The sequence below is a fragment of the Tachypleus tridentatus genome, chromosome 6 (genome assembly GCF_004210375.1).
Source record: "Tachypleus tridentatus isolate NWPU-2018 chromosome 6, ASM421037v1, whole genome shotgun sequence".
NCBI classification, from domain to species: Eukaryota; Metazoa; Arthropoda; class Merostomata; order Xiphosura; family Limulidae; genus Tachypleus; species Tachypleus tridentatus.
Window position 1 is genome coordinate 98428134 of NC_134830.1, and position 120036 is coordinate 98548169.

The following is a 120036-nucleotide window of genomic DNA, read 5'->3' on the forward strand; positions in this document are numbered from 1 at the left end:
AACAAAACAATAGATTCGATAATGTAACTTTATATGAAATTTCGCCACTTATAATTTTCAACTCTCCCCAAATTCTATACATAGATGATCATTGCAAGTCCGTTTTAAACAACAATTAAAACAAAACTAAAAAGAATAATTGTTTTTATACTGAAACAAAAAGTTTTACATTTTGATTGGATGTATCTAAGGGTAACAGTGGTATTTTGTTCATTTTTTTTTCAGAAATAATTTACAATACAACAAATTGGGATTAGATATCCGTGGTGGCCACAAAACAAACAGCTCAAAGTGTAGTTTTCATGAAAATTAAAATAAGATGCTAATACTGTCTATCTATGTATATGAAAATATAACATCTTATTTTAGTCTTCATAAGGGACATGTAACAATTATCAATGCCAATACAGTTTTAATAATGATTTATTAAATGTATGAGCTTATGATATCTTTTACGATATTGACCAATAAAATGGTAGTCGTAGAACGTTAATGAGTAATTTTGACAGTGATATTATTTCCCTTTCTCCAAACCAAGAAGATAGCTCCTAGACCATTAAATCTGATGGCATAGGAACAAATATATTGCTCATTTTTCATCTGACAGCCAGCTTTTATTTTAGCAAAGAAGCTACATTCGCGAAACTGTTATTGAATATTCATAAAACTCTTTTAAGTGACACAACTCGTAATTTACTCCCAAAATTGGTACTCCCCAACCAGCTGGCCTATCAGTTACAAAACAATGGAGGGTATTAATCGAATTTCGTATTTGGTTAAAGCAGGTTGAAATATCAACAGAATATAAGACAAGTTTATTTGGTTGTTGTTGTTGTTTTTATTTTATACAAAGCTACACGAGGGCTATCTACGCTAGCCATCCCTAATTCTATAGTATAAGACTAGAGAGAAAGCAGCTAATCATCATGACCCAACGCCAACTCTTGGGCTATTCTTTTAACGACGAATAGTGGAATTGATCGTCACATTATAAGGCCCCCACAGCTGAAAGAGCGACCATGTTTAGTCTGACTGTGATTCGAACTTGCGACCCTCAGATTACGAGTCAAGTACTCTAATCACCCAGCACGTAAGATAAGGTAAGAAGAACTGTTTATTTTGTTTGCATTGCGCAGTGAAAAATGTTTCTAAACTATCACTCTCCTTCATGATTAAGAAAACTCCTCCATCTTTCATTTATGTACGTCTTTCCACTTTCACATTTCTAAAACCTATCCTCATTTTCTTTTTTCCAAAGAACCGCCTTAAACATCATCTTTCTTAGAGAATTATCCAATGGTTCAGAGGTAAATCTGATGGATTATAATACTATAAGTTGGGTTTCGATACCTGCAGTATGCAGAGCACAAAAAGCTCATTGTGTGACTTTTTTTTCTTGGCAACAAATAAACTAAATCAAAGCCCCCTCTCTCACTGTCTATTCAAAGAACAGCCTTCATTTTTTGTTTGAATAATTACCTTTCCTTTTTAACACCTAAAGGTAAAAGAGACTGACACATACAGTCTTTGAAAATTAGTAAAATATATATATCAGAATACATAAAATTACAGGTAAATAAAGAAGTTTAATTTTTGTATGTATATCTTGTTTTTAGCTGCATAATAAAATTTGTTAACTAAATAAAATTATTTTACTCTTTTTGAAGATTTCCATCTAAAAAGTTATTTGACATTTTTCTTAATGTAATTAGCTTTCAACTTTTTCTAATCTAAGTTATTTCCTACCTTTTAATTAAACAGTTGTTTTACTTCTTTTTAACTGAATTTAGTTTGTTTTTGAATTTTCGTTCAAACTAAAACAAAGGGCTATGAGTTTTGAAATTATAGTATAATAGGGAGTAGTCAGTCAGCATATCCCAACGCCAAATGTTTGGTTGGTCGTATCTGACCGAATAGTGGGATTCAACCATAACAATTCTAATGCACCTATAATTCCATAGTGCAGTGCTCGATTGTGCACTAATAACTAAACCATGCCACAAAAAGTCCAATATGATGTTCATGTTTTTTTTGTCTAAAGAAAGAAATTCACAGAGAGCTTTTAAGTAATTTTACACAGATATTCAAAAACAATGTATTTTGTTGAAACTTTGTAGAATGTACGACAACTGCCTGTTGTCGAGACACAAGTCTATAGGACGACGTTTCGAAAGTGGTCAGTGAACTGAAGACGAAAGGCAGAAGACTTTCGAAACGTCGTTCTCTACACTTTTGTCTCCACAACAGGGAATTGCCGTACATTCTACAAAGTTTCATCATGAATACTCTGCCTAAACAATCTATCAAAGAATTTATTTTGTTGTTTGAACGTGAAACTACATAACGGGCTATCCAAGAACAATATATGTATGTTGTTGTTTTAACGTAAAGCGGCATAAAACAAAACTGTCTAAACAAAATATAGTACATGTCCGATTGTTAACTTTAAAAATCACCTTGATCATTTTTTTTTTAATTTCATTACCGACAACTTTCATCTTAAGAATCATTTTTTGTGCATTTCAACCTATTTAATAAAACCAATTACTCATTTTTTTTTATAACTCTGTTAATACCAAAACTACGGTAATCTTTTATTGCAATATCTTTTACTTTTTGAAATTAAGGATGTAAACCAATAAAATAAATATTAAATGTCTTTTACAGAATTAATGTGAATTTTATAAAATAGAATAATTATAAATATTTGACATATTACAGGGATACAGTACCACTTAATATCAATTTGATAGTTTTCCACATTTTTGCCTACTATTGACATTTCTTTACATTAAAGCAATTTGTACGCTAAGCATTGTTATGGATGTTTTAACTTTTAGTACCAAATAACTATGTTAGATCATTCATTTTACGTGCCATTTTCTGTGTCCACATTTACCATATGACGTTGGTGGCGCTTTGCCACATCTTATTTGACGTCATTTTACATCAAAACCTCTGTTTCTCCCTCCCGCCACAAAAGAGAAGCTAGCCAAAGAATGGCAAAAATTCGTGACTTTACACTACATGCTATTTATAAGGACTGTAGGCAGATGTTACAATTTTGGTACACTTTAGTAAAAAATGTTAAAAGAAGTAAATAAAAATAGAATTAGAACAAATAATGTGACAGGTTAACTTGTATTGTTAATTTTACAATATATTCAAATGAAGTTGACTATGTTTATTGTATTTGTATATTCGTTACAAAACAGAGAGAAGCATGACTATTTTGTCAACACTGTTAATTTAGTCGGTAGCAGAAGACCGATTTGAAGTAGAAAGTAACCTGGTGGCGAGAAACGACACAATAATCTAACGGTTATAATATACAGTAAGAGATATAAATACATATAGTCTTAAAACTGGTAGAAATTTACGAAAAATACATATATTGAAGACAAGTGAAGAGGTTTAATATTTGTTCATTAATATATATATATATATCATATAAAAAAATACCTGAAACAAAATACAAACGAGTTCAAAAAAGGGCAAAAATTCGTATTGAGCAATTATTTTTTAATTTATATATTTTAATATCTAACTGATATAATTTCTCTCACTTTGGAACGGTCCTTTTTCTTAACTATATCTAAAGTGTTTGCTCCCCCAGTGGCACAGCGGTATATGTGGGGATTCACACCGCTAACAACCGGGTTTTGATACCCGTTGTGAGCAGAGCACAGATAGCCCAATGTCGCGCAAAGCTACTCGAGGGTTATCTGCACTAGCCGTCCCTAATTTAGCACTGTAAGACTAGAGGGAAGACAGCTAGTCATCATTGTCCACCGCCAACTCTTGGGCTACTCTTTAACCAACGAATAATGGGATTGACCGTAACATTATAACGCCCCCACGGCTGGTAGGGCGAGCATGTTTGGCGCGACGGGGATTCGAACCCGCGAACCTTGGATTACGAGTCGATTGCCTTAACCACCTTGCCATGCCGGGCCGATTAAAACGGACCAATGAGATACGATAGATAGATAAAGTTTGTTTTTTGTTTGTTTTTTTAATTGCGCGCAAAGATACACGAGGATTATCTACGCTAACCGTTCCAAATTTAGCAGTGTAAGACTAGAGGAAAGACAGTTAGTCATCACCACCCGCTGCTAACCCTTGTGCTACTCTTTTATCAACGAATAGTGGGATTGACGCTCACCGAAAAGGCGAGCATGTTTGGTGCGACGAGGAATCGATCTTCTTTGTTTGTTTGTTTGTTTTTTGAATTTCGCACAAAGCTACTCGAGGGCTATCTGTGCTAGCCGTCCCTAGTTTAGCAGTGTAAGACTAGAGGGAAGGCAGCTAGTCATCACCACTCACCGCCAACTCTTGGGCTACTTCTTTACCAACGAATAGTGGGATTGACCGTCACATTATAACGCCCCCACGGTTGAAAGAGCGAGCATGTTTGGCGCGACGGGGATGCGAACCCCGGACCCTCAGATTACGAGTCGCACGCCTTAACACGCTTGGCCATGCCGGGCCCAGGAATCGAATCTACGGAATGCGAGTCGAGTGCCCTAACCATCTGATCATGCCGGGCATATACGGGTAAAAAGTTTAATGTTTCAGTACACTAACTTTTCTACCTATTTATTAATTAGTGAAAATTGAAGTTTCCGTAATTTTCTTTTTTTTAGCTTATTTACAACATCTCATTTTAATCTTTCAACTTTATTTTTCAGTGTGATAAAAATGCATTCTTTTAGAATTACGTTACTCAACTAAGTATTAATAAAACATAATGCTGCTTTGTAAATAAAAAAAACTTTTTGTTTTAAGTAAAGTATAAACCTACAAAATGTGTTTGCTGTGTTCTGATCACCATGGGTCTCAAGACCTCGTCTTTAATGTAAGTCTGCAGACTGTGCCACTGGGAGGTAAAGTAAAAGCATATTAAACAAGCATACCTTAACCTTTATATTACACCCTTATTATTACTCTCTTTTTTTTTTAGTTGTTTCTTACTGGTAAGATCCACATATTGTGTAATTATATGTTTTCGTCTTTTTCAACAACTGATGAAAGAAACTGACAAAAAATTATGTGAAATAACCTATTTTCTATGCAAAGTATATAGGGAAGCCCAGAAGTAATTAACTTTAATATTTACGGTATTTAAAATTGTATATGCAACTCAAGTGTAACCAATAAAATCACGAATCCACAAACAACATGATACAAACTTCGTTTAGAAAGACGTTTTACAAAGCCGACAAAGTCCATAAACTTTTTGGTAATTCAAGGTTTAAAATCAAAATTGTTTTCTTGAAAGCGTTTAAAAATAAAACATAAAGCTAATGTATAACCTTCATATTATGTATATGATAATTTAAATCACTTACTGATTTTAAGTTATCTTTGAAGATAGGTAATTATAAGTAATTTTAAATATACTTATGTGTATTATACACGGCTTAGGCATATTCACATTATTCAACAAAATTATCTAAATTAAAAAGTGCTAAAATAAAATTTTATTCATTTAAAATTTAGAATATTGGTCTAATGTTTTTATTTCAAATTGATAGAGAAATAAAGTTTTTTTTTGTCTTTCGTAATTTCTGGGGCATACTCTTTGATAAAAGAGTTAAGGACAACTATCTTTATAATCTAGACGGTTATTAAAGGTGAATGTTACAGAGAAAAGAAAACTTTGCAGTCAAAAGAACAACTCATACTGATTAATTTTGCAGGCTCACATTTTTTATAAAAAAATATGTGCTAATAAATGAAACATAGAACTTGATGCAGAAAGAGCCTTTTCCGAGCGACAATCCGAACGTTTTAGTTTTTACTTTTTCCGCCAGGAAAAGTACTGTGGCGTAATAGTTGCCAAACAAACCGCCAACGCCAGCGCGTTGAATGTAATTAAACATGGCCAGTGCATACGGAGAAACAGAGGCGGAGTCAGTTTTGACTTTGTGTTCTGAACAATGTCGAGTAGCGCCATATCAATTCAAACCTACTCTGAACGAACCTAGAACAATTACTTTTGACACAGATCTGACAAATTCTAGTGATAAGGACAGTTCCACGAGCGAGAGTAGCGAAACTGTGAGTGATACTGATAGCGCCCAAGCCGGTTGCGAGTCGGTCATACCTCCAATGGAAGAATGGTAAGCCTAGGTCATGACAACAAATATAGTCTGTATTATTTCACGTGCAATTTTAAGCATCTCGAAACCTGTCTGGTGTTTATAAATTATTGGTATCACAGACTAGGTTTTATTTGTTTATACTTTGCCGACTATGGTAACTTCCACAATCATTGTACCGGGTATTTATGACTTGTAACAAAATGAATTTCAATTATACGTCATAATTTTGTCTATAAAATCAAACCAGATGTAGCAGTCTGAATAGTTAATTTATCTTGAAATGTTTAATTTGAAAAATGGAATTCTTCAAACTTTTCCATATTTAAAAATGATACAAAAACATCTAGAGAATGATATACCAGCTTTTAAACTTGGAATATACTCTATTCGGGATAGATTTGTCCACTGTCTAGACTAGAAAATCAAGGTTTCACTGATTTTCAGGTGCCACAAATGCAAAATACGCTTATGAATGTGAAATGTGTATGTCTAGTTACATTCTTCAAAAACTTGTACTTTTTAAATTATTATATTATACTAGTTATTGTTTATCGCTTTATACTGCACACATACCTTTAAGTTTGTTCTTTTCGTGATGGCAAGGGATGGCTTCAGAGGGGTGGAACCTGTACGCTGCAGGCTAAGATCAGTCCTCAGCTCTACATGAGGAAAGATGGTGGGGACGATCCTGTCTACCGCCAATGGTTTTTTTCAGTCTCAACCTGCCTGGGATCCGACACAAAACATGAGCATTCAAAGTGATCTTGACAAAGCTTTGCATGGTGTAAAGGAGTCCGGTTTTTCCTATTGACCATCCGCACCCAATGTCGCCACCTTGCCGGTTCCTTCTCCTTCTACGGAAACGAAAAGAAGCTTTTGCCCGATGCCGAACCGTTTTTACAACCATAAGCAACGCAGTAAACCATGTTCTCATAAAACAAACATAAAGTAGCAATATTAAGACAAAAAATAGTCTCACAAAGTATGTAATCCGAAATAAAGCACCAATAGATTTACATAAAACACCAGCACTGAAAGGAACACAATGGTCGGCGCGCAACGAAGCGCGTTTGGCAACTGTTACGTCATAGTTGTAGAACGTTACGGAAACAGCCGAACGACGGAGAGGAACTTGAGTTCGAGGACCCGCATATTTTGTTTCATTTTTTACTCAATACCTAAAGTGTTTAAAAATATGGCAACCACACAGAATTATATCAAACCAAAGTACAGTTTCTTAGGCAATTATTAAATTTGTTGAAAATTCACCTTTAAGAACGTTTTACTTTAACCAACTTTTCACTTTTGCAGCTGCATCAGGGCTAGTAAATACAATTGTTTGACATTACAGTATTCGTTACATTATAAAACCGCTTGTAATGTTCTATTTCTGGAGTTTGCCGTAACGTTTTTTAATTACAATAATAATATGTACATTGATAGAGACACGTAACGTATTATAATTGTAACTAGCTGGAGTACCCGTCCCTTGAACGGAAGTTATGTAAATTTATGATTGATGAAAGGTAATCTTACGACATGAAAAAAATGCTTCGTTATATGTAATTGAAGAAATCTTCCATATAACAAACAAAAACAACCAACAAAATACAAAATGTGATATCGCAAGTTTGCGTGTATCTTGCATGGACTCAACAAACATTCATGCCATACTTGGTGAAGATTTATCAACAGGAGACGAAGTGATGATAAAAAAAAGTCCATAGCAATCGAGAAACGTGAAATGCATAACTAAAAATTCACGTGTTTTTCTCCATGAACCTTATGAATTTCCACGCCAAATGTGGTAAAGATACATCTATATCCTGTGAAAGTTACATGTACATACAATAGAAAACAGACAGTACTATTATATTTATACGATTCATACAATGTTAATGACACGATACCGCAGACTCGAGAAGCAGTTTTATAACTCACGAATATTATAATATTAAAAGTTATATGTGCTGCAAAGGCGAAACGTTGTTTAAAATAAAATGTTCTTTATAATATTTTGAATATAAAGGTCTTTTTTTCCCTAACCTTTTTATCAGAAAGAAAAAGTGTTTTCGTCAACAGGTTGTCAATTTCAACAGATCTTTGAGAAAAAGTACGCCTGCTGAGTTAAAGCACATGTCTTATTTTATACTGCAGTCTCTTTTCAGCAACTTACAATAGCTAACGACGACAATTTCAAAATTCTCTCTCATAAAAATAATTATATATACATAAACACTTACATGCTCACGCTGGAAGAACTGCTAATTCTAAGCCCATACACTTCATGATGTTGGAAATGTTCTTGTGTTACATATTATAATTTATCACGAACGATCATGCAGTTTATTACTTAACATATTAAAAGTTCTAATGATCTAAGTCTGAGTTAAGTGATAATCAAGATTTAAAAGTTAAATTAATGTCGATATGTTTCCAGTTTTTGGTATTTGCAACAAGAGTAATATACACAAATTTCTTTTTTTAATACAAATAAAGTTTAATATATAAACAATAACACAATTTCCAGTAACGGTATTGCAAATATTGATCTATGTACAAAAGTTTTACAAAGTTACAAATAATATTGATACTTCTATCTGGTCTGGAACTTCCTTGATATCTTATCGATGACTTATGATGAGCGAATTAATTCAGAGGTGATATAAATATAATTCCCATAACATAGATCCAGCTGGCACCGCATTCTTTTTTCGCTGGCCACACGCCAAGTATTCCATAACTAAAGTTTTAAAAGGTTTTCTTAAAAATACTGATGATCGACGTGAATCCGTTGAACTTAAATGATTTGTAATGTTCGAAATCTGTTTGTTTGTTTGTTTTTGAATTTCGCACAAAGCTACTCCAGGGTTATCTGTGCTAGCCGTCCCTAATTTAGCAGTGTAAGACTAGAGGGAAGGCAGCTAGTCATCACCACCCACTGCCAACTCTTGGGCTACTCTTTTACCAACGAATAGTGGGATTGACCGTCACATTATAACGCCCCCACGGCTGAAAGGGCGAGCATGTTTGGCGCGACGGGGATGCGAACCCGCGACCCTCAGATGTTAGTTAGATAGTCGCACGCCTTAACACGCTTGGCCATGCCGGGCACATCGGGCTATCTGCTGAGCCCACCGAGGGGAATCGAACCCCTGATTTTAGCGTTGTAAATCCGTAGACATACCGCTGTACTAGCGGCGGGCGTTCGAAATCTACAGACGTTCGTGATCAAATATCTGAAGTTCCTTGTAAATAACAGTTGAATAATTCAAAGTTACAGCTTCTGTGGTTTATAGTACCCAAATTATAGCAAACCAGTAATATATACTGCCACTTGGCGAGCCACGTTGGTTATATATGTAAGTGTGAGTAGAGATTCTAGAAATTTCAGGTTACACAACAATACAGACAATACACCTTTGTTTATGTATACACATATATTATTGATTTGTAACTCGAGAATCTTTTACAATTTTAGTTGATAGGCGAGAATTTCGCAATACATATTTAACAGTATTAGTCACATACATTTCTAAATATATATTTAACTTTAATAAACATCTCTATTACAACATATGTATGATACTAAGTCCGTCACAGTAATCTCTTTAAGGAAATTAGAAAATCTTTAGACCTCAAATAATAAGTATTTTAAATAATAGATAGTATTTCTATAAGCAGAGTTTCTTACATACAACGGTTTTGAAATATACTCATCATCCCTTCGACAAACACACACATAAATTATATATATTTTTATTATATACTAGCAGCGTTATATGGGTTTTTGAAAGGAAAGAAACCTATTCTCAGCGTTTCCCTATTCCATATTTCGATAGTAAAAAACAATATTTTGTGAATTTATGAAAAAAAGCAACCTTAGGTTTGATTTTTGAAAATAAACTGTAAACCTCTCTAAAATTAAGGCTACCTTAAGAACAAGGCCTTTAAAGAGAATATTTAGATTATCTTATACACCTATGAGTACCCGTTGAGAAGAGTGTATGTGTTTTCTTATAACATCGGACTATCTGCTGTGTCCACTGAGGGATAACAAAGCCACATCGGACTATCTGCTGTGTCCACTGAGGGATAACAAAGCCACATCGGACTATCTGCTGTGTCCACTGAGGGATAACAAAGCCACATCGGACTATCTGCTGTGTCCACTAAGGAATAACAAAGCCACATCGGACTATCTGCTGTGTCCACTGAGGAATAACAAAGCCACATCGGACTATCTGCTGTGTCCACTGAGGGATAACAAAGCCACATCGGACTATCTGCTGTGTCCACTGAGGGATAACAAAGCCACATTGGACTATCTGCTGTGTCCACTGAGGGATAACAAAGCCACATCGGACTATCTGCTGTGTCCACTGAGGAATAACAAAGCCACATCGGACCATCTGCTGTGTCCACTGAGGGAAATCGAACTCCTGATTTTAGCGTTGCAACTCCATCGACTTACCGCTGTACTAGCAGGGAACTCTTGTGGCTAATAGGATAAGTCATTCTTACTCAAATATTAAATTTCAAATACAAATATGTATGTAATATTATGTTCAGTTTGCTTTAATATAAATTTAATATATTTATATGAAAGTGATACCGTATTCACATTACGACATTAATTTATGAAGCATACTACAAACAAATGCAATAATGCATTTATAACGTATCTAAAGAAAAATTCCACTTAGAGGTACTGAATCACCTGGAGAAAAGAAAAGTAGAATACATTTGCTGACGAATTTAATCTCATTTGATACATTAAGTATTATAAGGTAAGTTTTATTCTTTTTATCTATTTTTTTTTATGGCAGACAGCATAATTTTATTTAGATAGCTAGGCCTAGTGTTTATTTTTTCACACAATTTACTTTTGCATACATTTCTTTTGTGTATGAAGTTATATATATGATTAACTGGTCTATGTATATTGAATGATCTATAATTATACAAACCTATAATGCTATATATCAATTAAATGTTAATTCAAACTTATCAAAAAATGTCAAGTTTGGGTAGAATTTATTCGTGTAACGTATATGTTAACGATAAGATTACCGATTCGGCTAGTAGACGATAGATGAGCATGTTAAAGATATATTTTTGTTTCGCGCACCATCACGTGAGGAAGCTGTGACCTGCGCAGTGAACACGGTGGAAAAACGAGTATGCAAACATGGAAATTTTGAGTATTGTATACGGATGATTGTTGGTTTAGAGTTATTTTTCTATTTTGCAGTTAATGAACTGATAACTAATTTATAAACCACTATGCAATTACTACTTTATCTTCTTTTTCTGCTGTCAGAAGTTGTATGGTTATGTAAAGGAAAAAATGATTTTATTTTGAAAGATAATACAACTGGGAGTGATTCAATGTCATTCTTTAATATGTAATGCAATTCTTTTTATTGAAATTGCAACATGATTGAATGAAATTATTGTATGTATATATATATATATATTTAATTACTAAAAACAGGTCCAATTTACTTTTGTTTACAAGATCAGGTATTTGAGCTACTACAATGATCTTGTTGAGTTAGGCGTAGATAGCCAGCCTAGTTGCTCTGCGCCATAAAACTCCAAACCAACTGTTGAGTTACTTAGTTTATATATTTTGACCATCTACTTGATATCGAAACTTTTAGTGATAAATAAAAATACTCATTTTTACTCTGATATAAAGTTTTGATTGTTTTGTAGATGTCTCATATAAGAAATACCTGTAATATGATCAGATTTTGGAAGCACCAGCCTTGTGAGCATGGGCATTGTTATGGTGTAACATCTCTGGAATAAACAAACAAGCAACTACCCCGGTTTGTTTGTTTTTTACTTGTTAACCGCAATCTCATGACCTTATTTGATTGCAACGGCTGATATGTCTGACAGTTTAATTGTTGTTGCATTCGTGTTTTAAAACACTTAAATATATGTTAAAACATATTTGTGTGTTACAACTTCACACAAACATGCGTAATTTCACTAAGTTTTGTATCTCTTAACAATTGTATCCGTTCAAGTTTAACTTCTAAAAAGTAGATATTAAGATACAAAATGCCCGTCTGTTCGAGCTTAAACCAGTGTTTTTCATGAAATACATCTGCCCTTTTAACTTTGACTCTACAAGGTAGAGATAAATATGAAGTATGTCTGTTTGTTCAAGCTTTACTTCTAAAAGTAGAAATAAACACGAAATATATGTCTGTACGTTCAAGTTTAGGTCCCCAAGCTAGACCTAAGTAAAAAATATTTCTGTCTGTTCAAGCTTAATTCCCTAAGGTAGAGATAGATATAATGTTTTTCATGAAATATGTGTGCACCCAGAAATACACCTTTATAACGACATTTTAACAATCACTAATTAATTCAAATAAAATAAGTCTTCATTATTACAATAGATTGTTGGTGACTTGAAAATTATGAGAATGTAAACTAAAATTAAGTTCCCTAGTAATATTTGACTTTTGTTTTTCTACAGCCAGCGACAACTGCTATTGATTTCACTTAGTATTATTTGCTACAATACGAAGTTGTTGTTTTTTTCCTAATTAATACAAAGTAGGTTCATATTCAGCAAAAGAAAAGTTATGGAAAATGTGATAAGCTTTAGAGATAAAAGTTTGCATTTAAAGAACTCACGAACAACTGAATGGTTAGGCATTATCTTTGAACCAAACATATATAGTGTAATGTTATGGCTCTCATCTCCATCAAAGTATCACTTAATTAGCACATGCAAGAATATGGCATTAACTTTCTGTGTTGTTGAATTAACGGGTAAACTAGTCTGTTCCCTACTGTTTAGAAACGTGTTTCGGTCTAAAATATTAAACTTACGTTTATAAATATTGTAACGGATTTCATATTATATGTTTATTTTAATATCAATGTTTGTTTCAGTTTGATATACATCTAGAAATGCATGTAGCTTATAATTTTAAATGTATATTGCGAAATTCCTGCCTACTCCTCATATTTGTAGAAAATTCTCGAGTATAAGAATTAACAATGTGTATCAACAAAGTTTGTGTGTATGTAATGCTAGTGATTGCCGGCATTGCTGCCAACTGAAATTTCTAGAAATTTTCCTCTGAAGTATATTAATGGTAATCAACGCAACGTTGGTTTGCTACAGTTGGTATATTATAAAGTTCGGAAGTTATAATTGTGATAAACACTTATTAATCGTAAAACTACAGATATTTGACCAGGAATATTTATAGATTCCAAAAATTAAAAACCGTTGAACTTCTGTAAATTAACTCCAGACGTTAATATTTCTACGAAGACGTTAGATATTGTTGTCGATGGAAAACTTATAGTGAAGCAGCTAGCTAGCTAGCTCTCAAGAGAATGTACATGCGTCTCAAAATAGAATTAATTCGATCTTCGTGAACCGTCCATAAAAGATTCAGTTCCAGATAAGGTTGAAGTGTGTGTATTTTCTTGTAGCAAAGCCACAGTAGGCTCTCTGATGAATTCACCGAGGGAAATCGAATCCCTAATTTTAACGTTGTAAATCAAAAGACTTACTGCTGTACCAGCAGAGGGACTCAGATAGAGGAAGACTCAGTATTTTTGTAAGTTTGTAAAACTATTCTATATAAATCATTATTTGTAATAACTGTTATTATAAATTGTATTGTTGTTTATATATTAAAATATACTTGTGTTAAGACAGAAAATTGTTTGTATAAATCGTTGGGAGATACAATAAATTTAATACATATCGACATTTGATTAACTTCTTAAAGTTGAACTTTTAGGCTATTTTAAATCGTAATACATAACTTAATAAATCGGAGACTAGTCCAGGATAAATTATAATATGTAACAATATAAATACATGAAGTCAAAATTATCTATATGCTAGACGCAATAGTCGCAGTTTTATGGCAGTAAACATTAAGTATTTTTGAGCTGCTTAACTACATTCCCCTGATATCAGAACTGAATTATTCTAAGTTAATTATGTGGCATGTTGTGTGAGATGATTACTAACTGTTATAGATGCTAGAAGCGTATCCTGAATTGAATAACAGCAGTTCTGTAGAACAAGAACTGGAACACTTGGTGTATGTAGTGCTATTTTATGATACTAGAATTAAAATTACTCCGTTAAGTTTTTGGAGGTTTATTTGTTTGTTTATTTTCAAATTTTGCGCAAAGCTACACGAGGGCCAGTCTTAAGACTAAAGGGGAAGCAGCTAGTCATTACTACCCATCGCCAACGTTTGGACTACCCTCTCACCAATAAATAGTAGGATTGATCGATACATTATAAAGCACAAAGATTGAAGGGGCGGGCATGTTTGGTGTGACAGAAATTCAAACCCGCAATCCTGAAATCATGAGTCGAACACCTTAGCCACCTGGTCATGCTAGACCAATGTTTTGTAGAAATTTATATTACTCTAAGTTTAAGTATTTAGTTCTTATTTTATGGCTAGTATTGAAAATAAAACAAATTTATATGTTAATAATACATGTACATTTGGTAAATATTTCTATAAAGGACAGTAGAATAGAGATAAATAATTTATTTGTTTGTCCTTAGATATCGATTTGTACAGAAACTGCATATTATTTTATATAATTATTGACAGCTTTTTAGCTATCGGCACTGCTGATTTTAGGATGTTTATAATATAATTTGCTTAAATTTAAAAAAAAATGTTTCAAATGGTACACTCAAACTGTAAGAGATTTATTTTCAAACCCGATAAATGAGTTTATTTGTTGTTAAGTGCAAGATACACAACGAATTACCTGTGCTCTGTCTACCACGAAACCCCATTTTTAGTATTATAAATCTGCAGACTAAGCTACAAATGATTTCAAGTTCCTAAAATTATAAACGAAGTTATTTTTTTTCGGTTCTACCTTTCATATAACTCTTGTAGATTAAGTGTATGATTTAACCACTTAATCCATTGCTATTATAAAGTGATATCTTAAAGATTTTCTCCGTTCCTGTTCTAAATAGTTTTGTGTGTGTGTTATACTTCATCAAGTCCTAGAAATGAAGCATAATCCAGTGTATGTAGATTTCACAGCCTGGAAAATATTAGATTTTGTTTGTTGTTAATTACAAAACTACAAAATGGAATATCTGTGCCGTAGGCACTACGAATATCAACATAACATTTTAACGTTACAAGCCATCAGACTTTTTACTGAATTATTTGGGAGCATAAAAATATTTAATTAGCATTTCAAAATAAACTTTATCACTCGTTCTCATAAGATTTTTTAATTTAATAATTTTTAACATTTAATTAGCAGTCAGAGCTTAACACATATTATTATCGTTGTAGCAACTGTGCTTCTTTTATTCCGAATATTGAAATACCACAACGTAATTTAATCGTTGAGTTCTATTACATAAATATTTCTAAAAACATTAATCTAAAGAGTAATTAATTATATTAATTACTTAACACAGAAAATATGAAGAAAATTGTTCTAATATTATTAAACGCAGTTTTTCTTTTTCCAAATATTAAATAAGGATATGGTATAAAATCAATCGAATATTATTTAGATAATTATCCAGATTCATTACACCTAAAGTTTGATAAGCAAGTGATAATTGAAGGCTTAAACCTCGCTTTAGGTAGTTAATATTTGTTTATAAAAAGTATATACATATCAGCAAATCTATGAAACACAAATGGTAACAAGAATGGCTACAACTTATTCCACTTTAGTGATGAGTTATTTTGAAACGAAATGTTTAATAGTGTGTTAAACTATTTAGAATGTAATTTTATTAATTACTTAAAGAAAAGTGGAAACATTTATATCAGCATTTAGAATTTTATAGTAATCACCGTGTATAAAGTGGGGCCCGGCATGGTCAAGCGTGTTAAGGCGTGCGACTCGTAATCTGAGGGTCGTGGGTTCGCATCCCCGTCGCACCAAACATGCTCGCCCTTTCAGCCGTGGGGGCGTTATAATGTGACGGTCAATCCCACTATTCGTTGGTAAAAGAGTAGCCCAAGAGTTAGCGGTGGGTGGTGATGACTAACTGCCTTCCCTCTAGTCTTACATTGCTAAATTAGGGACGGCTAGCACAGATAGTCCTCGAATAGCTTTGTGCGAAATTCAAAAAACAAGCAAAACAAACTGTATAAAGTGAAGTAAAGTGTTACTTTAGGAAGTGTTATTACCCAAAATATATAATAGATTTTATCTCAGCTAAGCTTAGAAGGAAAATTAACAATAGCCATAAAGATAGTAACAGATAAGATCAACAAATAATTTCTTCCTTAATTCTTTGAGTTAAAGTACATTTTAATGATATGCAAAAAAACGAACTATAAAGGATTTTGTATACAGTGTTAAAAGCTGAATTTAAAAAATAAATACGTAATGCTATCAGTAAAACAAATTCAAATTTTATATATTGTTTTAAGTCAAAATATTAAAGTAAACTATAAAAACCTGCTGGTGGTAGCTTTCTTTATAACAAGTGGGCAAAATTATATTTCATACACTCAGTAACCATAATACAGACTGCACTATAGTGATTTTTTTTTAAATTCTAGATTTAGTTGTAATTCGTTTAACACTATTTATGTATTATATCTCCAGTACAGTGATACGTCTGCGGACTTCTACTGCTATAAAGCAGTGTTCGATTCTCGTGGCGGACAGAGCAAAGAGAGCCCATTGTGTAGCTTTGTGCTTAATAACAAACAAATATTTTAACAACAAATTTACATAAATCTCATGACCAGAATGAAATTAGATATTAAATTACCTGTTTATAAACACATTAATAAGTATATCATAGAAAAAGTTCTATAATTTACAAAAACTTTCTTTTTTTTCTTACATTTTGGTGTTTTCGTGTGAATAAAAAGTGTTTATAAAAATTTACTTTATTAATACATTTAAAGCACATTGAACGTTGTATAATTTAATACATAGAGGGAATTACAGATACATAAATAAAACTTTAAGGTAAAAACATCGAAATTTTGTAATCCTTACGTAGGTTTTAAAAATGTTTTACTTTGGAAACTGAAGGGTACCACTGAAAGTACGAAACCAGTATAAATACTTTTACGTGTGTATTTTATTATTTATTCATTTGAAATTAATAATAACAAGATTTAAATAATAAAATTTAAACATATCGTTTCGTTATATACATATATACACTAAAAACAAGATGAATTTTAAGAGATTGTATTAGGTTGTCCAGAAATAAATGTCGTTTTTGAACTGCGAAGTTTGGAAAAGTATAAACCAGTCTTACAAAACATGCTTTAATCAAAGTAAGCATCATTTCCTTCAACGCATTTTTGTCAACGTGTAACGATGTGTTTTCATCTAAGAATAGCTTCCTTTCACGGCCTTCGTGGTCTTTAAGACTTTCATCTCCATGTCGAAACCTTTGCAACCATCGCTGAACTGTACGTTCAGCGACAGATCCGTGGTCGAATGCCTGGTTGATGTTCCGTGTGGTTTCGATAGTTTTTCGTCCAAATTTGAAGTCAAAGAGGAAAATAAGACGAAAGTCCTTCTTATTCATGTTGCCTTAAGATTGGCAAACTCAATCTTGGTAGAGTTGAAACAGCAGACAATTAAGACACCTTGTAAACGACAAACGTTGGATTATACAATCAACCAACTATAACTTACTCAATATTCAGCTTTTAAATGTCATCGTGAGAATTCCTACATTTATTTCTAGACAGTCTAATAATTCACAATGAGGAAAGAAAACTTTCCATTGTCAGTCCTTATCATTATGCATTAATTCCTATTGCAAAATGTTTATGATCACAGCATACAAAGGCTTTGAGGATGTTCCCTCTATCAGACGGGATCCAAACACAAATGTCAAATTACGTAGCCCTTACGGAAAACCAAACTGGGGGTTATGAACAGAGTGTTTTGACTCAAAACGTTTTACTAACAGTGTAAGTTATTTAGATTTAGATATTATTATCCACAACGGTTATAATCTTGCACATTAGTTAGATTTAGATATTATTTTCGTGGAAATTGAAGAGCAGTTAACCATTTTTAATAAAGGAAGATATTTTAGTTTTTCCAGTATTTGGTCCGGAATAGAAAAATGATTTCAAATTTAGAAAGATATATAAATATTTTTAACACAGTAGCTCCTTTACAGATAATGTTTAATAACTGGCAAATAAAATAAATATTAATGAATATAAAGACTGAAAACCAAAAGAAAAATTTATACTTCTTTAAATATTAAAACATATTAAAAATAAAGCTTTTATAAAGGTAAGCGATTATACTTTTGAGATTATAGAAATACGCTGGTTATTCGAGTAAATCTAAAGTTTTTAACTAACTAGCCTTAATATATTATTTAGTGACATCTTTAGAATACCGGGCAGAAAAATACGTTGAGGTAGCTATACTGACTCCAGCCTATCCGAAGAATGATTGAATAAGTTTTTTGAAGAGAGGAGAATGGGTATCTAACTAATTATTAAAGAAGTATCCAGGTAATGGTTTATAGCTTAATTACCAGTGTTTTGTAATAATTATTTAAAGAGTGGAGGTCATGAGTCATACAAATGTAGAAATATAGGGTAGTTTATTTCTTCTCTAAGATCAATTTAAGAACTGCATTTTGTGTCAAAAGATTAGGGGTGCCTGCTTTCCTACAGATAACTGCAAACAGAGAAGTCCAGTAGGAGTTGAAACTGTAATAACTGGAACGCTGTTTTTAATAATCCAAAAATAATTATTCTGGTTACTTGGAGACTGTATTCTTATTTTTTTGAACAAGATATCTAGAATATTGTTCGGTGTTATGAAGACAGATCTGTTTGTGTGTTTTTTTTGTAATTTCGCGCAAAGCTACACGAGGACTATCTGCATTAGCCGTCTCTAATTTAGCAGTGTAAGACTAGAGGAAAGGCAGCTAGTTATTACCACCCACCGCCAACTCTTGAGCTACTCTTTTACCAACGAATAGTGGTATTGACCGTGACATTATAACGACCTCACGGCTGAAAGGGCGAGCATGTTTGGTGTGATGGAGATTTGAACCCGCGACCCTCAGATTACGAGTCGAGTGCCTTATCCACCTGGCCTTGCCGCGCCTAGGAGACAGATCTAACAACTGTATTTGGAGAATTAGTAATAAATCTAAACTTCAAGGGATTTTAAGGCAATTTTGGAATTGCATATAAAAATGGTAAATTCGTACAAAAATAATTTGTATGAATATTCCATGTTTTAATGGCCTTCTTTAAATTAGTAACAACATTATTTTTCTTAAAAGTGCTTGTAAATAAAGTAATTGTGGTGTTAATTTCTTTACGTAAAATTGATGCATATAATTTGTTACACACAAAACCAAAAATACAACCAGCTTTATTAAACAGGGTAATAATACATTGTTTTTTGTATTTATTTTACTTTGAAATACACTGAAAGAAATATCTAATTTATATCGAGATAAGTTTAGGGTTCTTGATAGATTCTTTATGGAAATAATAAAATATAATTTCCATTCAAAAAAGATAGATGGCAGATAATAATATTGTTTACTTACTTTAAGTGGGATTTGACTGTCACTTTTGTGGCGCATGTCTATTCCGAAAGTTTTCAGCTTCTTTATGCGATAACAGCACTCCAGATTCGCAGTATGCGCATGGTGGATACAAATCCTCATTAAGTACGAATATACATATAAAAATTTATTATACCGAAGATCATTAATGAAAATATATTTTGGTTAGATACTATGATGAAATATTGAAATTATAATAAGGCAAAACCAATTGTATTCTGATACTTTATTTCGTTTGTTTTTCTCTAGGCTCGGTATGGCCAAGCGTGTTAAGGCGTGCGACTCGTAATGTGAGGGACGCGGGTTCGCATCCCGGTCGCGCCAAACATGCTCGCCCTTTTAGCCGTGGGGGCGTTATAATGTGACGGTCAATCCCACTGGTCGTTGGTAAAAGAGTAGCCCAAGAGTTGACGGTGGGTGGTGATGACTATCTGCCTTCCCTCTAGTCTTACACTGCTAAATTAGGGACGGCTAGCACAGATAGCCCTCGAGTAGCTTTATGCGAAATTCCAAAACAAACAAACAAAGTTTTTCTCTATACCAATTATTTGCGGACAACAGTTTGGAATAATAATAAAAAGTCAACATAAAATCTAAAATAATTTATAAAACACGGAATATCGAACCCAGGATTTTAGCGTTGTAAATCTATAAGCCCACTGTTATCCCCTCAGGGAACTGTTAATAGTAATACCGAATTTATAAAGAATTAACCTAGGCTAGTCGTTTAACCATATAGAAACAATGTGTAATATTTGATACGTAACTGAATAGGTCACATCGGAACAGTTAACAATGTATTTTTTCTCGGTGTAGCAACATATAACATGTGAAACATAAAGCTATCAAGGTTATCATGTTTCCTGTGGTCCCTTCCTACTATTGACTTTATTTCATTGCCTTTAATTATCACCTTATATGTTCCTTTAAATTGTATACCAGCAAACAAGCACTTGAATCAACAGTTTTTCTAAAAAAAACCTGGTTAACTTCTTCAGTCGTACTAGATCTCATTTCTTAATCGAGAATAAGACTTATTCGTGATAAATATTCTGTTATTTAAAATATTTATTTTATGAAGACGAGAATAGTTATCAGTCAATACAAATAAACATCCTCATATCTTACGAAACATTTTATTACGCACGAGCGTCTGACGATTACGTTATCGCTCAGTGATATAAAACACATTCCTGTAAGTGTTCTAAACTTCAAGGTCTTGTAATCAGTCAAGTGGTGCTTGTACATATTGATCATAACACGTCATTTTAACTCTAAGAAGAATGAAATCGTTTTGAACACAAAGCTGGATCAACCAGAGAAGACACTTACCTATCAGTCCATGGTGGAAAGACATCCACAGTGCTTATTTTTATCATAGCTTTTCTCGGGTGGTTTTCTTTTATTATAAAGTATTATTTTGATAACATTAAACCTGGCGTTGATTGGGTAAAACTTCATAATACAAATTAGGAGTTCCAGAAAAAACCGAGCTCACTAAAAGGGAGTAAGTTATGATTGGCAAACTGTTATTTCTACTGACAATCAGATAAATGCAACCTTTCTTTATTTACATTTTATTTTTTACTGAAATCATTAAATTTCTTTCCTGTTTATGGGTTTAAAGATAATATTGAAATGTGAGTTTTTGTTGCTGAGAGTTGGCAACTCTGCATTAGCCCCATGAAGTCTTAATTTGTTCCTGTTTACTCTCACATTATAACTAGCTATCATTATGGCTCCAACACAAGTCTCGATTAGCGAGCTCGAGTACCTTAAGAAATGTAGTTTTAATTCTTTGATAATGCCGCTCTTAGATAGTGAGCGTAAATTCGTCTTACTTAGTTAAATCTTTTGTAAGTTCAATCATTCATGAACTAAACAAACAGGATGAGTATGAGGGTAGAAAATGGGACAGCAGAGACATCGGGGCGAGGAGGGAAACACTATCATTTATGATATAATGTTTAAACAACGAAATTTTAAATAACATTTGTCTGCGTCAGACATCCTGCATTTGGAACTGAGTGATTAGATTGAAATCAACTACTCAACAGCACCCAAAACCAACTGTATGGTTACTTTAGCGTGATAGTGGGACTTGACTGTCACTCTTATAGTGCGCCCACCATTACAGATTGCAGAGCTTGTTCTTTTATGCGATGTGACGCGAACAATGGAACCGAGGAACTACAGTCCCCATGGTAACGACAAGGAAAAGGAACTAAATTATGCTATTTGAAAATTATGTTAACACTCAGAATCACATATGTAGTAATAAATTTCGTCTCAAAGGAAAACTAGTATTTGTATTAGCCCGTCATGGCCGAGTGGTTATGGTGCTCGACTCGTAATCTGAGGGTCACGGATTCGAATCTTCGTCACACCAAACATGCTCGCTCTTTCAGCCGTAATGGCGTTATAATGTGACGATCAATCTCACCATTCGTTAATAAAAGAGTATCCCAAAAGTTAGCAGTGGGTGGTGATCACTAGATACCTTCTTTCCTGTCTTACACTGCTAAATTAGGGACGAATAGCGCTGACAACCCTCGTGTAGCTTTGCGAAAAATTCAAAACAGTTTGATTCAAGGGATAGTTAGTGTTTATATTAGGGTGTTTCAAGGACTAGCTAGTTTTTGTATTAGTTTGATCCGAGGGCTAGTTAATGTTTACATTAGTTTGATACAAGGGCTAGTTTCTGTTTAGTATTAGCTTAATTTGAGGACTAGCGAGGGCTTTTATTAGTTTCACACAAGAGACTGCTAAAGTATGTATTAGTTTGATCCGCTGTTAATACAGTTTTCTATAATACTGTTAAAAGTTTGCTTTTTGAAGGTTCTAAAACATGAAACATTTTTGATCAAGCAAAACAGATGAAGAATGAAACATATACAGTCTTGGCCCAAAGGTCTATATAATTTGTAGCAAATAAGACCATTGTAATTAAGATGTAATGTAAATACACTTAGCGCTGCAAAACTGAAGAATTAATGTTATTCTAAACATCCAAATATGTATAATAAGACAGGTTATATGGACATCATCAACTATTTATTGGAACAGCAAACAATATCACCACACACCTGCAGAAAAATGTGTAATTCATCACTTTTCCTATTAAAAAACTTAGCAAAGCACATGTAATGATAAAATATAGCATCAAATTATTGTAAATAGCGTCTATAACTTATATCAGTTCATATTAAACATTTAGTGCTTGGTTGGTCCTCGTAGTACATTAATAACGCTTACAAGTTGACGTGACATGTTGCTGTTGAGATTATTGATGTACTCCACCATGATTTTATCCAAACTATTCACTAGAAGGCGCTGAAATTCAGCTACAGTAGCAAGTTTAGTGTCGTAGCTCAGTTTTGCCTATCCTATCTCAACGGGATTACAGTCTGGAGACCTAGCTGGATATGAAAATCTTGTAATGTCGTCTTGGTCGAGACAATCCTATAACATACGTGCACTGTGAGCAGCAGCATTGCCATTCTGAAGCGTAAAGTTATTGCCCGATCTTGCACTAGCATATAGTAGAAATATGGTGTCCATGTGGTGCCTGTAGGAGGCGCCATTGACGTTTCCCTAAGGAATATGAAAATCAGTTTTCATTATGATGAATCGCTACCCAAACATGTATTGAACCGCCTCTCGTGTGTTTCTTGTCAAAGAAAAAGCCTTCCCTCCTCTATTCTCCAGACAGATGACGAACAAACCGTATCATCAGCTTTAAAAAGGTTCGAAACAAGACTCATCTGAAAAGATGGCATGTCGCTAGTGTTCTCACTCTAAGTTGGCACACTGTCTTGCCCATATAACATGGTAACGGCGGTAAATTCTGATAAATATTGTTTTTCGGATAGTCTTCTTACAAAATAACCTTATTTTGTCAGTCTGTTATTATCTCTTTCTCTGGATACCCTGGAATGAACCTGTTCATGCCATTCCTGTCGTAAGGTATTGGAAGGTTTCTTAAGATCTTGACGTGTTAGCCGGATCAACAAATGGTTATCTTGGGCAGTAGTTTTTCGGCGTTTACCAGTAGACTTTCCTGGAACAATGTTTTCTGTACTCTGATGACGTTGCAGAATCACACTCTTTTTATACAAAACAGGTGTACATATGTGTATTCTAAAGAAAAAAATTATCAGAAAAACATATACAGACCAAAATAACAACTCCCGTCATACACTACCTTTTGTGTTACTGCTCGGGCACGTGCTCAATAGCTACTCAATGCATGTATACAATAACATCAATATAGAACAGTGTGTAAACATTTTGGCTGAGATTATACAGGCTTTAATATTTACAACGTAAAAAAAATAATATCTAAAAATGTTAATCATTTTATAACGAATGGATGACGTGGTAATTTGATTCTCCTCGGTGGACTCAGCAGATAGCCCGATGTGGCTTTACTATTTGAAAACAAACACATACACACACATGACGTGGTAAATATAGTATAAAAACGACCATTGGATTAGAAATAATAATAATTTATGTAAATCCAAGAACTGTAACAAATACCCCGCCAACAAAAATGTAATTTCTGTTTCATCATAATTTTCTAATGAGCATAATGGACACTTTGGGGCAAAGCCACATGGGGCTATCTGCCGAGGAGAATTGAACCCCTAATATTAGTGTTGTAAGTCCATAGACTTACCACTGTACTAGCAAGGGGCTTATGGTAGTTTCCTTAGAGTTTAGAAATTTTCTTGCAATAGTATTGACTAAAAACGCATTCAAGCTGAATTAATCTTAGATGTAAAACCTTTTTTCACTTGTGTTTGTAACTTATGCATTTCTGTTTCATCATGATTTTCTAATGAGCATAATGGACACTTTCTTTTCATTATATACGAACTTTTTCAAAGTGAAATTGTATTAATGGCGTACACTGTTAATTAAATCCCAGTTCCGATTAGTTCTGGTACCCAGTTTTCCTTCTTCTGCCACCTCTCGTCCAGTGAAGACGAATTCCTACCCCAAAACAGTGCATATCTTAAAATAAACAATCTACTTGACTTTTTATACGAGGGAGAATTTTCTAAAACATTAATCCGTTATCTGCAGCACTCTTCCTTTGGTGAATCAACAAAGCTTTACTGGGCACTAGCTGGCAATTATTAGATGCCAGCTAGTCAAAGTGTTTTTTGGGATGTTTCCCATTTCTTCCCATACCCAATTCTAGATATTAGATCTATAGAACCCTCACCACCTTGAAAGACCATGATTGATATATCAGCGATTGGTTCTGTTCTAACCGCTCTTGCTTTTTCTCCCCACTTTTTTTCTTGTAGCCAGAACATCCCTTTACTGTTCAAAATTACCACTGAACAAGCCTACTATTCAACATTTAATGGTGTAACTAAATATGATCTGGCGAATTTTCTAAAGCATTTCAAGTAGGTTAATGCTTGGAATATGTGGACTCAGGATCAAGCACTACTTTGCGTGATTGTGGGTTTGGTTGGTAACACCCTCGATTATACTGTGCACTTGAGAGAAGAGCAACACTGAGACACCATTGTAACTCAGTTCACCAATATTTTGAGCCACTGTTTATGTGTATCACTTGCGCTGTTTACGTGGAAACGCATAACATTCAATGGTTTTGACAAGTTGTGAGGATATCCTCGTAGACAAGTTCGTCGAAGGACTACCTAGAGAAGTAATGAAATATCACATAGGGGCAAACGATTTTCTTACCCTGTTTCAGACAGTTTCTGTGGCAATGAGGTTTAAAGTAATAGCTTCAATTAAGTTGCAGGAGAGGAAGCAGCATACAATGGCAATTACAGTAGCTGTATCTCAGATAGACTGCCTTTCTGAAGTGAATACTTCAAGGTGACCTCAAGATTCACTGAAAGCAAATCAAAAGTCAATGCTTCCTGAAGCTGTGACACAACCCCACTGGCTACACTTTAATGGACAGAGCTTCCACTGTCTTTTCAGTATTTCTGCCTTGATGTTACCCCGGAATGGAGGACCAATATCTGCTTTGACTGTGAACAAATAATTTATCTTGAAGTATACAGCCTGTAACTTACCATACAGCAAGATAAATGAGACTAAGTTTCACTTAACAGCATAAAAGGTGCGGGAGAGCCAACAGCCAGCTGTAGCTGCTGTTATATTGGTTCAGGTAAAGTTACGTAACCCATTTTAGTTCTGGTAATTGATTTACGGGTGTGTAACACACAGCTTGTTATAAAACATTTGGTGTTCAACTCAGCTCTCTCATGTGTCAAAAAAAAGATACATAGGAAAAATAGAATTCCTACATAATAATTGGTGCCATAATATTTGTTGAGCTTGCTTTATAATATTTGGTTTTAATGGAGACACCGTCTTCGCCAGTTAACACTGGCTTCGTTCTGGCAAATGGTGATAAGCTACATGAGATTGGAGAAGCACACCCCCAACTATGTTTGAATGATGTCAACCACAAAATTAGGTTTTGTGATTTTAGCGTTATAAATCCTTAGACTTAGCGATGTACTAGCGAGTCATACCCAGTACTACACCTAAACTCCCAGTTGAAAGGTAAAACACCATTCACAACAACCGCTGTGAATGTGGAGAGCAATACTTTGTAGAAATAAGTATATCAACTAAATCTAAAATTAAAGAGCATAATACACACAAGGCTTGATAATAATAGCACATCATGCTAGAGAGAAAGATTATACAATAAATTTTAATAGGGCTAAAATAATAGAATTTGTATCCTAATTAATAAAAATAAAAGAAACATCGAACATTCTCATAACTAATACCCACTAACAAAACCTGGTTATCTATCTTGTATATAAAGCATCAAACTAACACAAACCTAATCCCAGCTTCTACCGACGCACAAAATAGTCTTTCTCGTGTCTTCCCTAAAGTCGACAGCAGATAAGCAGACAAATCGCTAATTAAGGCGTGTCGTTTACAATATAATCATCGCAGCAAAATACGAAATGAAGAAGCAAAATAAATACTGTGAAAGTTTCATGTTGATTCCTAATATTTTAACTCATAAATGCTTAAAATTATAAAATTACAAAAACGACCAAGTTCTTCGCGAGACTTATATTTGTTTGCTTATTCATGTATTTTTATTTGTATATGTTGCGCAAGTAATTCTATTATATTGACAAATTTTATGAAAGACTCCTGCTTTGAATGATCTTTACAAAGGATGACGTTTGTCTTTAAAAAGGTTTGATTTGTTTTGAATTTCGCGCAAAGCTACCCGAGGGCTAACTACACTAGCCGTCCCTAATTTAGCAGTGTAAGACTAGAGGGAAGGCAGTTAGTCATCACCACCCACCGCCAACTCGTTGACTACTCTTTTACCAACGGATAGTAAGATTGGCAATCATATTATAACGCCACCACGGCTGAAAAGGCGAGCATGTTTGGTGTGACGGGGATTACGAGTCTAGTGCCTTAACCACCTGGCCGTGCCGGGCCTGTTTAGAAAGGATTCACTATAGAACTTCACTCGGTGTATACTACAGTAACTACGTAGTTAGAACAAGTTGTAAGATCTTCTAAGATTAAACGTTTTTTTTAATACTCACCAACTAATTTTTTTATCTAGACAGACACTGTGCCTCCGTTTCTTTATGTAAGCTATCCACGAATCGTCCCCGAAATATAAATTGAGAACCATTGCTCTAGCACAAAGACGTTTAAAATTCCAATACATCAAGTTGTTATATTTTATTATGTCGTTAGCTTCGTACTTATTAAAGGAAAAAGATGAAATGGTTATCGTTTACTGTTTCCATATTGTTATTCCACTGCAGAGACACAGTGCGCGTATACGAAGCCACAGCAGGATGTAAAGGCGTCTTAAAAATAATGACAAGAACAAATCACTCCTAGTGAATGAACTTCGCTTCGGTTGGTCCGTGAAAACGACAGTAGTGAGTGCGTAACATCCGAAATAGATAGCGAAGAAGTCACGACTAACTTGCACACTCTCGCTCAGTGTTGCTTCGATTACGTACTACCTATTAGCCATAACAGTCAGAGAAGTTACAAAACATTAATCCGTCCTATCACTCTTCGTATTCGTGTAAACAAGAAGGTTGTGTGAACTGAACACCAAACCTGTTTCCCTTCTTATTTGCGATGAGCAGATCTACTTCATTCTGGAAGAATTTGAAAACTGCGTTTGGTCGACCAAGAGACAAAACAGTCAAAGAAAACGGGGAAAATGGTCACGTCATTGCTCTTGATACTACAGATAGTAAGATGAAGACAGATGCAGACAACTGCGAAAAGAATACTATAGAAGCAGCAACAGGAGACCTACCAGAGCGAGGGACCTGGAGTACAGGAAAACTTGGTTTCATATTCGGCTGTCTCAACTATGCTGTCGGATTAGGCAACGTGTGGCGATTTCCATATTTATGTTATGAAAACGGAGGAGGTAAGGTTTTATTAACTTTGTTTAGATTACTTCAGTAGTTTAAGACTAAAATTATATTAAAAGTTCGAAGATCGTAAGTAACATAAACTATAACTACACGTGTATTCATGGGTATTCTTGAAAAAGTTAAAGTACTTTGAGAGAGTCGAATAATTGAAGAGAACTGTTTGTGTCTATACAGTAAGTTGGACTCGACTCGCATTTTGTGGGTCTTGGGTTCAAATTCCCATCACATCGAATGTGCAAGCCCCTTTTAGCGTTGGGAGGCGTTATAACGTTACAATCACTCCCACTATTTTTTTTATAAAAGAGTAGCTCAACAGTTGGCGGTGTCGATTAGCTGCTTTTCCTCTAATATATCGCTGTTAATTAAGGACAGTTGACGCAAATAGCCCTCCTATAGCTGTGCGCGAAATTTAAAACAAACCTAATAATTTTGGAAGGAACAATGGATTGTTTTCAAGCATTGTATACATAAAATCACGAAGACTTATGCCTTAGATGTTCCACGTAATAAACTTTCTTTCATTTTCACGATATCTGCAAAAGCTGAAATTAATATGATTTGTTTTAGACAGGTTTTGTAATTAACCATTAGTTAGTTATCACCATTAGATTCCATCAAGGAACATAGGGCCGCAATCGCTTGCGGATTCTTCAACAAGTATTTTAAGTGAGTAGGTTGTTAGCCCGTTGCACCGAGCCGTCCCTAATTTAGTAGTGTAAGACAAGAGGGAAGGCAGCTAGTCATCACCACCCACTGCCAACTCTTGGGCTACTCTTGTACCAACGAATAGTGGGATTGACCGTCACATTATAATGACTCCACGACTGAAAGGGCGATCATGTTTGGTGGAACACGGATTCAAACCCGAGACCTTCTTATTGCTAGTTGAGTACCCTAACCATCTGGCCATGCTTCTCGTTAAATATAATAAATAAATACAAACCAATTACGATCTGAAACTTGATTTTTTCTTTCAAGCTAATCCAATGTAAGCGTAATCCAATATATAGTTGCAACTATCTATAGCAGATCAAGTTTTCATATTCTAACAAAAGCTTGACAGAATTTATTGATCAAGAATACGTCTTTAGCTACAGGCTACTATAATAATTCAAAATAGAAGCAAAAAACAGTAAGTAATGTTTACTTTTAATTTTATTCCTAAAATTGTGTTTCGAAGCGTACTGGATGTAGTTGGACTTGAAAGAAACACAGGTCAAAACGGTAACATTTAACCTTCATGCCTCATATTATTTATTTTGTTAAAAGAGGAACGCATGTAGGTTAAATGTTACCGTTTTGACCTGTGTTTCTTTTAAGTCCAACTACATCCAGTACGCTTCGAAACACAATTTTAGGAATAAAATCGTCAAACTTCGTAGATTTTTGTAATAAATACATCTTGATGAATTACAACCTATCTATGATTAGGAAACAGATACGAGTTTTTGCATTTATATGACTACACGTCTAATACGTGAAGTTGACAATGGAATGTGAACTTATGTGCCTACGTGCCTGACCTCGCTTTGGAAATAATCCAAAATGAAGTTTTTGAGTCCATTTGTGGTGTCTTGGTTTCAAATATCATTTTTCGCTTTGCGGGAACATTTTAAGCTCAAATGGATCTGAGTTTCACAGCAAGACTGAACTTTGTGATGTATTAATGCTGATGACTTAAGAAACTCGCTTGTGTGAAAACTGTGAACAGAAACGAAGAAATCGGTTTTCAGAGGTTCCTTCATTTTAAATTAGCTTGATGAAAAACGTAAAGAATAATTCCTTCACACCTGGGTGACAATCTTGTTATATTAATTAAAAACTTCTTATGTGCGTCACAGTCAGAAATATCCTCGAACAATGAATTTAAATATTTGATACTCATCCAAGTCGTCTGTTACCTTGAATATGAATAAGCCACTCTTTAATTTCCTAAATATATATAAATTTGGCAAAGATTTGTATACTTTCTCTTCATTCGTAAACGCATCTTCAAAGACTTTCATTTGTCACTTTCTTAATTCGTACCGTATTAACTAGTGCCACTATTATAAGCAAAACATGCATTTTACTTCAGCTTAAATCTTTTATCATTTTGATGTATTTCTTTTTTATTATTTGATGTGCGTCTTCAATCGTCTTATTTTGGTTTGTTCAACTGAAGTTTAGTGAAAAAATCTTCATCTAATAAAATGTGTCAACAACGTGACCACAATTACAAATTTCGTCAAGAAAACCATAAGATGTTCCGTGATGAGAGAGGAAAATAGTTCAAAATTTTAGGACAAAGATATTTTAATAATATAAATAAAAAATACATTAAACGGAAAATAAAATTTTATGTGTGTTCTAGCGGAGTGGAAATCGTTATATTTTACCCTTTCTCCACAGCTTACAGCTGTATTATTCTGTTCAAAGTTACGTTAAGGAAAATGTGTTTAATCTTGAAAGAAAATTTAAGAAAAGTTGTCTTTGGAAAAGTCGAAACGATATGTTACCATTTTTCTGATAGATACAGGTAATAAACGTAGTTTTATGTTACAATATATCATATATTTTCCATGAAGAATCTGAGAAGCCAAGTATCAGCTGGACAACGTTTAGAAGTTATTTCAGTGTTTGACCTCTAGGTGGACTAGATATCTGACATATACACGAAATTTCGGGCATGTTTCTATAAATGAGGGCTGTGTCAACGATTAAACAAATGCTGTGTTGAAAACCATTATATATATATTATATATATAGTCTTTACTTAAGTCTGAGCAGTTTAATTCCTTCGTCAGTAACATAGTAACACCATGAAGTACCCCAATTTTGGATGCATTTGGCTATATGTGTACTATACATTACATTTATTGTAGAATGTTTTCTTTAGTACGAGCTTACCATAAATCTTCATAAATTCGTTTATTATTGTCATGATTCAAATTAAATTTTTTACATGAATTAGTCCAATGTAGATTAGCGATAAGTCTGAGGTATTATGACCCAAAAAGTCATGTTTCGATACCATTAGTGGGCAAAGCACAGATAGCCTATTATGTAACCTTGTATTTAATAACAAGCAAACAGTCGTCAGCTTTAATGAAAATGAGTTGAACTCTTTACAAGCGAAAGTGTGGTTTGTTTGACGTACCTAATAGGCAGAAATCGAATCCGAACTTTTTTTAGTGTAATAAACCTTCAACTTGCCACTTAGCTACTAGAACAGTGATTTCCTTTTATTTTTCACAAACGGCATTTTAATCCACTTATTGTGATTTGCTCGACACCCCTGCTGCCAAATTAATTTTTGTAGAGTTTTTTTATATTATTAATTATTCTTGGTTTGATAAAACTTCAGCGATACCCTTGATAACTTGCTGGAGCGCACTAGTGTATCGCGACTCACCTTTTTGGAAACCAGTGCACTAGTGGCACGAAAGTATTTTAATTTGACACTAAATGAACAGAGATGTGTGACACAGAAGATAAAACATGATATTAACGGTAATTTTCTGTTATTATCACCCAGTTGTTGGAAGTATGTTATAGACACTTTACCCAGTTGTTGGAAGTATGTTAGTGACACTTTACCCAGTTGTTGGAAGTATGTTAGTGACACTTTACCCAGTTGTTGGAAGTATGTTATAGACACTTTACCCAGTTGTTGGAAGCATGTTAGTGGCATTTTACCCAGTTGTTGGAAGTATGTTAGTGACACTTTACCCAGTTGTTGGAAGTATGTTAGGGACACTTTACTCAGTTGTTGAAAGTATGTTGCAGATACTTAAAATGTTGAACTATCTTACTTAGGTAAAAAGAAAGTTATATTTTGTTTTTTACCAGATCCTCAGGAATTGGTGGTTAGGTTATAATGCAGTAGCTTGCTTCGAAATAGTCCCTGACTTTATCAAACACTAAATATCTTTCATTCATAAAACATAGTGACTTACAGATGTGTTACAACACATTCAACACTTAAATGTAATTGAGAATAATTTTAATATAAGATGGAAATAATTAATAAATTAATTCAAAATGTGAAGTTTCACTCATATCAGACAGATCAAAAAAAAGTTTAGTTTAATCAAAACATAAAATCGAATAACTTGACCATTTTCTTAATAAATATTAAATGTTTATATATACCTATATACACTGCTGGCCAAAATCTTAAGGCCAATGAACATAAGGAAAAAATATGCATTTTGCGTTGTTAGACTCAACCACTTATTTGAGTAGAGCTTCGAAAGTTAAAAATAAGAAAAGGGAAAATAAAAATAAAAAACGTTTTTAGCATTTAATAGGGAAAATGTGAACACTATGAAATTAGTCTAAATACTAGCTGGTCAAAAGTTTAAGACTATACCGTAAAGAAGTCATAAACAGGGTAGGAAATGCCCAACAAAAGGTCTCAGTAGTGAGTTGCACGGCCAACATTGCGAATAACTCCAAACATTCGCTTTGGCATGGTCGTTATAAGCGTTTGCAAAAGGCTGGCTGAAATGTTATTCCAAGAGGTGAAGATGGCTTCACAAAGATCATGCATTGTTTGGAATTGACGTCCATTTCTATTGCCATTCACCCCCAAAACATTTTCAATGGGTTCAGTTTGGGCGAACACGCTGGATGGTCCAAAAGAATCACGTTATTCGCATTAAAAAGTTCTTTGTCCTGCGGGCATTGTGGATTGCAGCGTTGTCATTTCCACAAAAGCGAGGGCCTTCAGTTAATAAGGATGCTCTTTCCAACATGCCAATGTAGCCAGCTGCTGTTTGGCGCCCTTGTATAACCTGAAGCTCCATTGTTCCATGGAAGGAGAAAGCACCCCAGATCATGATGGAACCTCCTCCACTGTGTCGTGTAGAAAATGTCTCCGGTGGGATATCCTTATCATGCCAGTAACGTTAGAAGCCACCTGGACCATCCTGGTTAAATTTTTTCTCATCAGAGAACAAAACATTCGTCCACTTTTCTACGTTCCATGTTTGGTGCTTCTCAACAAAGTTTAACCTAGCTGTTTCTTGGTGTGGAAGGAGGCGTGGCCTTTGAAAACGTTTACGGTTTTTAAAGCCTTTCTCTCGTAGATGCCGTCTTATTGTTTTTGAGCTGCATTTTGCGTCCGTAAAGGCCTTAATCTGGTTCGACGATCGACTGGTGTCTTGCTGAACAACCCATCGAATCCTCCTGCTCAACGCGGGCGAAATTCTCTTGGGCCGACCACTTGAAATTCTCGTTCCGTATCCCTCAAGGTCTCTTAAGAAATTTGCAACAGCAGTTTTATTACGCCCAGTCTCACCAGCGATGGCACGTTGAGAGAGACCTTGCTTTGGCAAATCGACAATGCTGCTACGTTCAAACTCTGTCAACTTTTTAGCCTTTGCCATGTTTTTATCCAATGTAGCACAAGAAATGTCAGTGGGAGATGTTTACAACGCTAATGCTTGAACCCAAATGACTAAATTTTGTTACGTGTTTACCGATTAACGCTTCGTTTCAGTATGGTCTTAAACTTTTGACCAGCTAGTACTAGGCTAATTTCATAGTGTCCACATTTTCCCTATTAAATGCTAAAAAAGTTTTTTATTTTTATTTTCCCTTTCCTTATTTTCATCTTTCGAAGCTCTATTCAAATAAGTGGTTGAGTCTAACAACGCAAAATGCATATTTTTTCTTTATGTTCATTGGCCTTAATATTTTGGCCAGCAGTGTATAAAAAGACATTTTGACACCGTTAGGTTAAATTTGTTTTAATTACAGATCATGAGTGAATGTACATTTATGATTTCTTATTTTGATGAAGACAAACTTCATATTCAACAACCAAAACTATATACAAACAAATGGCCTAAGCATGGGCAACCCAGTATCACCATTTCTAGCTAATATTTTTATGACACAAGTTAAAACACAAGCAATTAACACAGCATTACATCCACCACTATACTGGTACAGATATGTAGATGACGCGATTGCGGGATTCAAATCTACAGAACACATACTTAATTTTTTCAATCACATTAACGCTATACATCTCAACATCAACGTCACATGTGAACAAGAAGAAAGCAATCAAATATCATTTCTTAACCTCAAAATTACAAGAACCGATACGTAATTTAAAACAGAAATCCACCAAAAAATCATCCATACTGGACTATACATTACTTGGGTCTCAACACATGAAACAAAACAAAAACTCAACATGCTAAGGAGCCAAATAAACACAGCCATAAAACTATGCTCACCAGATAACATTAACGATGAATTACACAAAATAAAACAATACTTCATCAACATTAATAAGTTTCCTCCGCAAACCGTAGAAAACATTATACGCACACACCTAGACAAAAAGCAAAATCAACTAACAAAAGTAAATATATCCCACGATTTAAAAAATATCACGAAACCATATACTACTGCATACCATATATTCTCGTCATCAGCAGAAAAATGACCAACATCTGGCAGAAACTAGTAACAAAATATGACATTCCAGTTAATACCAAATTTATTCAAAAACCAGGCACAAAACTGAGGTCTATACTATGTAAAAACTACACTGACAAACACCACACCAACATTATTCATAAAATACAATGTGATAACTGCCACGACTTCTATATTGGAGAAACAAGTAGAAAAATGGAAACCAGATTCAAAGAACATAGAAAGTCACCTTCACACGTTTTCGAACACTGCAAGTCAAATAAACACAACAAAAACATAGAAAACATTCAAATCCTAAATAAAGAAACAAACATAAACAAACGCAAATTTAAAGAAGCCTTACTTATACACCAACTCAAACCCAAAATAAATCAATACAAAGAAACACCTTTATACCTGTATTTAAAATAATATAATAAATAAGAATAATAAAATAAATAATATAAAATTATATATTCAAACATCTAAGCACGCTCTCTACATTCCGACACTCAGTTACACAACCCCTTTTAAACATGTGGTCAGCTTCCAGTTACCTTTTTCTTTCTTTGTGGTCTCCGGATTTACAACGCTAAAATCAGGTGTTTGATTCCCCTCGGTGGGCTGAGCAGATAGCCCTTTGTGGCTTTGCTATAAGAAAAACACACACACCTTCTTTGTGAACCTGATGATGACCGAAGAAGGTCGAAATGTTGTTCGCTCCTTTACGTAAAATATTTTCTCATTCTAAACGAGCCGTTTTTACATATATATTTTTCTCTATAAGTGAGTTTTCTCGACATCATTGGGTTTATGAATGTATTCTTTACCAGGACTAACTGAGATGTAGTTTATACTTGTCAGAAAAATGATGATAATGAGAGATAAAGCATCGGAAATTAAATAATTTTTATCTTTGAAGTAAACGAAAATTTAATCAGGACCATAAATAAAATACTACCAGAAACGAGAGTGATGCCCTGGTTTACTTTTGTATCGAATTCAAATACAAAATTGAGTAATTTTTCTATTTCATATATTTTTGTTTTTCTTATGTCTATTAAAAATATATCAGGGCTGAGCACTTCAAATGGGTCAGATGAATACAAAGTTTGGTCTTTTGACATAAACTGCTGTCATGGGCACATTTAATACAATAATGTATTAGGTTACTTAGCAGTTTCTGATTGACAGAATGAGAGTTTAGTTACAAGCTATTCGTTAGCAATTATGCAATATAAGATTTTAAAGAAAAGTAAAAATAAGAGTAACAAAAGTACCTTCCTAAATGTGAATGAAATGAAGGTGACAATATGATATGAAAGAATCTATTTAATGACTCTTTCATTGTCGTTCTCTGCTGCTTAATCAAACATGCTTCTTGTTCAATGGAGGTGACTAACCTTTATCAAGTAAGATTTTGATCCCTGTCTGGTTTCCTCCATTAAAAGAAACTTAAAACAATAGAGTATCATGCGAAAACTTTTGTATATACATTTTAATTGCACTCAGTATGTTGAATGAATTCTTTTACGAAACTATTATTAGAAATGAAAATGTGCAATATATCCCATTTTAGCGTACATGCTAAGACATTACTGTGGATGTGTAGTCTAACAGCAAACTAAAATTTTGTTAATAATGGCTCCAGTGATTTAAGACTGTTCAATGAAATAAAAAATATTTTGATTGTATACATCTTATAGGGTATTTTTGTTCCCTAAAGTAAAATGTTGAGAACATGTAAGGCTCCGTGAATAATTTTATATTATTGGCATTGTAGTTGCCATATTTCTTCATTAAACCACAGAGAGTGGTTTATACGTTTTAAAGTATTTTCGTATTATTCAGAGCATATTATATGTGTGTAATAAGTACTTTCGTGTTATTTAGAGAGTGATTTATGTGTGATGTATGTTATTCAGAGTATTTTACAGGTGTGTTATGTTATTCAGCAAGTTTTTGTATGCATGTAACAAGCACGTTTTTGTTATTCGTAACCATTTCTTCGAATTAACTTGTGATAACGACAAACCATAGAAAAATTTTTTTCATACAATATGCAGTTTTCGTAAAAGTAAATTTTGCAACGAAAGGGAGATTTTTAAATCACAAGATAAACCTTGTTTGAAGGGGTATTTTTATGACATTTTTCATATTAATTATTTTAAATGCGTAAAATATTTAATACAAACTTTTGAATCAAATTATTATGGTTTTAATGACGTCTACTTTTACTTATCGGTGTTTATTGTACCTTGAAGAAAATTCGTGAAGAATTTAGAAAGCAATATCTAAAGGATAAAAAACTACACAGACGAAGCTTGCCATTAAAATATTGAAAATGGAATAAAGGGTGCGGTATTCAGTACAACTTCAAATATAATAACAATACGTATTTTAATTCATATGGCCAGGTGGTTAAGGTACTCGACTCGAAATCCGAGGGTCGCGGGTTCGAATTCCTGTCATAACAAACATGCTCGCCCTTTCAGTCGTGGGGGTGTTATAATGTGACAGTCAATCCCATTATTCGTTGGTAAAAGAGTTGTTTTTTTTTTCAAATTTTGCGCAAAGCTACTCAAGGGCTATCTGCGCTAGCCGTCCCTAATTTAGCAGTGCAAGTCTAGAGAGAAGGTAACTAGTCATCACCACCCACAGCCAATTCTTGGGTTACTCTTTTACTAACGAATAGTGGGATTGACCGTCACATTATGACGCCCACACGGCTGAAAGGGGCGAGCATATTTGGTGCGATGGGGATTCGAACCCGCAACCCTCAAATTACGAGTCGAACCCACCTGGCCATGCCGGGTCTTGGTATAAGAGTAGCCAAAGAGTTGGCGGTGGACGATGATGACTAGTTGCTTTCCCTCTAGCTTTATACTGCTAAATTATGGACGGTTAGTGCAGATAGCCCTCGTGTAGTTTTGCGCAAAATTCAAAACAAACAAACTGTAAAGGAAAAAATAATAATTAATGATACAGTGATATAATATCACATAATTTACTTTCCTTCTATTCCACTCTTAACATTATTCCTTTGATTCTTTATACATCACTGTAAATTTGTATGTTTTCTATCTTTTATATGAATATTCTAGAGTAATAAAATTCGTGAAAACTTTCCAGGAGGCCACTAGAAAGGATTATAAACATAATCATTTAGTTTATGCGTATAAATAAAGAAGTAAAATATCGCGGAAAAGAAATAAAACAATTTTAAAGACTGTTTAATTAAAGTAACTCTTCTCGTACGTCTTAAGTTTGAGCTCTGTGTAGTTCTTCGGTGTAAAATGTACACATATATTATTAAATATTTTCATAGCAAAAATTTATCATACATTTTATAAGTTGTTCATTTGGAAGTATGTTTTTGAAAGACCTAAGTGAGTATATATATATATATAAAACAACGTGTTAAAAATAATCTATATTCTATGTTTTGTTCTCCGCAGGAGCTTTTTTGTTGCCTTATTTTCTGAGTATCATTTTATGTGGAATACCACTATTTTTAATGGAAGTATCTATAGGCCAATATATGAGCACAGGCGGAATAGCTGTGTGGAACTTGGTACCTGTTCTAAAAGGTAAGGCAAATCGAAAGCTGATTTATTAAGTATCCATTATGAAAGGTGGGCTAAAAAAAAGAAGTGGTTTTGAAATCTTAGAGAAAAAAGACGTCAGCCAATTACCTATTGTATATGGTAAATCGGTAAGATTTAGTGCATATTGTGAAAGAAATAGAAGTGTAACTTGATACTTACTTTACAAGTGTTGTACATATTATAAAAGTTAAGACACTGAGATTATTCAAATCAGTAATTTTAAGAAAAAATGTAAAGGAAGTAGCTTCATGCCTGTTGTACAACGTAAAACAAGAGGAAAGTATATTAATACATATTGTACAACAGAGTGGACAACATTTTTATACTTACTGCACAACTTAAAGCAGAAGGGAAAACAACTTACTACCTATTGTACAACGAAAGATATAAGGGCTTCTATCGTGTAATGTGAGGTTATAAAAGAAATTGCTGAATACTTACTATATAATGTAAAGCGCAAATATAAACAGCTTGTTTCCTATTATGTAATATTAGTCAGTTGAGATGAAACTTTGGTATCCGATACACAAGACAAGTAGTGTCGAAAGACAGATTCGTTTTAGTTACGAAAGAAAATTCAGAAGAGTGAGCCGAATTTGTATTTATTATACTGATTATAGCAGGCGTACACTCGAGCTTTACTCATCATAATATACTAAAGAATTTACTTTTATTGTCACTGCATGTGTTATAATGATTTTATATTTAGTTTGTTTAATGAGAAATATGATGAACCTAAATATAACTAAATATAATATTATGCTTATAGATAACATTAAAATGAATCTATTCGTTTTTCAAAATTAATTTTATTTCTGAAGAACGTCATAAGTTGAATTCCAAGGAAATGAGAACACTTTTTTAAATTTCATTTGAATTACCAGCGTCTAAAGTGCATTGCATCCCTGTGACAATGGACACCACAGCAACAACATGCATTTCCTCTATTATGCTATCCACTTATTAACCAATTCCATCATTGAAGTTTAGATTTGTAAAACTCTTCCCACGACACACGCGTGACTGCGGGCGCCCTCACAAACAGATACGAGCAAGGAAAGTAACATGAAGTGATTTTGTTGTGTAAGAATGGTTAAACCTAGCTACTGATATGAAAACTGTAGTAGCTATCACATTCCGTTGCTTCAACGTGGAAATTACATATATTTTTAAGATCACTACTCTGCTGGTTTATGGTCCAGAAGTTAATGATTTACTAAAACCACACTACCATATTGACATCATAGTGATGTGTAGGAAATATTACATGTGAATTAGTTTCTCTCCAGATAATGCAGTTACAGGTGTTAACATCCAGTTTGTCTCTAAAACCCTCTAGTTACAGTGTGAAGTGTGGTTCATGATTCCATAAGTCTTGCAGTCTTTGTCAAGAAATCCAAAATCAATACAGTGAATTAAATCAGTCTTCTTCAGTACTAACATGGTGCAACTTGTATGCAAAACGATTTATCTAAGCGACACAGACGAACTAAGCGTAACCAAAAGAGAACTGGCTTCTGTATATATATTTGATTAAATGTCATCTATTTATTCCAAACATCTATTGTTTGTTTGGAATAGACAGCTTTCACTAGCTTAAGCTTTTCTCTAAAACACGAAAGCACAAGTTATTTGTAGTTCTTCGGAAACATAGGGTAAAAAACTAATTTTCTCACTGTCCAGAAATTAAGATTCAAGAAAAAGATTTTCTATTATCAATATGATTGAAAGACACAATACAAAATGCTAAAAATGCAATGAATGAAACACCTTTGGTTAAAACATCAACTTTCAATTTGTTATACGTCTTACATTATAATCAGCTTTCTCTGTATTGTAATTTTACAAGTAAAGCGTTCTCTATTTGATGATTAAATCTTAAGAACGAGTAATACTTGACTGTAGACTTTTCAATCTCGTAAGCAACTGCTAATTCCACTAAATAGCTAATCTGACCATATGATGTATTAACAAACTGACATATTATAAATGTATTGAGTGAAACACTATGGATAACTAATGTGGATATTAATAAACAAAGCATTGAAGCACTTAAATGGGAACTTAACTGAAAAGATAAGATATGGATCCAACTTTGTACGTACAGTAATAGGTAAGGTATTAAAAACATCATGAATCTTTATATTCTTATGAATCATGGTTTATCCTGGACGAGTTTTCGATTTGTTACATTATGTATTACGATTTAAAATAGCCTGAAATTTTAATTTTAATTTAGAAGTTAATTGAATGTCGATATGTGTCCAATTTCTGATATTTTCCAATAGGATTGATACAAAAATTTTCTTTCTTAACACAAATATATTTTAATATACAAACAATAATACAATTTATAATAAAGGTTATTACAAATAGTTATTACGAATAATGATTTATTTACAAACTTACAAACAATACTAAGTTTTTTATCTGGTCTGGGACTGAATATTTTATCGATGATTCACGATTAGTAAATTAATTCTGTGTTGATACACAGGTATAATTCACTTAACAGGAAGCTAGCTAGCTTCTTCACATGTGATTTTTTTTACTGCCGAAGTTATACAATATCTTCTTGGAAATACTAACGTCCGAACTTAAATTATTTGTAATATTCGAAATCTACAAATGTCTCTGGTCAAATATCTGTAGTTTCCCGACTGATAAGCGTTAATGAGTGCTATAGCTTCCGGCGTTTATAGTAAACCAACTGTAGCAAATCATCAGTATAAAATGGTCTCTTCGCTTTGTGTTAGTTACTGTTTATGCACTTGAGAGGTGAATTTATAGAAATTTCACCTGGTGACAATGCTGGCAATTACTAGTATTCCATATACACATTGTTGATTCTTAAACTCGAAAATCTTCTGCAAATGTAGGGAATAGGAGAGAATTTCGCCATACACATTTAATAATATATGCTACATGCATTTCTAAGTATATATATATATTAAATAGAAACAATAATAGATATTAAAATAAATACATAATAGCGAATCCCTCATAATATCCACTGAGAATCGCAAAACTGTTAAACCACGTGAATGATAAAACATAAGGCTGAGATAATTTTGTGCCTGTGTTGAGCTGCGACATTAAGAAGATTCTTATTGTTTTCTATTCATGATAGAAAATAAAATATTTAATTTTTAAATAGTCTACCAAGTCTTAAAGGTTTTGAGATTTTGTAGGATGCGACTAACCGTAAGCATTCAGATAAAATAAACATTAAAACATGCTTGTGCTTCTTTTAATGTTTCAAGTAAAGCCACAATTAGCTTATTGCTGTATCCGTCGTAGGAAATCAAATTCCTGATTTTAGCATTGTAAGTCCATAAACTTACCAATGTCCCAAAAGGAATGTATGCTTGAAACTCAGAATTACATAATTTTCATGTTATCAAGTTAGATATATGTGATATATTTTACGATGTGACCTAAATCATCCACAAATAATCTCTAATCGATGCAGCTACAATAAGACTATGACTTGATGAAACTTTGCAGAATGGACGGCAACTGCGTGTTGTGGAGACACAAGTGTAGAGGATGAAAGGCGGAAGACTTTCGAAACGTCATCCTCTACACTTGTGTCTCCACAACACGCAGTTGCCGTCCATTCTGCAAAGTTTCATCATGAATACTTTACCTAAGCAATCTATCAAAGAAAGATTATGCCTTGGTTAATTTAGTTTTTGTTTGCGTATTCACAACAAGTGATTAAGTATGCTCAATATGAACATTTTAAAATTTAGTACCTCCTTACAGTTCCAAATTCCTGTTCTATGAAAATCTGCTCCCCCCCAACATCTCAACGGTAAACACTAATTCTTATAATGCTAAAAATTAGGTTTCGATGCCATTGGCGACAACAGAACAGACAGTCTATTTAATCACATCTAACCAAAGTCAGAAACACAGAGGATGTATGAGACGTACCGCGTGGAATTAATAAAACTTCATAGTTTTTACAGTGTTGACTGTATGTGGTCACAAAAGGCCAAATGTTCTAACACAGTCTACGCTTAATTAACCTATTCATTTCGATTCTAAACTTTGAGGTTATGCTACACATGTATAAGTAATGTTTATGTTTTCATCTAGCCTTATTTAATTCTTTATAGACATACTTCTGTATAAGACGGAAAAAGTGTATAATGTCATTAAAATCATTTCTTGCGTTTTCTGTATTTTTTAGGATAAAATATCATATTTTAGGAATACATTGTGCTTTTATGGTAACATGTCTTATTTCTCGGATCCAATGGCTAAAACACACTGGTCGTATTTTTACGAGCTTTTGCACTTCCAAGCAGAGCTTTCCTTGATGATTTTATATCTAACCCCAAATTATAGTTGAATATATCATTACATTAAACTGTCAGTTACTTCTTTTGCTCCATATCTTTTAATACATAATGTTAAATTTATTTATTTTCGTCTTCATTAGGTATTGGTTTCGCTTCCATGACAATGATTGGATTATGTAATATCTACTACATTGTACTCATTGCGTACACGTTGTTTTATTTGATCAACTCCTTTCGAACTCAGTTACCATGGGAAAAGTGTGGAAGCAGCTGGAACTCACACAGGTGTTTTGAAGCAAAAAATAATACCGAAGCTGCGCTAACAGCCAGAAATCTGACCCGTAATGAAACCATTTCCCCTGTAATGGAATATTGGGAGTAAGTATAGTTTATGAAAAATTTGTGTTCCATATATAGTAAAAAAAACAACACTTGAAACGTGTTTATTAAGGTGATTATTTTATTTTTTCGTTCTTTGTAATCCTGAGCATGTAAGTTCGTTCTGCAAATATGTAAATACTGAAGGCTTTTATGGCTTACATCCTAAACAACAATTACAAAATACACTGAAAGTTAATAAGTAGTGACCATTTAATAACACATAATTGACATAGTATTTGCTCGTAAAGTTATTACAAAAATAATTTTCATACGTTTCATATTTCATATCAGTCTATTTGGGTTATAATGGCGACACGTAGACCAACTTTCGCTGGAAAGAAATATTAACAATTGTTAATTTTTTAGTTTATTCTTTCCATCAAATCTTGAACTCATACTTGTAAAACCAAAAATTAAAGTTAGTGTGTAAACTCGTCACGTTATGTAATTTATGTATCTTCATTTTTTTTCGTTTGTTAACTGTTTAAGATTCACACCTTCTGGCTTTTCAAATTTTGTTCACTTCATAAAGAAGTATATGAATGATTTCATTATATATCATTTACAAATGGATTTACTTCGTGCCTACTAGAAAATGTTGCCCAGTTTATTCAACAAAGATAAGGGTTCAAAAACTTATTTCATGCGTGATGCATAATCTTGTTAATATATTATCATTTCAGGAACCGTGTATTAGGCTTAACTGCAGGACTTCACGATATAGGCGAATTGAGGATGGAACTAGTCTTTCTGCTCTTGCTGGCCTGGGTTTTAGTCTATGTGGTAATCTGGAGAGGTTTACATCAAAGTGGAAAGGTAAAACTCACTCGTGTAACATTTAAATTTTAAAAAATCACCGAACGGTAAATAAATAAGTTAAAAGCGCCATTCCAGGCACGAAAGCATTGGTGATCACACACGAATATAATCTGCATTACTGCATTGTCAGTTCTATAGTCGATCCATTTGCTGGCACAAAACTTTGAATTTCAAAAATAATTAAGCAAAAAGAAACCTAATAGTCAATTAGCAGTGATAAGGTGTGGTACTTCAATATATATGCAGATTATTTAATAATATAATTTACAGTTGCTATTTAAGTCAAATGTGTAAAAGTGAATACTATGTATTAGTAACTGAAAGTAAGTATCAGATTCTGGCTTATAAAACAACACTTAGCTGAAGTTCACATGAAATTAAAAGTTTAATCTTCTAAAAAGATAAATGTAAATTTGAAACTACTGTATACGTAATGTTATCTTATAAGCAAGAACATTATAGGTAAATAGACATTTTTTTAAAATATTTAAACGTAATGGCAATGTGAAAGTAGAGTGTTTAAATACAGTCGTCATAAGTATAAATATTGAGAGCAAATAAACATTAAAATAATGAATTATTTTAAGTTGTTTGATAAAAAATCGTTAGTAAATCTGATTGTAGTTTGTATATTACTTTTGTTTGTTTTTGAATTTTGCACAAAGCTACTCGAGGGCTATCTGTGCTAGCCGTCCCTAATTTAGCAGTGTAAGTCTAGAGGGAAGGCAGCTAGTCATCACCACCCACCGCCAACTCTTGGGCTACTCTTTTACCAACGAATAGTGGGAGTGACCGTCATATTATTACGCCCCCACGGCTGAAAGGGCGAGCATGTTTGGCACGACGGGAATGCGAACCCGCGACCCTCAGATTACGAGAACACGCCTTAACGCGCTTGGCCATGCCGAGCCTGTATATTACTTACTTAAAGCAATAGTTTTCAAACTGTGTTCCGTGGAACCCCATGATTCCGCGAAAGGTCATCAGAATTTTCTTATAAATAAAACGGGTAATAACGATTTTTCTCAGTTATTGAGTGTTAACCAGTTAGTAACCAAATATATTTTAAAAGTCACGAGTCACTTAATATGTATTTTTCTCCGCAGAGTTTAAAATTTTACATTAACCATGTAGTTAATAGCATACTTACATTAGCATATTACCTTGGCTAGGCTTTAAGGGTCAGTTAAGTGTTGGGGTCAGAGAAGGAAAGGACGAAATAAGAGGATTCCATGCTTTCGTAAAATTTGGGGATCACTGGCTCAAATTATGGAAGCATGAGGATTATCTTATAACATGTGAAGACAAACAACATTATCAATTGATTGCACATAATTAGATTTGTTCTTTTGTTTTAAAAAAAAAATGTACTTTTAGATGATTTAATGCAAAACACCACTTTATTTTAAAACATTCAAAGAACATTGTAGTCATGTTGTTTTACCACTGAGAAACTTCAAAAAATATTACAACTTTCTAAAAATATTTTTTCTTGTCTAGATTATCTGGTTCACGGCTATTTTTCCCTATGTTCTAATGGTGGTATTGTTTGGTCGTGGAATATCGCTAGATGGTGCTTCTAAGGGATTACTTTATTACGTCAAGCCGGACTTTGAGAAACTTTGGAATCCTCAGGTAAATTAAAGGTAGCTAACAAAAGCACCTTCAAATGAAAAGATTTTATGTGAGTCTAAACATTCCATGATCTTACAATTTTTCTGAAAACATGAAAAATGATATCAAATGAAATTCCAGTCTTTTGCTTAGTTTTTCAAGAAAGATGGTTGAAACAACTAAATCATTGATTTTCAAATGATACAGTTCTGTATTCTCGACTTTGTTGGTTGATAAAAATGGAGTTTCGTAGAACTTTGAGCAGTAACAGTCATTTTGTTCAAAGACCTCAATTAAATATTTAAGTGTTGAAATGTTAAAGATTGCATTTCTCTAATGCTAGAAATATTGTAAAAATCGGCATTAGATGTACTCAAAACTATGATTCGACATTAATACAGATGCATTAACCAAAAATGTTTCTAGGTCTCATGTAAAGCCGAAACTTAACTCGATATTCGTTCCAAATAGCAGGGAAAACTCTGCTTATTACCCTTAGTTTGAAATGGAATTTCATATGGTAGCTTAGCTGGTTGATCGAGTTTCAAACCAGCCTCGTGTCAGTTTTTACTTGTTAAGAAAATTCTTATGTGTAAATTCGTGTTTATTTACTTTCTACTCTGTTTCAAAGTTTTATAAATTATATTATTATCAAGGGCGTAGATTTTTTACACCCGATGGGGGGATGATTTTTGCAACCACTTTTGTGGACTGTTTAATTTGCAAATTGGTAATTTCTCATTACGTGAGCCTGAAAGCTGTAAACATGCAGTCACAGAGTAATCTTGTTGCCACGATACTTCAAAGTTTCCATGTAGGTTTGTATAAGTGAGGTGTTGTGAACAGTTTTCAAAATGTTAATAGAATAAAGACAAATGTGTCACAAATTAACTACCACATGAATTTATTCCTGCACACTGCACAGTATAAATGATGGCCATTATACTTGACAAGGTTACTAATAACTTTCATTGCATGAATTACGTTTTCAAATATTAATAAAATTATTAATTACCCTTGATAAGTTTATATCTACTGAAAAGCTGTTCATGTTGTTTGATAAAAATAATTAAAATGTCTTTGCGAACTCTTGAAAATTACACATCAATACAATGTAGCATTCATACTTTTCATTGAAATAAGATTCATTTAGTCCTCTAGTTTACATGTTCCCAAACGTAGACCTCCTTTGTGATGATCTGTTTATGAATTCTTTCATAAGCTCTTCTATATTTATCTTGTCGACCTCATCTTTGTAAGTGTGACAAACCGCCACATGGTTGAGGCGGCACTGAGACAAAGTCGACCTAAACCATGTCTTCAACCTCCTTAATGCAGAAAAGCTGGATACTGGACATACACGCAAAATTTTCATGAAAAGAAACACTTCAATAAACATCTGCTGGCTAGTTTCATGCATTTTACAGTAAACATCCTTCGCACCTTTCAGAGATACTGCTTTTGTTGTTCCTTTGAACAATGGCAACTGAAACTCAAGCCGTTGTACAGAGATTTCTGGATAAAAGTTTATAACCGAGTTGTTAATTTTGCCAGATGTGATCATGTTCTCAAGTGCTAGATATTGCCTCAAGTCATTGTTGTCTGCATTGAATCTAGTGGTCAGATGTTCCATGACTGTGTCCACAAATTCAAAATATTGGCTTCTGTAGTAATCTCTAGCTGTTGCAGAATGGTGTGCTGAGCCATCACCTGTGATCCTTCTGAGGGGTCTGCGAATACGTGGTAGTTCAATAGGCACCAGGTCTACAAAAGTTACCTTTTTCTCAGCTTCATCAAATATCTTGTTGTAATTTTCCTCTGTTCGCAATACCCGCAATTGCTCAACTGTCATTGCAGATGCTTCAATCATGCCAGATACTCTTGCTGATTTTGCTTGGAATACTCGGTTTAGTTCCTCTAATGCAGCTAATGGGTGCTAAGCCATCAACAATCCTAAAACTGTCTTTCCTTTGTCAAATCTGTCCAGCAGACCTCGTGCTTTCACTGCTACATCTGATTTTTCATTTGCTAATTCAGACAAAGAATCAACAATGACACTGTAGTGATCATTAGCACATGTAATTGCAGATAGGCGGCACAACCAGCGTGTTGGACACAGTGGGCGGATGTATTTAACTGGACCATTGTGGCTATCTGACGATACAATATTTTCAAAGATTGTTTTGTATTTGCCTGATCTCTGAAGCAAGACGCCAAGTTCATGTACCCACTGGATAGAATCTTGAACACATTCACAAGCTTCAACTACATGTTGCATTATTAAATTAGCCTTGTGTGCTCAGCAGTAAAAAAACAAAGCTGACGGTTGCTTCTTTTTAATTTTTCCTGGCATCCACTATACGCACCACTCATGTTAGCGGCTTCATCATAAGTTTGTGCTCTTAATCCTGACAGTGGTAAATTGAGTCTAGTCAGTACATCAAGTATAGTCAAGGATATTGTTTCACCAGCTGTATTGGAAACACTGTACAAACCAAGAAATGTCTCATGGACGTCAAGGTTCTCATCTACATATCGTACACATATTGCTTGCTGTTTGGCACCTGTAACATCTTGAGTGCCATCAACCATTAATGCAAATATTTTACTTTGCTGCACTTCGTGTGTTATGTTCCTCAGCATTTGATGGCTGAACATCACCATTATTTCATTCTGAGCCTGGGGTGATGTGAATGTGGTTTTCTTTGACAAGTAGGCCGTCAACTCAGGATCTTTCTTTTCTAGGAGTTTCATTAACTGTAGGAAGTTCCCCTCCGTATCTGTATGTCCACGTAATGCTAAACCTTGACGCAGTAAGAAACGTAAACTTCTGAATATTTTGGCTAAACTTCTTTTGCATTCCTCCTGCTGCTTCTTTTTTCCATCATGTAGCTGGACAGTCACTGGAGTTTCATCAAGTGAACCTTCTGGAGATATAGCGAATCTGTGCTGAGAGGAGGATTGGTGTTCGTTGAATTTCTGTTTTGCCTTTTTTCAGTTGCAAAATCCGGTGGATATGAAGGTATACTCCACTGGCCTCTCCAATTTCAATGTAAAAAGGCCTCTATTTTCCGCCTTGGCACAATGAAAGCATATGACTTTTTGAGTCTGATTGTCGAAGTGCAGCCATGGGAACTCATCAAACCACTCACCCTGGAAGTTGATATTTTGAGATTTTGCTTTCTGTCGTGATATTAGTTGTGCGTCTGGATGATATGGCTTTCCACACTATATCTGTGAATTGTCAAATATTTAATTACTGCACAAACTTGTTTCACAACTATCAGGTGGTTCATGATGTGCAATAGTTGCACAAGCATTTTCTGACTCGTTCTCTGATGAACGTGGTATTTCCTCTGTATGGCAAGTTTCTATTCCTTTGCTTAAGGTTGTTGGATTATCTGCATCTGTATTGTCACTTGTAGTACTAGTAACTGGCTTGCAGAACTGTCTAATATCGGAAAGTTTCAGACGCTTGCTTGTCATAATTGGAATCTGTTTCCCAGATGACTCAACAGGCTAAAATACAGTCTTTATTGAAAAACTCTAACGTACAACGAACGAAGATAGAACAGAATGGAAGCAGGACTGAACTGTACAATGTATTTAAGTCGAACGCGCGAACCTCACAGTGATTTTCGAGCCGACTGACCGCCTAGGCATCGCTGGGACAATAATGTGTGCTAGTTACAACACAAGTAATTACAAATATCTCGAAAAATACTTAAACAATCAAAAATATATTATATTCCTGTTAAAGCTCATCAAAAGGCAAACACGTTGTGATATAATGTCTATAAACACGTCTATTAAATAAAAACACCTAAACAAAAACTAGCAATACAATTCGAGTAGAGGCTTCAGGCCGTTGAAATCACTCCTTTTGTGTTCTAATTATACAAGAATATATAATATTTTTACTATCTGTGATAAGAAAATATATTGTACTTTTACAATAAAGCACCAGCACTTTATTAAAGGGCGGTGATAATCTGAAGTTTCATGAATTAATGAGAGCCACAAACACAGGTCTAATGAGCCCTGTTGTAAAATCGAGGCTCACACTAAAGGGAGCGGAGAGGGATGATGTATGGCGCGTCTGGATCCGAGCGACCCGAACCTGTCGTTAACTGTATACTAAACGTACACTATGGTCAACGGCTTCGGCAGCTAAAGAGAGTAAGGGGTTCGACAATAAAACCGGCTAGACATGCATAAGAACAAATGGCGTATGAAAACCGCACAATATACACATAAGATTGATGCAGCTGCAAGCTACAAATGGCCTGCCAGATCTAGGTCACAGCAGTTTTCGCTTGGGAGTAATATTTTCGAATTTCATGCTCTCTTCAATCAGTTATGATGAAAATAAGACGTAGGTAGATTCTGTGATAATGCTTGCAAGCCTCAGGTATACTCAGGTCTACTGACTGATATGTACGAACTATCGCTTAGATCGAAAAGCTTATAATCACACGTATATATTAAAGATGTACATTTCGGCTACTGAAAAAGCCTACATCTAGGCCTAATTATGTAATTCGATTGGTAAGAACACGAGAATCACAAGAACAAACACACAATTTGTAGGCCTGTGATGCAATAAAGCAATTCACCAGACCAAACTGTAGAGGGGGATGATTGCATGCACCATACTCCCCACCTAAAATGAAAGGGGGATGTATCCCTCATCCCACCAGGATCTACGCCCCTGATATTATACGCACAGTATTCAAGTTTATTATCCAGTCACATAAGTCATTTTGCATGCATCAGTTTAGTGTATTATAAACTTAATCCATAACATTTGTTTAATAGGCAACATGTTTCTAAATTAAATACATATATCTTTACTTCAAAACAAGTACAATACAATATAAAGGTTGGTGTAGTGTTTAAATAATTTAAGATATTTCATAGAAGAAAATGAGTGTTTTATAACTACATGTTAAAAATATTATATTTATGCTTGTACGTTTTTATGATACCTAAAGTCTATGCCATGTTAAATCTTTATAATATCTAACATGAATCTCTACGCGTCTGTGCTAAAAAAACAAAACAACTCAGTTTATGAGGATGAGTCACTTGGTAGCTGAAAAGGATGCTTCAGAGTTGACACTCTGTTATGTTCTTTGTTTCAAATTTCTTTTTATACTTATTCGTTTATATTACCATTTTATTTTAGCTGCCTTATTGAACTAGGTTAACAGTTATGTTTCTGTTGAAGGTGTGGGTGAAAGCGGGAACTCAAGTTTTATTTTCGTATGGAATTGGCATTGGAGCTAACATAGCGCTTGGAAGTTATAACAAATATCATCATAATTTTCACAGGTAAGAAGCTTACCTCAATTCAGAACTAAAACTAAGTTTTACCTTACATTACAAAATATGTGAACATCTATTTTTTACTTTTCAAAATATTTTACAAAATAGGTGCTAAAATTAATAACTATTGCACCATGCATCTATATCTTTTTCTCGTTAAATATAAACAAGCGTTATTACGAGTATTAAATTATTTTCAAAAAAATTAAATCTTAAATTCTATTGTTAATCTTGTAAAATGATATTTTAGGATAAAAACAATAATAAAACATTAATTCTATGTCCACACTTATAGATCGTGTCAGAAAAATAGCAACACCTTTGTCAACAAGAAGATAAAAGGTTCAGACAGTTAATATGCTAAAATCATATCAACCAACAGAACACGTATAGGGAACACTTTTCTGTTCACTTCTTTGCAAAAATATAAAGTCAAACCGATGCCGAGTTTGTTTATAATGTCTGTTTTATGTTAAAATGGTGACCAAATGTTTAAAATTCCTTTTGAAATTTGGTCACCACATGATGCTTATTATTGCCATTTCGTAACGATAGAGAAAACAAATTTTGTCTGAAAATAAATTATGCTTCGCAGACTGCAAAAAGTTGTTTTTAGCCTTGAAAAGTCTATAGATAAATTTAAAAAAACCTAAGTGATTTATGTATGCTTAATCTGTAATGTATATTTGACCATTATAGACTATACACAATTTCTCTATTTATTTTTCTTATATATACTTAATACTATTTATGACTTAAAGATCTGTTAAGTAAATGGTTCATCTAAGAATTCGATATGTTGCCATGTAACTCTATGCACTTGAAATGTAGCCTATAACATAAATTTTCAAATGACAATGAAAAAATGTCATAATTGGAACGTGAAATAACTTACACAAAGCAAAAATTGATATATGTTTAAAAAATATCTCTTTTTGCTACAGACGACGTTTGTAAGAGGTAACTCGAATGTTTGTAAGTTTGAAAATAATCCTTCACTTTATTCTTCATTCCTGACGAAGATGTTTGAATCAAGCGCCAGAGGTTTTCAGAATCAGCTCGCTATTACAGTCTAACTGAACATGAGCAACACGGAACCATACTAGAGGATAAATCAATAATTCCGTTTTAAGTCCATTTCCTGGCCCATTGCTTTCAAACTTCCTTATTACTATAATTTTATCTTTCCGGCTATGTCTAGTAGAATACTTATGAAAGCGCAGTATAAATAACGAACAATGTTACGAGTTAGTATGTACACGCTGAATAAAAATTAACTTTAAATTTTATTCTTGTAGTATTGGTGTAAATATGTTATATTGCTGTACTTGAAAGCAACACGTTTAAAGTAAAATACAAAAACAGTTATTTTATTTCTAAGAACATAAAACTCTACATATCTGTTTTCCGGTATTTGTTTTCAACATTTTGAAATATATTTCAAAGTTTATAAATAAATATTTAAAATACACAAACAATGATGTTTTAAAAACATATTTTCCATATAGTCGAAGGTGCAAAAATATTAATATAAATATTAAAATATTGAAAAAAAACATGTTATAACTGATTTTCAATTCGTTCTTTTTCTGAAGACCCTGAATTGCATATCATGATGATAAAAATTCCTTGGCATTTTTAATTACCACTTATAACCTGAAGACTGATTTATGGTAAACTTCATGAGGGCAGAAATCCCTTGAAACTTTTAATTGTCTTTATAACTTTAAAACTAAATTTAGCTAAACTTCACAACGATAGAAACTCTTTGGCACGTTTATCTATCTCTGTAACCTGAAGAGTATCTTACACTAAACTTCACGATGACAAGAAATCCTTGAAACCTTTAATTGTCTTTTGTAACCCGTAAAATAAATCACACTAAACTTCATGATGATAATAACTGCTTGTTACTTTTAATTGTCTCTGTAATCTGAAGAATAAAGTATACCAAATTTCATGAGTACAAAAAACCCTTGAAGTTTTAGATATGTTGATACATAAAAAGATTCTGAATTGCACCTCATACATAACGTTACATAATATTGAGTATTTTGATTATCTTGGTAAACTGAGCATCGTGGACTGTCCTTCATTATTATAAAACCCCTTGATATGTTAAAACGTTTAAGACAGATAATCTTGAACTGTTGTGGTTTTCTTGCTGCTAGAAACATTTAGTCTTTTGATCATCCCTTTAAAGTGAAGGCTGAGTAACTCATGATTAAAAACAATGAGGTTTCAGGCTCCTTGCTGTCCTTGAAACTACTTCTTCCATCAGGCCCGCCATGGCCAAGCGTGTTAAGGCGTTCGACTTGTAATCCGCGGGTCGCGGGTTTGAATCCCGCTCGCACCAAACGTATTCGTCCTTTCAGCCGTGGGGGCGTTATAATGTGACGGTCAATCCCACTATTCGTTGGTAGAAGAGTAGCCCAAGAGTTGGCGATGGGTGGTGATGACTAGCTGCCATCCCTCTAAATTAGGGACGGCTAGCGTAGATAGCCCTCGAGTTGCTTTGCGCGAAATTCAAAACAAACAAACATCTTCCATCGTCCATTTTAATGGACACAATTATAAAATATTGCGTTTTTGCCGTTTCTATTAGAATAGACTTCTGCACAAGAACTGCAACGCCAATTTAAAATCACAAATCATGAAACTTTTTCATAGTCCTTTCACTGTCTCTGGGCTCTGTTACATGACCACCACGTTTAAACTAATTACAGATGCAAAAGTCCATTGGAGCTGTGTCAGAGGACTTAAAGGGTATTTGGTTGAATGGTGTTACTGCGAGTTCAGTTTCTTCAACCACTCGTTTTCAGGATCGGCAAACTTTACAGGTGTGTAGTTGAATGAAACTGTTCCGATTTCATTTTATTCAGCCATCTTTTTAATAAAAACGGTTATTGATTTCATGGTGTGAACTTTACTTTACGAACATTCTTTATGTTTAAATCCGAATTTGTTTTACTTTCATGGTCAATGTATCACAGTTTATTGTTTTCTCGGAGAGGAGGAATATATGTAATCCGTAAAATATTGGTATATGGATTAGGATCTCGTTTACTATAATAAATACACTACTGTATGAATTTCTACGCTTCCACAAAGAGAATCTGAGGTTCTCTTTTCCAAATATTGTGCCATTTAGCTCTGAATCATTTAACATTCTCTCTGTATGACGATCCCTTCCTCCAAGGGATCGTGAAATATTTCTGCATCTATAATTCTTCCCGTAAGAGAATTGCATACAGCTTAAGCCAAATACGTAAGTGCTAACACGTTTGCTGTGTGATATTAAACGGGTCACCTTTGGCGCTACTGCTCGCATCGGCATAATATCGCCAAAGAATTATCTTTGTAATTTTAAAATTGCTATGAACCTCTGTATATTAATATTTGTGATGCTAGGAAAATCTTGATGCTTTAACCACCTTCAAAAAAGAAAAATTCTTGAGCTACTCTTCTTTATGCTAAATATCGTATGTTTTAAAGGAATTTTGGTAATTTGGAGATCCTTAGCTATACTAATCTTTGTGATATTATAAACCCTTTGATATTTTCAAAGTATCTCCGCCATTTAAATATTATGAGTTGTATGTTATAGTACTAGAAAAATCTTTGATATTATTGAATTATAAATTGAAGTGCCCATTTTTTGTCCAGGTTAAGAATTTTTGAAACATGTGAGAGTGTGTGCTACAATAAATAACACTAAAATCATAACTTTCACGCAATTTATTTATAACATGACATATTATTACAGTATTCGTCAGCACTTACCGGAGGTTTTGTACAAGGTTTAAGAACTCACTATGTATGTACTTTAAACATCGTATACACTGTTCGATGGTCAGGATAACTTTGTAAGAAGAGATGGCGAAGCGAACAAAATAATGGCAGTAGAAGTACTTTTTTGTTACTCGCTTTCAACACCCATCTCTTAAGTATCCTTTCACAGTGTTTTAAGTGATCAAGTAAGCTGACTGTCAATGGCCACAGAAACATTTTATAAGTCGAAGTTGAAAGGTCACGGTTCAAAGTAGAAAATGGATATAATTCAAGAAATGGCTCTTCGTATAGGTAGCTGTTAGAGTAGAAACTTCAGCTGAGTTTGAGTACTATTGCAATAATGGCGGCCATTTTTCTTATTACATTCCTCCATACACAGTGCTATTGCACTGTCTAAGGTATATAATACTTATGTACCTTCTCACCACTCTGGGTGTATGTTGTTTTATAGGAAATTCAAGTTTTTTTTGTTGCTTTTGGTGTAAAGACGTGGCGCCATCTATGCATATCGTTAACTTGAAATTGCATTAGAAATAATAAATGTTAAATGGCAGTTATAACTGGGGTAGAGAGGGTTGTAAGCCACTCATTAACATGATTCTTTTTTCAAACTATCTTCTTTCAAACTTTCAAAATATCTAGAATTTATGCCACTGTTACTTCATAATACGTGCAATTTTTTTGTGAAATGTAAAGGAAAAATGCCCTCTGTTGCCCCTTCCTGCAGGCACCCATGCTGCTGCTCATGGTGGTAGAAAGAGTTGTTTTTAATTATCCCTGCAAACTAATGACCGCCCTCTGCAGTATACAATGATGAAAAGAAGCCCTTGGTATTTGTGACTGAAGACTTTGAACTGCACTTCACAATATTATATCCTTATTGCTGTTAATTAATTCTTTATAATAAAGTCGTGAGGTTACATTAGTACGTGTTTGTTTGACGTTAAGCACAAAGCCACAAAATGGGTTATCTGAACTTTACCTACCACAGGTATAGAAACCCGATTTCCAGCGTTCTAACTCCGCAGACATACCGCAGTGAGGGGAGAATTAATTTATTGCACATAACTTAATATTTTTAAACTGGTATTCTTTTTTTCAGGCCATTAAGAATTTTTGTCAGTTGTTCTTCGAAATGAAATGCAACGTTATAAGTATACTAGTGTTTCACAAAACATGTGAATAATATATTATGGCATAAATGCTGTTCAATTATCAGTTAAAGGTCATGTAACAAAATGAAAGTAAATAAACGCTCTCGCACTCACATTTGGATTGATTTGAATTCGGTTTTTAAGTATAGGTGTCTCTTGTTAATTTTATGTCTGAGTTTTATCTTTCATAAGGGATTATAATATTTTACCTTGTAAAGATGTGATAAAAATTATCTACGCACCAAAATACGAATTTCAAGAGCCACGTATTAATTGAACTATGTCATGTTCTTAATTTCTATGAAATATTGATCACATTTCCTAGAATACATGTAAGCATATGTTAGACTGATAAGCTTTAATGTTTTTATAGATCTGTTCATTGTATATGTTTTTTCGTACATTGGATCTTAGATCAAGTGTCTTGTTGGATTTTTAGTTATCTTGATTCATTTATCTTAATAGTGTGTTATGGTTACTTAAAAAATATTCATTATCACTACACAATAATATATTGCTCTAAAAATAATGGAAACAAATAACAATTTTATAAAAGCAGAAAATGTTAAATTAACAGTTTATCACCCACACTCTCCGTTTAATAAACATGGTTTCTTGCGAGGCTCCCTCTTTTTTAATGAGTGAAAGAGTGAGTTTACTGAAGAGACGTATTATAATACACAGATACATATTAGAGCGCCAGATGTATTGCAGTAATTACTTAATACTTTCATTAATAAAATATATTAAAATGCTTAACTTTGCACTATTACATGATTGATTCTATCCTAATCACTCGCCTATTCTAGAGATCATTTATGCCCTCCTAGAAGGGAGTTCCACACTTTGGGATGTGCTGCTTTAAATGATTAAGACTCCTATGGCAATATAATAACATCCGTAGATTCAAAACCTTATTCATCTATCTATTATTTGAACAGTTTTAACATAAGTAATTGACAAGAATTAATGTCTCTATGATATGAAAGTTATCACAAAAATATTTAGAATTTAAATAACGAAAGTTTCATGAAATCTCCTTCTGGACATTTGTACTTAAAATAAAAACGTTTAACAGATAAATGTTGGGGCAATTCACATTATCTCGTAAAATTAATGATGTACTTGGCATCCTCAAAATGAGAACATACATCAAACTTACAGAAAAATTCACTTTATTGACAACTACTACTATAGTAAATTCCATATCTCTTGAATATTTTGATCTAAAATGAAAACTTTTAATACCCATGACATATACAAGGTGCCTAATTTTCGTGTGATATTATATGAGAAGAACAGCAAACATGTAAGAAAGAACTCACTTTATTGACAAATGTTATAAAAGTAACTTGTCGAAATATTTTTAAATGTATGACTAGATATGACGCTATTTACACCAAAAAAAGATCTACCACAACTAGTGTTATTCTACAATTTAATCGGTGTTAAAGAAGTTTGTTTTTTTCTTGTTTACGCTTTTTATTGTTTGTTTAGAGATTCGCTTATCGTATGCTGTATCAGTAGTGGGACCAGTCTTTTCTCTGGATTTGTGATATTTTCCGTCCTTGGCCATATGGCAGAAGTACAGCAAAAAGATATTTCAGAAGTGGCTCGATCTGGTCCTGGCTTAGCTTTTCTAGCTTACCCTGAAATCGTTGTCAAACTTCCAGGAGCTTCTGTCTGGGCAGTCCTTTTCTTTCTCATGTTACTAGTGTTGGGCACGGATAGCCAGGTAACTTTGGTTTTTTAACTGTTTGAAAGGTGTGCATAACGAAATGTCTTAGTTTTGTCAGATATATTTGTTAATTGTTTCATTACAAACAGTTGTTACCCTAAACAAATGAATAAATTATTTTACTTTAGAGAATTTCAAGAAATATTCTGTACTTTATCTGGTAATTTAAACTTCAACAAGTAAATACATATAAAATGAAAACTTTAGTTTCTGAGTCTTTTCCAAAATACTTAAGACGAATGCTTTAATAGCTGTTTGTTTGTGTTTAAGTGCAAAGGCACAAGAGGAGAAAAACTTTAAGAATACGTAAGTATGTAAATGACACACACATAATTTTTTTTTTCAAAATCATTGGCCAGAAATCTGTTAAATATCATGTTTATATATACATACATAAATAATTAATGGAAAATTTCTTTCAGTTTTGTACTGTGGAAGCTTTTGTCACAGGAATAGTTGATGAATTTCCAGAGATACTCCGGCCACGTCGCAAACGTTTTACTTTTCTTGTCGTTGTCGTTCAGTTTCTTCTTGGACTACCTCTTATTTCTCAGGTGAGTGATGATCTTTAATAATTGTTTTAATGTCGTGTTGTGAACGATTGTTTTAATTTCCTGTTGTAAAAAAATCATTATGAAAATTAATTTCAATTCACTTTCAAATTAATTTAGCTTAGTTTAGTTGTTGTTAAGTGCAAAGCTACATAATGGGCATCAGAACCTTATTTTCAGTGTCATAAGCCTGCGGACTTACCGCTGAACCACTGGAGGCATTTACTTTAGTTTCAATAGTTTGTAATGGAACACATAACATTTGAAATTATTGTTGAATTGACAAGATGATTATAAATGAGTTATTCTTTTTTTTCTTATATAATAATCTTTCTCTAAAATCATGAACAATAATACTATGCTAAATAAATTTGGTAAGGTATTTTAAATATTTAAATGCAATGTACTGTCTGCGTATGTTTTTGTTAAAGTATCACGACAGTTCTTATTTTTATGTGCAATATCGTGAAGTATGAATCTGGAAACTTTTTGTGATTTTTTTTTCTATTGTTAAGTATGATAAAATTAACAAGATGGAGCAAATTAAGGGAAATAATACTTCAGGTGGAATAAAAATATTTCTTCGTGTCTAAGCAGTACTTGTAGAAATACTTATTTTGTAGAACAAAACAAATGTTGATGGTATCAACAACCGTTATTAACATATGTGAGACATATTTAAATTCGAAGTTTGAATATTTTGAATATTTTTTGATATTCTTCAATTATAAGTAATATCTTATTTGTTTCAGTAATAACTCAGTATTAATTACAGGCAAACAATATTTGTTCCAATAATAATTGACTATTAATTACAGGGAGGACAATATTTATTCCAATTAATGGACGATTTTTCGGCAAGTGGAATCACTTTGTTAACTGTGGTTTTCTTTGAAATCGTTGGATTTGCTTGGATTTACGGTAAGTCTACCTATTGTCCATTTATTTAGATGATTGATGTCAGAAGTATGTTTGAATCAACATCAGTTAATGAAAAACTTTATTTGTTTTGTAAGCAGTATTACCTATCAAATAAATGTGAGGCCCCATTTATACTAGCATTTCCCAAAATCGGTATAAATCAGTGACAAGTGGTAAATCGAATGGCAGATGGAAATATAAGGCTAAGCTTCAAGTGGTGATGAAGTGTTTATTATATGTGTGGTGTTTTGATACGTTTTTTACTGATATTTATATAAGAATTTCAAGAACATTCATTACATTGCTTATTATTTTAAATAGCTTCTCACCTGAATAATTAAAAAAAATAGTTAGTAGAATTAATGTTGCATACTCTTGAGATTCCTTATATAGGATCACTTTAGACATTTTATAACACAAAGTTGTTGTAATGTGACCAAAAACAATTAAATTTTTGAGAGGTATCAGCTGTCTAATATCAAATTCTTAGTACGTTGTTATAACGTTCTGCTTAATTGCCTGAGATCATTTTCGGGATGAAAGATAAAGTTTTAAGTTGTGCGCATGTCTCTCAATTACACCATTACTTAATAATGTCTTGGGTATCAAGTAATATTAGGTTTTATTAAATAAACTTTACAGGTATTAATTGATATGTATGTGGAATTGCCTCGTAAATAAATAAAGTGAAAACGGCTATTATTTCATTTTTAGGCTCAAAACAAATTTGCTGCAACATTAAACATATGATTGGATTCCAGCCTAATCCTTTTTTTGTATTCTGCTGGGTAATAGCCGCACCTGCTGTTATTATGGTAAGTTGTATTGTATAACAAAAATTACAAAGTGATTTCCTGTTAAAATAAGTTAAGTGACGTTATAAAATCTTACAGTTTTAACATATAGAAATCAAACATGCTACTAGCCTAACTAATATGTCTTTTCCAGCTTATCCGCAACGACAAGTTTTTAATAAGTTGTTTACATTTTATTCTTTTATTAATTCGTCTTTACTTAAGTATAGGCGTTAGTTTTCTGCTTTATTAGGAAAATCTGACCGAAAACATAAACGATTGTTTTATAGGTGTAAAAATGTGGGCTTATGAAGTTATATCTACTTTCAGTTTTAAGTTTTAGTTTCATTTCACATGCGAAATTTACGTTATGTTTCCAGTAATCGTGATCTTAATGCATATACTTTCTGTCTTGAATGTTTCTAGGAGTCAGTCTGTGTGTTTCCTATCTTTTTTTTATTTTCCAGGGGACATAATTTTACGTATATAACTGTTGTCTGATTTAATATTTCAAAGAAATCATAAAGTGATTTTGTATAGCTTAGTTTTTTAAATATGTCGTCAGTAAACCAGAAATATTTTTATCCATCACACTTATCTCCTTTGAAACCTTCAGGGAATTTTCCTTTTTTCTATCTGGAAATACGAAGGAGTGACCTACGCTAACACTTACAAGTATCCCTGGTGGGGAGAAATGTTGGGCTGGGGAATATCTTTAGCATCAATATCCTGGATACCATGTTACATAATCTATTATCTGTTGACCACCACAGGAACACTTAAAGAAGTAAGTTTCTTATTAAAAAAAAGCATAATTAGTGTTTTTATATGTAAGAAATAGATTTATTAATTTAGGAAATAAGTGTAATATTCATGATTAAGCAACTAATGATGGTTGAATTTTTTCTATGAAAACATATTAATCAATATATTTGAGCTTTTTTGTTATTTTACTTCGTCACTAGTAAATTTTAATTATGTTAAGTGAAAATTTTGATGTTTTTCTTTTAAATTACTTATTGATTAATATTTTAGGGTTTGAAAAAAATAATACAATATACTCATGTGATTCTAACAATAAATTATTTTAAGTACTACTTTATATATTTTGATTAATTATGTAAATATACACTAGTACTTCAGAAACTTTAAAAAAGAAAGGAAAAGTACATGTAAAGTTACTTAAGAATCAATACTACCTTTAGAAGAAATACCCACCAAACAGACAAAAATACAGAAAACATTAAAGAAGAGACTAGAGAGACTGTCATGCAGATGTGATTGCAGTTTATTTATAATATTTTCCAATTTCATAGTTTTCAGTTAGGACTTACCACACAGTTTTAAATGTCCTTTGTCTAATATATATATATATATATATATATGTTTTGAGATTTGAAAATATTTTATTTCATGTATACATTGCAATGTTTGAAATGTCGGTTGTCAAAAAAAAAACAACACAAAAAACTCATTACCCAATATTTTTTGGGTAGAGTTTGAATATGAGTTAACTAATAGTGTGATTTTCAGCGCCTGATGAAAGGATTTAAGCCTGTTAAGATGCCATCTCGAGATGATCGCGTAATCTCCGTAGGGAACAAAGAAAACTCTCAAATCCAAGTTGCTGTTGTTTATAAAGCAGAAGATCCAAACATACTTCATCACACCTGACAGCACTACAGCATTTGAAGTCTGTTTTTTTTATTTAAACGCAGCCGAGTTAATCATGCGTTTTGGAACTCATGGTGGTCAAGTTCGCAAGTCTCTAAGCTAAAAGGTTCAAAATAAAAGGATCATTCCTAAAATAAAGTAAAAAAAATTACCCTACATTTATTTTTCGTGATATAGAAGATGTCAGACAATTCATTCTTTACTCAAAAGTATTTTTTATGAAATTGTTGTTTCTTTCTTATAATAAACTTTCTCAAATAATGTAGTTTGTAATTTATTATACACAGAAATATAACAGATTTCTCTGTTTTGAATGTCAAGTGCCATTATAAAATTTTATTTCAGCTAAAAGTAATTGTAAACAGAGTTTTGCCGTAATCACAGTATTATCAAACTTGCAGAACTAATTCATACACAACCATATATGTTTAAAACAAACTACTTAATTGATATTTTTTAAAATTTGCATTACCGTTGCCGAGTTTTAAGATACTCGAGGTATATTTTAAACTGAAATAAATAAAACCAAAATTCGATAATTCGTCATATCATTCAAATATTCACTGTTTGGATAAAACCTTGAATGTTTCAAAAATAAATGAAAAGTAACCATCGATTTCTTATTTTTATTTCCTTGAAAATCTTATGCTGAGATTTTAAATTTTCTAATGTGTTTTTATTTCTTCTAACGGTTAAAGAAATGCTTTTTTTTCTCAACGGTCAATCTTATAGCGAGGAAATAAGGAAGGTTTCCCTTTCTTTTAATCAAAAATACGTATAAAATAGTCGAATGAAATAAATTTACACTAGTTTTTGTTTTTACGCCTAATTTTATAGAGCTCAGTATGGTAAATAACGCAGTTTAACTTACAAGAGGAACAAGCATCGTATTTAAGTTACAATTAATATCTTGTTCCTGTTAATTAGACTAGCTTGTAAATGGGATCATATTTTGGTTTTAAAATGATTGTTTGTGCATCTTGCAAGATTAAAGCATAAAATGTACGGGTTTTTAAAACAATTGCTTTCACTGCGTGCGATGAACCTATATATATTGTTAGTCCCTAATGGCGTATATAAACATTATATAACCAAAAATATTTTTCAGATAAAATGATATATATATACTTGTAATTAATTTGTTAAAGGTTTCTCTTACTCGTGACGCTTTTGTTTAATATAATAAAGAAATGTATATAACGTTTTCTTAATTCCCGTCTTGAAGCAGAACGGAGAGAAAAACAATTATGTAGCAAAAATGTTCGAAAAGATGAAACAACTTGAAATTATTTACGTCATCATCCTCTCGTCTTTGAAGCCTAAATAAATATTGTCGTTATTCGACTTCGAACTACTAGTCTTTCTTGATCAGTGCAATTTTTTTTCGGTCCTAAAAGAGGGCTTGACGTTCATATATTCGTCTACATGTCTGCTACTGCTTATCTTTATAACAGGCTAAATTTGACAAATTAGACTGAAAAACAAGTTATTTTTTGCTAAATCTATTTTGCAAAGGCGCTTTAAGTCCTACAGAACCAGATATCGACATATATTTCAAACACAGTTGTTTCCAATCTTCCATCTGACATTTCTGACTTTGCAACTGAGAATATTCATTTCAGAATTCACTTATTTAGCTCCCAGACAGTGATGTATATAAAGCAACCTCTCTGATGACTTCATGGAACAATCAAGATATTTTTCAACCTAATTTCGTTCACTCATCTGACCAGCACACAGTTTACACTCACGATGATATATTCTGCCCCATATCTTGCGCTGAACTTAGAATTCATATCTCAAAATATAAGAATACTGCCTCGGGAGAGGATAAAATTCGAAATATTATCCTAAAAAAACCTTCCCTACTTATATATTCGCTACCTCACTATCCTTTACAATTCATCAATGACAATGGGATATTTCCCTAAACATTGGAAATCTGCGATTATAATTGTTATCCCCAAACCAAGTACTGATTTACAGAATCCCGCAAGTTATAGACCCATAAGCCTTCTGAATTCTACAGGCAAATTGTTGAAAAAAATAATCGCTAGCCGACTCCTTTATTCTCTACAATCTAATAAACATTATTAACGATATTCAAAATGCTGCTAGACACAAAAGACAAACCAGTGATCATTTAGTTCGACTTACCGAAATCGTGTTCCAAGCCTTCAACCGTAAACACATGACAGTTGCAGCGTTTTTCGATGTTAAAAAAGCATTTCATAGTGTCTGGCACAACGGACTACTATTTAAACTGCATTGTCTCAAAATCCCACACACAATCATAAGGTGGACTTCAATATTTCTATCTAATAGACAGACCAGCGTTCGGGTGAATCATGCACTCTCTCATCATTTTCCACTTAAAGCCGGCGTACCGCAAGGGTTCTGCCATCAGTCCATTATATATGCAATGACGATGACCTGACGATGACCGAAGAAGGTCGAAACGTTGTTCGCTCTTCTATGTAAAATATTTTCTCAACCCAAACGAGCCGTTTTTTGCATATATTTTTCTCTACAAGTGGGTTTTCTCGACATCACTGATCATCAGTCCATTACTTTATATTATCTATGTTAATGACATTCCCATCCCTAAACATAATTACACACATGCGTCCCAATATGCTGATGACGTGGCAATCTGGAGCACGTCGAGCGACCCGGCAGCCCAACTGACCGAGTTTAATGCTCACTTAACAACATATCAACATGCTACCATCTGTGGCGTGTTGCATTAAACCCTTATAAAACTCAAGCCATAGTTTTCTTCCGTCCCGTAAAAATAAAACCAAAAAACTAAAAAAGTCTCACCTTAAAATTACTCAACACTAACATCACATTCTCGAAAACGGTCAAATTTCTTGGTATTACCTTCAACAGTTTGGACTGATCACTTTAATAACATATGTAAAGCAGCCCACCAACACATCGCGTATTCATGTTGGGTGTTCACCAAAATTCATCTTTATCATTTATAAAGCATACATCAGGCCACTCATTAAATACGGTTCCATCATGGTCGCATGCAACATGTCACATAATATTTCTAACAAATTAGAATCCATACAATACGGGGCGATCAGGTTAGCCAACCGTTTACCTAAATACACTCCCTTATCATACCTAGATGTCCTGCAGGCACTGCCAAAAATAAATATCAGGATTCGCGAACTTGCTGTCAGGTACTACAGGTCTGAACACGTAAGAAATTCTCTCACGAAACAGTTCCCTATATTAGCTGCCACACCAAGTACTTGGCGCATCCATATGTCTCCTTATTACGTCTCTCACACCTAAATTGTGGTTTATGTATTAACCATATTTTCTTTTTCAATTCTCATTTCAAGTTCTTCGATTCTGCCGTCAGCTCAGGTACCTCCAAATTTAATTGGCATGGGAAGTGAAAGTGGGTTTTCTCGGGGAATTCCCCTTTCCCCCACACTAAATTAAACCAGGCATCGGATTTATTGATCCACGCCTCCCTGAATGACCCTTTGTCAGCAATCGGCCGTTGATTTTATGGTATCCACTCGAACCGGGTGCTCATGGTCGGTTTTTGTGCTTGTGTCTGCTTGCCTTTTTCTCACGAGTTCAGCATCTCATATTTCAAGTGGTTTATATATATATATATATTTTCTCGGGACGCTTTACCAATATTCCAAATTCATGAGCGGGGAGAAGAGAAAGTCCACCTTTCTGCGCACCCCCGGTTATCTCTATCCCTAGGGATAGAGAACTTCAAACCGAAATTTCTGTCGGTTTTGTTGTTGACTTCATGAAGGACAAACAAGTGAATCGCAGAATTATACGTAACTACCTGTAGTGTACCCAAAGTCTTGCTTTCATATCGTGCGTCACTGGCCACAATGACTGGGTGTTTTAGAGCACAGTGTAACAGCTACATCTAAGACCTGAATTTTAGTTTTACATTTTAAATGATTATCTAAATGTAATTTTCACAGACTTAAGCACTAATAAATAGATCATTACAGGTTCTTTGAGCACTATACAGGATATAATGATTAAGCTTATGAAAAAACAGACTTTCAATGTTTTCTGGGAGGCTTACATTTATCGTTTGATTTGAAAGTTTTGGATATGCGGTAATTAAGTTCTAGCATATTTAAGAACGTACGAGTGGAAGCAAAGAAAATATCTTAAATTAACCATACCAAGTCTGGTACACTCATTGCTGACAAGTCCTTTCCCATTAGTAGTGTTAATCATTAGATTGGCTGAAATACAGCAAAAATAGTAGTGCTTCCAGCACTGTGCGTTTTGCTATTAAATCACTACTATTATTTGTCAATAATTAAAAGCACAAATTGATTATACAAACCTGTTTGTTATAAGAAAGATTTAAATGTGCACCTATGTTCTAAAATAAATCTGCTTTCCAATTTTGAAAGAAAATATTAACATTCTAATATTCCTGTTATGAGCTTGGATGTTTTAGCACAAAATCAGTATGGTATCAATATAGTAACATAACTTACTTCCAGGTTAGGCTACTTCAATAAACTGAACTACTATTGATACTCTGTTACAAATTTATATTAAAATTCTGTGCTAAGCTAATCCACTAGATCATAGATGAAGTAGGTACACTCCATTGAAAATCTCGCAATTTGTATTGAATTACTTTGCTATAAAGCTAGAATAGGTTCATAAAATTTGGAATATTTCACAACTAAGCCAGGTTGAGTTCCTGTGAGTTAAGCTACCTTACAAGGTGGCCTGGAATGGTTATTCTGCATTCAGCATGGAGTCATTTATTATAATGAACTGCTTTACTATGGAATCGTATGTTATGTTGTACTGGGCCACTCTGTTAGAAATCAAGTGTTTTAACTGCTTTTTATTTCAAGTAAGAATGTGGTGTTAAATACAGACAAGATATAAATAAGTGTTAAAATAACTGAATCAAAAATCATATGAAACAATGTATATGTTGTATTGTGTGTATATTGAGGAAAAATATATTCAACTTTTAATAAGAATAGATTTTTTTGAATTTGTTTATCCACACATTCAACAAAATACAAAAACAAATTAGACATTCTACTCATGCATATTCATGCTTCTTGCATAATAAACCTAAAGAAATCTATACAAAAACAGAGTTCTGGTTTATTTTTAATTCTACAGATAATTTTGACTCACTTGAAATTGTAGACATCCCTGTATTACTTCACCACATGGGCTGAAGTTAATTTTCTAATTTTTCTAGTTTGACTATCCAAAATTACAAGGAAATGTTTATATTATTCTCAAATTCTTTAGAACAGAGTACACTTTTTACTGCTTTACTATGATAAGTCAATTTACAGTAAATCAAAAACTTGTTAATATATGAAAATACTTTCTATCAAAGTTAAACTGACACATGTATGAATAAAAAGATAAATGTAGCATAGTATCTATACTTCAGATTTATAAAGTTACATCTCATCTCCTCTAGGTAAATCTTTTCCACAAATCAGTAGTTACATTCTCTTTTTTCCATTTTGTCTCTTCAATATTTCAATGTTACTCACAATGAAATAAAACCATGTGACATGTAACCAAATACTGAAGGCAACAAACCTTGATATGTACACATTTCTTCTGAAGTTAATTTTTTTAAATGTTCATTTGAGCTTCAAGTCATCAGTTTGTAAACTCATAAGAAACACTGTGCTTATAATCTCCATCAGAAAAAAATGGCACATTGCATGTCAGAATAGCTTCCACATTTCTTTCTCACCAAACTTCTGAATTTTGGTGATGAAAGAAAAAAACATTGTATCGTATGTAAGATAAAAATGTTTTGTATGATGAAAAGAAAATACAATGCATGTATAATTTTAAAGCAAACATCAGTTAAGTCAGAATGCCTTTACATCAGAGTTATACGAGGTTGTTACTAAATGTTCAAAAAATATCCTTTCACAACATGTTCTTTAAAACAATAATTTATACCTTAAACAACATTTGTATTGAAATATATTTTATTTCATTCTTTACATGTGGGTATATTTAAAACACATATAAACATGCTGAATCACAAACCCTAAATTGTAAAATGAAATATCTTCATACCATATTTCACAGTTGTATTGGAGTATAAAACGAATAGCACTTCTAATAAAATGGTAGCAATATCATCTTTTACCTTTTACTTTTGGGGGATTAACCCACTGAAAGTGATTACATTTTGCTTCTGGATTTCCTGCTCGACCCTCTGGGTAAGCACAGGTGAAAAATTGTCGCCCATTATTTGGTCCCTGTTTTTTAACTGTTTTCAACAAACAAGGTTCTTTGTGACCTTTGCAAAGAGGTGGGGGTTGAGGACCACGCAACACAGATTTCCACAGTTGTTTCTGTTTTTCCATTTGATTGTTAATATGGTACTCTTGACACTGATTATGTTCTGTACTATTTAAAGTGAAAGAAGGATTCTGAAATTGCTCATCAGTTTCTTCAAAAAAGTATAAAGATTTTGTACTACTTTGGCTGGACAAATTTCCCTCTGAATTACAGTCACTTTCTATATCATGTGAGTAGGTCATGCTTGTATCTGAGCTGCCACTTGGAATAACATTCACAGATTTCTCCTCATCACTAACACACACTGTATGACTGAATAGCATATGAGGATTACTATAACAAGATGAAGTACTATTTTTGCCACAATACTGGTGATCTATAGAGGTAATAATTTTAAGATTAATATTGGTAGAGCTATCTACAGATTCTAAAATATCTTGTTTAGAATGAATTGTAGTTTGTTGTATGGAAGTTTTGGGAACAAAAAAACTAGTTATTGATTTTTGACTAATTTTTTGAAAATTCTTTTTCTTCTTTGAAACAATTTCAGAATGACTGTTGCTCCTTCTTTTTTGAATGTCAGAGTTAACTGCTTGTAAATCTGTAATTTCTGCTGTCACCTGCACTGGTTGTTCTAGGAATGGTGACAACTTCTGTTGCTTACCAAGAAATTCAAGCCAGTATTTAGTACAAAAAGAGGGACAACATTTAGAAGCCACAGGATCACACTGTAGTTCCAATGCTACAGGACAATGATCAGAGCCTTTAATTTCAGGAAGAAGGATACTACTCATTACATGATTAATGAAGTTTCTGTTACATAAAATATAGTCTAAACGAGTTCCATAATTTGTTTGTCGAGCACCAGTTGAAGTCATCCAGCAAGTAAATGCTTCTGTTTGGGACTTGTTGAAGTGTCGGAATGTGTCAATGAATGTAAGGTCTGGAAAAAAAAAAAGGAAAAAAAATGTATGTTCTTAAAAGAAGTTATTATAAATATATTTTTAAAACAATTTTAAACAACTGAACTCTTCCAATAGTATAAATATTTAATGGTGTCCAAGGACACTATTTTCTAAAAGTATGTAGCATCCTGTAAGCTATTCTGAGTGAAATATAACAATTATTGTGCATTTTTTTGAAATAAAAATGTAATTTAGTTTTTGATTTACAATTCATTTCCAGCTCAGTAAAGTTATTTCACCAAAAGTCTCAAAAGATTGATTACTCCAATTCCAGTGACCACATAGGTGATAGGTGGGGAAAAAAAATGCAAATCATTTTTGTACATTTAGTTAACACCATTGCACAATCAGATACACAAAAACCAATAGGAAAAGTAGTAGTATCTTTAATTGGGTTACTTAAATACAAAATGGTTTCAAAATAAATACAAAAGAAATACTATGAATACCTAGAATCTTATCTCTCTAGAACAGTGGTTCCCAACCAGGGGTGTGAGAACATATTAAAATTTTTTAGGGTTGCGGGGCATAAAAAAGTTTGGGAATCACTGCTCTTGAACTAAGACTTGTGCATTTGGATTTGAAATATAATTTAATGCAAAGTATAATTCTAGGAATCCAAAAAATCTGATTTATAATTTAATTGTTATTCAAATCTTTCTAACACTACCTTTAACAAAGTCTTTCATTCAGAACAAATTGTAATACAACTCCAAACTTAAAGCACCAACTTCAAACTTTCAAAATGTGATTGACTAATCTGGAAAAACTTGTAAATTAATTTTTTTTTCAAATAAAATATAAGTAATTTTTATTTACTACATAGCAACAATTACTTTGGTTTACTTCTGTAACCTCATGCAATCATTTTCTGGTTCTTTTTTGGTGTGACCTGAGCCATTTGGAAAAAATATCAACAGACAGATATAAGGATTAGTTAATACGTTAGATAAAAGAAAGGGAAACACCATACAATTGGTGCTACTAGACAAATAATAATCTGTTTTTCTTATAACAAAGTCACTTAGGTCTATCTGCTGTCTATCACAAGTAAATTAATCCCAAGTTTTATCATTGTAAGTCCGAAGACTTATTGCAGTTATACCAAGGGACACACAAATAAATACTGTTATCTCAGATGAGAACTTTTTCACTACATGTAAGCCTCAATTAAAATATATACTTTTTTCTTTTGAGTCCTAATCATCATGCTCATCACACGTCATTCCAGAAGCCATCAGATCATATTTACACCTTCCAATTCTCATTTCTTTAAATTTTTAATTTACAAACAAATCTTTCAATGAACCAACTTATTTTCAGATACACAATAGAAAATAAAAAAGCCATGTTTCAGAACTACATTATTCATCTGAAATGATAATCTAGTAAACTCTGGGAAGTTTGGAGGCAATACAGAATTCCCTTATATGGCAATGAAAGATTAGCAACAAAAACTATTGCTAAAAACCAGTTAAAGGATCTACAATATTTTTTTTAGAATAGTAACCAGAAAGCCTAAAGTAATTTCACTGTTAAGTAATAATTTAGTTTACTCTTTACAATTGCATGCATTGTACATTTTAAGTAATTATTCCTAAGTATAAGTATATTAAAAGAAATATTTCTGTTAGATGACATGTACACTTGAATGGTAAGCAAGATTTTTATTAAAGAAATGTTAATACCATGTTCCTTCTTGTTATCTTCTTTTGCTGAACATTCTCCTAGAAAGTTGCTCAGCCACAATCTATCAGGTCGAAGATTAAACTCCTTGAAACATTTAAATGACCATTTTAATTGGTAAAATACAATTACAGAGTAAGAAGTAGTGTATTTACATAAATATATGTGTGCGTGTGTGTAAAGTTAGAACAATTTGAGAGTTCACATTTGTAGAAGTGAAAAATTTTAAAAAATGAAACATTAGGCTTACTACATCAGTTACATAAATTACAACTCTGTGACAAAAAAAAAAGACTTTTTTTGTCTTTACAGATTTAATAATAAAACACTTCAATAAACAGCAACAGAAAAGTTTGGAAAAAAAGCAAAATTATTTTACTGGTATTTAAGTGACAATAAAGTCACGAGTACTAACACTTGACATGCTCATCAATAAACAGAACAGACTGAAATTATTCATGGTGACTAGAAACCTACTTGAAGTAAAAATGTATTTGAAGTACAGCTGGTACAGAACAATGTTTCAACCTTCTTAGGTCATCTTCAGTTAACAGGAGAATTTGCAAGTGCTGGGCACATCATGGGAAAGAGAGTGGGGAGATGGTGTTGCAGTTAGATTTTAGGTAGTTGATTAATATAGGTATAAAAGTGTTCCTTTATACTGATTTAAATTTGGTTTTAGTTCTTTTATAAGCAAGTCTTCTTTGATTTGGTTTTTGTTTGTACTTGTTTCCCTACTTGGTATGTTGGTGTTTTCTGTGGTTTATGTTGAGCTTATTTGTTTTGCAGTGTTCAAAAACGTATAAAAGTGTTTGTGTTATTTGAATCTGGTTTCCACTTCTTTGCTTATTTAACATAGAAATCATGGCAGTTATTGCATTGTATTTTATAAATAACGTTGATGTTGTGTTTGTTAGTCTAGTTTTTACATAGTACGAGTACCTGCTTTTTGAATGATTTTATGAGTTAACTGGAATTTATGTTTTGTTGTACATTTTTTTCAAATGTTTGTTATTTTTATCAGAAATATTGGGTATGCAACAGTGTAAGGTTGAAATTGTACATACTTGATAATGACACATAGGAATAATTCAAACTTATCACAACTTTTGTCCTGATAACTTAGACATACTCAAAAGGAAATATGACATCACATTACATATCGCTGGTTCCTTGAGAATTTGTGTTTCATACAGCTTTGTAATGCAGTTATTCCCCCTTCCCAAAATAGTTTGTAAACTAGCAAACTAGACCATAAAGTTTAGAATACAATTGTACATTTTAAGCAAAGGCTTTGACCTTAGGATAGACAATATAACAATATTGCTAAGACCAAGTTTCACTCGCTTCGACCAATGATATCAAACAATAAATAAATGAGGTTCATTAATCCATCCTGAACTTTAAATGTTAAAACCATGAGTAATAAGCAAGTTTTGTTTATCCACTCCTCATTAGTTCACTTAACACTTAATGTTGATCTACTCAAGCAATGACCATGCTCATGCAATGAAAATTAGTATATAAAAGCAGCCAATGAAATACAAATTTATATTACAATGTTATCCATTTAAAGTATATCTATAACAGAATTAAAATGTTACTTTTAACAGTTTCTATGAATATCCTTCAACCAACAGCAAGTAAACTCCTTCCTTTCTCAATTCAAAATTGCCTTCTCTCAACCCTGTTTATAGTCCACTTATGTAAAAATGAAAGACCTAATAACTTCTTGGTGATTTTAAAAACTGTCAACACATATTTGGTATTAAAGAACTTCTTTTTACTAAAAGAAGTTTTACTTTTTTCATAAAAATCAAGAAAAAAAACACTTCTTAACAATGCTTCTTCTTAGTGAGAAGACAGTAACTAAAATATACAGCATAAGAAATGTAGCAGAAGTATATAATTCAACACACGTAATTTAGAAATGGAGTTACAGATTTCTTATATTCCAGAATCTGAAGGAATTCTGAACAATTCACAACCTTTGACTTGCTTCAACTAACAAAGATTTTAATATTTCTTGCCCTTGGTTCTGGACACAAAGTTAAACCTCATACTGATTAACTTGTATATAACCCTCTGAAAGAATGAGTTATGAAGTAACACAAAGCAGAATCATTACCGACAGGCTACTGGCATTGCCTTTATCCAATATTTCCACCTCAGATGTATTATGGTAAATCACCATGTTCAAATCTTTACAAATCTTCCTTGTACAAATAGGGTTCAGGAGATTTTTAAGGAATTGCATTATGAAAACACCATATATTAGTGGTTGCTTGCTTGAAATTAGAAGAATAACAATGAATAACCAAGCTGAAAATTGTTTCTTGTATATGTATTCAGATAATTCACTATTATTTTGAAATAACAATTACTGAAACACTGTTCAAAATATATAACCAAACATTTATTTTTTTATATTTTAAAAATTATATTTTTGAGATTTGCAATATGCAACAATGTATTTTCTAATGATTCAATAACTTAGAAAAGCATAATCTCATTTGTTTGGTTGTATATCTGGTTAAGCAACCAACTTTTGTTAACCAACACATGAAATATATTCCCTGTACCTACCCTCCCCTTCTTACATAACAAAAGATATGAATAGTAATGGGCAGCTACTACCTAACAGCCATCTTTGTATAATATATATTACCATAATGGCTCCCAATTATGCCAACATTTTTATGGGTCATACTGAAAGCCAGCTTTTACAACTACACCCAATAAAATATCATACATAGAAACATTACATATATGAAATATTTTTCATTTGGACAGCTGGTCTTGAAATATAAAAAGAACTTATCTCATACACAAACTCACATATCAATCAAATTTATCTTTAATTTCTCACCTTTCTTGACATCACTGTTCTTATAAATAATGGAAGTTTACATACAACTAATACAGAAAATCAACAGACACATTAACTTTCACTATAAAAGCTGTAACCCTGGTAACACTAAATAGAACATTACCTACAGTCAAACTCCAAGAATAAAGAAAATATGCTCAGATGAAACAAACTGTAGAAAACACACCAAGAGTCTAAAGCTAACCATGTTACAAAGAGGAAATAAAGATATCAAAATCGACAGATGCATCGGAAAGGCTAACAATACTCAGCAGAAAAACATCCTAAAACAGAACAATACTAAAGTTTTAAATATAATTTCTCTTATGATTACCTATCACTTCAAACTTAGAAACATTTCACAAATTCTGAAAAAAACATTTACTTCCTATAGCTTAACATACTCTTTAAACAGATATTTCCTGAAGCTCCCTTTTACAACTTCTGAAAATACAGAACTCTGAAAGATATTCTTGTTCACATAAATGTGAATTACATCCCACAAAAATAAGGTTGTCATTCATGAAATAAAGCTTGATGTCAAAACCATAAATTCATAAAACTACCAACTAATGTTCTTATGTGTACAACAAAAAATAAACTAATTTTTTAAAGAAATCACTTGTGGAACATAAAGCATTTTATAAAATGAAAACACCAGATGTTGAACATACACAAAACTCTTAGAGAACGTTTCTACAACCATAAACCTTCTATTAACACCAAAAAAAATATTTCTTTGTTGCTGAACACTTTAACCAACAAAATTATTCCATTAACTATGCTACTTTCACTGGCATTGAAACAGGATTTAAAACTAAAGGTGCTAGAGAAATAAAAGAAGCTTATTGAATCAATAATCTATACATGTTCGATCTTGTGGAATCAATCTGTATCCTGGAATGAGTCATCTCCGACATTGGTTTCATCTCTGTCAGAAAAATTAGTTGTATTATTTTCTTACCATAATTTTTCTAAAACTTACTGTCTATTTAAGATAATTATACATATCTGTCTGTATAAATCAACTAGCTTAACACTTCTTTTTCAATCAGACTCCAGGTGTCACCTTTATTTTACTTAAACACTCAAGTATAGATTTATTGCTTTCATTTATGATCATTTCTAAAGTGCAATATTCCTAATACTTTTTAACATGACATTCTCATTCCAAGTCACATGATACCAGATAGGAAACACACAGTGCACGAAAAAATATGCTAAACATTTCCTGGAAGATCAGATAACTTTCATGACGTCACTCAACTTCCATTTTATACAACTCCTTTGAGTACATGACCAATCCTAGTTTGCCCCTAAAGAAGAAAACTCCACCTTTCAAAGGAGCTTGGGTTATTTTTTAATCATTTTATAGGACTTACTGGAAATACAGGTTTTTCTGACACCATGACCTTTCTCAATCAATAGCAGAAAATAAAACTAAGAACAAGTAATGTTTCAATACATTAGCTGTTTAGAATTATAAAATAACTTAAACCACATCTTAAGAAAATTGTTTAGAATCACAAGACAATTAAACCCATGTTTTCATATAACAGCTGTTTAGAATCATATCTTATGCTATGTTTTTTTATATCTATGTATGTAATATTCTTGTGTTTGTCTGTTTAGGACCTCTCTCCAAAATTTCTCAATCAAATGCTACAACTCTCACATTGTTAGAAAGCCCTTTGACCAAGAAGTTTGGATTGCATATTGGCTTTTCAATTCACAATCATCTTCCAAACTTTTTGCTTAGTCAAAGTTTTCAATGCAACAGGTATGGCACAAAGTCATTCTCATTATGTGATGACTGCCTTCAATTTCACCTTCAGTTGCTTTTTTGTTTTTTTATTTGTAACATATTTCAAATAAACAACATTTAACACACAAAAGTTTCTTAAAAACTGCATTACACTAAATATAATTTCTATTGACTTTTTCAACTTATTTAGGTCTAAGGTAAACTGCATATTCAGTTCATTCAAAACAATATGCTGATCACTTTGAGAACATGCATTCAAAATGATTCTGCACATTGAGCAAAGTTTGCCTTCTTTAGAACTTTACATTTACTTTAATGCAATAATTCAGCTCCAGTTCATTTTACAGACTGCTAAAAACACCTTTAAGCTAAATTTTTCTTTTGCTAGGGGTTTAATTCTTTGTTTTCATGAGTTTCTTTCTATTAACTTGTAAAACCATGTCAAAAATCATCTTAGTAGCCCTTCTGTGAAGCCTTTTCAACAAAGCAGTATTTTTTCTTAGATCAGTGATTTTTTCTTCTTTTTCTATGAATGTACTTCATCATTGCCTAAATCTTTGCTATAATGATATTGTGGCATAAATATTAAATTAGTAAAGTTTACTGAAGACTGTGACAGATTTATTATATATTTATTTTAGTGTCAATGTTTGCTTCAGTTAATTATTGTTACATTATAATTTGTTTAGGAGAATTCTCTGATTTATTGTTATATACGTTATGTATGACTATTTCAAATAACCAGAAATTTTAATTTTAATTTAGAAGTTAATTATGATATTTGCCAACAAGATTGATACACAATTTTCTTTCTCAACACAAATATATTTTAACATAAAAAAAACAATTTATAATAACAGTTATTACTAATAGTTATCACAAATGATGGCTTATATACAAGAGTTTTACAAACTTGCAAACAATACTGCATCTTATATCTGGTCTGGAATTGAATCTTTTATTGATGTTCATGGAGAGCAAATTAATCAAACCTGTACAATTCTTTTCAGAATTAACTAGCTTGAAGAATTTGTAAGTTTTAAGCAATGACAATATCTAATGTCCTCATAGAAATACTAATATCTGAAGTTAATTCACAAAAGTTAGAGTTTATAATGTTTGAAATCTACAAAAGTTCCCGGTCAAATTCTGTAGTTTTTCAATTAATAAATGTTAATCACAATTATAGTTTCTGAAGCTTATAGTGTACTGACTGTAGCTCACGAACAGTACATTATGTCTCTCACTAGCTGCTTTTATATGAATCATGTGAGATTCTTGAACATTCAACAATATTCAAAAATACTTAAACCACACATTGTTGATCCTTGCTCTCTAGAATCTTCTACAAATTTAGAAAACAGGTAGAAGTTGTGCAATACACATCCAACAATATACATCACATGCATCAAACTGAAACACATATAGGTATTAAAATAAAAGTATAATGATAAATTTGTTACACCTCCCTCTTTAAAGAATTAAAAATTGATGTCAGATAATTTTTAACTATTATATATATATATATATATATATATATTATTACTAAACATTTAAGTAAAATAAAAAAAAAAAAGCAACAAGGTCTTTGTTTAAAACAGCAACTCCAAACCTCTGACAAATGATAATTTGTGATAAATAAAAACAAGCCAAAGCAAAAATCAAAAAATGCTGTACAAATCGAAAAGATCCCTATGGCACAGGCTATAATGTGGGATATAAAATGTACCCTAGGCTTTCAAGGTGGCTGAAGAAGTAGGACCCACACACTGTGATGGAGACAGACCAACTATAAGTCTTAACCTCTGTTTGCTTGTCTCATATGAAGAATAATTAAATAATAAAATAATGAAAGGAATATAAATAAACATTGGGAGAGTGAGATGTGAATGCTCATGCCAACAATGTCCCACATCTATATCACCCTTCACTGCCTGCAGACAGTTGTGGAAAAGTGAATGCTCACCAAAGTAAAGAAAAAAGTAATAAAGAAAAAATAACAAGGTATTACCATTTATGGGATAAGTAAGCTAAATAAACTTCTCCTGAAGTTGGCATTCCAATCCCCATTATGGTGGTAAGGTACTTAGTATCCCAGTAAACAAATTATACTAGTATAAAGGGTCCCAAGCAGGGACTTTGCTAATAATATTTGAATCAACTAATATAACCACCAATCACAACCCATTAAGTTAAATGTAACTACCACTTTTCAGACTCAAAACAAGCCTATATATGCAATAAGGTGTTCATCCACAAAAATGACCTTACTAACAACTAAAAATAGTTATCAAAAACTTTCAGTAAAATTTCTTTAATTTTTTCTCCTTTCAATTTATTTAATGCATTCTTATATTTATCACAGAATATTTGAATAGTTGTATTAAGAGTTTTTTAATATTAAATCCATTAAATATTAACCTTTGTATCAATATTTCAACATTGATAATAATATTGTAATTTATTACAAATTTTACAAATTTTTTGCTCATTGATTAATTTGCTTCCAGCAAATTGAATTTCACCAGGTTAAGTTAATCCCTCATATCCATCATTGTCACTCACCAACAAACTGTCAGTAGGATAATTATTCACAAGATCCTTGCCAGGTCCAAAACAATGTCTCGGACAAATCCATAATATTGTTCTTCAAACGTCTCTTATTTGTCAACAAATGTGATGACATGACCTTTGACCTCTGACTCATCACAAAAAGGGTTAAATGACTTTGCAAAGTATCTTTTATCAGACTTTCCAAAACCTTTCCACAACAGATGTAAGATTAATAGACTTATAATTCTTGGGACAACTTCTATTACCTCCCTTGAAGTTAAGATGTTGTACTTCCTAGCCATTGCTTTCTTGGAGCTTTAAGATGAAACAAATGTGTATTAATGTTTCTTAAACTTGTTTTTGGCAACATGTTTAATTAATTAAAAGGCATTTTATACTAGAAGTACTTAATATCCTGTATGGATTTGTTTGTTTGGTTTGTAAAACTCCTCCTATAGTTATGTAACTAGAGTAGCCTGGTGAGTATCCTTTTCTGAATGGGGTAGTTCCCATTTAAGAGAGTACTAGGTGGAGATAAAATGACCAGAAAGGGAAAAGTTTGTATGGTCACTGAAATAATTTCCACTCTCTTGGTACTTGTCCAATATTCAAGGACTTACAAAAATTGTGGCAAGTAGATCACATATTCAATCCTTGATCTCCTTTAAAACACTTGGGGAAATATTATCTTGCCAGGAGCCTTATTATTCTTTATTTAAACTTTTCAATTATATTTTAACAAGCTCAGAATTTATATAATTGTTTGTTCAACTCTGTTTTCATCTGCCAAATGCTCAAGGTGAGAAATACTGCTTAATTTTTTATTATAAAAAAACTGAAGTTAAAGCAGAGTGTAATAACCTAGCCATTTCATGATCATCGGATACAAGCTTTTCTCAAGGGTACTATCCCCATCCTAACATTCTATTTACCCATAATGCATTTTTTAAAAAATCCTTATTGTTAATTTTTATGTTTTCAGCCATATTATTTTGATGTTCATATTTCCTGTTTGACTAACTCTCTTGATCTTCTATAATATTCTATAATACAGGCAAATTTAAATTTCTTAAATTTGTAATGATTTTCTTTACTTCTACATCTCATACTCTTTGTAAGCCAACCTAGTTTTCTACTTGCAGCTAGCCTTTTCTTTCTGTAATGAGTATATTTGTTTTGAATATTGTAAAATCTTTCTTTAAAAATGTTCAACATTTGCTCATTGTCTTCAAATAACTCAGTTATCCAATTCACAACAGATAATTCTTGTTGCATGCCTTCAGATTTGTTTTTATCTGGAATTATAATATCATTATTCCCAATTTCCATACACAGCAAAATATCTCTTGTACCTAAGTATTCTCCAATACCCACCTTCTCCACCATCTCTTTAATAGAAGTTAATAACAAATCTAAAAAATAGCATTGTTCCTAGTAGGTTCCTTAACCAATGTGTTTTGTACAGACATTTTATCCCAAACCTAAAAATCAAACCTGTTCGTGGAAGTTTTTACCCACCATTAACCCTTAAACTACCAGCTTCTTCTTAATATTCTTCATTACTTAAGGGGATCACGTATTGAATAACTTTTATGTGTGCTTTATTATACACAAAACTCAGTGCAAAAAAAATTACCAAAATATTGAGTCTCAACAATAATTCATGGGCTTAACTGCAATATACATGGTATTCTTGTTTACCTGTGTGCATGCATGTGTGTATGTGTGTGTTAGGGATCTTGTAACAAATAAAATCATGGATCTCCATCAAAGAAACAACAGTAGTGCAAAATATGTTTCAAAATTCAGAAATAAGTCTAACAGAAAACAGAAATTGAAACTATGTTACAGAATATGCAACATTTAAATACTCAATTTATACAACATTATTAAGCTTCTCAACCAGAGAAAACAAGGAAAATTGGAAAAGGTTGTTCTAAATCTTTCTGTATCTATTTAAGATGAAACCTCAAGATACAGAAATTTAAAACTATTTTTAAATAATACAGCTTTACATTTACCTGTTTTCCCACTGTTACCCAAACAAGTATGTATGTGTATGCACATCACAAGAAGCACATCTATTGCAATACAACACAAGTGAACTGAAAAGCAATAACCAACCAATTCACGTTTTATGAGGAAAGTCCTGATGAAACAAAGTAAACAGTTACTATGAAATGACTAAACCAAGTTTTCAAATAGACTACAGAAAATCTATAATAATTTTTGCATTGCAACAGTTTTACTTATCACCTCTGCCATTGAAGATCAGCAGAAGTTACGTTTTTACCAGTGTGCGAGTTTGAATTTTTCAGCAAGATTTCTTGAAAATGGTTAAAAAAGTATTCAGACAAAAGTTCATATATCTATATATACATATATACATGAAATATAATCCAACATAAAACTGATTAGTTTTTAGAGGGTAAAGGTCAAGAAAATTTTAAGAATCCCTATCTACTAAGATGGGGACCAATTTTTTTATTCTATTTTTTCTCTATAATTCACTCAAAAATTATCAGATTTTTATGAAACTTAGTGGATGTACGTAGAATATTTTTTATTCCTTGTCCTGCTAAAACTACAATATTTTTTTTATAATAATGGACTTACAAACAGATTTTTACACTTTTAAGGGCTGAATATGATCAACACCGTACGGCAGAGGTATGCATCTACTGAGTACCCCCCTTCAGTGTTTCAACTGTTCCTTAAAGTAGAACACAAAACCAAGACATTGCATAAAAAAATAACCCTTCAAGTTACAACAGAAGAAAGAATTATTACATATTTGTAAAAATATATATTAATGTAGACAGAAGAGTAGTGAACAGTAATTTATTAAAGATAGTGGGAAGGATGAAGAAAATTAAAGAAAATCTAGTTTCAAAAATGTAAACACCATTCATATTATCTGATGTAGGTTACAAAAACAAATTAAAAATGTTAGATCACTAACTTTCCCAGTAAATAATGGCTATAAAACCAGTTGACAAAGAAACAATGACCAAATATTACTTTTATAACTGTTAAAAAAGATGTACTCAAAAGAAAAGGCTTATTAATATAAAGATTTAAGATACAAGCTTAACTACAGAAGAAAAAAAAATTATTGTGTCACAATCCATTCGTGGGTATTTTATGTACACTCAGGACTGTATGTAAATTGCAGCAAAAGTGCTTTTTGTTATTTTAATAAACAGAAGATACAGGGATAAAAAAAAAGGTTTTTTTGTTCTTTGGTAAAGAACTTACCACTTCATCTCCTGGATCACAGTGATCAATTGGTTTGTGTGCAGTATTAATGTCACCGATGATGATAACATGGCTGTTACAAACAATATACATAAATATATACATATATATACATATTTAAAATTTTAATGAGAAATATCAGATCTTTAAATGTCACAAAAATATAAAAATAAACATAACAAAAATGTATGAAAGTTTTGTCAGTTAGGTTTTTTAATGAATGATTAGGACTTCAGATTTGAAACAGTTAGCAAAAGAAAATGTATAAATATTTCTAAAACATAAACATTACTTTTCCAGTAATGTAAATTCTGTTTAAACATTAAAAGTTAAACTTTATAAATAAACAAATACATATGTATGTGTATCACATTACCATTATAGGTCAGGTTGTCAACTTATTGTCACAGTGGATAATGGTTGTGGCAATAGCACCCAACTGTGTTGTAGATAGCCAATCTATCAGACAAAATCCAACTGCTGATGTTAATCTAGTCAGCCATCATGGAAAATCAAATTACAAAGCTGAGTGCTTACACCCACAGCATCTCAGATTCTACTAACTTCACTGTCTATAGCCAGTCTATATTTCTTGAAGTAAAAATGAAACCATCCTAACATTTGTACTAATTAATCTCTCAACCTTCACCCTTGCAAAAATATATTAAACAGAAGTTTAAAATAATAAATTGAACTAAATAGAAGTATAAATCCTTCCTTAAAAGTTCTTATATAGTTCTTACTCCCAACCTCCTCCCATTCTCTTGAAGATTTATTTAAGCATAATGCAGGAATGCCAAGGCAAGCACAGCTACTTGGAGTTAGTCTTTCCATCCTGTTATATGAATCAAATTATTTAAAACTTATTATCTAGTAATGTCCTCTTTATTATAATTTTGTATGGTATTTTTCCTTAATAAGTAGTTTAGTTTCTAAACTATTTTGGTATTTATTAAAAGATAGTGTAAGGTATTTCATTAACTGCCTGTATTTATAGTCATTATCTTTCAGTTTATATGACAGAACATTATCCATGAAAAAAATATAATTATTACATATTATTAGAAACCTCATCTGTTGAGATATGTAACACTGTTAGGTATGGGATAGCTTGAGAATGGAAATATTACTCCCCCCCCCCTTTTTTTTTTTAATCAAAAACAGTCAACCTCACTGTGCCTTCTATAAAAGTAATGCCCAAATCTAAACAATTAGCATGGATTTGGTTATTTCTTCTTCTTTCTATAACAAATTCTGTTGAATATAATAAGTTTGGTGTAAAATTCATATGATTTGGTGTAAGAATTTTTAAGGTAGGGTTTATAGTTATATTTAATATCTTTCTATATGGGTGGAGGTTGGAAGTTTAATAAGTAGAAATGTTTTAGTGTGGTTTTATTTCTACTTCAAGAAAATTAAAGGTAACTGACTATAAACAGTGAAAAGCAGTAGAAACTGGGACATTATGGGTGTAAGCACTCAGCTTCATACACTTATTTGATTTTCTATGACAGCTAACTAAATTAACATTAAGGTTTTGCCTGATAAATGGAATATCTCCAAAGCATTAGAGTGCTACTGCCACAGACATTATCCACTACGATGATTTGATAACCTGGACCAATAATGGTAATGCAATATTTAATTCATTATTGTTTTACAGTGCTTATTCATTTCCCTATTAACAAGTAATGTAATCAATAAGTTGAAAGTATGTGTTTGTGCATATATACATATATAAAATCTTAGTTAAATTAAATAATTATATCTAAATGAAGCTAAATGAATAACCAAACTCATGAGGAAGGACTGCATTCCAAACCTCTGATTAGTTATAACCATAAACCAAAACACATTCACATGAAATTAAAAAAAAAGGTTTTTACTTGAAAAAATACTCTGACATTAACTTTGCATGCCACACATGTAACTAAATATCTCAGTTAAAAACTCAGCAGCCATTTAATTTTTTTCTGTTTGCTGTTATTATTATTTATAACACAAACCTTTTTTGTATTTCATTCAGTTTTCAATTTTATATCTCATAAGAGTTTCATTTTGTTGAACTATTAAACTTAATTAGGTATATTTCAACCATATTAATAACAAAGTACTTTTCACACACTGTTTTATAACAAAACTCCCACTATTAGCCTATCATGTTAAAATTCTAAATGTAGAAATTATAAACATTGTCTTAGGGGTTCATAGATATATACAAGACATTCAACTAACTTCAGACGATTTCCTGAAATTTTGTTTACAACACTGGGCATTTGAATGTTCTTTCTCTTTTTAATAAATGAGGTCACAACATATGAGTGTGTTGGAGATGTTTTGGGGTCATTATTGTTGAGTTTGAAATGATAGTGCTATGAAAAGCATTTGTCCACTCATGGTTGTTTTTCTTGTAGCAAATAGTCGTACAAATACAGAATTTACAAATAAACTACTTAGTAGTGTTTCAAGCGGAAATGTAAAGTTCATAAATGAAAAAAAACAACATTGTTTATATATTTAAAAATGGCTGGTATGGATAGAGAAAGCACTAGTAGAGGAGCAAACAACATTTCAACCTTCTTCAGTCATCATCAGGTTTTCATCATCACGGATTAACCACATTGTTTATTTACTGCTTGACATTTTTACGTCTGCTCATAGCTGTAATATATGCTAGACTGCTAAGTTTTATTTCACTCTGTAACACTGTTAACAGAGCATAAGCCTACGCTGTTACTTTCTAACCTACCAGCTTTAACCCTCAAATGGCAGCTACCATCAAATGACGCTGTTACCTACAACATTCCCACTGTTTAATGATTACGAAGCTTTGGAATGAAAGCTATAAGACTAACTAATTTTATAATGAACTAAAAATAATATAAAATTTTTTACCTCTTCATAACACAAGTAAAATGTTTATTTCATGAAAATCAACTCTTTCACATTGTTTGTGTTTCTTTTTTCTTTTTTATTAGAAGATTTAGCAGACTGGCAAAACATATCTGCAGAAAGACATTAGTACACTGACCAGTGGTTAGGAACCACTGCTGTAATCCACCACTATATAAATAAATTATCATAAAACAAATGAAATAAGATATAGATCTTGACCAATTGAATAAAAATGATGTATTAGATTACCAGTAATTTAAAATGGTGTATAATGGGTAAGTGTTTTTTGAGATTAATGGTTAGAAACTATATTTGTGTGTATCAAAACACAAACTTCTGTCTTTCAGTCTTAAAAATTAGAACTTAAAATTTATCTAATGAGCCAGTATTTGATTTTACTTAAAAAGTTGTATCTTCTTTTCAAAGACAAAAATAACTTACACTCCATTTTGTATTAGTTTCTCAGCTCTTTTCTGTAAAAGATAATAAAACTGCAACTTAAAATCAGCTCGTTCAGGCTTTTCAGAATCAGCACGTGGGCAATATACATTTATAACAACAAGCTTTTCAATGTTTCCATTACACCTGTAAAACAAACAGTATATACAGAAAACTGTAATCAAAGTATTAAATGATTATATATGGACAAATTAAAATACAATAAACTTAAATCATAACTTCTGTTCAGTAAACAATATTTTATAAATGAAACTGCCTTCATAAAATTTCTATTAACAGAATAGCTATTTTAATTTTGTACATCACAGCAAACTTTGTGTTTAAAATATAAAGTTTTGATTTAACAAATCATCTTACAAATTTCAAATAATTCAAATATTTTAAAGTAATCTGTATGTTTTGAAATATATTTTCAAAGACAAAATTGAAACAAATTTAGTTCTTATAAATATTTCAGTCTTTCATCATATCCACAAGATAATCAAGATTAAAATAATTTAACTAATGTGTTTCAAATATCATAATTTACTTATTAACACATAATTAATTCCATAACTGATTTTGTAAATCATATTTAATTGTAAAATATTATTCTGGTTATTCCCCAAAAGTAAAATTTAAAAAAAAATTGATTTTACCTTTCCTACTTCTTTTCAGTTTGAAGTAGTGGTTCACTAATGTTGATGTAAATATACTTGCCATGGTGTGTGTGTCTTTTAAATGCCAGAAAAAAAATGATTAAAATTATATTTCTCACAAAACATTAGCATCAGGCCTATTATATATTTAAACACTAGATTCTTTATTCAGACCCTTACAGATTTTCAAGAATTAGAAGAGTATAGAATAATAGTATTCCAACCACACTATACTCACCATTATCCACTACCAACAATGTGTTATGCTTAACCAAGAGCTAAGGAACAAGATAAAGAATGCAGTGTTTAAAAACATAATAGGCATAATACTAATGTCATATAACAAACAATTGTATACATACACGCTGTACAGATTCCTCAAATCATTACAGATTACCAGCCAAAATTCTACAGAAAAATCTAGGACTTGATGAACTTCATCAACCATTGGTATCTCTACCCATAGTAAAAATATTCCAATATCTGGTTTCCATGCAGCAAGCTTTGCATAAAAACACATTCTTTTCTAACAATGAAAATGTACTGAACCATCCATCTTTAATATGAAGTTGTTGTTTTTTTTATAAGACTTCTTAAATTCTCTCCATTGATATATTTAAAGATATCATGCTGGCTTGCTATGAATTACTTTTAAAAATGAAATAAATAAAATGTTATGTCATGGTAAATGATGATTAAGATGTTATCTGTAAACATGTTGCTTGCCAGAGCTTTTATAGAATGATGTGAACCTTGCATGGAAATTTCATAGTTTTCATTAACTATTTCACCATAACCATCTACTTACACTGAACCATCTGATGTTACAACAGAAACTAATGAGGAAGAATGAGACAAGGAAGAAAAAGGCCATTTAAATCAAAAGCCAAATCCAATTAGTAAGGGAGAAGGGAGAGAGTCATGAACAGAAAAGCAATGCCAGAGCATAAAACTGCTGGAAAGTGAGCCAATGGAAAGAACCCTTGAAGGCAACGAAGCAACCAAGAGCATGTACAGAACATAGAAGGCCATCAGAATCTGACTGGGAATAAGGGTGGTAGCTGAAAGGAAATAAAAAACAACTAAAGGGAAGAACACTCTACATGAGCCATCAAAGTGTAGGTAAGTAAAAACTGATCCAAAACAAAAAGAATAGATTGAGCTAAAATAGGCAAGATAAACAGATCTGTACCAGCCAGGAAGAAGAAATCAGAAAGACCTGACACGAAGTGGCATAGATGAATGAATTCACCTGGGAAAAATAATGTAAGGGATAAGAAAATGAAGATATAACTAGTGACAATCCTGTTTGAATGCACAGACTGCCAGGGTGAATAGGTGAGGAACCGCAAACAAACAAACAAAACAGGTTACTTGGAATCAAGGAAAGAGGCAAATCCATCACTCTAAGAAGTACCCCACCAGAGACAGAACAAATGGAAATTTTTTGAGGATCTAGAGGCCATTCTGTGAGATAAAGTGTGTTGGAACTGGAAAGGCAGTCTGCAATAAGGTGGAAAGCACCTGGAATGCGACATGTCAGGAGACATGTAAAGTGAGTGTGCCCAAAAAAGGAGATTCAAGGTTGACCACAAAAGTAACTAGGACAAGTACTAAGTTGGCGAGTGATATCAGCCATCACCGTCAAATTGTCGTAATGGGTAAGGATTAATTAAATCCTGACAACAAGAAGAAAGTAAACCAATGCATCAAAACATGTTGGACTGCTTAAAAGCTCTAAGGTGTTAACATGGTAAGACCATTTAGCTAGATACCACTGTTTTGAAGCCTGAGTCTGAACAATGCATGACCCCAACCTTAGAGGTAAACATCAGACAAGATAAATAAATTCAAATGAAGGGAATGAGGTTGTAAACCCAATGACATAGGGACTTTGTTCAATTATCATTGCTTATCATTGAAAGGTTTCCCTTTGGTGCCCAACTGGTGAATAAACCTAAGATAGCATCATGAGGGATGAAATATAGAAACATGGGTATATGAATATAAAACATCTACCTTCAGTATCATTAGTCCTTGAGAAATTGCTCACAAAAGTGTGATAAAAGACAACATAGTGAAATGGGAAAGAACCAAGAAGTACTCGAGGCAAGACAAATTGAGCAAAAAATGCCATCCTGCATCAAGCATACACAACAAATGGGGAACCATTAAAGGTATGACAGGCAAATAAGTCACAGAATGAGACTAATAGGCAACTAAAAAAGAAAAAAAAAGGAATTTAACATCATTGATACCCCAATGTACTGCTAATGTCATAGAAGTAAACCTCCCCCAAAGGAAAAAAGAAACTGACCACTCCAGAGCTTGTCTTTTATTTATTCCCCAGGATTGATGGTTCAGCTGACATGAAAACTGATTGAGAAATACTGATGAATGTGTATGAATATTTCCAGCACTATAGATACATAGCTCAAACAGTATCTAGTGAAGGCCAGTATATATAAAAATCTTCATTAATTATGGGAAATTAATTTTACATTAGAAGTGGTCAGTAAAGGAACTTGGTACAAGACAGTATTCTGCCCAAGAAGATCCCAAAAGCAAAGAAGCCACACATGTTGAGAAAGAACAAAAGATGGCAATCACCACAACAAAAAAGTAAGGAGGGAGGAATGTAACCAACAAAAATCGCAATGATAGAATGGCTCAGAAAGAAAGTATATGGTGGACAATTTCTGTAATAGAGTTGACAGGATAATAAGGCTGGAAAACATAATGAGAAATAAAAGGACAAAATTATCAGTGTTCACCTCCATACAGGCAACACAGATTCAAAGCGCGCACAGAGTTAAGAAAAAACAAAATCTTCCTGATGGGAGCTGAAGCAAAATGAATGAAATGAAAAGTAATGCATGCAAACACCCTTTGTTAAAAAGAGAGACCAAAAAAAACTGAGCATCAACCATAATGTCTGGAGGAGGAGGAGAAAAACAAATACTCTGAAACATATTCAAAAAAGGGCTGCGATAGGCCTAGAATACTCCACAGTAGAGGCCTGGGAAAGCATGTCCTAATCAGGTGAAGGAAAATTGTCAAACCCAAAACATCTTAAACTAGTTCAGCAATTTTAGAAGGAAGGTTAATATTATTGGGGGAAAAAGGTTGGGTGAATCCCAGCCCCAGGTATGGCAAAAACTAAATTAATTGTAAGAATATAAAATTATTAATAATTTCAAAAATAAAATTGTTATATTGTAAAATTCATAAGTGTGTATTGGAAATAAAAAAATTATTATGTGGTATGTGTTTAAGAAAATAAAGTTAATCTAATTTATGATTTACCAGTAAGACAAATTACATGTCAGCATGAAATAACAAAAACACTTTAGAGTGTGTGTTTGTGTGTTTTTCTTACAACAAACCCACATCGGGCTATCTGCTGAGCCCACCAAGGGGAATCGAGCCCCTGCTTTTAGCATTGTAAATCCATGGACATACCGCTGCACTAGTGGGTGGCACACTTGTTAAGCCTAATCTAATACTGTAGTACAAAAGATAACACTAATCTCCAATTTATAACCCTAACCTTTCAATAAGGTTTGCATACAAACAAATCTAAACTTGTTATTTACCCTTAATAACCACAAACTACAGCATTAATATTAAAAAAAAAGAATCTTCAAATATATATAACAATATAGCAGCTAATATAATGCATACAAAGCCATAGGAGTACAAGGCTTATGGTATGTGAAAAAAAAAAATGCATATAGTGGGCAGCAGGAACAAGAATAGCTATATTTGTGAGTGAAGATAATGTATCATATCAGAACAACTTCTATGTTAACCATTCAAAATGTAATCTTTTATTTATTAACCAGTATTGGTGGTGTAGCTAATATGGAAGCCAATAGAAAAATACTGATGAATGTGTATCAACATTACAGATGCATATCTCAAACAGTATCCAATGAAAGCCTAGTACATATATAAATTTTCATTATTTATGGTAAACAAAAATACCACTACTTTTAAAACATACTAAAAATGCCATTAATAACAAGTTATGGCACTGTCTCAATCTTCATTGCAATTTTCTTTTATATTTAGAAACACCTTTTTTAATTTTCAAAACATTTGTGGACCTACTTGTTCACTGTAATTTATGATTTGACATAAATAGGAAATCTAACCTATATAAAAAGCGTGTGTGTCATATCAAATATGATTTCTTGAAATAGGAAGAGTCAAAAATCAAAATGCATGTATTTAGATAAAATAGTTTGAGTACAGCTACCCTTAACTATTTTAGTGATGAGGTGCAATTGTGCAAGAATATGAAACCTTATAAGTGTTGTGAATGTTGGTATAATGAGACTAATAACAGCATGGAATAACCTAGCTTTGAGCTAAGTGCATACAATTTATCATGGAAGCAAAAATGCCAATTAAATTCCATACTTGTTTTCTGGTAAATCACCATTTCTTTTAAATAATAAACAAACCCCCTTAGTCAATGAAGAATCTAGATTAAAAAATTAACAAATATTTCTTCCAGTCTTGTCTTTACATTCCATTTTATAGTTTCAGTATGTAGACTAACACCAATATCAGGTTATACTTCTGCTGCTGAACAACATGATATAATCGTCATTGTTGGAATGTTGTGTTACCAAAACTAGCTGGCTTTTCATCATACTAAAAGTTGTTAATCTAACTTATTTGTACCAATAATTATTCAATGAATATGCCAGAAATTCATCTAACGAATCATCTTAATTTTGACTAGCTTACAAATGAATCTACCAATGTTTACCAGTTTTGATTGCACTTTTCTGCCTCTTTGTTGGTCAAGCTGGATTTCACAAAATCTACTTATTTCAGTTAATTTTGAAATGTGAGGTAAAGGTATACTATATAGTGGGATAAGGGGACTGTATTTGTCCTATCATTTTTAATAAGCCATACAATATATTATACAACAAGATTATAGTGTTGTTCCAAACAAAATAGCAAAAATATTCTTCACCCTGATTAGGTTGAGAGAACAGAAGTTATACAAAGGTTAAATTTTGATTTACCAGTAACCTCCTAATTCTCTCCTTAAAAGTGATGTGTTTTGGAGTGACCTGTGTTAGGTGTCATTTGATTCTACATTAAATGAAAATTCCACAAGGAACTTCAGAAAAAGAAAAGCAAAGCTCCCCTTTTAAAAAATTTTCAACACCTAAAAAAAAGGGAAGCTCAGTGTTTCTACTTCTAATGTACATTGTTCTAGAAGGTCATTTTATTTACTGCAAAAATAATAATAATAACAAATAAAAATTAACCTATCCAGGAAATCTGAATAATATTTACGACTCAGTTTATAAACAGTTACAAAGATGAAATTAAAAGATAATAATACACAGCAGTTAATATCACTTTAAGTTGGTTCTTCAGTTTTTTGGATTTAGGAAAATTTTGATTCTGGAACTTGTATCTTGAGGATGATCAAGTGAGGCTTGACCACTGAATAGTGTTCTTCACAGACTTTCAGCTTTTGTCATCCTTTCCTGGCCACTGACATTGTCATTATTTCCTCATTTAGGTATAAGGATTTGATATAAAACTTCTTAATTTCTTCAGAGGTTTCAATCATTCCAATTGAGTATGCACACATACTAGTAAAGGAAATGAAACTTACTTATAACACAAAATACCTTCATCATTTTTGTGTTTCTCATAGGATTTCCAAGTACTCGAATATGGAGATGAGTCTGTGTAGACACTATGTTACTAATAGTAATATAATAATACAGGTTTATTTGAACATTTGTTGAAGATTTGTAGCAATTCTGTTGATCTTTTATTTAGAGACAGACTAAGTTATGTTGGAATGGCATTAAACCTTAGTCATCATTGTCAAAAATGTGAATTTTAATACATTTATATTGACTGTTTACAACAACATAACAAGAACCTCTGGCAGGTTAAGATGCAAAAATATTCCTTTCAAAAATTCAATCTGAAGTCCAGCTCATAGTGACAAAGAATGAACTTGACATATTTGTTTGCATTGACCAGCAAATACCAAACTATGTATTTTACTCCAATAGAGCACTTTTTCCTACAGCTTGATGAGAAGTTTGAACTGAAAGATGTACGCAGCTGCTATAAAATGCTTTAAAGAATCACTGATGATGCAAGAGTTTGATAAACAAAACTTGCACCTTCAGAATGGTAATAACAACAACAGTTATGGTGTAAACTGTAAATTTCTCCTTCAGTTTATATTTCACTATAAAATAGGAACCAACAGTTCTTAAAAAAATCATGCAATATGACAGCTTCAGAAGCAGACTGAGTCTAGTTGAATTTTTTTTTTCAAGTTAAGAGCCTTAGTGACAAAGTTCTTTGTAATGAACCTTAGCCCTAGTATCCTAAGAGCTTCAAAATCCTTAATAATTCCTTGCTTCCTGAATACTCTTTACACAATTTCTCAAGTTAGTTTTATGCAATAATTGCTGTTTTTGTGAAATGTGTTGCTTAAATTAGAGAAGTATCATTGACTTTAGGTTCTGATTATAGGGACAAACACATACAGTGTATCTTTTGTGCATATAAGAACCAGAAAGCTTACAATAATACAAAGGTACAAAAGTCCCAATTCATTTGGTAGGCATTCCTTCAGGTTGGAAAGCATGACACTCTTCTGCTATGATCTTTTATTCCAGCATTCCTAACACTTTTTCTGGTTGTAGTTTGATTACTACTTTCATGAAAAGGCAAAGTAGCTCCTGTTGCTTGACAATATTAACATTTTCTTTACATAAAATGTATTTCAAGCTAATACATTACCCCACAACAAATATATGGAATAATACCCCTCAACAAATAGGTAAGCAAGACACCAACTGTGTGTAATAATCTCCCTTGAGTATGTTGTGTATACCAAAATTTCACTTTTAAAAACACAAAAGATACGTGGAAGTAAAGATGAAGAGGGAGTGTTTCAATTAAGGAAACTGTTAGCCCCAAAAATGCTACCTGCCATTCCACAGACTAATAGCTAGAATCTCACACTTTGGAGGAATAATCTTTGCTAAATGCAAGTAGCAGTGCAGAAAAACACAGAAAAAGAACTTAATGCATAATGTTAAAACACACAAAGTTTCGCAGAATCTAAAGGTTGTTCAACCAGTCTGTATATTTAAGGAGGTGAGTAGACCATGTACACGTAGTACAGCAAGAACAATTAGTAAAGCCATACTGTAAACAAGATGTGATATACTTACAACAATAAACAGGTGCATTGACTAATAATCTTAGATCTGCATCTCAAGAAGAACGAGACCTACCAGGTGGGTCACAACCACCAGAAATTGTCTGGTTCTCAATACAAAGGTGGTCTGTACTACATTTATAGACAGACATTCTTGTCCTACTTCCAATCCATTTAATCCAATACCAGTGAGATTATACCAGCCTAAAGTGTAACTCTCCCTATACAGACTTGCTCAGGTGCTTGGTACCATGAAAACAAAAGATTTTCTCAATCCACTAAAAGAAAATGAAAGAGAAGAGTATGCACATAGAGGAAAACACTAGAGAGGTGCAAAGCTGAAACTGGAGTAATTTATCACCTGTGTATGATCCCACATAGGGACTGTGCAATGGATTACACTGTGAGCAGAAGGAACTAAACAGAGAAAAAAATACATGATACTTTTGCTTGTTTGTTTGAAAGTAACAGTACAGTTTGAATGGTCAAATCAATAAATTGCCAAACCAATTTTGTGGAAAATCCCATCTCAACAATGGAGACTGAACAAGAGAAGATACTCTTTGCAGATTTTGGGAAAAACAGAGAAAAGTACTCCATGTGAAGCAACATTATAATGAGACTAAGATTTAAAATAATTCTTCCATTGTCATTTCTTGTTGTCATTCTTAAGTCACAATGAATAATGTCTGTGGTCAATAGTAAACAAATGCATTCAGGATATTATATCTGTCAGACAAAATCCCTATACTGATGTAAAACTAACCAGCAACTAATGAAAATCAATTGAGAGTTGAGTGTTTGAGCCCATAAAATCTAAAGTCCTACTGCCTCTTATTGTCTACAGCCAACTGTAGGAAAAACAGTTATCCTTAATATTCAGATATAAACTAAACATAGAATTAAACCATCTTAAAGTTCTACAATGTAAAACTATGTAATATACATATTTTATTGTGTGATAGTTATACTTTTTTTGTGTAAACTGCAAGAAAATGAAATAAAGACTCATGTCTTTAGTCTCCAGGATGCCTGAACAACAGTGACTAGAAGAGAGAAAAATCAGAGGTGGACAAAACTGCAGTGGTGTGATTAATGTAGTCACAAATGGCATTAATGGTCATCCATATCCTTTCTGCAACATTTCACCCAAGGGACTTCAACAACCAGAAGCAAGAAAATCCACAAAAAACTGAACTTAATGGGAAATGATGTGAAAAAACAGTAATTTCCTGTAGAGGATTTTTCTAGAAAGCTAAATGGGGTGCTTAAAACAAAATGGAGAGGGAAGAAATGAGTTACAAAAAGAAAAAGAATCCTAAAACAAGCAAAAAAAAAAAAACATCTTTCTAGTTGTTCAAGAAAACCTTGGCACTTAGACATGATCAAATCTTGTTGGCACTGATAAATATGTATTGAATTGAGATTTGAATTTTAATTTGAAACAAAGTTTGTCTCTAATTCAGATCCCAGACACAAGCATTATGTTATGTATTATAATTTAGTCCAGATGAGTCTTCAATTTTTTTGTGTTACGTGTGTTATCTGGTCTGGAATTGAATATTTTATCAACAGTTCACAATGAGGAAATTAATTCTGAGTTGATGTTGTCATACTTCACTTAGTAACTAACCAGCTATCTCTCTCTCTCTCTCTCTCTCTGTACTATTGGCTGGCCTTATGCCATTTACAAACTGACTTTTTTCTGATAAACTTATCTAAATGTTCTCACAGAAATACTAACATCCAAAGTTAATTCACTGAATTTCTAATGTTCAAAATCTATAAACAATCCTGGTCAATTATCTATAGTTTCCCAATTGATAAACATTTATCACATTTATCCAAGGCTTATAGTAGAATAACTGTAGCAAAATACAATATTCTGAAAACTGTCTTTTGAAGCAATGATTTATACATTTTAGGAAGGTTCTCAAAAGTTCAGTTAGCAACAATATTTTACTTAAACAGATAGTACGTTGCTGGTTCTTACATTCGAGAATCTTCTACAAAGTTAGAAAATGGGAGGAAATTTTGAAACACATTTAACACTAAGTTACATGCATTTCTATATATATATTTAACTAACACAAACATTGGTAATAAAATAAACATGTAATAGTTAATCCATTACAAGGGGGAAAGCATGGACTAAAGATCATGAAGAAACACGACATAAAAGTAAGGAAAAATATGCATATATCTGACAAAATTTACATAGAGGGGAATGAGTTGTTTTTCAATAGAGAACATGGTGGACATTGCAAAACCAGGAAGTGAAATTAGCTGGACGAAAATACTGATGTTATGGTAGGGTTCAAGAATGGAAAATGCATAGGAAATAGAAAAACAGGGAAGCAAAGCTAATCAAATAAATAGTAAAAACTGGCAGAAACATTTTTCACAGACAAAGAACATTCAGCAGAAAAACATGCAAGGAATTTCAAGATAATATGTTGTATGGTGTCTACAGCTTTGCAAATAACTGTATCAGAGAATATTAACTACTCTCACTGATGGTGAAATTTTGGCTTCATAAACAAAGCTAGAACCTTTGGAAGATGAAGATGTAGCAGTGTGAGAGTTCAAAGTGTAGAAATGTTCAAATATGTCTATTTTCTACATGCAATTACTATTGCATATAGATTCATAAAATTAAGAGAACCTAAGAAGAAAGACTCATGGTCTGATGAAGAAATAACTCATAGGCCTAGAAATTTGAATATAGAAACATACAGAAACCAGTTGATGCACAAAACTGTTTCAAGTACAGGCAAGAGTCCACAAAAATTTTCACAGACAAAACTGAAAAAAACAGAGTTCAACTACATAACTGACTAGTTATCTGTACATAATTAGGCATGAGTAAAAAAATGTCATCAACTTTCATCACTATTTTACATTTGTTCAGATATTCTTTAATTTTTGGTTCAACAATGTTAACTTTGGAGTTTCAGTTGGTAATAAAACCTTAAACTGTCTTCCAGTTTTCTACCCAAATCCCAAACTCCTTGTATCTTTATCAGCCCTTTTGTAACTGGTAGTAAAAGTGAAGAATTGTTAGTTATTTCTCTGCCAAATAGGCATTAATGGCATACGAGTAATGTTTACTTTTCATATAATTTTCCTTCAGTGATGTCTGTAAATACTGTATTTACCTCAAAACCAGAAATATTAGAGTGTATAAAATCATCACTTGATTTAACTTGATTTTTTATATGGCAAATGAAGAATGTGTCTCAATTTCCTGTAACCTTGCATATAACAAACAAATTACTTTCCATGGAAATATATTTTTTATGACTATAACCTAGCATCACAGTCTGTAAAGGATAATTTTACTTTTTAAAATATATTTCATAAAAAAATTTTTGAAGTCTCATGCAATTTTCAATAAATTACACCTAAGTTTTCACCATTTATATTTTTTTTAGCAAAAAATCAGTTAGAACTAAAAAGAGGTTTTCCATTGACCAAATGCAAGCCTATCAAGTTGAAAATGTTTAAATTGTTTTCTTTTTGCCATATGCAAATTAGAAGTGATTGAGTTTAATCTTCTCACTATGAGACAGGTCAAAGAGCACACATCATATTGTTTTAGAAAGTTATTTTTCAAATTTAAACATCTTTATTATCATTGTACATCAATGAATTTCACATCAAAATGTAATTTATAATAAAAATTTCATTATTACATATGTTTTAATGTCTTAGTTCAAAAGAAAATAGTTAAAAAATGCTAAATTATGTATTTTTGTTTGTCAAATGGCATGTCTTCTTGTCTTATTGCTCAGTTTAGTCTATTATGCTTACCATATAATTTCTTTAGAGGTTAACAAATTAGAAAGACTCATATTTCAGAAATGTAAAAGCAAAAATACAAAATAAGAATCTTCCATCTATTGTTTTGCTGAGAAACTAATGTATTTTGTAAACATACAAGGGTAGCATGGCACAGTACTCCATTCTTTAGAAACCTCTAATCTACCCATACCAACTTCTCTTAAATCACATGTATAAACAGCAGAAAGAGCACATTCCAGTTGCATAAAAGAGGCAGTAGTCTTGTAACTGGCTTGAAGGGCAAGTTTGTAATTTTACTGGAAATGAAATATGTTAACTAAGTCAATGCTCTGAATAGAAATGAAATTTTTTAACCTTTATATATATATATATATATCTTAATTAAACAGCCAGATAAATTACAAAGGTTTTATTACAGTATAATAAGTAGATAATTTTTTTGGTGTTCTAAACTTGCCATTGAAACTTAAAAAAAGTAGTTTGTCATACCCCCCTCCACCTTAGAGGATAAATGAGGCTTACAGTGAGGCTTAGCAAGTATGATGCCAAAAGAACAAATTTTGTAACATGTACATATTAAAAAAATTCTTTTTAAATATATTTTTGATTTATTGTTCTACAATTTATGAAATATGACTAAAATTTCAGCATTTATAACAAATGAGTACTAATAACATACACATACCTGTTCATAGCACTTACTTTATATCTGTAAACCTTAAATTCTGACCACTCTAAGAGGATTATTAACATCCAAATACCTACCAAATTTATTGGGCCAGCACGGAGTTTATACAGAGCCATATCATAAACACATACTCACACTTTTTCACTTTAGACAATTCTGGTTGTAACTACTGTACTATTAACAAGCTAATAAATCCTCCCCCACTGTGTTTCTAGAGCTCAGATTATAATAATTTTTCAAACTTTAAAGATTTACGATAATTATGAGATCATAAAATTAACTGACCTGTGTACAGAGTTGGTGTAGAAAAAAATAGATGAAATTTTAAGCCCTTAAAGAGAAAATAAATTTATATTTATTTAGGAGGTTTTTGAGATTACACAAATCACATTTCAAATTTATTAGATGATGTGAAATATTTTTAATCTTAACAGGAAAATACTCTGCACTCAGAGCAGTCAATATTCTGCATCTATATATTCAGACAAATGTTTACCAAAAAAGAAAGAATTAAACATTTCATTTTTTTTTGTTTACAAAAGATCTGTATTATTTACTAAAAGCTTGAGAAAGCTTATGAAGATACATGAAACATGTTAGAAGATATAGTATTTAAACTTCATGATCACTTTTGGGTCATGTGATTGGTGTAATCCACCAAAGCAGTTGCAAAAACAGAGTTAAATAAATCCAAAATCTTGGGGGTGAAATAATGGCAACAACGTAATTATAAATTAGTTCAGGATCACTTAAGATATTAATAACCATATCAATAACAATCCACCATTATAAAATATGCTTAACTGGAAAATTTTTATCTAAAGTTAATAGAGCTAATGAGAGATACTCATCACTCAGTGTGGTTTAACTCAGGTAACCGAGTTGCAAAAGAGTGAAGTTTTAAACCTTTTAATATCCTTTCACTATATCAAAAAATACAAAGGGGCTTACTGAATTTCATGTGAAGTTAAAACAGCTCTCCCTTCTGAATCTATGAGCATTAGCTCTTGGGGAGTAAACTCTTCAGAGTTGTTGTAAAAGCCTACAGAGTCATCACGACAATTCTGTCCTGTTATTAAGCCTGAAAGTCCTTCTTCAGCTCTATCTGGTTGACATGAATTTCTGCAGTAAGTTACCACACCAGAGTATCCACTCTGCCATCGTGGGAAACTATAGTACGAGTTGTACCCCTCCACAATGGCTAGTTCTTCTTCCAGTAAAGTACCTGTAGTTAAACATGAAATATGTGCCTTTATAAACACTTTTTTAATAAAAAGGATCAAAATTATATTCATTCAATGTTGTATAAATACTTTGGTATTTCTAGGTTCATTGATTTCCCTCAGATGAGATGGTTATGAACCACAGTAACAGAAGATCCATTAGAAACTAGATAATAGAACAAATATCAAACACAAAGGATGTGACTACATAAAAAAATCGTATAAAACAAGTAAGAACTATCTTTATTAACAAAACAAAATAAAACAAGCTAAATATCAAGTAAAGACAAATGTTTAGCATACTCATTGAATTAGAAGGAAGGATATTTATCAGGTCACTATCAACATTTAAGTGAAGTTAAATTTCAGCATCATAGCACAAAATAAGTGTTTAAAACTCAAAATAAATATTTAAAAACACAAAGTTTGACATGCAAATTTGTTTAAAAACAGAAAACACTGTCTACAAAAAAATTATACACAACAAAGAACTACAAAAATCTGTCTTAAAAAAAAGAAAAAATTTCAAACAAACTAGTCAAATCTGTTAACCAAGAATCTCATGTAAAGAATTCACTGAAATCTAGCTAACATTACAAAAATAAAGAGTAATATCCAGAAAATACTCTCTCTCTCTATGGGCAGATCCTCTCCATGTGACTGAGGGCCACCCTCAAATCAAAAATAGGATTTTGTAAAACCCTCAGATATCACCCATGAGAAATGAGTCTGTTGCTATCTTTAGCAAATTTTGTGCCACAGTAATCCTTCATTATGGGAAATATTGTGACTCCCTTGACAACTCAACAGGTCCTGTGAATAACTGAAGTGAAGGAAACTTAGCAGTTCTCTTGACTGCCACTCTATATTAAAAATAACACAAAGCACATTGTAATTTTGAAAAATGCATCTAGTAACTGAGGAGATAGAAAGAACATAACCTGTTTGCAAGCATACCTCATGAAGAATTTTTTTTTCCTTATTTTACCTAACCTGACCTTATCTAACTTAAGTTTTTCAGAGATGTCGAGAAAACCCACTTGGAGAGAAAAATATACATGTAAAAACGGCTCATTTGGGTTGAGAAAATATTTTACGTAGAGGAGCAAACAACGTTTCAACCTTCTTTTTTTGGTGAACTTGACGATGACCAAAGAAGGTCGAAACGTTGTTCGCTCCTCTACGTAAAATATTTTCTCAACCCAAATGAGCGGTTTTTGCATATGTATTAAGTTTTTATTTTTTACATTTTATTTACTCTTATAACAATAAATAACAAATATACAAAAACAACAAGAAATGTATTGCTTACCTTTGATTTTTTTTCTGTTGATTATTAATGAAATTTAGGCCTACTTGCTTATAATGATAACTTTAGTACACTAATTTTTCATATACATAAATAATGGAACTAAAATTAAAAAGTAAAAAATGCACAAAGCAAAGAGTGTTCTATAACTAGTTTAATTTAACTGGCTTTCTAAGACATGAGGGACTTCACAAAGTTCCTTTCTCTATTCAATTTAAACATTGCAAGATAAACTTCCAAATTGAAAAGCTAATTGATAATACTTTATACTGAAAGTGTTATACATTATTTGATAAATTAAAACTTTGTCTTTCTATTGACAATAAATTGTATGAAATGTCAGAGATTTAATGGCAATTTCTATAAGAAGATGGTGACAAGCGAGTCCAATTTTCTAGTTTATGGCTCAATAAACAAAAATTAAGGTTACAATAAACAGACTTTCCTTAGTTGTATCTGTTATAACGAGTAACTTAATTAAATTCTGTACTTTAAAGATCAATGATAAATAAATTAGAAAGTGCAGATAACCTATAATAAAAATGACATAACTCTTATACAGAAGAGTTTAAGGATTTAATTTAGTATTTTCTTAGAAACGTAAGAATTAAAACATACATAATATTCAAATCTTGTTTATTACCTAAATTTTGAAACCACATTTATTTTTACATATTGACAGCAAAGCAGTTTAATTAAATATCGAATGAAACTGTGTGATATGTCATAACATGCACACTTTGACCTACCCTTTGACCATGAAAAGATTAAGATAAATAAGACAAACCTTTTGCTAAATAACCATTTAAACAAGGTATGCAATATTTCAAAACACAAAACAAACTTTCACACATTACAAGATCAATATACAAAATAACACCTTCAACATTAAAACCAGCAAAGTCATTTTAACACTTTTCTCTCTTAAAACTTGCTTTAGTCAGCATGTACAAAAGATACATAGTTGTCTATTTATGACTTTTCCTAAGTCCAGGTATTAAATATCCTGACAGTGTTCCAAAGGCAAGCTCATAAAATACAAGTTATAATCACTTCTACATAGAACTACCTAAAGACTAGTCACATTAGCTGTCTTTTTACAATACATGATTTAAATTGAAACAACCTACAATTCCCTTTTTTTTAATGCAAGTAACTGTTTTAGTATAGAGGCCATTTGTTATCTCTATACCAATTGAGCTTACACTGAGCTCATGTTTTGGTCCTTGAACACTCAAATTTTAAGTGTCTGCTTACCTGTTGATTTAAGGATATGAGCAAAGCCTACTTATATATCCACAGAATCCTGTAAAATGAAGAATCTGCTAGTTTGTTACTCTGAGTATACATCAGCATTTCTATCCTTGAATTGTTTCAATTCCTGTGTGAGGTGGTGATTGCTTGATTGACAATGATAATGTATATTATCAGAAACAGACATTTACCTGAATAAAATGACTCAAAGAAGATGCTTGTCCACTCAACATCTTCATCAGAAATTTATTCGGACAAAGGGAATGTGAGTTAGCATACAAGCAATAATTCTTACATTTGCAAAACAGACAACAATGCAAGTGAAAAGGAGGAAAGTGCCATTACTACAACAACAGTTCTCCAAATGTAGACAAGGTTGTGGCAGATGCATTACATTTGGAGAATCATCTGCAGTGCAACTGTGTCAACTTTGACTGAAACAATTGCAATTCAAATGACCCCAACAACACAAACAAGCATTCAGAAGTCTGTGAAGAGTTTGTGTGTGTTTTCTTATAGCAAAGCCACATCAGGCTATCTGCCGAGTCCACCAAGGGGAATGAAACCCCTGAATTTAGTGTTGTAAATGCGTAGACTAACTCCCAAATGAGATCCACCATCTTCACCAACCAAATAGTGAGTCAGACCCTTCCTGGGGTTAGGGGAACACTATAGGAAGTTCATTTCAAACTACACTAAAGCAGCTGCCCCATTGACTAATCTGACCAAGAAAGGTCAACCCAAGAAAGTATAGTAGTGTCAACAATAAAGATGGTATTGCTAAAGTTGAAGAACATGTTATGAAGTCCACAAGTCCTTAGAATTTCTGACTTCAACAAACCATTCATCATTTAGGCCAGTGCATCAGACTTTGGAATGGGAGCAATACTTCTACAAGAACATATAGATGGACTGTTTCTTGTAATGGATGTCAATAACAAGTTGAGTAGTGAGAACCACTGTGAGACTTAAAAAAAAGAGAGGCTGGTTTCATATTTGCAATCCTGAAATTTCAAAACTACCTCTACAAGTAAGTGTTCCTCCTGACAGACTGTCAGCCTTTTGCATACATCCATAGGTACAAAACTGGTAGTGTGAGGATCGCAAGGTGTACTTTATATCTTCAAAACTAAAGGTTCCACATGAGGCCATTAAATGGTGCAAACTGTATGAAAAGACTTTGTGCATGAGCTGAAAACAATTTTTATATAGTATTAATAGGTCTTGTAAATACATTTCTTAAAAAAAGAACCTAGTGTTATGTATACACAATTGTTTCAGTTTAACGAGTGTTACAATTAAGATTGTTTATGTAGCACAAGTATTAAATTTAGTTATTTTTACAAGCAATAGTTAATCATAAGTTTGTGTAACTGTATAAACCATACATCACATAGTTCATTATTTATGAAATGCTGACTGTTACACTGTTGTGTCATATTACTAGAACTTTCTGACATGAGCTTGTAGTTTTGAGCATTATTGTATCATATTTGTTAATGCATGGAACATTCTAGACCTCTGACAGGGTATAAATACGTTTAGAATTTAGCTTGAGAGACAGATCTAGACTAAATGATTGTGAGTTTAGCCATATAGAACATATAGTAGTGGTTTTTAAATTGAAATTATCACTGATTGTTGTATAATAACAGAGTAGAGAAAAAATTAAATCTTCTTTTCAAACTGTGTTCTAAAATAACTGAAACCAGTAAGTATGGACTTCAAAAAAAAAAGAATAATTTAAAGCTCTGTATACAACTGTGGTAACTAAAGGTTGCAGTGGTGATTTTAAAGTAAAATTATCAGAGTTTATTGTAATAACAGAGGAGAATGAATAATTCATCTTGACAAATTGTGTTTTAAAGCAATTTAACCAGCTTGTGTGAACTCTGACAAATATGACAATTATTTAAAGCCCTGGATACAACTGTGAGAACCAACAGAGTAACAAACATTTGTATACCTGTTTGACTTATTTTAAAACAAGTGAATTATGTGATGTTTGTTTATTGTTAAAATTTATTGTAAACAAATTGCATATACCAACTGTAAAGAATACAGCTTATACATAAATACGGATAAAAGGGGAATTGATGATTTTCTAAAAAGTAAAAGGCAGATTGAAGTTTTTAATTTTCTCAAGGGTGGATGTGTAAAGGCAGCCTTGAAGGACCAAATTGTTCCTTCTTATTTGTACATTATTTCTCAACCTCCTTGAATGACCTACCACTTGCAAACATTTCTTCCTTACTTTGAAACCTGTCCAATAAATCTAATAAATTTTACTTGCTGATCCATACATATCCCTGATAATCTGTTGTGTCATTTTTCCTCCTTTTGTAATGCTACTTGCCAACATGCAAGTTGGAAATTCCTAAAACAGTTACTCAGTGAAAGTTCTGGAACTCATTATACCTGATTAATCCTTTGAATACCAGTATGATAAATAAATGGTGTCAACAAAAAATATAGGTTCAAGAAGCCTTGATAGAAATAGATTCATTTCTAATATGATACATAAAATACAATTTTTTTTACTAAGTCATATTTCTTAGTACCAGAAATACATTTTGACTCAATACAATTATAATTTAGTTTAAAATTAATTAGTTGTTTTTGTCTGCTCTCATACATATATTATTTAAAAACACTCAACTTAGACATACATAAATTCACACTGTAATGGTTACAAATGAGATCCAAAACTCAAGCACTTATGAAAAGTTCACTGTTTTTCTTCAGGAGAATAAAGGGTTATGGACATAAAAGAATTAACTGTGCTAATAGTTAAAAGAAATGTAAAACAATTTTTATAAAAATAAAAATAACAATAAAAGGTGATGGAAAATATAGAAAATCATAATGTGATGCAAAATAAATATAATGTAATAACAATGTAGAGAAATTAAGCATGAACAATATTAATAATGTAAGTTTAATTATAATTTTAGTTTTGAAAATCTTTTCACAGACATGTAAAGATTAACAATCCCAAAATTAAGATTAATGCTATTTGGCATTACAGTGTTTAACAGTGCTATACAGTAAGCTTCTTTAATTTCCCATTCTTATTCGATGTAAAATTTGTCTCTATACCCATCAGTTTAATGTCTTCAAGAGTATCCAGACACGTAAGTATTATGTGGCCAAAGTTAATTGTTTGTATTGATTGTTGATTTGTAGTCATTACAGAAAATTCCCACAGAGTTGCTTTGGTCTCACCTACAAATTGGAATTTATAATTTTCATATAGACTGAAAATATATATCTGATAGGTACTTACCTCCTTTCCCTTACCTCCACTAGCTATTCTCATCCAGTGCAGATCTCTATGTGCAAACCTTTTCCTTCATGCATGCCACAAACCTTCTGCCTCCCTACTGGAATCAAATTATTCTAACATATTTCTCACACAAATCATCATGCATCAATTCTCCACCAATAGGAGTATGGCATACTCACATGACCATTGTGACTCCTCCTATATGCCTTATCGAACCATCAATTCGAAGTTTGGTAGATGTAAGCACCAGAAGAAAGTGACAAGGATGAGTGGGAAGTGTGAGCAAATGGAAGTGTCTATCAGACACATTTTCAATATAGAAAAATTATAACTTTTAATATGGTACTTCCTTCCTCCTTTCACATTATTAGCTATAATCCCACATTGAATAGGATGAAGGAGTAGTATTTGAGAATTACACAATGCAACACAAATTTTGTTCCTGGATAGTACGTGTCATTTCTTAACTGCTTATGTTGTAAAAGTACAAAAAATGGCCATTATTCCCTTCAAACTTTGCTTTTGTGACCTGGATAATGAAATTTAGAAATTAATCTATTTTCTATGTAAAAACAGGCAAATTTGTATATTTTCATTTACATAAGGTCTGAATAAAACAACATATGAATCAAGATTCACATGTATTAATACTAAAGTTATACAAAAATGTTTAGAAGTGAGTAGTTTTTCACGATTTGCTCCTGTAATGTAAATCACTTTCATGTATCAGCCCCCAAATATAGTCTCCCATCATGTTTTCGTTATATGCTTCTTGGTAGCAGCATTCAAAGTCCAATATACCTTGATGAAATCACTTGCCTTACTTCTCTGAGAATGCTGCCATGTTCTCATTCTCTATGAATTTATCAAAATGAGCATCAAGGATATGGACTTTCAGGGACATCCTGAAGCCCATTTTGTTGTAGTTCAACACCAGAGCCTCAAACAGTTCCACATAATTTTCGGCCTTGTGATTGCCGAAGAAGCCCCAAACCACTGCGACAAAGCTGCCCCAAGCTTTTCTTTTCTCCTTCCTATTGAGCTTTTTGGAGAATTCTTTGCATTCCAGGATCTTCTTTATTTGTGGTCTAATGAATTACATCAGCTATGACCTTTGCCTCAGTCAGCTTAGGGAAGAAATCTTGAAGGTACTTGAAGGCTGCATACTCCTTATCAAGAGCTGTGACAAATTGTTTCATAAGACCCATTTTTATGTGCAATGGTGGGAACAACACCTTCTGAAGGTCCACTAGTGGCTCACACTTGACACTGTGCCTCCCCACAGAGAACTCGGTTCATTGTGGCCAGTGCTTCCTGTTGTAGTGCACTGCAGTGTCCCTGCTGTCCCAAAGGCAAAAATAACAGGGAAACTTGGTAAAGCCTCCTTGGAGACCCATCAAGAATGTCACAATTTTGAAGTATCCAATAACCTCCCAACCATTATCACCATACTTCAAAACTTCTAGCAAGGTCTTGACACTGTTGTATTCCTCTTTCACAGAGGACTTTTTCACTCTTGTCTTGATAAATTGGCCATATACATAGCAGAATGTATCTCGAGAATGCTTGCAGGTTCTAGATGCCATCTCTGATAAAATCAGATAGATCAATGTGTTCACTTAGACAGCTAGAACTAAACTGAAGTGGTGAGTGATGAACTCCTGTACGTGTATGTATGTATATATATATATTACTATGGAAAGTTCTAGAAAATTCTCAAGTTCTATAACATTAAAGGAAATTCTTGTAAGTTTGAGAAAATTCTCTATCAGGTATTCAGCACTGAATCTACCTGGAATGTTCTGGAAAATGGGTAAATCTGAAAATTTCATTACCCAGGTCACAAAAGCAAAGTTTAAAGAGAAAATTTTCTTTTCCATTGAAAAATAATACTTTCTACCCAGGAACAAGAAAAAGTAAAAATTTCATTACATAGTGTTATAGTAATAACTCCCAAAAATATCCAAAAAATACTCCTGAAAATGAGAGAGAGTCAGATCCAAAAATATGAAGAGGAAAACTGCACCAATTTTGAACAAGGTACAACCTTCACCCATCCATGAAATGTGTAGGAAATAATGCTGACTGGTTCTCTCTAGATCCAACATCCAGCCACAGGGTACCAACATCCACACAAGAGTAGAATGAGAGCTTCAAAACAATAGGTGAGTTGCAAACTGACATCTCACTCTTTTTTGATTGTATAACACATACTGGAGGATATCACATCTACACCCACAGAACACCGCTGTCATACTCTGCACTAAATATTATAGACCTATTTGCACACGATTCATTCAGGAGGGTGACTTCATGATTGATCACCCCAGCAGCTTGGAACTGGAAAGCTGTAAGGACTCCTCTGATCCTCTTCAGCAAAAAATGGATGAGAGTGCATTGGAGTGTCTGGAGAAACATTACCTGAGACAGTGCAATGGGTGACCACAAAACCCTACTTTCAAAAGCAGACCATACAGATTTATTCAATACAAGGCATGGCAAGGAAACAAAGATGGCTACAGCCTCCAAGGGTATGTTAAGTAGCAAAGCCAGAGTGGGCACATGCTGATCAATCAGAGATTCTGGATTAGAAGTGAGTAACCTGTGGCTGCCATTGATTGAAGCTACAAGAAATCTCTCCTCCAATCATAAACAGTGATAATCCAACCAATCATAACATTCTCTCCACAATTCACCAGGACTCTGTAAAAGACCAACAGCACCTACACACACTAACTTGAAGACAATAGGTGGAAGACTTTTGAAATGTCATCCTCTACACTTGTGTCTCCACAACAGGCAGTTGTTGTCCATTCTACAAAGTTTTATCATGAATACTCTGCCTGAACAATCTATCAAAGAATAGTCTACTATCTGATGACCAGTACATATGCATGTGTGTTAATTGGTGGGACAATGAGAAATTTTCCCATAACAAGAATAAAGATAGACACTTCATATCACATGGGAGACCTTGAAACAATGTATACGAGAGCACTAGTCTGCAACTTGGTGGTTGACAATACACCAGAAAGTAAAAGTTTGGAGGAATGAGATAAAAATGAAACTGAGATAACTACAAGAGCTCAAGAAATGAAAGGCATACTCAAGCCTCTGCAGTCTCTAAAGGTGACATTCCAAATCTACATCTGTGGAAACTGAAAGAAGTACATATGAGAAAGCCACAAGACAAACGGGAAATATAACTTGCAGAACAGAAGCTGGGAAGCAAGTGTTGTACCAGACCTGTCAAGGCAGTTTTACTGGAGAAGTTAAACTGATTGTAGTCTCAACAAACTTCTCAATAGATGAATTTGACTCATGAGTCAATTGTGGGAGGCTAACTAGGAGCAAAGAATACAGCAGACAGGATCACCAGCAATATCCATTAGTTAGGGTCATCAGAGATGGGACCAGATCTTGTAGGTCATGAGACATCTGCCAGAGGACAGTACCTAGAGGGAAAATAATCAAGCTTCCACTGAGCAAGATGCTACTCATAGAAGAGCTGTTCAGCAGGGTACCTGTGGACTTGAGTAGACTAGAAGCATCTATATCCAATAAGGGCAACCAGCACATGCTGACAGTTGTCATCTTAATGACACGTTGTTCTGAAGCCATTGTATTGCTGAAGATAGAGATTGCAAGAGTAGCAGAAACCCTCCTGGAAGTGTTTTGCAGAGTAGGCTTTCCAAAAATAGTCTTGAGTGACAGAGGGTCCTAGTTTATCTCAGAACTGATGTAAAAGATGTGCAGACACATCAGTACTAGGCAATTCTTTATTATCCCATACAACCCTAAATGTAATGGAATTTGTAAGAGTCTATGAGAGCATGCTGAAGATGTGCCAGTAGACCATGTGACTGGGACAGGCTCCTGCAGATTGTATTATTTGCTTACTGAGAATTCCATTATTGAGTACAGGAATTTCATCCTTCAAGTTATTTACAAAAGAATGTCTGAGATCTGATGCAAATATTGAAAGAACTGTAGATGAACTATGGACACAAGAAGCCATAAGTGAGGAACACATACTAGTATGTATTAGAAACCAACTGGAGGAGACCTGTCAACTCACTTGAGAAAGTTTGTATGCAGTTTAAGGGTACCTGCGATAAGCACTTCTATGAGAAGATGGTCAAGGTCAGACAAAAGGTACAAGTACTGCTACCCAGAGATTCCAACAAACTTACCCTGCTGTGGAAATGGCCTTTTTAATTGCAGTTAGTGGTCAACAGAATAAAGTGAAAGTGAATGGAAGATTTACCATGCCAATGTGTTGAAGATAATCCAACAAAGCCTGTTGGAGATTATGCCACTATGTAGTGGCACCATTTAACATTCTCAAATGGGTGCAGCTTTTGAGATATAGATGGATACTGTGGGTGTGGCTGTCATAGACACAGAAGCAGAAATGGTGACTTTGTCATAGATGAGGACTTACTAAACCTATGTCCTTTTAGTGGAAGTGAGACATACAAAGACAGACATCAATAAAGTAGCAAATAGAAAGCAGGAGGGATAGCTACAACATCTGTTGTGTCAGTATGCAAATGCCTTCACAAATAGACCTAGTACAAAACAAGATTGAGACTACAACCAGGCATCCAGTCAAGTTGAAGCCCTACAAAATGTTTTATGCAAAGAGAGACCTGATACTAATAGATGAGGTAATGCTAGGAGCCAAAAACACTGAAATTTCAAAATCAGCTTACTGTTCACCAGTGGTAATAATAAGAGAAGAAAGGTTCAAACTTCCTCTGCATAGATTACCATAAGCCAAACATTGTGACAAATTTAGCTCTGTACCAATGGGCAACCCAGAAGCTTTCATGGCAAAACTAGATGGAGGCAAGTTCCTTTCAAAGATAGATCTCAGTAAAGGTTATTGGCAAATTTGATAGAGACAGAATCTAAAGAGCAGACAACCTTTGTTACACCAGATACATGCTACCAGTTTAAGAAAATGCTGCATATATTGGTCAACTCAGCAGCAACATTCATCTGCATAAGGAGGAATATGTTGCACAAAAGCACCAACACTGAGAATTATGTGGATGACATTCTGGAATTTAAGTAGTGATTCCGCAAAATATGTAGATGAACTGTTTCCTGTAAAGGATGTCAGTAATGAGTTGTTGAGTAGTGAGTACTACTACTGTGTGATTTAACAAGAGGAGATAGTCATTATATTTGCAATCCATAAATTCCAGAACTGCCTCTACTGATAAAAGTTCATCATCAAAATAGGTTATCAGTTTTTTTTTAGATTGTTTTCTGGAATAATTGAAACCAGCATATGTGGACTTTGAAGAAAGACAATTATCTGAAGCTCTGCATACAACTATGGTGACTAACAGTTGTAGTGGTGATTTTGAAGTGAAATGATCACAGATAGCCTTGAAATAATTTTCAACTTACAATAATTTGCACACAGATTAAGGCTTCAATAGTTTTTTTTGCAATCAAAACACTGAAAGAAATAATTGTTTCTCAAAGTTTAACATTCTCAACATGGGATTGGTCAATTTGTCTGATCATTTGATTATTATGTACTCATTTTAAGTCTTTATAGTTGTAATACTTTGAACTTTCAATGTAGTGTGTATATTTTCACAAAATTACAAGACAAAACTACCCTCATTTCTCTTAAGTTACTTTAAGCTAATAACAGTATACATCTATTTATAATTACATTATTGTTTTATTGCCCTTTGAAACATATCTAACTACTGTCCACATCATTATAGGTTGTACATTACTTGGGAATGTACAGCATACTTTATACTGTTGAATTACATTACCCGCGAGCTACTATGAGCTGCTGATGTGCAAGCCTCGTGAAACATTTTTATAATAGTATTTTACCTAATTTAATTTTAACTAACTTAAAAAGATCCCTATTCTTACATTTTAGCTATTTTAAAAGCAGTAGTAAAAATAATGAAAAACAAATAAACTACTTACCCAATATTCTTCTTTCTTGCAGCTGATTGTTAAGGAGGATTAATACTACTTCTTTTACATGGCAATAATGTACTAAGTAAATTTTATTTAATTAAATAATGCACCAAAGAATATAGACTAATAACATGCAAAAAGTAGATAATTCCCAAATATACTTACCATCTGCTGATGATACAGTTATTCTTTAACATCACCTTTGCTTATCTGAGCATTGAACTTGCATGCTGCAGTATTTCATACCCTATTTAAATGCCTTTGGCAATATCTAATTTATAAATTTTTCCACCCTTGCCAATATTCCTTCTATTTTGGTACTGTATATAAGTGCCTCACTTAGAAAATGTAATAATCTTTTCTCTAACAAAGCGTTACACGTTTTCCTGTTATGGATTATGGTTTTTGCACAGGCCTGTGGATTTCAGTATAATTATGACTTCAAAAACAACATTAACAATTACAAAAAAATAACCAAACCAAAGTAGGCATGATATTTGTGAGTATGAATTCCTGTATTACTTATTTTCAACAAAGTGGCTAATCCAATATCCGCACCTTTTTTTTGTTATCTAGTGTCTTTCTACAGTTGGGGTGAGTCACTTTTTGTTGGGGCCATCCATGTTTTTAGCTACTGAGAAATGGAGACATTCATTTAATCTGGGGTGTTTTCTCTTAGGGCTTTTGAACTTGCTTTATTTTTTGACTGCTAATCATGGTGGAAATTTTGATTCTGTTTTCTTATACTTTCCTTTGCTCAGTCAGTTTCTCACAAATGCAATTTGTATCCATTTCCTACTTTGTTTCTTCACTTAATCATTTGCATTTATGAGACTTTGGGGTTTTTCTTTGTCTATTTGAGTCTATTCTTCCCTTTGATGGAAGTGGGAGGTGGAACTATTTAGTTTATTCTCCTTCCTTATCTTTCTGGTTCAGCCTGGGAGACTTACTGTCTTATTACATGACAGGATAGATCTTGTTTCCTCCCTTGTTTGCTTGCTTTAGTTTTCTGGCTCCTGGAGAAAGGTGTTTTTTCTTGGCATATTTGTAGGACTTTCTCTTTTCTCATAAGTTTTTTTTTTTATTATTCTGGTAAGTCCTTTCTTTCTCTGGAAACTAGGGAAGGCAATATATCTATCTTCACAATTTTTTGCCATGTATTTCTCACCTTTGCAAGTGATTGTAATCTGGTAATTTGTTTTGGTCTGTCAGGCCTGGAAGTGTTATGTGATCTACTTTACCTCCTTTTATGGTGATCATCTCAATTGAATATCCATTGAGATTCTTTTGTTTCCCTGGGTTTTCCAAGTTTCTTAGAGATGGCTTCCAAAATATCAATTTTTTATATTTTGGTCTTTACCAGTGAGGTATCTTTTGAATTACATCTCATCAGATTCATCACAATTGTCTTTTGCTGCTCATTCATTTATTTAGCAGAGAACATTTTGCAGGCTGGTATTCAGACATCTCCCTGTGCTTTTCTCTCGCACACTTTACATGCTCAGGCAGCTTTTTTCTAGGTGTTTTCCCCTGTCCCATGACCATTTTTAAAATTTGCTGGATTATAAGGAAGAGGTGGTACTTTTGTATAATCTTGTCTCTCTATTTGCCAGGGTTCCTTACAACTTGCTTTCACTGGATCTAACTTTGTGGAAAATGTTGCCCAGATAGTTGTGCTTCTTTCAGTCCAGTTCCATACAACTAGCAACCAATTTGATTATTTTTACTACTAGTTGCAACAGGTTCTGTTGAAATGAGATATTCCATAAGATCAACTAAGGACTTACCACATGGTAATACCATATAGTCACAGACTGCTACTAGTGGACTACTGTGAGTAAAACTAAAGGGGATTCTACTTGTCCCTACCAATCATTGGATTGAATAAATTAGGGTTGGTTTGCATTTAAGAATTTAGAGAACTTGATTCATCTATTCCACTGTTCTTCAGGGCTCCCCAATGAACATTACCCTGTAGATTCTACTAGTGGAACTAGGGAGACCTTACTACACCCAGTTTACAGTCACTGTGGTGATGGACAGAGGCTTTTCCTCCATAGTGTTCAAGTGTGTTCCTCCACTCTTAAGAGAGGATGAAGTTGGGAACCTTAATACTGGATGTTTTCCCCAGATGTCAATAGGGAGCTTACTCATAATTCTGGTTCAGATTTGATGCAATGCTATCTGGTTGGGATGTGTACGGGCCTTCTCTTTGATCAATGTTACATTTCTTCAAGTAGAAGAAAAATTTTGTCCACTTCAGTGTTACTTACTTTCTCGTCATGATTTTGATGATGTGAAATGCATTACTCTTTGTCTATAGATTTGGATCCAGTCAAAAATATGTACATATATGATGTTTCAGTTCAATAATTCTAGCCACCCATGTGAGATATAGAGACCAAGACCTCTTAATTCCAACACTGAGTTGTGAACTCTTGGCTATCTGGTTGGTACTGGCTTATAATGATGATCACTCAAGTACTATTCCATTCTTGATACACAAACTACATTATGGGTGAAGAGCACACTTGTTTTGGATGTGTATTGGTTGTTCCACTTGTGTACCACTTCTATTTTAGTAAACCACTGTTCCAAGTAGTCACTTTCTGTAATGATCATACCTGCACTGGCTCCTCCACCTTTTCAATGTGGGATTCTAGCTATATTATCAGAGGATGGTAAAGTATGTGTTGGAAGGTAACATGTTCCTAAACTGAAAATGTATTTCCAATAACACTGATACTCCCCCATCCTGCATCACCACTAAGAGCCAGCATAAATCTAAGAAAGGTGCTTATAATACAGTACCAGGATAGAGGGTGCATTGATAAAGATGGAGAAATTTGCAAATTAGATATTACAAAGGGTATAAAAGACTTAAGCATACAAAACCAATTCTTAGATAGGCAAAGCCAATGTTAATGAATATATGTATTGACAGCTGAAGTAACTTTTGTTGGGAATACATCATCAGTTCAGGAAAATGTTAATTTTCCTATATCTCTCTCCTGTACATGGTAAGAGGACATCCCAGAGAAGGTTCTGTTCTTTCAGTTTAACTCCTTTGAGATTTAAACATCCACCCACATGTTGCCATCCATGGCAACACATGAAGGGGAGGACAGGATCCTGGTGGTTGAGGGGTCTAACTCCAGCACACCACTTGTAGACAGGTAAACTTGGGGCAGTCTTCCAGGGTCAATTGGCTGGTCCACTTGGGCTAGGGTCAACCAAGTACCAGTGTTTGATGTTCTCAATGTGTGTTGAGGACATTGTATCTGATGCTGGTGTTTGGGTATAGTGTTCACGAAACCTTGGCATAGCTGTAGTGTCCTTGTTTGGCACTGTAGTTGTGTCCCTTCATAAAGCTCCATAATGGGTGGGGTCAGTGGGTACCAAAACATTCTTTCTTTAATATGGATCTCCTACTCAAATTAAATAAAAAAACAGTGAAAAACATACCATTGGTAAACAACCACATCTTGAAGATTCTGGATAGCAATCTTCAACTTTTTCAACACCTGTACCTCATTTTCTAATATTACACTCTTTATCAGAAAAATCTTTAGGATAAATGTCTCCCTTTTGTATTCAGAAGGGACTAGAGGGACTTACTGGCTCTCCTGAGTCAGTCAAAAAGCTTCTTTCTGGTGGCATATTGGTAAAAACATCCACTCCTAAACACAGTAAACACCTCTTGCATTTGAAGGCCACTGGAAATATACCAATTGAGGTTACTCCCCTTGATAATTTGAATTTGTCACAAGGAGTTATTGTTGTGAGGAAGTTGAAGAACATCCCCGAGTCAGAGATCCTCACTGGTTTTTCCACCCAAGGAATTTCTGCAGTGAGATGCATCTCCACTTGCAAAGATGGAATTATGACACTGACCATTGTCCTAATTTTTACACTTACATCACTATCACCACCTGCCACCATCAAGGCTGAATATCTTAATCACAAGCTACAGCTATATATTCCAAACCCTTTCAGATGTTTCTGGGAGAAAACTAGAATCATTGACACAGACAAATTCTGGAAGACAAGAAAAATCAAAGAATTATTTCATATTAACACAATTAAACATTCACTAAACAGATTCCAGATTAGACGTGAGTAACCTGTGGCTGCCATTGGTTGAATCTACAGGAAATCTCTCCTCCAATCAGAAACACTGATAATCCAACCAATTATAACACACTCTCCACCAGGACACTACAGAAGACCGACAACACCATCACACACACCGACATGAAGACAAAAGGTGGAAGACTTTCAAAACGTCATCCTTTACACTTGTGTTTCCACAACAGGCAGTTGCTGTCCATTCTACAAAGTTTCATCAGATAGTAGACTAGTTCTTACTGTTGCACTGCTACACCCATTGTTTTGTAAGACTTTCACTTTCTTGTTCCCAATATAGTATTCACCTACTGGCATGTAATAATTTGTTGGCACCTCTCAATATTTGTCACATGCTTCAATCATCACTAGCACTACTAACTTATTTGCTAACTTGAGCTAACCATCAGTAATGTACTGTTTAATCGTGGTATAGCATTTCCTTCTTGTAGTTAATCTGACAAGTTGTCTGTATTCTGCTTCTTCTGACAGCAGCATCCATGGTGACAGTTAATTACTTTGTTTCTTGTCAGCACCATCTTTGCAGGTAGCTCCAGCTACCTTATGTTGAGATTTCTGCTTTTGCTTACTGGTTACAGACTTGCATTCACAAAGTGCCCCATTTTATAACAAGCATAGAATCTTTTTTCTCTTCAATTCTTGTCACCTTTGACAAAATCCTACTTCTAGTCAACCACCCTTTGTTTAGACTTTGACCAGTTATACTTTGATTTGCCAGTTATATTCCCTTCATGGGCTTCCATATACTATATTGCCAGCTTATCTCATCCATGTCCTTCAATGCTCTCTCTCTCATTTAAAAACAGTAACATGTCAGTAGTGTATGTGATCATGAACTGTTATCACATTAGTAGATCTGCCAGTTCTTGAAAACTACCTTCCCAATTGACAATAATAGCTCATTTTGTGAAGAACTGCCACAAACTGATAAAGAGTTTCTCAAGTATCATGTTTGACTTTTTTGCACTTCCAGACAAAACACTCCTGAATAAGTTCAGTATATTTCAGCAAGACCACTTTAAACTTGTTATAGTCCATGGCATCTTCTGACACCATGTCCACATGCACTTGTGGGCCTTTTTCTGTGAGAAGGGGCTGAGAAATACTGTCCAGTTGATTTTGTCCCATTCCTGGTTATGGGCAAACCTTTAGTACTTCTCCAGGAAAGCATCCATGTCATCTTTCTGTTCATCAAATATAAACAACTTTGATCATCTGTCCTTGACCCCATTGTCATTGTTGGGCCATCCATCTATCTGTCAGGTGAACTTGATTAAATCAGTTTGTTCTCACATTCTCTCTATTTCCAGTCCCTACTTTCTCTTCTTTTCTTCATTCTCTTTCTCCCTCACTTCTCTGTTGATGCTCTTCTTTCACTAGGTCTTGTTTAACAAACACTTGTAGATCTCCATTTTTAAGCCCAAAGTCAGTCAACATGGTAAAATAATGTGGTCGTGACCACAACAACACTTTTGCAACCATTACAAACTTGCATGTATAGGCTTATTTGATGCTGTTGTTTATACAACTACTTCTAACACTGTAGATCCTGCTGGCTTGTCACTGTCAGATTTTATGTACGAGTCAGATTCTTTACAATAAGTGTCTGACTTGTTGGCAATAAATTTCAATAATAAATAAACAGCACACAGGTCACTTGTTTTTAAATAATCTATTTATACAAATCAAATGTATCCAGAGCTTTAAATAATCATTTACTTTTTGTCAAAAGGTACATAAGCTGGTTCAATTACTTTAGAACTCAATTTTACAATTATGATAATGTCACTCTAAAATTTGCCACTTCATGCTCTTTATGGCTAAACTTTTGACCAAAATTGAAAATGTATTTGTAGTTTCAAAAAAGGATCAGAATGTTTCACACATTATCAGATGTTATAAAATAATGCTCAAATAAAGCAAGGATCAACTCAAAGTTCTAATAATGTGACAATAATGTAACAATCATCAATTCATAACTGTTGAACTATAAAACAAAAGTCATAAACTATTACGAAAATAAAGTTGATAAACTATTGCTTTTAAAAATAACTATCCAAATAATTCTTGCATTAAATATAAAACAGTCATGTATATTTAACACTCTTAAACTTATATTAAGATTTGGGAAATTAACCAAATTATCAGTACAATTGATTACATGACATTAATCAATGTTCACATAAAATCAACTTAATCCCCAGAACAAAACATATACAATTTATATTTACCTTTACCTAATAGTATTCTTTCTTACTGCCTTTACTCTTTGAATTTTTTTTTTACCAATCAATAAATTTTTTCATCAAAAAAATTTCAGAAGTCCTGTGAAAATATGCACATAAAATCTCACAAAACCATATCAATCATTCTTTCACCTTGTTACTGTTTTTGTATTAATTTTTTATACAATTTAATTAATAAAAGGTTAGGATACACAAAGTAACTTGATCCTAAACTGTTGAGTCTGAAGATATTTATCAGATTAAATATAGGAGAGTTTGGAAAATGTTTATAAAAAAATAAAAGAAGCTTGAAATAGGAAATTTAATATATGAATAATCAATTAATTTAATGTAACTGATTCACAACTGGTAAATTAGATAATTTTATCAATCTTGCAGACCTATTCTGCAAGACTAACCCGTTTGGCAAAACAAAAGTTTCCAAACTGGATCCAAGAATATTTTTTTTTCAAATCTTAAATACATGTCTGCTCTTATTATAGCAAAAGAAATCTGAGGCTTTTAATCTGTCAATCCCCTGGATACTCTCTTAAAATTTCAGTAAGTTCACCTCAACCCTTCTTTTGTCTTTAATTGTGAATACCAAATACCCGAGACTAATCTTTCCCTGGTGAAAAATCATTCTTGAAAAAAAAAAAAAAAAAAAAAAGAGTTGCTCATTATTCCTACCACTTTTTTTTAATACAGAAGACAGCGGTAGTCATTTGCAGAATTTTCTTTTTATTCCATTTATAGTTTACTAATTATTCTGGTCAATTCTCAACTTACGTGATATTTTTGTTTCTTGAAAGCAAATGATATCAGCGTTGAAACTATCAAGCGTCTCTTTTAACGGCCGTTTTAAAGTGCGTAACCCATTAATATTCCAACTTAAAATTTTCATATTATAAGAATAATTTATTTATTTATCGTAACAACTTTAACTTCTTATTACGATCCACAGTCAGTAATATTCATTGACTTATGTTACATTAAATGTTACTTCAATAATTCAAAGCTAAATGATTAACAATAAACAGCACATCTGATTTCGCGCATTATATCTCTGCGCCCTCTAGGGTCTTTCTGTCTTAATAAAAGATTAAAAGTAATAATCAGACGTGTTTTTTTTTTTATGTTAAAAATTTAGAGATTAAACAAGTCTTGTTACAAATAAATTTTAGCTGTAATTTCGCACATTGTCACATTAACTCTGATGGCTGATAACTTTTTACATCAAATATCACCATCGGAGATGAATTTTCGTAGTACCAGCCAATGATAGCTCAGTAACACTTTTAGGTTCCAACATGGTTTGGTTTGTTTTGAATTTCGTACAAAGCTACACGAGGGCTATCTGCTCTAGTCGTCCCTAATTTAGCAGTATAAGACTAGAGGGGAGACAGCTAGTCATCACCACCCAACGCCAACTCTTGGGATACTATTTTACAAATGAATGGAGGGATTGATCGTCCCAATATAACGCTCCAACGGCTGAGAGGGCGAGTATATTTGGTGTGACGGGGATTCGAACCCGTGACCTTCAGATTACGGGTCGAGTACTTTAACCATCTGGCCATTCCGGGGAGTTTCAAACATCAAAGACGATGTGAGTAAGTTAAGTTCAGCTCTGGGTTCCATTGTTTGACCAAAAAGACTTCTTTATCCAAAGAGTGATTTCTCTTTCCGTTTAGCAAAGAACACTGAAGACTGTATCATTAACTGTCCTGTCACACACGTTACTGCAATGTAGGTAAATGCTCGGCTGTTTTCCTTTGTGTTGCTAAGTGTCACCTTCAGCAACATTTGTGAATATGATTATTAAAGTATTTAAAACGTTATTCCTTAACTTTAAACTCTCAATGGTCTAGGGAGATGCTGGAGGGCTATCTGAAGCGTAAAACATTTTTGACCACTCATATATCATACCCATTATCCATCATATCCCCATCTATATCAGAATACTTATAAATAAGGGATTCAATTCAGGCTTGGAGGTAAATACAAGAAAATACAACTCAGGTTAGAGAACTGGGAGATGACATGCAAAGTATTGAAACCAGAACAAATGAATCTGTCAGACAAATGAAAAATTTTATGCAATATTGATTAACTAGTTATGTTAGATATTGAAGAATGTGACGAAATCAAAATGTCAGTTGTATTGCATGTTCAAGGGAAGATAAAACAAAATTATAAATATGAGCAAACAAGGTTTGCAGAAGGTAATACTTACAAGAAGGTAATATTTACAAGCACTGTGCTCAGCGCCATGTTTTTAGGAGTGACCGTTGAATCAACCCAACATTTAAAAATTCATAATGATTTCAGATAGAGTCGCGCCATTTTAGTCTCTTCAAAGTGCCGCTCGCTACACTTTAATTAAAAATATAAATTATAATCGTTTATATATTGTAAATGATATTTTGTATAATTATATAGTTTTTATGTAAAAATATAAAATCTTATATTGTTTCGGACATAATTAGGTACACTTATTTTACCTCGCATATTCGGCCTATTCGATCTCCTGTGATGAATTACTGGTTATACATGACGTAATATTATGTAACGTATATAAAGTATTATTTGTATTTGTTTCTCATATTATATAACAGGGGTGGCCAAACAGCGGCTCTTTGACACATAATATGCGGCTCACGGAATTATGTTGGCTGAGCTCCTTTTTTTTACATCACAATTAGTATAAAAGGTAAATAAAAAAATTCAAGCTTTATAATTATTTATAGGGTATAAATTGAGAGTCCACCGGATTAAAATATAAGTTTAATGTTCATGGTGAGTAAATATATTTAAGAACTTAAATCCTAATTTTAATGCGAGATTTGAGTCAGGGATTAAAGAAATTTCGGATCAGCAAGGATTACAGAGGAATTATACTAGAGAATCAGTAATCGTACAAGCTGGTGCTGACAATGTTAGTTTTAGTGGGTGTGAATATGGTGGAGTGTTAGTGTGATTCCTGGCGCTGTAGAATTTGGTTGCGTTGCTCGTGTTGAAGCTTATTGTTTTTGGTTTTTTTTCATTTTAATATTTTAGAAGTGTCTGTGAAAATTTTGCTAAGGAAGATGGCGTAAACATATTCTGAGAAGCGAAAGTATGAAGATGAAATTTTAAACCGGAGTGAGAGGAAGATTTTGCAATCACTGTTAAAGGAGGTAAACCTTTGTCTCATCTACAATGTGTTACTCAGTCATTACAAAGCCAGTAACTTGGAACGCCATTAGGAAACAAATCACAAAAATATTTTGCCTGATTATCCACCTAAATAAGAATGATGGAAAAACAAGTTAACTGTGTTAAAATCATAACATAACTGTGTTAAAATCATAACATAACTGTGTTAAAATAATCAGCAGACACTGATGACAACATTCAGTAAGAAAGTTGACACAACGACTGGAGCTAGTTTTGTTATATCATGGAAAATTGCTCGTGCTAAACGCCCGTATTCTGATGATGAATTTATTTAGAAGAATATAGCTGAAGTTGTTGCAGTGTTAGATCCAACTACCACAAAACTTCAGCGACTAATAGCACAAACACCAGCTTCACGCCACACTACATAGAGACGTATCGCCCAGATCAGTGCTGATGTGGCAGGCAAAATGCAAAATGATTTAAAGAATTCCCTTGCATTCAACTGGTGGTATTTGTTCGTTATGTTTCCTCTGATGTAACTGTTAAAGAGGAGATGTTGGCACTAAAAGAAACAACTCGTGGTGTTGACATTAAAAATGCACTTGACAGAGCCTCAACAAATGCTTATATTCCACTGGATAAGTTCGTCAGTGTTGCAACAGATGAAGCACCTGCAATGCTGGGGAAAAATGCAGGATTAATTCCACTGATGGACTTGCAATATCTTAAATGGGTTTATGGATCTGTTGGAGCCTATTATTGCTTTTCTGGAAGAAAAGAAAAGATTCTATCCTCATCTGGAAAATGATGAACGGATGCAAGATCTAATGTTCCTTACTGATATAATGAATCATCTACAAACTCTTAACTTGGCACTCCAGGGGAAAATTAAGATTGTTTCTGATCTTACTTTGACAGTTTTAAGCCTACAGAATAAAATAAGACTTTTTCAAAGCGAGATATTGTCAAGAAACTTCATTTACTTTCCCATACTCAAAAGGAAAGTAGGAAAGTAAATACATTCCCTGATATTGAAATAAAAGACCACAAATGGAAGAATACAAAGATAACTTACAAGAACTGCTTGAT

The 120036-nt window shown here is 32.9% G+C and overlaps 3 protein-coding genes and 1 long non-coding RNA gene across 10 annotated transcripts; 2 read left to right on the forward strand and 2 right to left on the reverse strand.

Moving 5' to 3' along the window:
- Positions 1 to 5870: 5870 nt before the first annotated feature.
- LOC143253151 (uncharacterized) lies at positions 5871 to 27929 on the forward strand. Of its 5 annotated transcripts, XR_013029406.1 has the most exons (5): positions 5871 to 6125; positions 13581 to 13708; positions 17928 to 18061; positions 18488 to 18622; positions 27516 to 27929. XR_013029406.1 is itself a non-coding variant. In XM_076506497.1 (2 exons), the coding sequence occupies exons 1-2, from the start codon at positions 5884 to 5886 to the stop codon at positions 6772 to 6774; spliced, it is 306 nt and encodes a 101-aa protein (XP_076362612.1). In that variant the 5' UTR covers positions 5871 to 5883; the 3' UTR covers positions 6775 to 6845. The 5 variants fall into 5 exon arrangements, 1 of the variants encoding a protein (XP_076362612.1); XR_013029407.1 differs by lacking the exon at positions 17928 to 18061; XR_013029409.1 differs by lacking the exon at positions 13581 to 13708.
- On the reverse strand, positions 17192 to 27426 carry LOC143253152 (uncharacterized). The gene is made up of 3 exons (XR_013029410.1): positions 27288 to 27426; positions 19681 to 23838; positions 17192 to 17731 (listed from the first exon to the last, which is right to left on the reverse strand). It is a non-coding gene; the product is annotated as an uncharacterized LOC143253152 (long non-coding RNA).
- LOC143253149 (sodium- and chloride-dependent GABA transporter 1-like) lies at positions 27844 to 61513 on the forward strand. Of its 2 annotated transcripts, XM_076506492.1 has the most exons (12): positions 27844 to 28144; positions 38027 to 38158; positions 42627 to 42864; positions 43551 to 43683; positions 45187 to 45321; positions 50531 to 50634; positions 57072 to 57309; positions 57735 to 57866; positions 58682 to 58784; positions 59499 to 59599; positions 60195 to 60365; positions 61112 to 61513. In XM_076506492.1, exons 1-12 carry the CDS (start codon positions 27844 to 27846, stop codon positions 61250 to 61252), a joined length of 1929 nt encoding a protein of 642 aa, XP_076362607.1. In that variant the 3' UTR covers positions 61253 to 61513. The 2 variants fall into 2 exon arrangements, with proteins under 2 accessions (XP_076362607.1, XP_076362609.1); XM_076506494.1 differs by lacking the exon at positions 38027 to 38158.
- Positions 61514 to 67239: 5726 nt separating this feature from the next.
- Positions 67240 to 116858, reverse strand: LOC143253150 (DNA-(apurinic or apyrimidinic site) endonuclease 2-like). Of its 2 annotated transcripts, XM_076506495.1 has the most exons (6): positions 116575 to 116858; positions 97333 to 97606; positions 84006 to 84149; positions 80670 to 80742; positions 70227 to 70311; positions 67240 to 68516 (listed from the first exon to the last, which is right to left on the reverse strand). In XM_076506495.1, the coding sequence occupies exons 1-6, from the start codon at positions 116687 to 116689 to the stop codon at positions 67408 to 67410; spliced, it is 1800 nt and encodes a 599-aa protein (XP_076362610.1). In that variant the 5' UTR covers positions 116690 to 116858; the 3' UTR covers positions 67240 to 67407. The 2 variants fall into 2 exon arrangements, with proteins under 2 accessions (XP_076362610.1, XP_076362611.1); XM_076506496.1 differs by lacking the exon at positions 80670 to 80742 and having other exon boundaries at positions 70227 to 70288.
- Positions 116859 to 120036: the final 3178 nt, after the last annotated feature.

Bases quoted from the DNA above. Each gene is read 5' to 3' on its own strand.
- LOC143253151 (XM_076506497.1), top strand. From the start codon at position 5,884: ATGGCCAGTGCATACGGAGAAACAGAGGCGGAGTCAGTTTTGACTTTG. The intron at 6,126-6,710 runs GTAAGCCTAGGT...CGTGATGGCAAG, and splicing joins ATACCTCCAATGGAAGAATG to GGATGGCTTCAGAGGGGTGG.
- LOC143253149 (XM_076506492.1), top strand. From the start codon at position 27,844: ATGAGCAGATCTACTTCATTCTGGAAGAATTTGAAAACTGCGTTTGGT. The intron at 50,635-57,071 runs GTAAGAAGCTTA...TTGTTTGTTTAG, and splicing joins TATCATCATAATTTTCACAG to AGATTCGCTTATCGTATGCT. The intron at 58,785-59,498 runs GTAAGTCTACCT...TTTCATTTTTAG, and splicing joins TGGATTTGCTTGGATTTACG to GCTCAAAACAAATTTGCTGC.
- LOC143253150 (XM_076506495.1), bottom strand. From the start codon at position 116,689: ATGAAAATTTTAAGTTGGAATATTAATGGGTTACGCACTTTAAAACGG. The intron at 84,150-97,332 runs GTAAGCCCCTTT...TTTGTTTTACAG, and splicing joins TTAACTTCACATGAAATTCA to GTGTAATGGAAACATTGAAA. The intron at 80,743-84,005 runs GTAAGTTATTTT...TGTTTGTAACAG, and splicing joins AAACTAATACAAAATGGAGT to CCATGTTATCATCATCGGTG.